This window comes from Neofelis nebulosa, chromosome 3 (genome assembly GCF_028018385.1).
Source record: "Neofelis nebulosa isolate mNeoNeb1 chromosome 3, mNeoNeb1.pri, whole genome shotgun sequence".
In the NCBI taxonomy this organism is placed as follows: domain Eukaryota; kingdom Metazoa; phylum Chordata; class Mammalia; order Carnivora; family Felidae; genus Neofelis; species Neofelis nebulosa.
The window spans coordinates 17,732,709-17,875,813 of NC_080784.1; the positions used below are offsets into that span (position 1 = coordinate 17,732,709).

Consider the following 143,105-nt stretch of genomic DNA (forward strand, 5'->3'; position numbering starts at 1 on the left):
TTTCCTGTTTGCTGTCTGCGGGTAAAGGTGTTCATCCACTGGAGGGAAGCCCCGAAGCAGCCTCCTGCTTATTTTATCACAGTCTGATCTTTGCTCGGTTGTCACATCTGCTGTGAACCCTCCCTGATCCCTCTAAGGCAGTGGTTCTTTCCGCTCTGTATTCTGACCCTGCGTGTGTCTCTTCCGACCATGTACCCCTATCTGGCATTCATACAGAAAATGGAAAGGGATTGCGAAGGGGAGGTGATCGGTTGGAGGCCAGGCTCTAGGGTCATTTTCTCTTCTTTCCTTTTTTATTTCTTTTTTCTTTTTTTTTTTTTTTGAGAGACCGTGGGGGGCGGGGGGGTGAAAGTGAATGAAGGGCAGAGAGAGAGAGAGAGAGAGAGAGAGAGAGAGAGAGAAAACCATGAGGGGCAGAGAGAGATGGAGGGAGGAGGAGAGAAGCGGGGCTTAATTGAAGCGGGGCGTGTGTTTTCTTTTGTTTTTTTGTTTTTGTTTTTTTTGTTTTTAACCAAAGTGGGGCTCGTGTTCACCCAAAGCAGGGCTGGAGCTCACCGGAAGCAAGGCTTCTGTTTTATCCAAATTGGGCCTCAAGCTCATGAACCACGAGATCATATCCTGAAATGAAGTCAGATGCTTAACCGACTGAACCACCCAGGTGCCCCTAGGGTCATTTTCGTTTGCCTCCCACCTGCCCCATGGTTTTCCTTTATAGTGACTTATGTTCTTAGGTGTTTCTATTCTCAGATCTCAAATCACCAAAATTTCTTTTTTTTTTTTCCCGATCAGATGCTTACAGTGTATCAATTTATTTTTTATTAATCTACGGTGACACTTGTTCTATTATTTAAATGCATAATAAATTATTTTCAGACATATTTCTGGTTGTAAGAAGAGAGGATCTTTGCCTTCTTAGAGATGTCTGGAAATTAAAAAGTGTGTTGAGACGGGAACTAGTGTTGCCCTTGATCACAGAGGACAGAACAAAAATGGTGCTGGAGGCTTGCCTCTTTTTTGTTTCTCCCTTACATTTCTCCTGACTTATTTTTCACAGTTATGCAACCTGTTATGGAGTAGGTGGCTGGCCCCGGCTCCGTAAGTCTAGATTTTTAATGCTTAGTTACCCACACAAAGCAGACCGAAGCATTTAGAAATGTTTCAAAACTCTCCCTCAACATTAGCCATAGGCACTTAAAATACCAGTCTTGATTTAGCCACTCTCAAATGTGAGGGATTCCTGGACACGGGAGCAGCCTGGAGTCCCTGTTCCCAAGGGCCTCTAGCCCTGGTGCCCTCTGGTCCCTAATTCCTGCTAACGGTGGGTTTTCTATCCACCTTGCTCTTTCAGAATGGCGCAAGCTAATTCATGTCAATTTCCAGGACCCATTCAACTCCTTCCCAGTCAGCACAGACCTCTTAGAAGTCTGTGCATATCAGAATGCATATCAGAAGAAAATGACTGATATGCATTCTAAACTAACATTAAGGAAGAGTATCCAAGAGAAATTATTTTCTCATGGAGAACCACTGAATAGATTTTATGGTAGCTTTACTTTCTGTGGCTTCAAAGGTTTCTAAATGAAAATCTATTATTTGTATATTTATTGATAAAACCGCTTTAAAAAACAGAACCAAGTGCAGTAATCATTTTCAACTGGAGCATACAGTACAATTTTATTTTTATTTCTTTTTTAATTTTTTTGACAAAATTACTATTTTGAGAGAGCCTGTGAATGAGCATGAGCGGGGGAGGGGCAGAGAGAAAGAGGAAGAGACAGAATCCCAAGCAGGCTCCGTGCTGTCAGCATCGAACCTGGCATCCTGCTGGATCCCACAACCCTGAGATCACGACCTGAGCCAAAATTAAGAGTCAGAAGCTTAACCAACTGAGCCACCCAGGTGCCCTGAAAAAGTACAGTTTTAGAGAGAACAGAGGCATGGCTTTGCCACTGACTTTAATAAGACCTGCTTAGAGCATGTATTTTTATACCTGTACACTTCATTTATAGGTTAAATGAGATTTAGAGGTTAGCAAATGATGCTTACATCAAGGATAGTGCTTTTTGAAGTGATCAGGGAAGAACTGGGGCCGTGTTTTCATAATACTCTACCTTGATACGTAAGTCTTAGAATTTCTTTGTTAAAAATTGAAAAAGGCAAATTGAATTACTCCTGAGGTCAATTTTTAAATGAAGGTTAATGACTGTGTTAATTGAAATGTCTGTTAATTCATCCAAAACCAAGGAAGGAATGAAGGAATTTTAAAATAATATAAAAACATGTAAAATACCATAGAAAACTGCTAGATAAACAGTATACATATTCAATGCAATCCCTATCAAAATAACACCAGCATTCTTCACAGACCTAGAACAAACAATCCTAAATTTGTATGGAACCAGAAAAGACCCCAAATAGCCAAAGCAATCTTGAAAAAGAAAATCAAAACTGGGGGCATCACCGCTCCGGGCTTCGAGATGCATTACAAAGCTGTAATCATCAAGACAATATGGTAAGGGCACAAGAACAGACACTCAGACCAATGCAACAGACCAGAGAACCCAGAAATGGACCCACAAGCATATGGCCAACTAATCTTTGACAAAGCAGGAAAGAATATCCAATGAAATGAAGACAGTCGCTTCAGCAAATGGTGCTGGGAAAACTGGACAGCGACATGCAGAAAAATGAACCTGGACCACTTTCTTACACCAGACACAAAGATAAACTCAAAGTGGATGAAAGACCTAAACGTAAGACAGGAAGCCATCAAAATCCTAGAAGAGAAAGCAGGCAAAAAACCTCTTTGACTTTGGCCACAGCAACTTTTTACTCAACATGTCTCTGGAGGCAAGGGAAACAAATGCAAAAATCAACTATTGGGACCTTATCAAAATAAAAACCTTCTGCACAGCGAAGGAAACAATCAGCAAAACTAAAAGGCAACTGACAGAATGGGAGAAGATATTTGCATACCAGATAAAGGGTTACTATCCTAAAGCTATAAGAAAGTTATCAAACTCAACAACCAAAAAACAAATGATCCAGTGAAGAAATGGGCAAAAGACATGAACAGACATTTCTCCAAAGAAGACTTCCAGATGGCTAATGGACACATGAAAAAATGCTCAACATCACTCATCATCAAGGAAATACAAATTAAAACCACAATGAGATACCACCTCACACCTGTCAGAATGGCTAACATGAACAACTCGGGCAACAACAGGTGTTGGTGAGGATGCAGAGAAAGAGGATCTGTTTTGGGTAGCTGGTGGGAATGCAAACTAGTTCAGCCACTCTGGAAAACAGTATGGAGGTTCCTCAAAAATTTAAAAATAGAACTACCCTACGACCCAGCAATTGCACTATTAGGTATTTATCCAAGGGATACGGGACTGTTTCGAAGGGACACACGCACCTCCCATGTTTATAGCAGCACTATCAACAATAGCCAAGGTATGGAAAGAGCCCAAATATCCATTGATGGATGAATGGATAAAGAAGATGTGGTATATATATACAATGGAGTATTACTTGGCAATCAAAAAGAATGAAATCTTGCCATTTGCAACTACGTGGATGGAACTGGAGGGTATTATGCTAAGTGAAATTAGAGAAAGATAAATATCACATGACTTCACTCATGAGGAATTTAAGATACAAACAGATGAACATAGGGAAGGGAAGCAAAAATAATATAAAAACAGGGAGGAGGACAAAACATAGGAAACTCTCAAATATAGAAAGCAGAGGGTAGCTGGAGAGGTTGTGAGACGGGGGATGGGCTAAGTGGGTAACAGGCACTAAGGAATCTACTCCTGAAATCATTGTTGCACTATATGCTAACTAACTTGGATGTAAATTTAAAAAATGAATTAAAAAATAAATGTTAAAAATTTTAAAAATAATATGAAAGGAAGTGTCCATGCTGATGTTATTCTGAACTAGAATGGAATTTCTATGCCAATTAAGAGGTACATCTTTCTTATTCAGGATTTTTATCTCTATAATTTTTTTTAATTTATTTTTTAAGTTCAAGTTAGTTTACATACAGTGTAGTATTGGTTTCAGGGTAGAATGCAGTGATTCATATATGCAGTGATACATATAACACCCTGTGCTCATCCCAATAAGTGCCTTCCTCCATGCCCATCACCCATTTAACACATCCCCCCACCCACCCCTCCCTCCAGCAACCCTCAGTCTGTTCTCTAAGAATTTCTTATGGTTTGCCTCCCTCTCTGTTTTTATTTTATTTTTCCTTCCCTTCCCCTATGTTCATCTGTTGTGCTTCTTAAATTCCACATGAGAGAAATCATATATGTCTTTAACGGACTTATTTCACTTAGTGTAATACATTCTAGCTCCATCCACGTTGTTGCAAATGGCAAGTTTTCATTCTTTTTCATCTCACCTCTATAACTTTTAATAAAAGTATTGAAAGAGTTCAAAAATTCATTATACTCCTAAAGCTTCTTTCAATTCCCAATTTGTATATAATTTGCGTACCTGCCCACAGTTTCTAATACACAGGTTATTCATTCCTTTATTTTTTACTGCATAAGCAGACTTGGACCAGTGGATTAAAAATGCATAACCACATTGTTTGTGACAGGTTTATCTCATTTATGAATTCCCAATTAACCTTTGTTTCTCCACAGAAGATGACATTCCTGTGTGATAATCATGGATTTATTATTTCATCAAATACCCATCAAGCACCTTCTTTATGTAAGGTTGTGTCCTAAGCAAGTTCAGGTAGCAATAGCTGGGCAAGGTAACAGTGGAAAGAGCTGTAGCTTCGAATCAAATAGGAAAGGCTTTATTGCAGAGGTTATATTTGAGCAAAGACTTGAAGATGGGGAAAGAGACATGTATCTATGGTGAAAAAAAATTCTAGACAGAGGGCCAAACACACAGACCTAGAACAGGAGCATCCCTGGAGGTTTGAGGAACAACAGAGACCAGTGGGACATGACATGGAATTAGCCAGGGGGTGAATAATGGGAGATGAGATCAGCGAAGTAGTAGGAGCTGAGGGGTTAAGAGCCTTTCTGGCCTTGGAAATCGTAAATTATCTGAAATAGGAAGCCACTGGAGAGTGTTGAGCACAGAGTGGCGTCATCTGACCCCAGAGGATGCTGGGATCAGATGGTCGTGGTGCAGATGCTGAAGAGTCAAGGGACTGGATGTTTTGAAATTTGAGCCAATAGGATTTGCGGTTGCATTTGATGTGTGGTGTGAGGCAAAGGAATCAAGACTGACTCCTAGGCTTGGGCTTAACTCTAGGGAGCATGTCGGGACACGTCACGTTTGAGATGTCTTTGAGATGCTTCAGTGAGGACGTTGAGGCATTTGGAGAGCTGCACTTGGGGTTTAGAGAAGAAATACAGACAGGAGGGATACATTTGGCAACGGTCAACAGACAGATGGTATTTAAGTGCTGGAACGGATGAGATAACCAAGAGACCGAGTGTAGACATGCAGGGAAAACAAAAGTTCTGGGCCGTGGGCACCCTAACATCTAGAGGAACGGGATGTGAAGAGAAATTAGCAAAGCCCACCGAAAGGAATGATTGGTGAGGGAGAACAAAAATCAAAGAATGGGGAATGCTCCAAGTCAAGTAGGGGAAAAAAGTTTTCCAAGGAGGTGACAAGGACTCAAACATGTTGAATGCTGTTGATAGGTCAATTTAGATAAGAGCCAAGAAAGGACTTAAAGATTTAGCCACAGGGAGGGTATTGGGGACATCGGGGACATCGACAAGATCTATGTTAGTGGAATAGACAAGGCAGAAGCCTGACTGCAGAGAGTTCAGGAGAGAATATGAGGAGAGAAATTCAAGCCCAAAGGCATAGCCAGTCTTTTGAAGGATTTTTCTGTAAAGGGGAGCCAAGGAATGGATCCAGAGGGAGATGTGGACTCAATCCTTTAGAGAGAAAGAAAATAAAAATCATGAGATATATTTAATGATATTAAAGATACTAGATAAATACATTTTCTTAAAGTCTTAACGTGATTGAACAATAGGGAAGTGAATAAAATACCAAGACTATGCTCTCCAATCTCACTCCATAGAACTGATGAGTAGTTTTCTTTCCAGAAGTTAGTCTTGCTGGAGAGAAACTTCTTCTCCCAAAGATCCCATGACATGACTTAATGTTCTACAACTTGTTTTATTGTTAGTGTTTTAATATTTCATGAACCTCTTTCCATGTTGGTACTTACAGATGGCTTGAACAAAAATCAGTTGGAGAAAGGAGCCCTAGGCAATGTTTTTCTCTATTTCAGACAGACCTGTAAATGGCTTAGTGAAGCCTATAGATAGCTGCAGACAAAACTAATGTAATTAAGCAAAGTAGGAATCGGGGCATTTCTCAACGCATCAACTTCCCTGCCACTTTTGCTATAGCTTGGGGACCTGCCACCGGGAGAGGGGCACTCGAGCCTAGGCCCTTTGTAAGTTAATAAAAGGAAACCTCCAGGACACCTGGGTGACTCAATGGGTTAAGCATCATCCCGCTCTTGATTTTGGCCCCGCCTTGGACTCTGCCCTGGGCATGGAACCTGCTTAGGAATCTCTCTCTCCGTCTCTCTCTCCCTCTCTAAAATTAAACGAATGAATGAATGAATGAATGAATGAATGAATGGAAACCTCCTGTGAAATGAAGGAGGAGGCCAGACGGGAGAGCTCACACACCCTACCACTCCCTCAATTGCAGACCCAACACAAAGGTACTTGCAGGTGGTGACTTTACTAACCCTTAGGGTGTGGGGCTGGGGGGGGGGGAGGGGAGGGAGAAAGGTTTTTCTCTCCCCTAGCAACAGCCCAGCCAATGAGAGACTGTCACAGCTCAGCCAATGAGAAGCCACTACGCTTTAAACTCCCAGTTTAGACAAAGGAGTTTTAGTTTCTAGCTGCCACTCCCAATCCCCTCTCTCCTGTATAAAACAACGTTCTGGGGATCCCTGGGTGTCTCAGGCCACAGTCTCAAGGTTTGTGAGTTGGAGCCCCACAGCGGGCTCCCTTCTGTCCGCGCAGAACCCACTTCGGATCCTCTGCCCTGTCCTCTCTCTCTGCCCCTGCAGCACTCACACTCTCTCAAAAATAAATAAACTTTTTTTTTTAAGTGTTTTTTCTTCTTTGTTCTCCACACCTGTCTACGGTTTTGCTGTCTGCTGTGTCTCAAAATTGCAACTCTCTGCTGTTTCCAAATATACCCATTTTGCTGCTAAGCTAAGTGGGTTTTATTTTTAAGGTTAAGGCAGGACCGAGGCTGCCTGAGGAAAAGAGGGGAACTGGTAGTTAGGGAGCTTAGTCCTTGGGCAGAAATCCAGCCTCCCAGTCACTTTGCTTTTCCTTCTGCAGGCTCAGTGCTTTGCCTTCATTCCCTCTTGAAGAGCTCACTACAACTACCATCCCCTTACAACCGCCCCCACTCCCCCCTACCTTTCCCAGCTTCTCTTACTCCGCGTCTTTCCAAGGCCTTGACCTTCCCCTCTCACTTGTTCTTCTGGCTGCTGACTTTTCAGGGTCCCGAGGATATTGTGGAAAATATTTGCATCACAGCGACCTTACTCAGCTTTCCCTCGTCTCAGTGGGCCACCGGATGCAAACCGGAAACCGCTGCTCCCAAGGATGTTGCCCCTAAAGCTGCCCCAAGATCAAAGCGGAAGGCCGCTCTGCGTGATGGAGAAGCCGGGGTGCAGCCCCGCAGGCAGGCAGGCAGGCAGCCAGGCCCCAAAGGGTAGAACCCTGCCCGTTGCGCGAGGAAGCATGAGGTCAGGGACCCAGCCAGGAAAAAAATAAGCCCCAAAGGCTGAGTTTCAAACCAAATGCCTCTTTATTTCAATGTTCAAATAGCCGGTTCTCTGTAGCTGCGGTTCTCCCGTGCGTGACCAGCAGCGGGGACCTAAAGCCCAAAGCCCTGCCCCGCCCTGGCCACACGCAGCTGCCTCAAATTCCACCCCCATTCTTCTCCTCCCCACTCCAGTGCCTTCACTTACATTCAGCAACACCCCATAGAAGCCAGGAGCTGTGTTTCCCGCCTGTCAGTTTCCGCTGGACCAAACACAGGCCCGAGTGCATGGCTGTAGGTTTGGGCCCAGCGCAGTAACAACCCGGCTGCTGCTGTTTGGGGAGCCTGGGAGGCTCCAGCCTGGTCCCGAGGCCCAGGGCGGCCGCCGCAGGGAGAAGCCCCGGTCTCCGGGTCCCCGCCGTAGGGAGGCCGGGCCTGTCTCCTGCCGGAGGAGGAAGAAGCGAGCGGCCCGGGCGCCACCTCTTTCCTCTTGGGGGAGGGCGCTGGCATCCTCGCGGCCGCGGCTCGGAGGCTCCCGGAGTCCCGGAACTCCTCCCAGGACCGGCGCACTTGAACTCCGGGAGTTGGCCCAGCACCTCGCCCTGCCGTCCTGCCAGGCTCCGTCCCAGTGCGGAGCGGCCCGCCGGCGCGATGCTGGCGCTGTGGCTGGTGGGCCTGGGGCAGAAGCTGCTGATCTGGGGCGCGCTGGGCGCCGTCTCCGTGGCGGGAGCCACTCTTCTCCTGAGCCTCCTGCAGATGGTGGCGAGGTGCGCGCGGCAATGGCAGCAGTTGAGGGGCCTCCCCACGTTGCCCGGCTGCTACCCCTTGGTGGGACACGCGCTGATGATGAAGCCAGAAGGGAAAGGTAAGAGACGCGGGGGCCGGTGGGCTTCCTAGCCTGCGCGGACCCGCCAGCAGGAAGGCCCAGGGTGCAGGAGCTTCCCCCCCCTCCCCCCCTCCCCCCTACCCGCCCCGGGCTCAGCCGGGTCCGCACCTGCTCCCCGCCAGCCCCCCTTCTCATCAGCCTAGAGCACCACGACTTGAGGGCCGCTTTGGAGAAACAAGAATCTGTCCCCTGCTGGAGAGTGGGTTCCCAGTTCTATCCGGTTTGCCCTTACGACCCCTGATAAAATTGCTCCTGCCTCTGTTTCACATCAATTTTTTCTCTGTGCATCGGCTGGAACGCAGTATGTATAAGCTGTCCTTCTTCCTCTTCTCTTCTTTTCCCACTTGGTAGCTGTTCCTATCTCTAAACACCGCCTGTGTTCTCTCTTGGCTGTTAAAGCCTAACAGCAGAAACTTCCCTGGAGCAGGGAATGCACCTGAAAACAGTCCCATCATCCTCCACCCACCCACTGCCCTCCGAAAATCAGGGACTAGAGATTTCATCTGAGGCTTCCCTCCCTCCCCGCATCACAAGATTTGACCACAACTTTCTATCCTTCTTGACCTTCTTATTTTAGTTCTTTTAAGGAGGTTAGGTAGTAACAGTAAACTACGATACGAGGGCAAGGCCATCTGGCAAACTTAACACACCAGGTTTTAAAAGCCTTATTTATGAAACAGTGCATTGTTTTTGTTTTTTGTTTTTGTTTCTTGTTTTTGTTAGGTTTCATGGATGAGGGGAAAAAATCACCGTGAGTGAGAAAGTTCTCAGAAGCACCTGGTTTTACAGTCGCCCATCAGAGACAGTGAATTCGATCTTAGCACTCCGTTTTCATGGGTGTGCAAATGGGGATACCCAGGGTTCAAAAGATTTGCCCCAAATGACAGGTTCTAAAATGAGCCGAGGACCACAATCCAGTTTCGCCTCAGATTAATTTGTAAATAGCAGTTTTACAAGTTGAACATTAACTCCAAAACTTGAAGTATTATTTCTTTTCTAGCTCTCCCCTCCCCCCACCCCTGACCCTCATGCTGTCATTGCATCCCCACAGAAATAGATAAGGCCTCATGGGGCGGGAGTGACCTGGGGGGTGTTTATCAAAATATCGAAAATGTTCCCTGGCAGAAGAAATCCAAGTTAACCTTTCACCAATTAAACATCAGTGTGACTAATGGTACAAGTTATCCAATACCGCATCTAGAGGTCTGAGAACCGTGTTTGTAGAACTCATCTAGGTTGATACTAAAAGCAGAGCTAACCTCTCCTTCTACCCTGAGACTTTATAGCATTACAGAGTAACTGTGGCGATATATAGGGCTCCCATTTCCCCGCAAGAAATAATATGCTTGAGAAATCTCATCGGATTCTTTTGGGAATTTATTCCGAAAATTGAAATCTCTAGTGAATGAGACCTGTTTCAAAATAAACTTGTGAGTTGATTGGAATAGTTAAAGCAATTCTCCCTGGAGTTACTTTCTAAGTGAAAAGGGTGACAATATCCTGGCTTCGACGAAGGGACTTTTTAATCCATCCACAAGTAACTGGATTTTGGCATCAGGCAAAGCTTTGCTCCGTGTCCGGCTTTGCGACCAAGTTGTTTTCATTTGAGGAGTCGTTTAAAACTCTCTAAAGGGAAAAGAGCAGGAGGAGAACTACAGCAACAGCCAGAAGACACTGAACAAAATGGCAGTATTGATAATTTCTTGAAATGTAAATAGACTGCATCCTCCAATAAGAACACACAGTGTGGCTGCATGGATAGGAAAACAAGACCCATTTTTATGCTGCTTACAAGAGACTCGCTTCAGACATAAGGACACACACAGACTGAAAGCGAAGGGATGGAAAACGATGTTTCATGCAAATGGAAACCGAAAGAAAACTGGGAAGCTACCCTTACACCAGACAAAATAGAGTTTAAAACGATGACTGAAATAAAAGACCAACAGGGTATTCATGATAATAGAGGGGTCAATCCAATAAGAAGATACGGCATTTATAAATGTAAATGTACCCAACACAGAAGTACCAAGATGTGTAAAGCCAATATTAAAATTTTCTAAGTTAGAGTTTTTACCCTTAACTTGTAAGTTAATTGTATGACAGTTATTTTAAGGATTAAAGACCAGGTGACACTTGAAGGCAATATGGCGTAATGGTCAAGATGGAGCACTGTAGTGTCTTACCGCCTTAAGTACAAAGCCAGGTTCCATCATTTACTCCCTGTGATAGTGGGCAAGTTTCGTCAATTGTGACCGTAATCGTGCCTTTCATTTAACGATGGTGAGGCGTAAAAGGCAGTGCATCAAAAACGCTAACTCTAGCTCAGACATAGAATAACTTGCTGCTGTAAATGAATAGGACATAATGGATGTTAGCTCTTTTAGGATAATTATTACTAGGTTTCGATGTGCTGAAACCTGCAAACACTTAAAAAAGTCATTACTATGTATTTAGTATTACATGGAGTGGACATCCGTGAGCTCCTGTCCTACTGCACTGTGCACAACCTGACCTGGGATTGGGTGAAGCTTAATGATGGATGAAGAGCAGGGATGGGCCAAGCCTGCGCACGTTATTGACATTAAAACAGTGCTGAAAAGTTGAATAGTTTGTTTTTTATGCCATATCAATTTGTCCCTGGTGCCCAAATTCCCATGTCGAAACAACTCTGTCAAAGTACCTTAAGTACCATATTAGTAGCCTCACAGTGAGGTTGAAATTAGCCTTGCTGTTGTCAATCAGGCATTCCCTCTGCCCAGGAGAAGCCCTGCATCCACATCTGCCTACCCGCTAGCCCGCCTCTCCTCACCCCTCCCTAGCTGGATTTTCCCAGCAGTGGAAGGAGGCTTCTGGTCCATTTCCTAACATGTAATCACTTGGCCAGCTGGGACTCAAATCCTCCCTTAACCTCATCTTGTTTGACTTGTGTTCTGAAAACATGCCTCACCTTTGCCAGGTTTTTCTCTGAGGCCTGGACCCTGTGTCTCAATTCTTCGGTCACTGGCTGCTATCGTTTGTTTCTACCCAGATGGCACTCATCGACACGGCATTTCTTCACTGAGAATTTTGTAATGGCTTGATCTCTCCTGAGGCCATGCTGCATTCCCCAGACAGGGGCTTCGTGGATTTCAACACGGAAAGTGTTGACTCCCGAGTTTTCCACACTACTTTGATGCTGGAGTTGGGATTGATGGTCACCATTTCCCCAAACCTGATGCAAACGCCAGCCAGAAAGCGCAGCCAATGCCCCTAACCCTGGCTGCATTGAACTCCAGCCTTTTCCCCACCCCCAGCGGCTTCCTGTGGCCCCAGTATACCCAGGTGATTCACAGATCTCACACACACTGGTGTTACTGTCCTAAAATACGATTCCAGTCTTGCCAATCCTCATCAGAAACCGCCAATGAGTGTGTAAAAGCAAATCAAACCCTCCAGTGCTCCAATCTCCCCTCCCAATGATATCACCCCATCTAATGTTGTGGCTGCACCTACAGGGAATTTTCAGAGTTTCATGCTTCTGCTCTGCTGTTTCTGCTGCTTGGTTTACATTCTGTCTCGACTCCTACTTCCCCTTTTCTGCCTATAAAAATACAACTCATGTTTTAATGCTCGAATACCGTCTCCTTGATGAATTTTTTTTTCAGTCCTGTCCATGAGGACCAGTAACTCCTCAGACCTAAACTTCTATCTTAGCAACCATTTTGTTTTGTCTGGTATTACAGAAGTGACCATCTCCCATAGTTAGCAGCTCCCTGAGAGTAGGGATTGGGTCCTTTGGAGGTACACGTTTCTTGTACATTATCTTACTCATAATTAAATTACCCTCACAATTCAGTCATTATAGCCTTTAACAGGAACAGTGTGGTGGACCTCGAAGATGTGAGAGACTTGGCAAATATTAAATGACTTGCCCAAAGTAAACAACCCAAAAGGCACAATAAGAAACTCACTTAAAATTAAATCTCTCCTCCCAGAATTTTTTCAGCAGCTAATTTGTTACACAGAAGAATATCGGCATTTTCCACTGCTGAAACTCTGGCTTGGACCAGTACCACTCTTGGCCATTTATAATGCAGAAAACGTGGAGGTGAGTGTGTGGGAAATAGGATCACTTTTCCACTGTATATTTGATGGTGTGAGAGTCTCATCCAAATAAAGATAGCAAAAATGTTATTACATTAAAAAAACTTTTTTTGAACATTTATTTATTTTTGAGAGACAGAGCACAAGTGGGGGAGGAGCAGAGAAAGAAGGAGACACAGAATCCGAAGCAGGCTCCAGGCTCTGAGCCATCAGCACAGAGCCCGACGCGGGGCTTGAACTCACGAACCATGTGCTCATGACCTGAACCGAAGTCGGATGCTCAGCCTACTGAGCGCAACCTACTGAGTGAGCTCAACCTACTGAGCCACTGAATTTAGTATACTGAGCATTTCACTAAATATTTTTGGCTATGTGGGTGCCATTTAATGCTTTCCAGATATAGTGTAAATATGGGGGGTGGGCAGTAGCCTCTAGATGTCTGTGCCCATCTGATATCAGGTCTAACACATTCTCCTTTTTTGAAAAGTCTACACAAGGATACAGTTTTATAGAGCCACAAATAGGTTATTCCACAAGGTGAGCACATGTTACCTGCCAGACATTGTTTTCTCAGTCTAAAAATATAAGACTAATAAAGTATGAGTGTTTCTCTCAAGATGCTCTGAGTCTCCTATCCATTACAAATGTATTACTCCAAGTTAATTTTCTTAAAAAAGAATGCTCATCTGATATTGATAGGGCAGATATCATTAATCCATGCTATTGAAATTGGGAGTGTACTCCCAAAGAATACGTTTTACTTATCATTATGACTCTGGGGAGACTATCTTGTGGTTTGATGAGCAAAGGATTTGGGTCAGGGAGTAAAAATGGGGTAAGCAGGGTTTCTTTGCATGGAACAAAATTAAAAACAGAATTTCCTAGGCGATGGCGCTGGGATATGTCTTTCTTAGATATTGCCGTGAAAATGTGTGCTTCCTCTTGTACCGCACTGTAGCAGCCTGGTTCCGAGTAGATAATGAGGAGACAGGCATAGGATTTCAGCCATGGCTGACTTGGTGTGAGCAGGCTTGGTATGTGTGGGTGGAGATCTATCCAGAATGCAGGACTGGAACAAGGAGCCCGGGCAGCACTTTGTGCTCAGACCTAAATGCTCATCCTTTCTACCTCACTTGGATTCCGGGGGGTCTAATCATACTCAAGGCCATCAGTGTTGCCTACATGCTGGGGACACTCAAATATGCACTTCTAGTTCAAGTCCTATCCTGAGCATCTCACCTACCTGCTTTCAGACCATAGCGACTTGAATGTCTCCAAGTCAACATGCCCACAAATGAACTTGTGACTTTTATCTTCCTAGACATGGTCGTCCTTGGATTCACCTAGCTCCTCTCCCCCGTCCCCCTACCCACAGTCAATGACTCCTCTTGGTTCCTAGTTCATGGTAGGAGCCAGGGTATCCTCTTGGACATTTTCCTTTCTCTCAACTCCATTTGGTCCCCAAGACCGAATGACACTTGTATGTTCAACACTCTATTTGACTTTTTTAGAGGCACAGGAATAAAAATGAATCGCAGAGAAATAGTTACGAGACGTTACTTTAAAAAGTAGTGTTCTGGGCACCTGGATGGCTCGGTGAAGCATTTGGCTTTGGCTCGGTTCATGATCTCATGCTTCATGAGTTCGAGTCCCGAATCAGGCTCTCTGCTGTCAGCACAGAGCCCACTTCAGATCCTCTGTCTCCCTCTCTTTCTGCCTCTCCCCTGCTTTTCTGTGTGTGTGTGTGTGTATGTGTGTGTATGTGTGTGTGTGTGTGTGTGTATGCACGCTTTCTCTCTCTCAAAAATAAATACACATCAAGAAAAAAAAAGATAAGATGCTAAATTTTTTTAAAAGGTGGTCCTGTACTCTTATAATTGAAATTATTTTGATATCTATATATCTCTCAATTTTTTTTCCCCTCTTTCCAAGGTAATTTTAAGTAGTTCGAGTCAAATTGACAAATCCTGTGTGTACAAGTTCCTAGAACCATGGCTTGGCCTGGGACTCCTTACCAGGTATGTCGTTGTCGCTTTGTAAAGCCGTCTCGTAGAATCAGTTCCTTCTATTGGTAACTTGTGATGTCGGGAATTGGCACAAAGTAATCTTCCCATCCCGAGACTGTGCTACCAGGAAGCTGGGGAGAAGCCGGAAGGAAAGGACTGGAGAACACTGGGCTCTGACGGACAGGAGTCCAGCGTGTATGGTAACCTGTAGCCATGGTACTCAGCAATGGTGATGACCAGTGTCCCGAGAAGAATCAGGTCCTGGTGTGTGAATGGAGTAAAGGAAAGGAGCGTTTGGAACAGGCAAATCTTGAAAATCCAGTGAAAAGGGCAGTCAACCCCAGCCAAGTATAGGGAGCACAAAAACCTCAGTCCTGGAGCTGGTGTCCAAAAATAGGACTCCATCCTCTGGGAGAGGACCCACCAAGAGAGAGGCGGGACCCTTGTGGGTCTGTGAAGAATCTGAAGAGAATAGAGATCAAAGGAGAATCACAGATCATCAGGATCATCTGAGGACTAAGGTAGTAATCGAAGGGAGACAAAATATTCTAACTTGGAAACTCAGAAATTGAGACAAATTCTTCCATTTGTCAAGTTTTATGAGGGCTCCTTTAAATACGACCCAATTTAGAAAAAGATCTAAAATGCCCACATTCTGTGACTATATATGAGTCTTTGTCATTCTGACCAAAGCACGCGAGAACCTATAGATTAAGCTGTTTTGGGAGAATTTTGTTGAACTGGCTAAATTTACACTCTGTTTCTCTTTTATTTGTAACCATGTATTGTTATTTCTAGTACTGGAAACAAGTGGCGATCTAGGAGAAAATTGTTAACACCCACTTTCCATTTTACAATTCTGGAAGATTTCTTAGATGTCATGAATGAACAAGCAAATGTATTGGTTAATAAGCTTGAAAAACATGTTAACCAAGAAGCCTTTAACTGCTTTTTTTACATCACTCTTTGTGCCTTAGATATAATTTGTGGTAAGTCTCAGTGATTTGTTTCTAAAGGTACGGTGTAGTGTAGACTGGCCCACACAGAAACTAATATTCCATTGGGAAGGCCAAGGAGGGGATTGGAAAGGCTCCTGGATTGTTCAGGATGGTCCCGTTGCTCAGCCGCCTGAGAAGCAGCAGCCCCTGCTAAGGCTTTGGGCAGGATTGTCACAAAGCCAACATGCCAGGAAGGTCAGAGGGAAGGAAGCAGCAGCAGCAGGAACAGGGAATAGAAGGTACAAGAGAAAAGGGGGAGAGAACAATTTCAAAACCTATAAGAACTGAGCAGGACCTACGTCTTCTTTTTAAGGGGTGGCCCCTGGAAAATGAACGCAGGATAGGTGATGGAATTGAATGGTTGCTTCGTGCCTCTATTTTACAGAAACAGCCATGGGGAAGAACGTTGGAGCTCAAAGTAATGATGATTCCGAGTACGTCCGTGCAATTTATAGGTAAATGAAGTCCTTTGGATTGTCTTTAAAATGGTTCTTGATTAGGGCTTTGAAAAGGATTGCTGATAATTTGTGAGTGTCTTTTTCATTGTTTCAAAATGAAACTTTATACTGAAATTAACCCAGTCGTTAAAGCATGTATTTGAGCAGTAGAGGAACGGTTTTGTAAATGATAACACACCCAGATGATGCCATAAGTTAAAACGATTATTTTATAATATGTTGAGGGATTACATTATGACACTAAGTGATATAGGTAAAACCAGATTTTTGGTATGATAACCACCAGGTATAAAGAATTATTTATAGGGGCGCCTGGGTGGCTTGGTCGGTTAAGCGTCCGACTTCGGCTCAGGTCATGATCTCGCGGTCCGTGAGTTCGAGCCCCGCTTCGGGCTCTGTGCTGACAGCTCGGAGCCTGGAGCCTGCTTCCGATTCTGTGTCTCCGTCTCTCTCTGACCCTCCCCCATTCATGCTCTGTCTCTCTCTGTCTCAAAAATAAATAAACGTTAAAAAAAAAAAATTAAAAAAAAAAAAGAATTATTTATAGAAGGAGGGGCACCTGGGTGGCTCAGTCAGTTAAGCGTCTGACTCTTGATTTCCGCTCAGGTCATGATCTCACGGTTTGTGAGTTCGAGCCCTGCATCAGCCTCTGCACTGACAGAGCAGAGCCTGCTCGGGATTCTCTCTCTCTCTCCCTCTCTCTCTGCTCCTCCCCCATTTGCTCTCTCCCTCTCTCAAAATAAATGAGTAAACATTTGAAAAACATGATTTATAGGAAGAAAACACTGGAAGGCACTATACCAAAATATCAGTTACGGTTATTACTGTTGGCGTGCGTGCGTCTCTTTTTCTGACTGTGTTCTGTTTTTGTGGCTGTTCATTCTCCTTTCCCGTGTTTTCTGCTGAGTGTGTATTATTTTTTCATGGAAATCATCAAGTTTTACCTTGAAACTGGCTGGCAGTTATTCAGCTATTAAGAGTCAGGGCCAGGATTTGATCTGACACATCCTATCTTGAAGTTCACTGCTCATTTCACCTTATTTTCATGAATGCGTACTGAGCGTCTATAACCTGCCATCCACTGCACTAGTCCTGACTAGTTGTATCGCCTCACACAAATAGGAAGAAAGCAGGGACACACACAGTGAAACAGATGAATGTAAACATAAACTCTAACAATTGCTTAGAAAGAAACGATCAAGTTGACATTAGAGAGGGAAAGAGGGCTACGTCCTATGGGTGAGTGGTCGGCAAAGCCTCTCTAAAGAATCGGTGTCTAAGCCCGTCTCGAAGGAGGAGATCACGCAGAGGTCTGGCTGCTATCTTGCTGGACATGACAAGGGAGGCACTCGGGACAGCTGTGTGACACATGGGTATTCGGCGAGCACTTCTCTGCAGAAGGGGACGACCAGTTGCCTTTCTGTCACTCCGGAGGCGTGCTTAAGCGAATGAGTGCATATTAAAAACTGGCAGATTTCATCCCAGTGGGTGATCCCAGAGCCACAGCAGCCTTGGGAGGTCAGGAACTCTTTCTGGAGAAGGAGAAGCAGGCCTCAGGTGCCCATCTCTTCCGGATGTGTTATAACAAATTCTCCCTTCTGCTAATGAAACCATTAAAATGTTAAGCTTCACTGGACGTGTAAAAGCCCGTGCATTCATTGTTGAGCATGAAGCACAGGGCTCTTAGTAGCCTTTCGGATAAGTCCTCCTCATTCCCGTTTATTTCCCTCGTTAAGAGCAGGCATTGAATAGGTGCCGAGGAAAGAGACATTTCCGGTGTATCGGCTACCGTATTTTTATCCCATTTACAGGATGAGTGATTTGATATCTCGAAGAATGAGGATGCCGTGGCTCTGGCTTGACTTTTTGTTTCTTATGTATAAAGAAGGATGGGAACACAAAAGGAACCTGAAGATCCTACATGATTTTACCAATAAGGTAAGTCCTCAATTCATTTTTTTTTAGTGTGATATAATATAACAATTCGCCCTTATAGCCGTTTTCAGCGTCCAATTTGGGGGGCTTTAAGTACATTCAAATTGCTATGCAACCATTGCTACCATCCATTTCTAGGACTTAAAAAAATTTTGTTTTAATGTTTATTTAGTTTTGAGAGAGATACAAACAGAGCACGAGAGGGGGAGGGGCAGAGAAAGAGGGAGTCACAGAATCCGAAGCAGGCTCCAGGCTCTGAGCACTCAGCACAGAGCCTGATGCGGGGCTCGAACCCATGAGCCGTGAGACCATGACCGGAGGCGAAGTCAGATCCTTAACCGAATGAGCCACCCAGGCGCCCCATAGGACTTTTTTAAGTCCAAGATTTTTGTGCTTTTGTTAATATCCTCAGTGTAGGACCATGAAGCCTGAGTCTCATAAAATTTGAATTGAATAATGGAAAAAAGCAGGCAACCTGATTACATTTCAATGTATTTAGTAATTTTTTTAATGTTTTTATTTATTTTTGAGACAGAGAGAGACAGAACATGAACAGGGGAGGGGCAGAGAGAGAGAGGGAGACACAGAATCCGAAGCCGGCTCCAGGTTCCGAGCTGTCAGCACAGAGCCCGACGCGGGGCTCGAACTCACAGAGTGTGAGATCGTGACCTGAGCTGAAGTCGGATGCTTAACTGACTGAGCTACCCAGGCGCGCTTTAGTAAATATTGATTAAGCAGTTGCTAAGTGCTAAAACTTTGCCAAGTGTTAGAGATATAATAATAAGACACGTATGTTCCCTACTCTAAAGTAGGTTAGTTTAGTAAGGGAGTTTATTAAAATGGCAAAATGAGGTATGAGCTATGAATATTTATTAACAAACAAGGTGCTATGTTAAAAGAACATAGAGACAAGTATTATGAGGGTCTTCTGGAAGATGTTCGTATTAGACAGTAGTTTTCAAAGGCAAAGGGCCTTTCTAGTATCATTTTAACTTAGAAAAGATTAAAATTAACTGGCTGTTCCTATTTCCAATTCAAAAATCACAAAGCGATCATGATGTTGTTTTGGATATAGGTTGCCAGTCTGTGTTAACGATGCATATAGGGCAATCAACCAGGCTGTAGGAGAACTCTAGGGTACCATCTAGTAGACCGTTACACCCCACTGGAAAGTCTGTAAAAACGGCACTTGAAAATTCTGAAGCTGTCCGACAATGAAATTCATGTTTACAAGTCTTATCAAAGAATGCCATAAAATGTTAACAGGCAGCTTGACTATATTTTTACAAAAGCCTAAGTGGTGATTGAGGATAGGAAAGGTTTAGAAAAAATAAGTTAAAGAAGCTGGGATATTTGCACAGGAGAGTGTATTGTTAGATTATAACAAATTCCAGATCAAAGCATATGATGATTTAAATCACAGGTCATCTCTGAACGGGCCAAGGAACTGAAGAGAGACGAAGAACACAGAAGTGGTGACAAGGACTCTTCCCCCTCCAAGAATAAACGCAGGGCTTTTCTTGACTTGCTTTTAAATGTGACTGATGATGAAGGGAACAAGCTAAGTCACGAAGAGGTTCGAGAAGAAGTGGACACTTTCATGTTTGAGGTATTGTATATCATCATGTTATTTTCAGGTATCATTAAATAAATTCCAGCTATTTTTTTAGAATCTACAACATTATTTTTTTAAAGTGTAGTGCAATTTTTAAATAGCTTCATAGAGCTAAGGAAGGGTCATCAGATTAGCATTAAAATTTACACAATTTAAGAACCTGATTAAGTATCAGGTCAACTTCCGTGTTCAGAAAAATCTTGGAGTCATGGTGGGTACGGCATAGACACATTTTTTTTTTCCCCTCAAGAAAATCTAAGGTCTGTCAGACTTTTCCAAGAAGAAGAGCGGCCAGCAATTGCTGTGTTCTTTTTAGTCTGTGAAACCCACTGGTCTGTTTCTTCACTACTTCCTTTGAAAGAAGCCCGTTTGCTTCCTGCCTTTACCAATGAGTCCTTAGCTACTGCCCTGAGCTGCCCTACCTTAGAAAGAGAACAAGAGCCGCCCCATGGACAATTTAACCAGTTTGAGATTCTAAAAAAAAAAAAAAGATCTCCGGTCTTCCAGTAATAATAGTAATAATAAAAGATGCAGTTTTTGACAAAGAGAATTCTAACTGTATTAAATATCACAAGGGGTGAGTCTCTCAATATATGTGGATTGCCAGATAGAGATAAAGAAATGTTTTTTTAAGCACCGCTTGGTAATATGTTGGAAGCGGAGGTGAGCAAAAGGCATCCACCATTTCCGATGGCTCAGCACATGCTCACGGGTGTGTTAGCTGCACCCCCCGGGCCCGTCTAGATGTAATGCTAGAGCACATCCGTCCTTTCGTCCCGAGGGAGGTCGGTCTGTGTCCTGTAGCTGAAAGCGGGTCGCGTTAAGCGTCTGTAGGCTTGAGCTCTCCTCCCGGCTCTGAGCTCACTGGCCCTGTGAGATGCTTCCAATCTTCCCCGATCTCTGTCATCGCTTTCCTATGTGTACGACAGAGAGATGGGCTAGGGCAGTGACTTTTAAACTTCTTTTTTTAAGCAGAGCGCTTTACCGGAAAGAAATTTTATGTGGAAAATGGACACCCACGGAGCTAAAAAGTGGAGAGGTGTTAAGCACGTAGGTTCTGGGGCCAGATCCCCCGCCATAAGCTGTCCTAGAGGTGTAACCTTGGGCACCTCATCGAGCCTTTCTGGGCCTCGGTGTCCTCATTGTTCGAGCACGGGCCTCACGGATTAGATGAATGATGTTTTCAAGCGTACCAACAATTGTGCCCAGGAAGCATACCGTAGATCTTGGCTATTATTATTTGATGTTGAGGTGGAGAGACCTTCTCACATCTCCACCCTGTATGCACACACGTGCGCACACACACGTACATGCATACAAGTGCACACACATGCATACAAGTGCACACACATGCATTGTCATGCATGCACCTACACGTACACATACATACGTGTGTAGGGCATGCAAACATCCCTCTCACCTTCGTGAAGACAACCAGCCTGATGATCTCTTTCTTCCAGTTTTAACAGTCTGAAATTCTACATTTTTTTTTCTCCTTTGCATCAAATAGGCATGCCACAAACTATCACGTCGTGACCTAACGTGACATCCTCCATAACATGGATGCAGGCTCTTGGGGCCGTGCCTTTAACTGCCTGGGAGCCAGTCATTACATATGAAGGTTTTTACCCCTACCCTCTCCCAGCAGCACGCTCCTGTGAATTCCATGCTTAGTTTCGCTCTGGGTAGCAGATAAAACAAAATGGGAAGCTCTGTCTCGGTATTTGATCTCTAAAATGTGAATTATAGTACCAAGTATTTCATGAAGCTCTGGGAAAGAACAATCATGTTAGTTTCTGCACCTAGTTAGTGCTTAGTGTTTTGCCTAGAACTTGGCAAAATTAAATGAAGCTGTTAATCAACTTCTTGCTCTGGAGAATTACTCAGAACTGCATATGTACTCCCTGGGTACATACCCATACTCAATGGGTAAAGCCTACCTTGCAAATAGGGGAAGTGGAGAAGTACAGTTCTGGCAAGTTGGCTCAGAAAAGCCAGACTTCCTCCCCCCGCCCCCCACTTCAAAACTGTCTGGCCTACCCCGTTCCTTGGAACGCCCGCCCCCTTATCAGCACAGCTGAGCCACTTCTTACCAAGTAGACAGCTCCATGTCATGGTCAAGTGTCCGTCTACGCAGGAAGGGATTGTTTTATATGTTTGTTTGTCACCAAGGTGAGATGCTGTATGGGATTAATTTGTTATGTTCTGGAGTCAGATTGCAACTGTCAGATCCAATTCAAAATGGAGTCATCCTGTCCAATCTTCTCGATATAGCTCTGCTCTTTAAGCCATTGTTTCTTCTCACCTTTGTAGGGCCATGACACGACTGCAGCAGCAATAAACTGGTCCTTATATCTATTGGGTTCTTACCCAGAAGTCCAGAAACACGTGGACAGTGAACTGGAGGAAGTGTTTGGTATGTTTGGCCCCAACATCAGCTGCTCTGTGGGTCCCACGTCCGCCGAAACAGAAGCCATTCATGCTCATTCAGGATGTGCTGTAGGACCTGTTGTAAAGACAGTGTAATAAGCAGGAAGCCTCCCTTATGGGATTCCCTTCCAGTACTGTCTCCTTTGCAAGGCTTCCCCTGTTCACTTACAGGCATTGGCCAACCACCTGGCGTGTGACTGCCCTAGGCTAGACACCGGAGGTGCATAGATAAATGCTACTGTCCCCAAGGACCTCACTGCTTACTAGATGAACCAGCTATTGTCCATAAAGTATGGAGTCCTGGCTGTGCACTTGAGTGATAAGAAGAAGGTGATATTTGGGAGCAGTGGGGAGCAGGTGATGTTAGTGAGAGGGAATCCAGGAGAGCTGTTTCCCATAGGATTGCGTCTGGCCACAAATGAGAGGGAAGTTGGGTGAAGCGGAGAGGCCATCCTTTCTTTTTTTTTTTTTTTTAATTTATTATTATTTTATTTTTATTTTTATTTTTTTTAATTTTTTTTTCCAACGTTTTTTATTTATTTTTGGGACAGAGAGAGACAGAGCATGAACGGGGGAGGGGCAGAGAGAGAGGGAGACACAGAATCGGAAACAGGCTCCAGGCTCCGAGCCATCGGCCCAGAGCCCGACGCGGGGCTCGAACTCACGGACCGCGAGATCGTGACCTGGCTGAAGTCGGACGCTTAACCGACTGCGCCACCCAGGCGCCCCTATTTTTTATTTTTTTAAATATGAAATTTATTGTCAAATTGGTTTCCATACAACACCCAGTGCTCGTCCCAAAAGGAGCCCTCCTCAATACCCATCCCCCCCCACCATCAACCCTCAGTTTGTTCTCAGTTTATAAGAGTCTCTTATGCTTTGCTCCCTCCCTCTCTAACCTTTTTTTTTTTCTTCCCCTCCCCCATGGACTTCTGTTAAGTTTCTCAGGATCCACATAAGAGTGAAAACATATGGTATCTGTCTTTCTCTGTAGGACTTATTTCACTTAGCATCACACTCTCCAGTTCCGAGGCCATTATTTCTATTACACAACCAGCAATCAACAGGTGAGGAGTCCTAGGCTGAGGTCAATAGGGATGTCACAGAGTCTCAGTCTTGCTCTTTTTTTCTCTCTATTCTTCACCATCTTGGCTTTTGTGCCCTTGATTGTTGTTCGAGGTCTCGTGTGTATCTTCAAGATGAAGAGGAAGGGGAGGAGGGGATGAAGGATGTATTAGTTTCCTGTGCCTTCTGTAATACACTCTACAAGCTGGGTGGCTTAAAACAACAGAAATTTATTTTTTTCACAGTTCTGAACACCAGAAATCCAAGATCAGTACTGCTGAGCCGAAGTCAATGTGTCGGTGGGGTTGTACTCCTCCTAGAAGCTCTAGGAGAGAATCTGTTCCTTCCCACTTCTGGTGGCCACCAGCCTATCCCTTGGTTTATGGCCACATCACTCAAATCTCAGCTTCTATTTTCACACCCCCTTCTCTTCACTCTGTGTGTGTGTGTGTGTGTGTGTGTGTGTGTGTGTGTCTGTGTAATCTCTCTCATCCTCTCCTATAAAGACATTTGTGATGGCATTCGGAGCCCAGATGAATAATCCAGAATAATCTCCCCGTTTTTATATCATTAACTGAATCAAATCTGTAAAGGTACCTTTTCCCCAAATAAGGTAATATTTACAGGTTCCAGGGATTAGCACCTGACATATATAGGAGCCATTACCAGCCGACCACACAGAGGCTATGCATTGTGCCATCAACTTTATCCTTTGTTGAATCACACATCACGTGGCTCCCATAGCTGGAAGGAGAAAATGAAAGATTGGGTCAACCGGCCAACAAAATGGTGTCTCTTCATAGAGAAGAGAAGTGGGGAAGGAAAAAGCAGGAGTGGGAAGACATTCTAGAAAGAGGAGAACCAGATGGACAATGGCACAGAAATGGAAAAGTTTGGAGGACAGTAGTGAATCGTGAGGGGCAGCTAGAATTTAACACATGTGGTACAATGTATTGAGAGATGAGGTTGGACAAGTAGTTTTGAGTTCGGATTGTGTGAGGCCTAGACATCTCAAGAAGGAAGACTTTATTTTGTAGAATGGAGGCAATCTTAACTTTTTGGCTCTGTTTCTATCGTCATTTTATTTATTTTTTTCTGGATTGATTTCGATTCTCCCATATTGCCTGTGGTGAGTAAACTTGGTCTTTCAGAAGCTCACAAGTGTTTTTAGAACATGGTCACATTTCGTAACCTGTACGATATCCAGCTCGTTGCTGTTGTACTTTTTGCTGTTGATCTCATGTGATTAAAGCATCATTATTAGTAGATGCCTTATTTTGCTGCTTCTCATGTTTTCTACTGATTGTCCCTCACTTTTTCTTCTATCCCCAGTATTAGTTCTAAAATTTCATGAGCAACTCATCTTTGGGTATTGAGTTGCAGGTATAAATTCCTCTTGTTACACATAAAATTAACCATTTATCTGTGTGTATTTAGTTTTATTGTAACAAAGCCACTTGTGCCCTGTTCATGTTTAAAGCCAAGCATCATCTTTTCGCTCCAGTGAAACAAAAAGAAAATTTAAAAATAAACAGGAACAAAAATTACAGTAGAGAATGTCAATCCCAAATACGGTCTTACAGGCTCGCCGAGTCTCCCATGGAGTGGTAGGCATCAAGGCACTAGGAGAGAATTTTATTTCTAAAGTGTCATGTTAAACTATAAGGATGTCCATTAAACATCACAATTAAACATGCTGAAGTTCTCGAGAAGCCATATTGTCAAGATGCCCACTTCACCGACCCAAACACCTGAAACCCACCCTTCCCTGATCTAGAAATGCATTTTTAAAAAAATTAAAACCAAGAGAAAGTAACCAGATACATTTTGGTAAATGCTAACTGTGTCCATAATCACGTAGAGACACAAAGTAATCTCTGAGCCCAGTACTGAGGAAAAGGAGGAAAAGAGCTAGAATTCTAGGCACTCCCACGTGGGGACCGGGCACCCACCAGCTTCCAGCAGAGCTAAGATAGCTGAAGTTTTTTCTTTTTTCCCCATGTGTTGTTTATATGAAGTTTTGGTTGAGACAGAAAAAGATAAGAATGAATTAAGAACAGAAAATGGTAGAGTTTCTCTTCCTACTGTATTATGCTCAAGGTATTGCCCCCCGCCCCCCATCCCAATAAGTTGAGAATCATTGTGTAAAGGAGGAGAAAGAGACTTCAAGAACAGCCTGGCTGAGGACAAGGGGGCTGGAGAAAATTAAGACAGGAGATTGAAATCCATCATTCTCATTCAATTCTTCCTTAGTGTGTTCTCCTCGTCCTCCACCCCCACCCCCACCCCCACCCCCTTCTCCATCATCCGTGGCAGGAACCAAGTAGTATCGTGATGGGTTTTACCAAACATCATCTTAGATGTCCCTTCCTAACTCATCTGTACCTCCATCGACATGGCCAGTAAGCCAGAGAAAGAAGCTCCCTGGTTCCTCATGCTCCCTCTTCCTATGGCTTTATTTTGCATTTGACTTGAATGCTTTATCAAATCCTTTCCGATTCCCATTTGATTTCAGTAGATTTTGAAGATGGATCACGCTCTCATCTAGATGAAATTCTTTGGAGAGAACTTTGTTTTTGAAGGAAGGGTTTTTATCAAAGTGAACATCTGTTCCATCACCTGATTTAATATCTTCCAAATCTGTCACTTCAACTCTGGTCAGATAATGCAATGCCTCTTTGTCTTCCTCTCCAAGGAATACAGATCTGTGGATGGCTGTTACCCCAAACTGTTGTTACCCCAGAATTTGGGATCTTGGCGATCATTTCCAGCTTGCTTTGAAAACATGCTCAGTGGCGTTTGTTATATTTCTGTTCTACTTTCAAAATCTCTCCACTGGCTTGTTCCTTAAGTCCATCTGTACTGATTTCATTACAGCTGCTCCTTGCTATTCTCATTCTTCCTTTGGTAAGTCCAGGGAGGTTGATGTCTCTTCTGGCCGGAAGGCAAGACCATCTTAGTTTCTTTGTTTGACACAGGAACAAAAGGTGATTAGGGGCCATGTTGTGGGGAAAGTCCAAGAATCTGGCTCAAGAGAAGATGCACATCTGGAAGCTCTGAGAACTCAAAATTAACCATTTTATTTTAAAGTATATGAGTTCGTACGTTCACAGTGTTGCACCACTTTTACTCTAATTCCAAAGCATGTTCAGCACCCCAAAAGGAAACCCTGTACCATTAATCAGCCACATCCCATTCCCTCTTCCTCCAGCCCCTGTCTCTGTCAGCCTCTCTGTCTCTGTGGATATACCTGTTCTGAGCCCTTCCTATAAATTCAATCATTCGGTACGTGGCCTTTTGTGTCTTGTTTCTTTCACTTAACACATTGTCTAATTTTATTTTGATTATGTATAATATTAGAAATCCTACTTTGGCTGTAGGTATTTAACATCCGGTGCTTGGATTAATTCCTTGTTGATGTCCCGTTCCCCAAGCCCATATGGTTCTTTCATGGTCATCTCGTGTATTTACTTTGATCAGGAAAGTCTGATCGTCCTGCTACCGTAGAAGACCTGAAGAAACTTAGATACCTGGAATGTGTCATTAAGGAGAGCCTCCGCCTTTTTCCTTCTGTCCCCTTATTTGCCCGCAATCTTACTGAAGATTGTGAAGTTGGTAAGAACTCTATGATTAGAATAATAGGGAAGATGGATTTTTTTTTAACATCTGTCTTGCTCCATTCTTATGGCATATTGCCTACTTCTTGACAGCGGGTTACAAAATTGTGAAAGGCGCTCAAGCAATCATCGTTCCCTATGCACTGCATAGAGATCCAAGATACTTCCCAAATCCTGAGGAATTCCAGCCGGAACGGTTCTTTCCTGAGAATTTGCAAGGACGCCACCCATTCGCATATGTGCCTTTCTCTGCTGGACCCAGAAACTGTATAGGTTTGTATCCATCAGAATTGGTTTGATCTTTCCAGCCCACGTGGTAGTGGGTTTCTCACAATACTTTCTTTTTCTTTTTTAAAATTTTTAACGTTTATTTATTTTTGAGAGAGAGAACACACACGCAAGTGGGGGAGGGGCAGAGAGGGAGACCCAGAACCCGAAGCAGGCTCCAGGCTCTGAGGTGTCAGCACAGAGTCCAACATGGGGCTCGAACCCACAAACGGCGAGATCGTGACCCGAGCTGAAGTCGGACGCTCAACCGACTGAGCCACCCAGGCGCCCCCTCACAATAATTTCTTTGAGATGTCATGTCTCCTAGGCTACGGTCTCTTAACAATTGGTTTCTTTTTTCTTCCACTTCACTCTACATTGTTGTCTCGAAAAAGATTGTCGTAAAGTAGAGTAGTTTGCTAGGGCCACCATAACAAAGTACTCCCAACTGGGTGGCTTCAACAACAGATACTCATTTTCTCATATTCTGGAGGCTGCAAGTCTGAAATTGAGATATCAACAAGGTTGGTTTCTTCAGAGATCATTCTAAACCTTGGCTTATAGATAGTCGTCTTCTCCCGTATCTTCCTGTATCTTCCCGGTCTTTCCTGTGTGTGTTGTATCCTGATCTCTTCTTTGTATGAAAACAGTCAGATTGGAGTAGGGTCCATCCATATGACCTCATTTTAAGTTAATTAGGCTCTGTAAATACTCTATCTGCAAACACAGTCAAGTTCTGAGGTACAGGGTGGGGTAGGGCTTCAACATATAAATTTACCGGGACAGAATTCAGTTCATAACATACAGCACAGTCAGTTTCATGGTAGTTTTAAATACTGTAGTTTTTTTTTTTTTTTTTAATTTTTTTTTTTTCCAACATTTTTTATTTATTTTTGGGACAGAGAGAGACAGAGCATGAACGGGGGAGGGGCAGAGAGAGAGGGAGACACAGAATCGGAAACAGGCTCCAGGCTCCGAGCCATCGGCCCAGAGCCTGACGCGGGGCTCGAACTCACGGACCGCGAGATCGTGACCTGGCTGAAGTCGGACGCTTAACCGACTGCGCCACCCAGGCACCCCTAAATACTGTAGTTTTAAAGTACTGTAGATTTGGGGTCCATGTTGAATGTATTTTATATGGTAGAAAATGTATCTGTAGCAGTTTTATTTAACCTAATATCTATGTTTGTTGCTTTTAAGAATCGCATTTGGCAAAACAGAAGCAAAGAATGTTTACCATATGGCCAGCTGAAGTACTTAAACAGGATGGATGCACATCACCATGCATCATACACACTTTGGCTTTAGGATCTCTAGCATTTTATGAGGATGTAAATGCAGGTGTTAGTAAAATGAGGTCAGATTTAAATGGATGAATGTGAAGCCTATTTGGTGACTCTGTAGTAAATTAAATTAAAGGCCCAATAAGCCATCTACAGTAGTGGTTCTCATGCTTCAGTGACCCTAGAATTCATCTGGGATTGCTGCTAAAATACAGATACCTGCCCCACCCCAGCTATTGGGCTACACTGGGTAGGGGCGGGGAAGGGGGCTTAAGAATCTTCATTTTTAACCAACACCTCAAGTAACTCTGCTTCTCCTTATTGTGAAAATATAAAATTGCTTGCTTCCTCTAATAGGACCGGTGATTTCTCACCTTTGAGATCTATGCATATTTAAAGTAATGCCATTTTCATTAACTTGAAGGTCAAAAATTTGCCACAATGGAAGAAAAGGTCGTTCTCTCCTGCATCCTGAGACACTTTTGGGTAGAATCCAACCAGAAAAGAGAAGAACTTGGTCTGGCGGGAGAGCTGATCCTTCGTCCAACGAGTGGCATCTGGATCAAGCTGACGAGGAGAAACGGAGATGCGTCCTAACCACAGTCCTGGGCTGTGCCCTTGTCACGTGAACGGTCTTTCTTGAAAGGAACTGGATTTACGATTTCTAGATCTGGGTTCAATACTCTGAGTCCCCAGACCTATTTTTTTTTTCTTGTCCCCACTTCTGTTGGGATCAAGCTCCCCAAAGAGTTTTTATATTTGCATCACGACCATAGGTCTTAGCCCTGGTCTCGATCCCCAAAGTAGAGTTAACCAGTGACGACACCCAAGTAAACATATGATAGGTTTCTCAGCAGAGGGATCCACAGGCCAATTCAATTCAATTGGCACACCGAAAGAATATAATTTAATTGAGATTCCAGAAGTTTTTAAAGGTAGTCTTACTGACTGGGGAACACGTATATGCATGTACACATATGTATTTAATTCGAAAAGCGTGGGTAATTAAGTACTTAGACCCAAGAAGCTCAAGTTTTAAAATTATATGAGTGACATCAAATATGAGAAGAAGAATTATTATGGCACTTTTCAGATATATTGCCTGGACTTGATAATTTTTTAAGTTGACTCATAAGTTCTGTTCCTGTTTCCCTTTTGACCAGGTGCCGATAGCCGTGACTTCATTATCCATAGCATCACAACTAGCCTTATATATCATACACAGTTGGGGAAGATGCCTCTCGGTAATTTCCAATCCCCCACAGTGCCTCAGAGGTTTGAGTAATGGCTTTTGGGGCTGGGAGGACCTTAGAACTTAACTAGTTTTATACTCCCTTTTATTTGAAGCGTCTGAAATCAATGAGAAGGTAAGTTTCTGCCCAGAGTCACGCCGCTGGTGGGTGACAGGGCTGGAAATGGAGGTCTGTGCATCTCTCCATTCCCACCGTGATAGACTGCGCTGTGTTATGCCCTTGTTTGATGGAGCTCAGGTCTGTCGCTAGATGTGTCCCTAGAACACAGCTTTTTCTGCCTCCGATTTTGGCATATTTCTTCTAGAGCTCTTCCATCATTAAAGGAAAAGAGAAGCCACCCATCTGTATTTAGTAACTCAGGAATACCTCACTTAGTTTAGGGTTAGACTTCCAGTAAATTCAGTCCTCCGGAACATACCTACCAAGCTGATAACTGACATTCTCTGAGTTCTAATTCCGTAGGCAATACCTGTATCCCCTCAGTCAGTGCCTTTACGAAGTGACTTTTAATGAACATAGTATCATTGTTGCTTCAGTTTTCCCAAGGCAATAGCAGATAGAAGCAACAGAGTAAGAGGATGGAATTTCTCTTCTTCGATGGCTGTCCCAGGGAGAGATTACAAACCAAAGCCATTTGCAAGCGCTTCAGGCTGAGTCATTTAGGCCAGGGTCACCAGCTCTACCCACTTTACTATCCCAGGGCACCCCAGTGCGGACAACCCAGTGGCTTAGTTGATGAGAAAAAGTCAAGGAAGTATATGATACAGTTGAAAAAGGTTCATAGCATATGCTTAACTTTGTTAGCTAGAAAGTGGATATATGTAGAAAATCTTATTTCCAGATGACTATGGATAATCAAAGTTTTATTCATGGAAATTAGTATTATTTCTCAATTTTATGCATTTAGATTGAAAACTTGCTTCTTTCTCTTTTTCTCTTCCTTTCCTTACTCTTCTCTTCTCTTCTCTTCTCTCTCTCTCTCTCTCTCTCTCTCTCTCTCTTTCAGTGGCCCTGCCCTGGATGTGAAATTAAAGTAAAACATTGCTTAATGTTACCTTTTGGCCTGAGATCTTCATGTAGCTCCAGAATAATTTGTTATTTGTGTTTTAGTTGGAAACTCTCGTAACCGTGTTAGAGGGAGAATGGTCTATGGTATCAAAATGCAGATGCTGATTTTTTTTTTTAATAAGAGAATAATCAAGTATCTATGACCCTATTACTCGTCTAACTGCTGCTTGAAAGAGGTATCTCAAGAAAAATAAATTACATTTTAATCATGGGTGCTATATTTTATTCTGAGAATTGATGTCATCTTGGAATATAGATAGCTTTAAAGGACACATTAGCGGGTGACTGATTCGTAATGAGTAATAAAGGAAATAGCACTTTTGAACTGGTGTCATCACTGCTACGCAGACGTTCCAACAAAATGTTCCTTGTGCCCCGTCAGAGACTGATGCTGAGTCTTCCTGAGTCTGAAGAATTAACTGGACACGAAGTAGAGATCCCAGCACAGTTTGCTCGGCTGATAGCAGCAAGTGAAATCTCCTAGAGGGGCCTGGGAATCAGCAAAACCACAAGCATCATTGGAACCCAGCATTGCAGGCTGGAAACCTCTCCAGGTGACGGGCTAGTGAACTGACTGATGCTGTGTTCATTGTCACAGACAACAAAAGAATGTCAGTTTCTGGACCAAACGACCTGTCTTACAACGAAAGAGGTGCTGCCTGTGCGGCACGCGCACGCGCACGCACACACGCGCACACACCCACACACACACACACACACACACACACACTGTATCTAGAAGATCAAAACATTTTGCTTTCCAGCATCTAAAGAGGTGCTGGTAGGAACATGACAAATTTTTGAGTCTGCCTAGAAACCTCCCTCCTTTTTTTAGGAACAGTACCTCCTTTATCTTTGAAACTGTCCCATGATCAATACCTCCCCCAATTTTCTTCTGTTTCTCGCCTTTTTGCTTCCCCAACATATATACACGCTGTAAATATACAGTTCTCGTTGATGACGCCATGTTCTCAGGCAATCTCACCGTCTTAAGTGGACTGACCCAAGCAGGGTCCGCTCAGATTCTCCCCTTGGGAATCGATGGAGGTTTCAGGTTGTGAGACTGGGGATCAGTTGGCAGTTGAAGCTCTGGGAAGAAGGTGCAGGGGAGAGAAGATGCACAGAAAAGAAACGGAGAGAATCCTGGAGGCTCTGAGTCCTACATTCCCGGGGATGGGCAAGTTCAGCTACACGCCCGCCCTGTGCACTGTTCAATTGTTCACCTGCACGCTGGAGCCCAGGCGCCAGGGTATTGCCATTTTGTTTAGGTTGATCGTCTTTCATTTCTAACCCAAAGCCAGTTAGTGTTTGTGAGCTCAGCTGCAGGAAGGAGAAAGGTGCTCTATTCTTCGGACGTGGTCTTCTGTCCTCATCCTCTTTCCTTTGTGCTGTTCACTACTTCTCCTCCAGGCTGGATAACCTCAGCCGATAACATATGTCTGCTAGTCATTGAAATGTGATAGGATTTTTAAAAATTAAGATTTAATTGACATTATATTAGTTGCAGGTGCATAACAGTGATTTGATATTTGTATGTGTACGAAGTGAAAAATGCAATAGCGTTTGAGGAAATGCAGAGTTCCCATCGTTTCTAGATGGTAGGAAAATTAAAAGGCCCCTGCTTTATCTTAGAACAAATTGGGATTAGCCTAACACAAGGGTCTAGTTTCTTAGCCCCATCCTGATGTATTGCCCAGGCTAATTTGTCTTTTTTTTTCTTGCTTTCATTAAACGAGATTCACCCCCATTTTCCTTCTGGCTAGCTGTATTCCAAATTCCAGGGATAAATCTCTCACCCGTGATTACTACAAAAGGACTGTGTATTCTCTCCTGTGCTTCTTGTCCAGAAATTCGCCAAATGGGTTATTTCTCTGGCCCTTTTGCACTGAATTCAGTCTCTAAACTAACTCCCAGCCTGTAGCTGTCCCTACTCCTGCTCTCGTGCTCCTAGGAGATAACTCCCTGGCACTTTCTTTTTCCTTCCCGTCACTTACTGTCTCCTCTTACCCAGCATTTTCTTGTTGTTGTAGTGGACAGTGGACGTGAACTCCTTCCTATCTTTCCTGGTATTAGTCAATGTAGGTCTCTTGGAAATCGAGGAGATGCTCAAACTCCTATACAAAAAACATAGGACAGCCTTTTCCTCAAAAGAAAAATCATTACTGTATTTAGACATTATTTATCTTGTTTCTAGAATGTTTTATTTTTAAATACTGTATATCATTTAAATCTCTATGTTTGAGTTGAATAGTAAAGGGTGTGCTGGCACAGGAATCTTCTCCCAGGAGGCAGGCCTAACTCCTTGACCCTATTGTTTTACTCTCGGTCTCTTTTTTTGCTCAGGTCTGAAGTTTTATTCTTATGGACATAGAGTGAATTAAAACTTTTCGGGGCGCCTGGGTGGCTCAGTCGGTTGGGCGTCCGACTTCGGCTCAGGTCATGATCTCGCAGCTCGTGAGTTCAAGCCCCGTGTCGGGCTCTGTGCTGACAGCTCGGAGTCTGGAGCCCACTCAGATTCTGTGTCTCGCTCTCTCTCTCTCTATCCTCCTCCGCTCATGCTCTGTCTCTCTCTGTCTCAAAACTAAATAAACATAAAAAAAATTAAAACTTTGAATCCGCTCAGGCACAACTAATTGTTTTCATGTGGCCACAGCTCCGCAAGCCTGTGACCGTGCTTCTGGGTTCACGGCCTCCTGTGCCTTCATAATTAATTGTTACTCCGTTGGTGACGCTCGACGTTGTATCTACTGTTGATCCGTTACCACCAGAAACAAAGTTGTTGATGAAAGCCGAGGGTGGCAGTGTCTCCTCCTGAACAATTGGATGGAGCCTCAAGAGGACACCTGGTCCCCACAGGGGACGTTCACAGAGTTAGAGCCAGTCTGCCTCTTAGTCCAATAATTGTCAGTGTTATCAGTGACCAGCAGCTCAACTTTGCTTACAAGAGTGACAGTGACTCTCGTACGTGACTTAGATGGTCCACAACTGTGGGTAAAAGGACCACCCTGTTCTCAACTGTTTTTTTCTTTCTCTCTTTTCTTTTCTTTCTTTTTTCTTTCCTTCTCTTCCCTTCCTGCCCCCTCTCTTTCTTTTCCCTCCTTCCTTCCTCTCTCTCTTTCTCTTTCTCCCTTCCTCCCTTCCTTCCTCCCTCCCCTCCCCTCCCGTCACCTTCCCCTCCCCACCTTTCACCTCCTCTCCCCTTCCTTACCCTTCCTCCCTCCCCGCTTCTTTCCCTCCCTTCTTTCCTCTCTCTCCCACCTTCCTTCCCTCCCTCCCTTCCTTCTTTCCTTCCTTCTTTTATTTTTTTTTTTCAACGTTTTTTTATTTATTTTTGGGACAGAGAGAGACAGAGCTGAACGGGGGAGGGGCAGAGAGAGAGGGAGACACAGAATCGGAAACAGGCTCCAGGCTCCGAGCCATCAGCCCAGAGCCTGACGCGGGGCTCGAACTCACGGAGCGCGAGATCGTGACCTGGCTGAAGTCGGACGCTTAACCGACTGCGCCACCCAGGCGCCCCCTTCCTTCTTTTAAAAACATTTAATTTCTTATGTATTCACCACTTCACTCTCTCCTTCAATAATTGTCTGCCAAGAACTCCTCAGGGCTCCGGAGCTAGAGACCCAAGCCTAACAGCAAGGTGGGGGCTGGTGTGCCGCAGGAACACAACATAAAAATGAGCAAATGGGTAGCACGATGTCAGCTAGTGGTAGGTGCTATGGAGAAAAAGAAGCATAGTAAAGACCCAGGACGGGTAGAAGATCTCTTTTGAAATGAGATGCTGAAGGATGGCCTCTCCTGTTTGCTACTGCCCCCTTTCCTCTTCCAGATCCCTTACAAAGAGCGGATTACTCTCCCCTTCCAGCGGAAGCCTCGCCACAAGGGCAGTCACGGCAGTTCTGTTAAATTATTTCTTTTGTAATTTATTCTGTGCCTATATCTTTTAATTACGTATGTGTTTATAATAATGGTATTACATATGTAAAACATTATCTCACTGGAGTGCACCGGGAAGGACAGAGCCTAAAGTCAGGCCCTTCTCAGGGACACTTAATGCCACAGCGATGCGGACCGCAGAAATCTCTCAGGCGTCCAAGGTGCACCTCCCAAGACCTTTCTCAGCTCTCAGTGAACTGAGATTCTTACTGAGCTGCACAATGTAGCTTTTGTTCATCTGCCTCTTTCCTGGTCGGCCCTTCTCCTGGCCCCACAACAGCTTCATGAGAAATTCAAGGCTTTTCTCTAAAAAAAAAAAAAAAAAAAAAAGTGTGGAGTGGGGGACTTCTGGGTGGCTCAGTTAAGCATCTGACTTTGGCTGGGTTTATTATCTCGGGTTCCGCGAATTCCAGCCCTGCGTCGGGGCTCTGTGCTGACAGCTCAGAGCCTGGAGCCTGCTTCAGATTCTGTCTCTGTCTCTCTCGCTCTCCGCCTGCTTGTCCTCTGTCTCTCTCTCTCTCTCTCTTAAAAATAAACAAACACTAAAAAAAATTAAAAAAGCAAAACAAAACCCAGGTTCTCTGAAAGCTCCCAGGGCAGATCACCACCCTGTCTCCAGCGCAGCCTCCCATCCAGCACCCTGTGCTCCACTAGGGACTCTCCTCCATTCCCCTCTCCCCAAAGTGTCCCGCTGCAAACCCCCCTCTCTCCAAGCCACTTTCACTTCAGATAAATAGACCTATATTAGTGTCCTTTTGCCATGTGACAAATGACTGCGATCTTAGCAGTTTAAAACAACCCTAATTTATCCTTCTGTGTTCTGTGGGTCAGTAGGTGGGCTTAGCTGGGTTCCCTTTTTCGTGTCTCACAAGCCCCAAACCAAGGTGTGGGTGTTGTGGGAAGAATCCTCCATCAAGGTCATTACACATCTGTTGGAAGTAGTAGAGGCCACTCTGGGGTCCTTGCCGCAGGCCCCATCGGTGTCAAAGCCAACGAAGTCCCTCTCGCCCTTGGTGTCTGCCTTCTCCTTAGGCTAACCACAGAAGCAAGCTCTGCTTTTAAAGAGCCTACGTGATGGGATTAGGCCCCCGCATCATCTCCGTTTTGATTAGCCCCAAATCAACTTTTTAGCGATCCTAATTACACCTGCAAAATCGTTTCTGTCACGTAAGGCAACGTCATCGGGGACAGACAGGGCGTCTTCTCCTACATTCAGTCCCCGGGATTAGACTGGGAAATCTTGGGGGACATTTTAGAATTCGGCCTACCCCTACCCCTCTTCGAATTATTTCTCATTTGGTTCTTCCAAGAAGAAATTTTTGAGTTTTATTGCCTTGCTAGAGCATGACTTGCGTTTTGCTGTAAGAGATATTAAAATGGAACACTGAAGTCGACGCGAGTAGGTTAAAACCTATAATCGCACCTTTTAGGGAGACAACCTCTGAGGGTTTCTGCTGTGCTTTGGAGGCAAAGGTGGATGTGTTCCACTCGTCGTTTTTCTGCTGAGGCTGGTAACAGGTGAGATCCCCTATTTAAATTCTTTTATACTGCACGGGGTAGAACATTCCTTTCTGTCGACGGCTGGTGTGCTAGTTAATGCCCCGAATCTACAAGGCAGCACAGCATGCATATTTGAAATATGCCACTTCGTTACAGCCAGAAAATATTTTACCGGCAACATTATGCTACATTTTTAATAAACACGGCTCTGCACTGCAGTAATATGCATAAAATATTTACATAAGGCTCAACTCCCTAAAAATCTAATTCACTAGCCAGAATGATGTACTGTAACTTGGAGGGTTAGAAGACAAAGGAGATTTAGTGGGCAAGTGATTATGGTCTTTAGGCAGTTTAAAAAGCACACAAAAAAGAATAAATTATTTTATGTAGATCGAGTAGGTAAATCTAGGACTGAAGGATAGAGGTTGCAAAGAAGGTATATCTCCGTATACAAGGAGAATTTTTATTAAATATAAGAATAAAATAGAACTCCCTGAGCAGGAGCAGACGTCTGGGAAAAGCAGTATGGTTTTTTTTATTTATTTTTTTCCCAGATGAGGCATCCTGACAGGGAAGTCTAAACTCTGCCACGAGTGCTTTATAGCAGGTTTCAGATTACTTTATCTGAAAAGGACCAGATAGTAAATCTTTTTCTGCCTGCAGACCGTGCTGTTTAACTCTGTAGTTGTAGGGTAAAAGCAAGCATAGACAATACATGAATGAATGGGTGTGGCTGTGTTCCAATAAAGCTTTATTTATAAAAACAGGCACTGGGGGGCGCCTGGGGGACGCCTGGAGGGCTCAGTCAGTTAAACGTCCGTCTCATGATTCGTGAGTTCGAGCCCCACGTGGGGCTCTGTGCTGACAGCTCAGAGCCTGGAGCCTGCTTGGGATTCTGTGTCTTCCTCTCCTTCTGCCCCTCCCCCGCTCACGCTCTGTCTCTCTCTCGAAAATAAATAAACATTAAAAAAAACACACAAAAAGCAAAACACAGGCACTGGGCCACATTTGGTCTGTGAACTGTGGTTTGTCAGCTCCCGCTATATCTCGTTTCCTGAATCGGGTAGGAGAAGGACCTGATCATCTACCAATTCCCTTCCATACTCAAAACTTCCGTGTTACTACTTTGCACGCTTCTTTGACTAGAGTTTGGAAAAGCATAGATAGCATTGGTCAAAAGATCCTTCCAGAAGGAGCTATGCATCCCTTAGTCAGCTGTCATCCGGGTAACTGTGATGGAAAAAGTTCAGTTAGATGAGATTTAGGCTGCATGACTCCATATACCTGGGGTTGGTATGAACATTTCTGAAAATGGAAATCTGTGCGTGCATAGGGTGGCCCTAACATGAAATAGTTAACATAGTAGATAGCTGAACACAGGAAATGGACGTTCATAGAATATGTTGACAGGACAAAAAGTTGGAACTGTTGGCCAAAAACCAAAGTCAATATTGGAGCCAAGCAAATACTGCCTGCAGTGCTCCGCTAGGAGGCCTTGAACCATCCATTTTTAAGTGGCGAGAGACATCCTCACCTCCAGAACCACGGAAGCAATTTCGCTTTCAGGTAGAGAATTTCTATTATTCTGATTGCTTCCCAATAATTTGTGTGTGTGTGTGTGTGTGTGTGTGTGTGTGTGTATTTTTTTAATTAAGCGTATAAGCATATTTCTTCTTTGAGAAGAAGCTCTCAGTATACGTTGTAATTTCCAGCCTATTTCGTGAGTGTAGAAGAAACTCGATGTTCTTATACATGAAACCTTTTAGTCTCAGGACATTTTAAAAGCAAAGAGAATATTGACAGCTTTAAAATTTAAATGAGTTTGATCATGTTGAGTGCTTTTCTTTACGTAGGGACTCTGGGCCGACATTATTGCCATTATTTACAATAATTCTCCTCTTGCTCCAATCAAGAGGTTTCCGTCTACCAACTCCCTTTCGGTAATTATCAGCCACATAGGTGGCAAGTGAGGGACAAACACAGCGGTAGTCTAGAGGTCTCAGTGGGAATCTTGTGCGAAGTCCCCGGCATTAAATATACAGAAAGCTCCTGTTCCCTGTACTGGTCATTATGTGCTTAGATTTGCAAGGCAGACATTGATAAGAAAATCTCTATCACCGTAAATTAGGCTTCATGTCAACTATGATCTGTAACCAGCAGGATTATGCCTGTGTTGCTTTCTTTTTTAGGATGATTTCATTCAGGCAAGCTGCTTACTTCACTTGCTTGTTTGCTACAGTTTCCTGTGGTGAGTGGATTATCTCTAAGACCTAAGGTTGTGTGTGGGAAAGGAGTAGTTAACAAGAATGCCAGCCCCAGAGAAAGCCACTGAACATACAGCTTCGGGAAGGAGGCAGACCCCAAAAGTCAGGACACAAATCCTTTTAATATTCAGAGGCAACTGCTACTTTTCAGATGCAATGCCTTAGACACATGGGCGCTGGGGAGCCCCGAAGTGAGAATGTCTTTGGGCCTGTGTTAACAGAAACTTCTATTTGTAAATGGCTCTCTACAAAGCAGGTCTTAAACACTCAGCCCTCAATTTTTATTATTACCATATTCTACAAATCAGCTTTATCTAAATATTCAGGGTAGGCATTTTGTAGGGTCTGGGTCCGACCCAAGTCGTGTCATAAGTACCCGGTGAATATTTGTACTCTCAGGCCACTGGGGAACTACTTCAGAAATGAAAGTATTTGGTTTAAATTTAAATTAGTAAATCATCCATTTGAGTAGTTCTGGTTTCAGTATCGGGTTTTGAACTTATTTCCCTTTCTATCCATTCCATTAAATGTTCAGGGAATACAGATGATTCTGGACACTGTTTATCATTCATGGTTATAGAATGTCGTTTTCTCTGAGCCACCATTATGGGTAGATTTTGAGTCTATGTTCACTTAAAAAGACCACACCTCACTGATTATTTACTTACCCCCCCAGATGTATGGCTAAGATGTAAATACCTCTTGGGTAAGGGTTACATTTGTAAAGGAATATAATTTCTTCAGGAAGAAGCTGATCCCCTCTTCTAAATGGAAATCTGCCTCCATGTCTAATTGCTTTTACCATGATCATTACCATATACAAATCCACTGAATACTGAGGAGTAAGAAGCCAGAGATGCTATGGACTGTGGCCACTTCAATTTTATCTTTTTGGCAAAAAAATTATTCTAGTAAAATTAGAGGTGCAGGTAAGCAGCAAACGAGAAAGTGCACATTGTCTGAAGTCCTACATTACAGAAATGGCCACTGTTAAAAATCTTTTTTAGTCCTTGGGATATTTTTCTACACACGTCTATTTATACCTTTAACGAAGATGTTATTAATTATAGATACTTTTTTATAGCTCACCTTTCCATTTATAGCTATTTTTTTATATACATGACAATTTTGCAGCCTAGTAATCTTCCTTACTCATGGTATTTTTGTATGCACATGCTTATACACATTTAGTTATTTCTGTAGAATAACATTTTGGAAACAAGCAATGTTAGGTACGAGGGTGTGTGAATATTTTAGAAGGTTTTGTGATATACGTAATGGAATTATCTTTCACAAGGGTGACTCTCCAGTTAGCCGTCTCCACCAGCAGATAAGAGTAATCACATACCCCAATTAGGTCAACTCCAGTAGCGAACCATTGTATTGTGACTGGACATATAGTCACCTTTCTGGAAACAGTATCCTAATTTGTTTCTGGGAAACTTCTGCCTCCAAGTTTGGGTCTATGAACTTGTGACCCAGGCAGGCCTGGACCAGTAAGTAGGTCTACACATCCTGCTAGCTACAGTGACCTGACGAGAGCCAAAGCCTTAGAGCAAGACCTTTGCTTACACTTCTAGAAATAAGAGTTTTCTTCTTACCATTATTTCCAATTGGACTTGAACCACTGGGGAATACAAAGGCCTGGGATTCTGGCACCACCTTGTCACTATGTGGAGCTTGAGAGCGACAGCAAAGCCATGGAACAGAGCACATGTATGAAGGGGAATTGTACCTTGATGGGATCAGCCAAGTACGCTGTTCGGTTACTCCGGAAGCCAAATCCACCATGGACTCGGCTTCTGAACCCATACATTTAATTTATACTGAGTCCCATTGAACTAGGTTTCCCATCATTTGGAGCCAAAATCAGCACATCAACACTGGGAACTTAGACAATTAAATTTTTTTGCTAAGCTGGTGAGTAAAATGGCATCTGTTGTTTTAACTTGCCTAATCTTTATGATCCTTACCATTTTTCATATGCTATTTATGTTTCTTTTGTAAATTACCTTCTCATTTCCTTTGCCCAATTTTTTAAAAATAGGGTATTTTTCTTCTCATTGATGATGCGTTTTTTTTTTTTGTTTTTTTTTGTTTTTTTTTTTTAATTTTTTTTTCAACATTTTTAATTTATTTTTGGGACAGAGAGAGACAGAGCATGAACGGGGGAGGGTCAGAGAGAGAGGGAGACACAGAATCGGAAACAGGCTCCAGGCTCCGAGCCATCGGCCCAGAGCCTGACGCGGGGCTCGAACTCACGGACCGCGAGATCGTGACCTGGCTGAAGTCGGACGCTTAACCGACTGCGCCACCCAGGCGCCCCATTTTTTTTTTTTTTTTTTTTTTAACAAGACCAAATAACCCGCCGGAAATCCACGGACACAGAGGACAGCGTGACATAGTTTATGTTACGGGATAACTTGCGTAACTTCTTTAAAACTCTAAAACACGATACAAACAAGCCTATCACCGTTATCATCATCATCATTACCAATTTTTGAGGATAAGCAAGAACACCTATTAGAACTTTCCTCCCAGTCTGCTCCAATGTTGGTCTGTTTCCAGTCGCACCTTCCCATCAGCCGAGTCACGTGGCCGAATGGGAACTCCCAGGCTGGCACAGGCCGTTGTTCGCATGCACGTTTGTGCGCTGCGAAGGGGGAGGATGGCTGCTTGATAACCGTGCATCAGCCACATGCACCAGTTGTCTGAAACACAGGTCACTTTGCAGGTAACACTGTCACCGGACTGGCCGCTCAGTGTTTTGGGTGTCTCTGAAATCTGGGCCTGTACACTTGGCAACTTGCATTCCCATAAGCTTCCACCTGAAGAGATGTCTGCTTTTTCTAAATATAAAACTTGCCCAAGGGATAGTCATCTTAGCCACACCACCGAGAGGAAGAGAAGCGAGACGCGATCTTGCCGGGTTAGGTTATCGTAATAGAGCTCAGGGCCACAATCCCCAGAGGGGTGGGATAGTGTAAGAGGGCATTTTAATCTTCAGTGCGTAATGAAACACATGTGTCTAAGCTGCCCATTCCCTGGAGGGCAGTACGAAAATAGATGTCCTGGAGGATGAACAAAGTTATCATTGGCATATCTTGTGGTTAACGGACGATTGACTGGCAAGCAAGTGTGCTATCTAGCTGGAAAAGTTTATTAAGCTGACTTTAAAGTGAGCCTTTCATCAAAAATAAATAAACATTAAAAAAAGGCGGGGGGGGGGGCGGGTGCGCCTGGGTGGCTCAGTCAGTTAAGCTTCCAACTTCAGCTCAGGTCACGGTCTCCCCGTCCATGGGTTCGGGCCCCGCGTCGGGCTCTGTGTGGCAGCTCAGAGCCTGGAGCCTGCTTCGGATTCTGTGTCTCCCTCTCTCTCTCTACCCCTCCCCCCACTCTTGCTCTGCCTCTGTTCTCTCTCTCTTTCTCAAAAATAAACATTAAAAAAAAGAAAGTGGGTCTTTCAAGGTAAACCCAGATTCATGCATTAAAGGTTTACTTTTAATATATGAAACAGTAGAGCAGTAAAGGTATCCCTTGATATTCTCATAACACGTGAGATGCGGGGTCCTTTAGAACGGCGACCAATTGCAGACAGCAAATAGTTCAGAATGGATTTTCAGGGTAGCATAGGCCTGCCTTTGCATTTGCTCATAGAAACCAAGCGAATAAGTGTCTCCTCTGTACGAGCCGACTAAATACCCAATAACTCATAGTTTGCTAACATTAAACTGAGATGGGGAACAACACTGAACATTGCAAGCTGGGAAAAGGAACAGGGCTCGTGGTGAGAAGAATTCGGTTTCTCTTCCTGGACGTTCGTTAGCTACGTGGATCTTGGGCAAATGTGTACTGCTCTGAGACTCAGTTAAAGTCAGAGGCATATAATGAGATCTGTCCCTAACTTCCCTTACAGAGCTGTTGTGAGAATCTAGCAGGAACGGTTGTTATGAAAGGGTTTTGAAAAAGAGATCATACGTTGATGTGGGGTTTTTTTTCCCCTTAAGTTTCATATTTGACTGTAGTTGACACATAATGTTACCTTAGTTTCAGGCGTCCCACATAGTGCTTCAGCCTCTCTCTAGTTAGGCTGGGCTCAACCACAAGTCTACCTACCGTCTGTCACCATATGTACAACACTATTACAATACCATTGACTGTATTAACTATGCTGTGTCTTTTACGCCCGTGAATTATTCATTCCGTAACTGGAAGCCTGTCATTTTCAAGGCATGGTATTTCCATGCATGTTAGGCAACAGGGAGAAACCAAGCTAGAATTGTATTTTCTTGGGAGCAATTTATGGGAAAATTATTGTTTGATTTGATAAAAATCAACCAAGCTTTTTTATATGGAAGTACCCATCGAGTGACTCTTCAATAACACGACACCTTGTTCAAACAGTCACCTCAATATGTGTGATTCCACCTCTCTAATGAAAGTCCTGTTGTGAAGCTCTTTGGATAGTTAGTGGAGGAAGTAAGAAGTTCACAGCACAGATGTATTTCTATCAAGATAGTTATTTGCATTCCTTCCAAGTTAATGTCTCTTTTTGATGATTATACCACAGGCTGTCTGACTCAACTATATAAAAATACCTTCTTCAAAGGTGGGGACCTAACTGCCATGTATACCCCGAATGCCGAGCACTGTCAGATGATGTGCACATTTCATCCGAGGTGCTTGCTCTTCAGCTTTCTTCCCGAAAGTTCCACTAATGACACAGACAAAAGGTAAAAGCTGATATTTCATTATTGGAGAAGCCATCCATTTTTCAAACTAGAGCCAGTGACATGCAAAAAAGGTGTAGCTATGTCAGGGTTATGTTTCCCAAATGGGGTCCGAGGGCCAGCTTCATTGGAGTCACCTGGAGCGGTTGGTTCTTATATTAGCAGAGTCTTAGGCCACAGCCTTAGACCCCAAACCGTCTGGCCTACGGAACCAGAGTGGCATGGGCCTGGAAATACACAAGCTAGAACAACTGCTGCCTTCGCCTAAAGTAGTAGAAATGAGGCATTGCCTACCCAAGGCCTTGAGGAAAATGCTTGAAAACCATTGGGTTAAGCGATTGTCTCAAGGAAGGGTCTAAAAACAGGTGAATATTTCACCTGAACAAGGAAACATACTTATGGCCTGACTCGTGATCGTGTTGGTGGAAAACACGGTCTTAAGAAAATATAACAGAAGGCAAACATATTGTTGACAATAAAGTTGAGGCAGTTCCAGAGCTTGTGACCTCAGGAAAGTTCTGGACTGAAGGGGCCTGTAGTGAATGACTTTGGGCACCTGTGGTACATACATTATGTGTGTGTGGAGGGGGGCATGCACATACATGAAAATACATATTACTGGCATTTTGGAAAAGTAAGAGCACTGGAAAAAATAGTCACTAAAAATCTTCTTAGGTCATGCAGCCATGGTTTCATAATCATTTGCTTTCATTTTGTTCAAAATACAGAATGAACATTTCTGTGTTGTTCCATTTCCATAAGCCTTTTATCTTAACACCATTTGAATTTAGAAACTAGAAACTAGATAAACATCCCCTGATTCAACATGTTAAGCGTGTACAGAAAACCCAGACTGTATGTGACAGGCATCAACTTGTCAAATAAAAAGTTGAGTTAGGTTCTAGAATCCTTGTGAAAGATTACCAAGAAGATTGACATCAAAGACAGAAGTGTTCCATTACTGTGAACTAGAAGGAGTTAATGAGCAGGATGAACACCTTATAGAGATCCAACTCTCATGACCGATTTAATTTCTTACATGAAAACAGTCACCAGGTGAGACCATAATCCTCCAAAAGTTTAGAAACATGGGAAAAAAATCATTACCTCTTTAATATGATTGACTTTCCGTTCTTAAAAATGTTTTTTTTATTTTAAAGAGAAATAATGCTGAGGTTAGGTATTACAAAGCCTGTTAGATTTTATGCAATTGCCTCTAAGAATGTTCTTTCTAGCAAGCGTCGGGGAAGCTCTATTATTTTCCTTATTCCTGGCCCCATTTATTAGTGTATAGAAAATGTTAGACATCTCACCAGTGTGTGTTTATTATTCTACTCTCTAACTGACAGTACTTTTAAAAACAGATTTGGTTGCTTCTTGAAAGACAGTGTTACGGGAACCCTGCCAAAAATGTCATGGGCAAGTACGATTTCTGGACATTCCTTAAAGCAATGCGGCCATCAAATAAGTGGTAAGCTGTTGATTTCTTGATTTCTTATTTGAATGAGTAAGGGGTTCACCTTAAAATAGCTTCTGTTCAATCTCTGTACTGCCTTGGACTTTTGGAAGGGAGTACTCAGAAGGATAACAGAGATGGGGCACTGTTCTGGATGTGTCCTCCCTCTTGCCTTTACCAGTTATGTGCTTAAGGAGCCTCTATTCTTTATGAGGTTAGCCCTACAGTATAAGATTTGCAGAAAGTGAACCACATTCAAATAATTGCCTCCTTTCCCCCACCTCCAATTGCAGATAAGGCTCTTTAAGAGAACACGGAGAGTGTCTCTATTCCCGTTTTACTTGAGATAATTTGTGCCCCAGTAGTTCTCAATAGTTCTCAACCAGGGGTGACTTTGTCCTTCCTCCAAGGGACGTTTGTCACAACGTGGGGGGATGCTACTGGCATCTAGTGGATGGAGGTCAGAGATGCTGCTAAAGATTCCACATAGGGAAACCCCCATGACAAAGATTTTCTGGTCCCAAACGTCAATAATGCAGAGGTTGCAAAACCCCATTACGCCCCCAACCTGAAGGCCTGGGCTCTGTAAACCTTGCTAATAAGAATAATACCTCCAGGGTACCTGGGTGGCTCAGTCGGTTAAGCGTCCGATTCTTGATTTCTGCTCAGGTCACGATTTCTGCTCAGGTCATGATCTTGTGGTTTGTGGGTTCAAGCCCCACATCAGGCTCTATACTGATGGTGTGGAGCCTGCTTGGGATTCTCTCTCTCTCTCTCTCTCTCTCTCTCTCCCTCCCTCCCTCTCTACCTCTCTCTCTCCTCCTCCCACTTGCTCATGTATGTGTGCTCTCTCTCTCTTTCTCAAAATAAATAAAGAAACTTAAAAAAAAAAAGAATAAGACTTCTTAAAAAAAAATGTGAGGACTAAGAGGCCAGGAAATTTAAATTCTAACACTTATTGCTACTAATGTCTTGTGAAACATTTCCAACCCTATCCTAATTTAAGGCACATGAACCATTTGCCTGACATCGCTGATCTGAAAGTGAAAGGTACAGAAAAGAATCTCTCAATTGATGGGCAGGCAGAACCTTCAGATAACCATGTTGTGACTATGTATCACTGCTGTTTTGCCTTTACTGCTTACAGTTAATTTTGTACTTTCATATTTCAGGTGTTTTAAAGTTTTAAAAATTTTTTTTAAATGTAGGGGCGCCTGGGTGGCTCAGTCAGTTAAGCGTCCGACTTCAGCTCAGGTCACGATTTCACGTTCCATGAGTTCGAGCCCCGCCTTGGGCTCTGGGCCGATGGCTCAGAGCCTGGAGCCTGCTTCCGATTCTGTGTCTCCCTTGCTCTCTGCCCTTCCCCCGTTCATGCTCTGTCTCTCTCTGTCTCAAAAATAAACGTTAAAAAAAAAAAAAAATTAAAAAAAAAATTTTTTTTTTTAAATGTTTATTTCCTTTTGAGAGAGACAGAGAGACAGAGCATGAGCAGGGGAGGGGCAGAGAGAGAGGGAGACACAGACTCCCAAGCAGGCTCCAGGGTCTGAGCTATTAGTACAGAGCCCGAGGCGGGGCTGGAACGCATGAACGGTGAGATCATGACCTGAGCCGAAGTCGGAGGCTTAACTGACTGAGCCACCCAGGGGCCCCTAAAGTTTTGGGGTTTTTTTTATCCTTCCTTCCCCAGTTATCACCAACCACTCCCTCAATACTCATGCATATTCATCTGCAGTTTGTATAGTATCCAGTCCTTCGTTATAAACATGGGGATCTGACTTAGCCAATGTGTGGCTTACCTGAGGATGAGTACATGTCCCATTTTATAAGATCAAATTTATGTCCTCCTACAACTTAATGTAAACTGTTCAATTAAGCATTATCTTTCATTATGTTCTAATAAAATTTAAAGAACAATATTTTGCTTTTCTCAATAACTAGTAGTCATTGTTAATTTTTTCCCAAACTTAGTCTTATAGAACTTGATTTAATGTTCCCTTCTAACTCTCCCCGAGTATCTCAAATTAAAGTGAATAATTGCTCCCAAGGACATAAAGTCCCTAAGCTCAGGACAATTTTCATGTAAAACAGTTATTGGTAGATTTATAGCTTTCAGTTGATCATAAAGAAAAGTTTTAGTTTGCAATTATCCCATTCCAACTCAGTGAGTTTCTTTTCTCATGCGCACCAGAACTGGAAAGAGACTTCATTTCTAGAATCTACAGACTCTTGTGTGCGTGAATCACTGTGAATTATCCACTGCTCCACCCACCTCAATATATTGTTTTCCTACTAGTTTGTACATTTTCTGTCTTTCCCACCATTAAATGTAGTTTTATGCCTTTTTTAACCATACCCCTGAGGAGTGGAACATTACATCCAATACATTATGGTTTATACTGCTGGTTTCTTTATCCAAGGTTCTAACTAATGTATTTGAGCGCTTTAAAAAAAAAAAGGCCTAGGGGCGCCTGGGTGGCTCAGTCAATTGAGTGGCCGACTTCGGCTCGGGTCATGATCTCACAGGTTCGTGGGTTTGAGCCCTGTGTCGGGCTCTGTGCTGACAGCTCAGAGCCTAGGGCCTGCTTCGGATTGTGTATCTCACTCCCTCTCTGCCCCTCTCCTGCTTGCACTCTGTCTCTCTCTCTCTCTCTCTCTCTCTCTCTCTCAAAAATAAGTAATCATTAAAAAAAGTTTTATAAAAAAATAAATTTAAAAAAGCCTAAATCATAAATTCGGTTCACTGTCTGTTAAAACAATTATCTATATTTTTTGTATATAAGATACATTCCAACTGAAAGGATGCTTAAGTGGAATTTAACAAAATTTTAAAACAAGAATAAAATTGGATTCCTCATGAATATACAAGAACTGTTCACCTTTTATGATAACGATTTGACACATGGATGTCAGTGGCAGGGCTTATGGGTGAAATTCGCCATCAGGCAGGAGTGGTTGAAAGCCAAGAAGTAAGCAAAGTGAGAAGCTTCTTCATTCAGTGCAGGAAGTCAAAGGCACATCAGTTAGTATAACAATGCAAATTCCTAGAACAATCACCAGGGCCCCCATTATTTGCCTCGTTTGTCTTCCTCTGCTTATTGTTAATTTCAGGGTGGACTATTACCCGTATTGTCTTGCACGTACTTTACAATTTGGGAAGCAAAGTTACCCCTTCTCCATGGTAGTGCTCTAAAACATATTGGAATGTGTTTATTTCAAGCAGAGTTTGATCTTCTAGTGATGTAACAAAAACTCCAAATCCCCTAACGAATGGGGCAGTTGTGAAAAACAGAGTATCATCCTTCAAAACTACCCTAACTGATGATCTACTTCTAGAAGGAAACGGACTGAATTTGCTCTGTGCATCTTGTGTGTACAGCTTGCCATCGAGACATTCATAAAGGAATTGATATGAGAGGAGTCAATTTTAACGTCTCTAAGGTTGAAAGTGTTGAAGAATGCCAAAAAAAGTGCACCAACAGCATTCACTGCCAATTTTTCACATACGCCACTCACACGTTTTACAATGCAGAGTACCGGTGAGTAAAATTCATAGCATCTGTCCTTTCCGATGGTGCTTTGGAGATTTAATTGTACGCTTCATAACTTTTTTTCCGCCCAGTGGAAAACCAAACAGGGCTTTTAGACCTAACCACTCCACTTATTTATTTGCTCAGTTTTGTTGCCAGTTTTTCTAAGGAGAATAACTTCCATCTCTTGGGGAATGAGGGTTGGTTGAATAATGTCTCCCACCCCATTCTCACCCGAAGCTTCCTTGGGTAGAGCGGAAAGATGTCTCTCTGATTAGTAATACAAACCCCGAACCCACTCATTTTCAAAGTCATTGTTCTGATTGCTTCATTTCCCACTGACCATAGATCCTTTCAACGCAAAATGGGCTTCTGCGTGCATCTTGCAGTTTGGGGAGAGAAGTAACCTCTTTTCTTCACATTCAGGAACACCTGCCTTTTAAAGCACAGTGCAGGAGGAACACCCACCAGTATAAAGCTCCTGGCTAATGTGGCATCTGGATTCTCCCTGAAGCCCTGTGCAGTCTCAGAAATTGGTAATTGTATGCCTACTATTTCTTTTTCTTTTCTAAAAAATTTTTTAACGTTTATTTATTTTTAAGAGACAGAGAGACAGAGTGTGAGTGGAAGAGGGGCAGAGAGAGAGGGAGACACAGAATCCGAAGCAGGTTCCAGGCTCTGAGCCATCAGCACAGAGCCCGATGCGGGGCTCGAACTCACGAGTGTGTGGCTACTAGTTCACTGTGTGATTGTAGTAGGCAGACTTAGAGTCTCCCAAAGATGTCCACACTTATTTCCTGCAACACGTGAATATGTCACCTTACGTGTCAAAAGAGGTTTGTAGATGTGATTTTGAGATGGGAGATTGTTCTACATTATGTGCGTGGGCTCAATGTAGTCACAGGAGTCCCTATAAGAGAAAAGGGAAGACAGAAGCATCGGAGAGAGGGAGGGAGATTTGAAGATGTTGTACCACTGGCTTTCAAGATAGAGAAAGGATCCACAAGCCAAGGAATGATGGTAACCTTTAGAAGCTGGAAAAGGCAAGGAAACAAGTCCTCCTGTAGAGCTTCCCGAAAGAACAAAATCCTGCTGACATCTTGATTTTATCCCAGTGAGACCCATTTTGGCCTTCTGATTTCCAGAACTGTGAGCTAATATATTTGGGTTGTTTGAAGCCACTGGGCTTGTGATAAGTGGTCACAGCAGCAATAGAAAACTAGTACAGTTACATTGCGGGGAAAACAAGAAGGTCATTTCCGGGCAGTGTCCACTGTCTAGTGAACCCACTCTACCATAATGAATCAGCAAAGTGCTATAGTTTCAGACATTCAGGTAATTTCGGTGGAATTATCCAGAAAATCGTCATGACCTTCCACCAGATTTAGCGTATCAGAGTGTTAACGATAAGATGTTGCGGAAACCAAATCACCAATGGCCAATGCCACACGGCATCCAGTGCCAACTCTGTGACAGGATCGGCGTCAGGTGCTGGGCTAGGTCCCCTCTGCAGGAGGTTAAGAACTTGTCAACAGCGCATCTCTTTTCCTGTTTCCTTTTCCTGTTTCCCCTTTTCCTGTTTCCTTCTCTGTTTCCTTTTCCCTCGAGCACACCCCCCTCCATGGTGTGTACCAGATTTCCAGTTCAAATTTACTGAATATTTCATTTTTAACATTCATATTCGGTCCTTTTTTAAAAAAAAAGTATAATTTCTATCTCTTTATTGATATCCTTTCTTTGGCAAGACAATGTTTTCATACTTTCTTCAGTTTTTTAAACACGGCTTCCTTTAGTTTTTCGAACATATTTAAAATAGCTGGCTTGAAGTCTTTGTACAGTACAAGAGGAAGTTTGTACTTCCTCAGCAAGGGTTTATATTAACTGCCTTTTTTTTTTTTTCTGCATATGGGCCATTCTTTCTTGTTTCTTTGCATGGCTTGTAATTTTTTGAAAAAAATTGAGACTTTTTTTTACAACTTTTTTTAAATGTTTATTTATTTTTAAGAGCGAGAGACCCAGAGTGCAAGTGGAGAAGGGGAGAGAGAGAGAGGGAGACACAGAATCCGAAGCAGGCTCCAGGCCCTGAGTTGTCAGCGCAGAGCCCGACCTGGGGCTCGAGATCATGACCTGAGCTGAAGTCGGAAGCTTGACCGACCGAGCCACCCAGGTGCCCCGAGACCTTTTAAATAATAGCATATGGTCACCCTGGAAATCAGGTTCCCTCCTTCCCCAGAGTCTGCTGTTGTTACTGCTTTTTGTTGTTACTATTTGTTTGGTGACTTTTCTGAACTAACTCTGTAAAGTATTTATTCTTTGGAGTCTATGACCACTGACTGATGTTTCCACTTAGTTTTCTTAATAGTTATCTAATGATTGGACGAAGATTTCCTTAGATGCCTGCAATCAATAAGTTTCTCAGTCTTTGAGGAGGGGCTTTTTGCGAATTTTGGAGCATGCTTTCAACGTTCAGATAGGCGTTTCACAACTTTACCAGGGCCTTTTCTTTCTGCTGACGCAGGCTGAAACATCAGCCAGCCTGAGAGCCTAGGACTTTCTCAAATCTTTGGGGGGCACAAGCACAGCCCTGGTTATGCCACACAGCCCTGTACTTGCACATGGCCTTCCAGATTCCCGGGAATATGTCCAAGATTTTCACCACCACCTTCTTTCCCCTGGTTTCCCTTTTAAAATCTTTTATGAGCCTGTTGTTTGTTCCAGCTGTGATTGCTGCCCTAGGAAGCTGCAATGTTACATAATCGCCCCTGTTTGTTTGTTCTAGACAAACAGTTGCAAGGAAAAGGCTGTTAGTTAACACTGAAGAAGCTCTGAGCCATGGAAAATAAACTCAGTCCTTGCGAGTGGGATTTTCCCAAGAATTTCCAGACAAGTCAAATAATGGCATTTGGGGATGCAGATGGGACATTGGAGCAGCCCCAGCCCCATTCTGCCCGCTCCAGGGCTGCGGGACTGCTGGTCTCTTTTCCGCATGATTGTGAGGCTGTTTTCAAGGCTTTCATGGAGCTGGGGAGGGGAGAACTGGAACAGGGCAAACTAAAACCCCACAAAGCTCATCCTTCTTTCTTTAAAATTCTTTTTAACCTTCATTTATTTTTGAGAGAGCGAGAGGAAGAGGAACCAAGAGAGAGGGAAACACAGAATCTGAAGCAGGCTCCAAGCTCTGAGCTGTCAGCATAAGACCCCCACTGCGGGTCTTGAACTCATGAACTGCAAGATCAAGACCTGAGCCGAAGCTGGACGCTTCACTGACTTGAGCCACCCAGGCGTCCCATTTAAAAATTTATTTTTTATTTTTTATTTATTTTTGAGAGGGAGAGAGACAGAATGCTAGCGGGGGAGGGGAGGAACACAGAGAGAGGGAGACACAGAATCCGAAGCAGGCTCCAGGCTCTGAGCTGTCAGCCCAAAGCCTTATGCAACTATTCTTTTTTCTTAATGTTTATTTAATTTATTTTAGGGGAGGGGCAGAGAGAGAGAGAGGGAAAGAGAATCCCAAGCAGTCTCTGGACTGTCAGCACAGAGCCTGACTTGAGGCTCGATCTCTCGGAACTGTGAGATCGTGACGTGAGCCGAAATCAAGGGTCAGATGCTGAACCGACTGAGCCCCGCCCCGGGGGCCCCCAAACTTACTGTTCTTATAGAGAGTCAGCTGTTCTTCTTGAACAAACGCTCCCTGGACGGTTATAATTTGATCAATTTCTAGAGTTCTGAAAACACTGATTTTGACAAATAGGCGGGTGCGCCCATCACTTTTATGGAAGAGAGGATCTTCAGAGGCCCTTCGTCTGCCATTTCCACTACCATCCTGTAGGGCTTTTGATAAAACAAATGAAACACACAGGAAAAGTAGCTCTGAAAAAGAAAACGGTCTTTCAAACAAGATAGCCCCTGGCTTGTTATCATCTGGATGGGTCAGATAGGGACTGAAATTGTATTCAGTTCTGTGTTGCCTACGCAGCGACGGATGCCCGGGGCACTTCAAAAGGGGGTACCAGGACCATAAGAAATCTAGAAGCAATGGAAAACAAAAAGTGGCTAAAGGGACAGGTTAAAGGTATTTAACCTGAAAAAGCGTCAGGATGACTATCTGAATTCTTTGTTTATAAAGGGCTGTCTTTGGAGAAAGGATTAGACTAATGTGTGTGGCTCCATTAGGCAGATGTAGGTAGATGCTACCACGAAGGAAATAAGGAAAGAAAAAACAATCCTAACACCTAGAACGGTCCAGAAAAGAATTAGGCCTTGTCAGGGGTGCCTGGGTGGCTCAGTCAGTTAAGCGCCCCAGCTTCGACTCAGGTCATGATCTCACGGTTCATGAATTCGAGCCCTTTGTCGGGTTCTGTGCCGACAGCTCAGAGCCTGGAACCTGATTTCAATTCTGTCTCTCTCTCTCTCTCTCTCTGCCTATCCCCCACTCACGCTCTGTCTCTCTCTCTCTCTCTCTCTCTCTCTCTCTCAAAAATAAATAAATATTTAAAAAATTTTTAAAGAAAAAGAATTGGACCTTGTCATGAGGAAGTGAGCTCTTATCACTATAAATATCTAAGAAAAGTTGAACAACTTGTCACGTACATCCTTCAGGGGATATACTTGTAGGTTGGCACAAGTTTTCTTTCAGCTTCCAGAATCTGTGTTTTGGGTTTTTTTGTTTTTGTTTTTTTAAAGATTTAATTAGTTGAAGCCTCATTTCCTAGACTGCTCACATGTAGGTATTATGTCACGGGAGTTACTTTCTCTTAATACAACTATGTTCATTTAAATTGGGACTCCTTTTGTCCTTCCTGCAAATGCTATATTCTTCAGGCTCCCATCATTTTAATAAAATTTATGTTATCAAATGGAGTAAACTTAGTAAATAATATGAACACAAATAAAAAACGTAATTTAGAATTAAGATTATATTGGGGCACCTGGGTGGCTCAGTCGGTTAATCGCCGGACTTCAGCTCAGGTCATGATCTCGCAGCTTGTGGGTTCAAGCCCCACATCGGGCTCTGTGCTGACAGTTCAGAGCCGGGAGCCTGCTTCAGATTCTGCGTCTCCCTCTCTCTCTGCCCTCCCCTGCTTGCGCTCTGTCTCTCTCTCAAAAATAAATAAACATTAAAAAAAAAAAAAAAAGAAGGGGGCGCCTGGGTGGCGCAGTCGGTTAAGCTTCCGACTTCAGCCAGGTCACGATCTCGCGGTCCGTGAGTTCGAGCCCCGCGTCAGGCTCTGGGCTGACGGCTCGGAGCCTGGAGCCTGTTTCCGATTCTGTGTCTCCCTCTCTCTCTGCCCCTCCCCCGTTCATGCTCTGTCTCTCTCTGTCCCAAAAATAAATAAAAAACGTTGAAAAAAAAATTAAAAAAAAAAAAAAAAGATTACATAAGGATAATGGAGGCGGGTTTTCTCCTATTTTTATTTTTTTGGTCACCTGATATTTTTGTTAAACGCTTTTTATTAAGCTCTTTTTCATAATATTCGGGAAAATACCACACAAAACCTGCTGCTCCTAAGGGCTGGAATTCAGGGTCGAGGTACCACAAAGAGTCATCATGTCCTTTCGTTACGATGACAACGTACAGTCACCTGAGTATCGTGCGGTTTGAGGACTGTCTTCCCTCTGTGCGTTCCCAGGTTGCCACAGGAACCTTTTCCAGCATCTCGCGTTCTCGGATGTGGACGTTGCCCGAGTCGTTACCCCGGATGCTTTTGTATGCCAAACCATTTGCACCTACCATTCTAACTGCCTCTTCTTTACGTTCCACACAAAGGCATGGCATCTGGAACCGCAAAGGTAAGAATGTGCGACGTTTGCTACCGTCCGGTCATCGCCATCGTCATTTTCTAGTTTGAGTGTTTGAAAGCTTCTGGGAATTTCGCGCAGAGCGCTCGAAGCCGCAGCAAGCCCTTTTCCGCCAGGTGCAGGTTAGTTAGGAACTTCATTGACTTTTCCACCTATGTTCTTTTCTTTCTTTTTCTTTCTTTTTTTTTTTTTAATGTTTGTTTATTTTTGAGAGAGACGGAGAGAGAGAGCGTGTGCAAGTGGGGGAGGGGCAGAGAGGAGATTGGGACATAGAGAATCCCAAGCAGGCTCCCCAGAGCCCGATGTGGGGCTCAAATTCACGAACAATAGAGCATGACGTGAGCCGAAACCAACTCAAAACCAAAAGTCAGACACTTGGGGGCGCCTGGGTCACTCAGTTGGTTAAGTGTCCAGCTTCGGCTCAGGTTATGATCTCGCGGTTCAGGGGTTCGAGTCCCATGTCGGGCTGTTGACAATTAAGGCCTTTGTGTTCCCTCATTTTAAAAATCATAGAAAAAGGGCACCTGGGTGGCTCAGTCGGTTAAGCATCCGACTTCAGCTCAGGTCATGATCTCATGCTCCGTGAGTTCCAGCCCCGCGTCGGGCTCCGGGCTGATGGCTCAGAGCCTGGAGCTTGCTTTGAGTTCTGTGTCTCCCTCTCTCTCTGTCCCTCCCCCGTTCATGCTCTGTCTCTCTCTGTCTCAAAAATAAATAAAAACATTAAAAAATTACTAAATACATTGAAATATAATCATGTTGCCTACTTTTTTCCATTATTCAATTCAAATTTTATGAGACTCAGGCTTCATGGTTCTACACTGAGGATATTAACAAAAGCACAAAAATCTTGGACTTAAAAAAGTCCTATGGGGCGCCTGGGTGGCTCATTCGGTTAAGCATCTGACTTCGCCTCAGATCATGGTCTCACGGCTCATGGGTTCGAGCCCTGAGTCCGGCTCTGTGCTGACAGCTCAGAACCTGGACCCCGCCTTGGATTCTGTGTCTCCCTCTCTCTCTGTCCCTCCCCCACTTGATCTCGCTCTCTCCCTCACTCTCTCTCTCAAAAATAAATAAAACATAAAGTTGTTGTTTTGTTTTTTTTTTTAAACAGAAGAGTTTCTCAGAAGAATAAATTTTGCAGAGGTGCTTTTCAAAACGCAAAGTGCTTTGTTTGGTGTTTGCCTCTGACGCAATTTTGTTTCTCTGTCTTTTGCTTTTTGTTTTTGTTAATAGAAATGTTTGCTTTCTTAAGACTTCCAAAAGCGGGACACCAAGTTCCCCTACTCCTCAGGAAAACACCATATCTGGATACAGCCTGTTAACCTGCAAGCAAACTTTGCCTGGTAATGTGATTCAATAATGATAGTGATCTTTTAACAAGTAATAGCAACGAAACAATCCTCAGTGTACCAACGACTTGTGTAAATGTGGCTTAACTGCTGCTTTCATTTAATGTCTTTTTATGTCTCTAATTCACACAGAGCCCTGTCATTCCAAAATTTACTCAGGAGTTGCTTTTGAAGGGGAAGAGTTGAATGTCACCTTTGTTGAAGGAGTGAATGTTTGCCAAGAGACTTGTACTAAGACGATCCGCTGTCAGTTTTTTACTTATTCTTTACTCCCAGAAGACTGTAGAAGAAAGAAGTTAGTGAACATTCATTTTTCACAGACAGTCGGCAAGCCAGTTTCATGAATGATCCTCCTCTGTGAAGGTTTAATCTTTATACCGATCCTTTTATCTAGGTGTAAGTGTTCCTTACGATTATCTTTGGATGGGTCCCCAACTAGGATTACGTACGGGACACGAGCGAGCTCTGGTTATTCTTTGAGGCTGTGTAAAAGTGGGGACGGTTCTGGTGAGTAAGCCTCACTTTTTCATGGAACTGTAAAGGCTTGTCTGTGTTATTTTGATAGCTTGCGTAGTCTTAAGCAATAGAACTGTGTACTTTGTTTCCCTTGGCTCAGAGAACTCTGATTCACCTCTAATTCCAACCATTAACTTTAACACTCTCTTTTCAGCCTGCTCAACAAAAACAGACACACGCATTGTTGGAGGAACCAACTCTTCCTGGGGAGAGTGGCCTTGGCAAGTTAGCCTGCAAGTGAAGCTGACAGCCCGGAGCCACCTGTGTGGAGGGTCAATCATTGGACACCAGTGGGTCCTAACGGCCGCCCATTGCTTTGATGGGTAAGTTTTGGGTGCGTCCTATCCAGGGTCTTATCTTGCCTTTCTGTTTCGAAAACTCTAAGTTCAGGGTCTAGATCATCATGTCCGTTTATTGATCGAAGTTTATTCTTCTTGAATAAAAGACATTTTCAGCGAGGGCTTGTATTCAAAATGGTGAACAACGAGGTAGGGCCTGAGCACTGAAAGATCTGAGCCATCGGCACGCAGCGTGGCCTCTTTGCAGGAATGCCTGACATTCCTGGGGGGTGTCACTCCTGCTTTAAAACAAAACGAAAAATGCCCTGTCTGCTGCTACCTCCATCTACCACTCCCTAAATGTATTCTTCAAAGACTTTGTTTTCAGGCCTGTCGAGAGTTTACTTTCGGCTCTCTGATTCACAAATACACTAAATAACATTAATAGTGAAAACAAAAATGCGATAGTTTGTAACCTCCCTATTTCAGAGAATAAAACCTGATGCAACATTTCTACTTTATTGGGCAAATTGTACATGTGGCAGGGTTTTAAAGTTTTAAAACACTTAGACTTTGCAGTTAGAACAGGGCAGCTCTCACAATTACCAAAAGTACGAATGACCCTGGGCGATTTGTAAATCTCTCTTAGCTTTATTTTCCTATCTGTGAAATATGAATAATGATAGTATCTAATTCACAAGGTTGTTAGATGAAGTGACATACTTAAAATGCTAAGTACTATACTTGGAACATAAACATTTTTTTAAAAATAAGCTATAATTAAATAAGAAATGTAAAAATGGACAAAGCATACGAATAAGCAAGAAATGCTAACAGCTCTAAAATAAAAGATAGTTGATCTCTCTCAAAAAGTGTTTTGTTTTCGTAAAATTCTCCCTCTTCCCCTGTCTAAAGGGTGGGGCTCGGGTTGCATGTATCAGGATTGAGGATACAGTTGCTGAAAGAAGGGTCAGTGGCAGGGATGGGCAGAGCAAGGCTCCTTCATGGTTGCCAATTAGCAGCATGGGCCCCCAGTTAGCGGAGGATGGGCGTTGCTAAGGGGAAAGCTACTGACCTGAAAGGAAAGACCCTGAGAAGGGAAATGGTAGGTCCCCTTTTTACTAAATGCATGCAGTTGGGGGTCAGGAATTTTCGTCTTTTTTTTTTTTTCCAGCTTTGCTGAGATATAATTGATACATAACCTTGTATAAATGTAGGGTGTGCAATGTAATGATTTCACATATGCGTGTATTGCAAAACGATTAGCATATTAAGGTTAGGTAACACATCCATCCATCCGTCACCACGCAGAAATACTTGTGTGTGTGTGTGTGTGTGGTGAGAACTTTTACGATTCACACTCTCAGCAGGTTTCAAATATTTCAAGTATTGTTAACTCTAGTCACCATGCTGTACATTAGGTCCCTAGACTTCATTCGTGTTATAACTGGAAGATTGCACCCTTTGGCCACTTTCACTCATTCCTGCCATGACACTGTCCTGAAAACCACCAATCTGTTCTCTGCATCTATGAGTTCAGCTTTTTAGGTTCCACATACAAGTGAAAACATGTAACATTTGTCTTTCTCGGACTTATTTCATTTAACATAATACCCTCAAGTCTCATCCATGTTGTTACAAATTGCAGGATTTCCTTCTTTTTATGGCTGAATAATATTCCATCATATATCTATATATAAGTATATGTATACATACAGACACAAACACATGCCTAAATATGTATATGCACTTATATGCATATGTATAATACATTTATGTATATGTATGTGTATACGGAGACATAATACATATATTATGCCACATTTTCTTTATGCATTCACCCATTGAGGGACACTTAGGTTGTTTCCATGTTTTGGCTACTGTAAATAATGCTGTTATGAAGGGAGTGCAGATATCTCTCAAAGTACTATTTTCATTTTCTTTGAATATATAACCAGAAGCAGAATTGTTGGATCTTAAGGTAGTTCTATTTTTTCATTTTTGAGGAACCCCCATACTGTCTTCCACAGTGACTGTAGCACTTTACATTAAGAAAGAGGGAAAGAGAGAGGGCACAAGCAGGGGAGGGGCAGAGAGAGGGAGACACAGAATCCGAAACAGGCTCCAGGCTCTGAGCAGTCAGCACAGAGACCAACGCGGGGCTTGAACTCACGAGCCGTGAGATCATGACCTGAGCCGAAGTCAGACACTTAACCGACTGAGCCACCCAGGTGCCCCTAGATAGATACATTTTTTTTTTCAACATTTTTAATTTATTTTTGGGACAGAGAGAGACAGAGCATGAACGGGGGGGGGGGGGGGCAGAGAGAGAGGGAGACACAGAATCGGAAACAGGCTCCAGGCTCCGAGCCATCAGCCCAGAGCCTGACGCGGGGCTCGAACTCACGGAGCGCGAGATCGTGACCTGGCTGAAGTCGGACGCTTAACCGACTGCGCCACCCAGGCGCCCTTAGATAGATACATTTTAAATAACACTGAAGCCTCCCTAATTTGCCCAACGGCGGGGACGGCCGGGGTAGGGGGGCTTGTGTAACACGGGTCCGACCTCTTGAGGATTCTGGATTTCATGGAAGCAACTGCTTTCAGGTTTGGTGAACTGAGCAGGATTTTCCCACAATCACCTGTGAGTCTCTCCCAACCAGTTTCTCTCAGAACTGGGACAGCAACATTCTTCTATCTTGACTTACAGTAAGCATGGAATAACTACAGAAATGTCCATTCTCAGTGTTTTTAACTAAAATCTTCAGAGTTTCCGTACCGCTGCTGGTGGGGATGACAAATTGCCGGGAAGCGAAATTAGGTGAGTAAAGATAACCCGTAGGTAGTATTTTCTTCCCAGTTTTTGTTTTTTTTGTTTTTTTTTTTGAAAGGTGAAGCGACAGGGAAAAGGACCAGTATCAAAGGCCAGTCTTTCTGGGGTCAAATAGGTATTTCCTTTTTTCTCCCAGGCTTCCCCTGCAGGACGTTTGGCGTGTTTATAGTGGCATTTTTAATCTGTCCGAGATAACAACAGAAACACCTTTCTCACGAATAAAGGAGATGATTATTCACCCAAATTACAAAATGTCAGACAGTGGTGATGATCTTGCCTTGATAAGACTTGAGCCTCCTTTGAATTACACAGGTACGCAGCATATTGGATTGAGGAGAAGCTAGACATCTGAGTTCAGCGGTTTCAATTTTCACACCCGTTTGAATGAGAGGGCAGAATGTGGACAGATTGTCTTTATTTCCTGGTGGGTGGGGCTGGAGGAAAGGTGAGAATTGCCAAGGAAGGGAACATCTGTGATCTGGATAAATAGCTTCTACTTAAGGGTCAAGAAATATCAATTGGCTTCTTCAGGGAGGAATACAACCACTGATCCGTTATTGAAATAATGCAACATCGGAAATGGCCATTTGGGAAGCCTGGCTCGCTTTGACAAAAGTAGCGGGATTACCACTGCCTGGGGCATATTAGGAATACAGGAAGGCAGACGGGGCCAGATCCTAATTCCCAGGTTGAATGTGCACAAAAGGAGGTTCTGGGAAGCCGGTAGTGTGACGATTGGAGGTGTGGCCTTTGGAGGAATAGTGTCCACGGTTGGTGAATGCCCACTGCGCCCAGTAACGATCCCGTGACCTCGGGCAAGTTGCTCTCACCTCTTTGCACCTCAAATCTCCTCATCTGTAAAATGAGCGTGATAATGACCCATTGGTTTGTCATAAAAATTGTCAGTTAATACCTTAAGGCGCTTAAAATCGTGCCTGGAGATTCTCCATTATCACTCTGCAAAGTATCACACACAGGATAAAACGTGAGAACTTCTAATGCTTCTGGCAGAAACTTGTGTTCTGAGGTTTAGGATTGAATCCAGAAGATGTGATACCAAACACGTCATGGGAAAATGACTCGGGAGATGAGAAAGTTTCTTGAATCGCTGCCCTTAGCAACTGAGCAGAAAGCAAAAGGGTCATTTTCCTTGGTGCTGCCCTACAGAAAGAGCATCCAGGAAAAGGAAGGTGTGTATTTTTAAAGTCAATATCCATACCTTTATTTAACCAGACTCTAATTTAAAAATTACCTTTCAGAATTCCAAAAACCAATATGCCTGCCTTCCAAAGATGATACAGACACAATGTATACTAATTGTTGGGTAACTGGATGGGGCTTCACAAAAGAAAAAGGTACGGCAAGACATTTTAAATGTTGTTCTTACGAGAAGTCTTCTCTCGCCTCAAATATTTACTCAGTGATTTTTTAAAAATTTTGTTTAATGTTTTTATTTATTTTTGAAGGAGAGAGAGAGAGACAGAGCATGAGCAGGGGAGGGGCAGAGAGAGAGGGAGACACAGAATCCAAAGCAGGCTCCAGGCTCCGAGCTGTTAGCAGAGAGCCCTGTGTGGGGCTCGAATCCATGAACCATTAGTTCATGACCTGAGCCGAAGTCGGATGCTTAACCGACTGAGCCACCCAGGCGCCCCACTCGGTGATTTTTGAGCTGTATTTTTGTTTGGGTCTGGGGAAATGTATCAGGCAACCTTTTAAGCATCTTACTTTATAATAAAGATCACTTGTGGGACTTCATAAAAGGACTGGTCCCATACAGGGCTAACAAGACCGCTCAAGCCCATCCTGTCCTCAGTATTAATAGTGTTCCCATCTCTCTGTGCCTTGATGTTAAGGACCTGGAGCACAGGCAGGCAAACCATCTCTCTTTCTGACAGGCTGTCAGTCTTGTTGGTTTTTGTTGTTGTTGTTGTTGTTGTTTTTTAAATACATCCTTCTTGCAATCTGATGTAGCCCATGAACCACTTTTAAATACTTAAAACACACAGAAACACGAAGGACAGCAGTGAAATTGCAAATGAGCTCTCAAAATACTTCTCAAAAGATGTGCTATAGTAATGCATGAGTTTCTTTGTTAATATATGAAATAGCAAGTTGTTCAGGTAACTGCCGTAATTTAGAAATTGTAATGAGCACAAGTGATATTTACCGTTATCTGCCACAACTGTAATGTGCAAACATCGCGACCGTGACATGCAAATATCTGGGCTCTCTATTGATGGCAAGGTCGTAGATTCTGCTAACACTCCCTTGCTTGGGGCTTGCCTTCATAATTGAAAGGAGTTAGACTGCAGTTGGATATCGGTGAAAGTAAAGATGTATTTTCCAATGCAAGTTAATAGAACAAGTGACTTCTTTCGGAGCAGCCCCGTTTAAGAGCCCCTGTTCATGGGTTGTTGGTGTATTTCAACTGGCCTTGAATTTTCCAGGAAACAGACTATTCTCCCTTTCCAAAACTATGTTCCTGATAGACACTATAGGGAGTAATATTTGCAGCATTCTTTACCTATTTAAGCTTGTCATGCTCTTTCCTTCTTTCCTGACTTACTCCTTTACTCGATGAATTCAAATTTTTCCAATTTTTGACAAGTGCCTTAAGACAGGAAGAAATTGTAAAAGTAACCTTAACTAAACAAGGAAGGCTCCCACTGTACGCTCAAGGGGAACCTGGAGAGTGGTGGAAATTTAATTATTTTCCAATAAATTGTTCTTCGTGGAAAATACTTGGACTACTCAAAGAGCAAAATACTCCTCTGCTGTCAGAGGTCTGGTGGTCCCCTCCCCCCGAAACGATATATTTTAGAATGATCATGTTGAATATATAAAACAAAAGCCGAGAGGTAAGAACTTCCAGCTTTTGGGTTGGAGGAGATAAGAGGGAATTTCTGAGAGACATCGACTGAGATGAGATGACAGAGGATACGGAAGGGTTGTCCTAATATTGCATGTCAGAGGCCAAAACATGGCGTGCGCTCGCTCGCTCTCTCTCTCTGTTTCTCAATTTTCCTTCTCTGTTACTCGCTGTTTGTGTGATTAAAGCTACTTTCTCACCCTACTGTTTTTAATCTAAAGAAATGACCTGAACGAAAAGCTCATTATTCTGATCTGCTTTAAGACGTTAGTATGTTTCCTATTTATCTTATTTCTTCCTTTTGAAGTTACATATTGGTGACTTTCTAGGGAAAATCCAAAATACCCTACAAAAGGCAAATATTCCTTTGGTATCAAGTGAAGAATGCCAGAAAAAATACAGAGATTATGAAGTAACCAAACAGATGATCTGTGCTGGCTATAAAGAAGGAGGCAAAGATGCCTGTAAGGTAATACATTTGATTGTGCAAAGAACACACAGTAACCTGCTTGAGAAAATTAGCTCCAAAATACATTTCTCATAGTATGTTTCATTATATTTTTCTTAAAAAATTCTGAGCCACATAATCTGGCAATTTCATAAATAACCTTTAATGAACGCATATCATTTTTATTATATTTATTTATATTTATATTTATTTATATATATATTTATATTTTTTATTTATATATTTTATCATATAAATATATAATATATATAATAATATATAATATATATAATATAAATATAATATAGTGTGTATATATATATATACACACTATGTTTAAGGAGCACAATTGTACATATAACAACTGTACTAACGTATAGAGCATTAGATGTATTTGACATTAAGATTATGATGTCAACATTTCCTTGTTGGAGAAAAACAGAAAATGCACCCATACGCTACTGAATTAAATCATTTTCATCCCATCAGCAGCCAATGAGGAACATACGACAAAAGTATAAGAAACCGTATGTGTGGGGTGCGCGCAGTGTGACTAGAGAATTTTAAAGGCACGTCTGTCATACTTTTCTGTGATTTTATTTTTCCACCCGCTGTGCCACAGGGCGATTCAGGCGGTCCCTTAGTTTGTAAACACAATGGAATATGGCATTTGGTCGGTATCACCAGTTGGGGTGAAGGCTGTGGCCGCAGAGAACAACCGGGTGTCTACACCAAAGTCGCCGAGTATGTGGACTGGATTTTAGAGAAAACACAGGTCGGTGATGGGCTCACCAGTCTCTGATGAAGTCACCGGTGTGACGAAGCTTTCTGGAGGTGGGAGAGAGCCCAGTTTGTAGCCTACGCTTTTACATCCTAGGTTCACTTCAAGTCCTGAGCCGTGGGGTCCTCATGTGCAAAATCATGGAGACTGGTATCTACCTCGTGTCCTTGTCCTGAGGGTAAAAAGGGACAATGTATACGCAGCTGCTGAGGACAAGGTCTTGCACCAGTAGGCGTTCGGCATTCAGTCATAATGCGAGTACCAGGAGATAACAAATGAACATTTCTGTGATTATTTGTTGTGCCATAAAATGACAAAAGAATGTGATTTTCAAGTGCTTTCTTCTGGGGCGCCTGGGTGGCTCAGTCGGTTGAGCGTCCGACTTCGGCTCAGGTCATGATCTCACAGCTCGTGGGTTCGAGCCCCGCGTCGGGTTCTGTGCTGACGGCTCAGAGCCTGGAGCCCGCTTCGGATTCTGGGTCTCCCTCTCTCTCCGCCCCTAACCCACTCGCATTCTGTCTCTGTCTCTCTCAAAAATAAATAAACGTTAAAATAAATAAATAAATGCAGTGTTTTCTTCTGACTGTGAAACAGAAGGGAAGGGACTCCAGATTCTAGCACAGTGCTTATGCTGGCATCACTCTTGTCTTACTGCCTCCTCTGGATCACAGTATATCTTAGAGACAGAAATTTCTACTCTCTTCCCCATCTGCATGGTCATTGAAACCTACCACTGGTCGCCTCGCTTGGGGCGAAGTTCCAGCAAGCTTGCATTTTGTTCTGCCAAGTGGAAGGGAAGGAACCTGTATAAGACTCACTTTTCTAAGAAAGAGTTTTCTGAACCTGGGAGAATAACAGTGCGTCTCTTCTTTTTCTTTTTCTTTTTTTTAATGTTTATTTACTTATTTTGAGAGAGACCTGGAGAGAGTGAGCAGGGGAGGGGCAGAGAGCGAGAGAATCGCAAGCAGACTCGGCACATCAGCATGGAGCCTGACGCGGGGCTCGGACTCGCGAACCATGAGATCACGAATAGTGCACCTTTTCATCTGGGCCTCCTACCTTGTTACCTGGCACTGGCACACGGCCCCGGGCTGGGTGTGCAGGAGAGGCTCGCAGGCCTGCAGCTCCTATAACAAGCGTATCACACAGCCTTCCAGCAGGGCAAGGAATCTGCTGTTCGGGGCTGGGGTGGGGGTGGGGGTGTCCGTGGCTATGGGGCTCTGCGGTGGTAATTCAAGACGCATTAGGTATGCAGCGTTTCATAAATCCAGTCTCGTAAATTCACGGTAGTAGGGAGTCACCCTGGGAAAAATGTGACCTAAGTCCGTATGAGACCCAAATTCCAGCCGTGCCGGCGATGACCACGGCCGGCACCAGGTAGCTGGGATCCAAGTCAGTCACACTGACTTCACACTTACAGAGAGCTGCCCATTTATAAACTATTGTGCAAAACAAGTAGAAAGACGGAAAAGTGAAGTTTCTAAAAATATTTTTTCCCTCCACACCGAAAGACACATTAAGTAGTAGAAAGGGCTAAAGGCAAAGGGCTGGAGGAAAACCATGAGGTGCGCCTTCCTCACAACCGCCTCCCATAGGGAAGTGTTTACTCCGGAAGTAAATGTTCTAGATGTTGTCAAGGCTGGCTGGGTTCCACGAAACAATTAAAAATAAAGACAGCTTCAACGTTTACTTTGGCGTGCAATAAACACAGTGGTCCTCGCTCTGTGTGGGTGTCATTTTATTTTTTTTTTATTTTTATTTAAAAAAATTTTTTTTTTTTAACGTTTATTTATTTTTGAGACAGAGAGAGACAGAGCATGAACGGGGGAGGGTCAGAGAGAGAGGGAGACACAGAATCTGAAACAGGCTCCAGGCTCTGAGCAGTCAGCACAGAGCCTGACATGGGGCTCGAACTCACAGACAGTGAGATCGTGACCTGAGCCGAAGTCAGATGCTTAACCGACTGAGGCACCCAGGTGCCCCGTCATTTTATTTTAAAAGGAAAAATAAGTGGCTTGCTACCAGAATCTTTCATCTCTGGCTTTTAGGATTAATTCTAACGGGTGTTTGAATAGGACTTTGGAATGCTTGCTGGGCAACCGCTGGTCAGGGAATGACCTCATTTCGGCAAAACCGGGAAGAGGGTTTTGAAATGTGGACTTCCCCTGGGGTGTGATGATTGTGTTAAAAGTTGCTGATCGGAGCCAGAGGTACTGGAATGGTCCCTGTTACTCCAGCATTTGCACACGTGGAACACACAGCACAGGCACACGCCTCATCCGAGGTCAGCCCACGCCTCCGGCATCTGTCTCGTTCTCCCCAAGGTGTGCAAAACCTCTAACATAAGTTTGCAACTTTTAGTTATTGTTGACTACTATTTCCTCACCAAATTATGAACGAATTTAAAGGAGGCTGTCTTTCATTCATATAGCATATAAATGGGCTTTCAGTAAATGTCTAATGAATATATGCATCTTTATTCTAAAGAGGAGGCAGCGGAGGCTTGAGGAGGTGAACAGATGAACTCAAGGCCACTGGCGAGGACAGGGCCAGACTGCACGTGGCATTCATAGATCCCAGATTGGGTCTCCAGCCCCTATCAGGATGCCTCATAAAGGGTCACGGGAGCAATTATAACCACCATTCATTATTTTCATTATCCTCTAAAGCAGTGTCTCACCTGGAGACAACCCCCACTCAGGGGACATGTGGCAACATTTAGAGACATTTTTGGTTGTCACACCTGGGCAAGGGGGTGCTACAGACATCCAGTGGATGGAAGCCAGGGCACAGGACAGCCCCTCGGGACAAAGAATTATCTGGTCCAGATATCGATAATGGCAGGGTCGAGAAACTCCCATCGAAGGTCAGCATTGATATGTTATAATGAAAAGGGGATATTTCAGGGACAGCAAGAATGGGGCTGTTGGATGTGGGAAGCTATGCCCTCTTTCAAAGCAAATCTTGATGAGAGAGAGAGGAGCTCTGAGAGAAAGCTGACTGTGGCCGTGACTGAGAAGAGGGGTCTCCACTGCAGTGCGTATGTGTGGTTTTCTTTGTCCCAGACAGGGGATTGTAGGTCATCAATGCTGCTAAGTTGTGACTTGCACTTGGGTCTCTGCAGACTAAGTTCTGGATTCTTCCTAAGATTTTGTCTAGTAATTCCCCATTTCCATTAGCCTTCAAAAGCATTTTATTTGACTGGGTTATGGGGGGGGGGGAACCTTTGCCTTTAAGACAAAAGTAGTTGACATTAAAATTCTAGACTGCAACGGCATTAGTTGAAAGAAGTCTTTAGAATACTTCCTGTTAGTTTGAAAGGAAGGTCTATTTAATCTCAAAGAATTTCTATGCAAGTAAGACCCTTATTCCACTTTTACCTGGATGGACAAAGATAGTTTGGAATTTTTATATCATTTCAAAAGCTTTAGAGATTTCACTAACTAGCTAAACCCAACTTGGGATGCTGTTATTTGGTTTCCCAATGAAGTATTGCTCTCATTAGAGTCTTTCTGTTTCTCTGAATAGGGTTGGAAGGTTATCATTATGGTCTTTTCATTGAAGCTTTAGGATAGAGATGGGGTTTCATGGAGTAAACAATACAGGGATGTAAGGACCTTATATAACTCCACATATCGGTTTTCCATGAAAACCTGCCTTGGCATAAAATTTCCCTTCTGTGTTGGAGCTTCCTAGAAAGCAGTGTGTCATAAATATGCACTTTTTGTGTAACTGGAATGTAATTCATTTTAAGTGGGAAACTCAAGAAAGCAGCTAAGGACTCGTTCTGCCAAGACAGGTCACCCAATCTTGGCAACAGATGAAATAAAAATGGCTGAAGAACCACCTTCCTGATAGAATGCCACAGTAGTCCTTAGCACTCTGCGTAAACACCTCTTCTGAGTCCAGATCCCCCTTAATTTTCTGCCCCATGGGACACAACGCTGTCTTCTCTCTTCTTTTCAAAAAGTGTCCAATTAGTTTATACGGAGCTAAACTTCAAAGCTACATTACTTCACTAATTATTCTCTCACTGTCTCCTTCAGTAAGTTCTCTTTTTCCATAGTTCCATTTCCGTAAGAATTTGGAAAACGGTGTCCAGCGTTCCTAATCCTGGGTCACCTCTCCTCACAGGCACTTGGCCACTGGGGATTAGGTCTTCCACACTTTCAGAAACGGCTCAGATAATGGCAACCTACGTGTAACAGACATGAAATGAGAGGGTCTCTGTCTCCAAATATTAAAAGGCTCAAAGGAAGCTGGTGGCGTTTTCTAAGCTCAGAAGGTCCCACTCCTATCACCGCATTGTCACTGAACGAAGTCTAGTATCCCCTCTGATACCAATAACTTCAGAAGGATCTCGAATGGAGGCAAACCTGTCTCCAGGTTTATTTCTCCTTTCATCTTCACAATGTTCCTTTTTCATTTCTTGTTAATGTTTATTTAGTTTTGAAGGAGAAAGAGAGCACAAGGGATGGAGAGGCAGAGAGAGGGAGACACAGAATCCAAAGCAGGCTCAGGCTCTGAGCTGTCAGCACAGAGACTGACATGGGGCTCACACTCACTAGCTGTGAAATCACGACCTGAGGGGCGCCTGGGTGGCTCAGTCGGTTGAGCGTCCGACTTCGGCTCAGGTCATGATCTCGCGGTCCGTGAGTTCGAGCCCCGCGTCGGGCTCTGTGCTGACAGCTCAGAGCCTGGAGCCTGTTTCGGATTCTGTGTCTCCCTCTCTCTCTGACCCTCCCCCCGTTCATGCTGTCTCTCCCTGTCTCAAAAATAAATAAACGTTAAAAAAAAAAAAATTAAAAAAAAAAATCACGACCTGAGCCAAAGTTGGACACCCAACCGACTGAGCCACCCAGGTACCCCAAGAATGTTTTTTTTTAAATTTATGACTGCATTTGTAAACCTAAAATCGTACTTTGCTTTCCTATGAAGAATTAGAAGTCTTCTCTGAACCATAAAATTATCTCTCTAAAATTGATGTACTTTTTTTGGTTTTAGTTTTGCAAGGGAACTAAAATTTATGTAAATCGGACTTTTAAAACAGATGATTTGGGGGGGGGGGTGGGCTGGGTGGCTCGGTAGCTTAAGCATCCCCCTTCACCTCAGGTCATGAGCTCACGGATTGTGAGTTCGAGCCCCGCGTCAGGCTCTGGGCTGACAGCTCAGAGCCTGGAGCCTGCGTCAGATTCCGTGTCTCCCTCTCTCTCTCTGTTCCTCCACTGCTCATGCTCTGTCTCTCTCTCTCTCTCTCTCTCTCAAAAATAAATAAAGATTAAGACATTAAAAAAAAAAAGGCAAAGAGAATTGACGGGTTAATTTTTGATTGCTTGCAAAAGCTAGACACGTGACTTCCTAGCTCCCCTTTTGTCTCCGATTGCGGACTCTAAGGAAAGACAGGAAAGCCCCATGTTTCTCCGTTTTTTTAAAAAAAAATTAAGTTAGAATTTCAGTGTTTGCAAGATGAATAAAAAAGGGGTTGGCGTCTTGGAACTGACCATATCAACATAACCCCGGAGGAGGCGACTTGATACAAAGGGAAACTGAGTCTAGGAGCGCTGGGCACCTACAGTCCGCGCCTTCCTTTGTCCCCACCCCCAACAGGTGACGTTCCCCGGGGCCACAGCGCGCATCAAGAAGCCACCAGACCTTCCCCGTTTTCTTTGTAGACTGTGAGCCTCGAGTTAGGTGAAAATTAATGATTAACAGCCGATGTTTGTCAGTGTGGTTAAGAGCCGCTGTGGCTACCAGGCATCCCAGTGTGAGGGGCCAGTTGCTAAGCCACACAAATTCACGTTCTCTCTTAGTCTCTCTGGGGGGAAGTTTTGAAAAATACACGGTGAAATAAGACAAAAAGATGCATTGTCTTGAAAGAGCAAGCAACTGGACCACTTTAGATACACCGAGCTTTTGAGAGCTCTCGCAGACACTGCTGTAAGAAAAGACACCGTTACACAACATGGGGAATCGGGAAAAGTAAACATTAAAGTTGAGTGAACGTGTCCTGCCCAAGCTCATTTAGAGGAGGATGAAGACCATTTTGGAAGAAGAGAAACCGTCTTGTTGAGAAGGTGGCAAACAGGCCAACAAAATATTTTCAGGTACGATTTCAAAAATTCTTTGATTTCTCTCCAGCAAATTTTCCTTGAAGTGCCTTTCCCTACTATGGGGGGGGGGGGTCTTACAAATTTTTTTACAACAGAGAATGATTGATTTATTACAATTCATCTGACTCGACATTTTAGAAGCTTTTATCCCCAACCAATTTGAGAGGAGATACAGAATGAAAGAATAATTTGTCATCACTAACAAGTATTTTACAAATTAGAAAGATTTTCAAGATCGAGGTTAAAACAATAGCAAGTCTTGATGTGTCTCACTGATAGTGAGTTTTTCACAGAGCAGTTAGTTCGATGCTTTGTGAGGATAAGTACATTTATAGGTAATGAAGACGGTCTATGAATATACTTGCAGCAGACTTTTCTAAATGGTAACGTCGTAAGTAGAAAGTCATTTAGAGCTTTCAAGAGGTACACAGAGAGACTTCAAAGATGGAAGGAAAGGAAACAAATTGGAAAAGAACACAAAAATGGAAAAACGAGTTGGGGAGGGCTCGGATGACAGCAATGAAAAATATCTGGTTAACGGTGAGCTGGAGGCACTGGGGAAGCAGAGATGGGGGGACTCCCCCCGTCCGCTCTGGGTTCTTCAGAACTAGGAAAGTCTTGAACTCTACGTGCTATCATCCTGGGGAGTGTCCTAGGATTTGGGGAAGGTAAAATTCAGCATTAACGTAACAACCTGCAAATACCGTAGAATTCACCACTCCTCTCCCTCCCTGTTTCTTGTGAACCCTGATGTCAGTGAACTGCTTATAAATTCACTTTGCATGCTCTAAATACATACACATTTTTCTTTTCGTAGGATGATTTTATTATATCGAGTGGTACATTTCATTTTATTTGCCTCAGTTTCCAGTGGTAAGTAGAGCTTAAGCTCAGATAAGAATTGGAAACAGCTTAATTTCCTGCTTTGAAGACTGGAAAACAGAAGGGCTTATCTACAGGCCCACACCATCTACTCCACGGAAGGACATTAAATCATTTTATTTTTCACTTAAGGGCTCCAGGGGTTTTCAAAACAGGGAGGGCAATTAAAGAACAGGAATTGGTCATAATAGTAGTAATCTGGGTCCATATGTATAAGTCATATTCAAATCTGTACCTCTGTTTATATCCAAATCTGCATCAGTCATGACAAGTTTGGTGGTAATTATTACTTTCTTTGCATCGCATGGTGGGATTTCCGTGGACCATGAGAACACTTCTGGGTGCAAACAGACTCTTAACTAATGAGGGGCCGCCTTGCAACTCCAAGGAAGCCGCCCGGAGCTTGGGGAGAGGGGGCAGGTTTCTGTTCACCTCCGGGTCACTCTTGGGTGGCTGCAAATCTTGGAGAAAATTATCCTACATGCAGAGGTTATAGTTGGGTAAGTTAGAAGGCGTATGTGGTGGGTTTTGAGCACAGGCTGTGGCAGGGATCCTTGACTCTCTTTTTCCCCAGAGATCTCTTTGGACTGCGTTCTCAGAGTCATGTTTTCGAAGGCGTAAAGTAAAGATACAAAGGATTGCCGAGAAAATCAATTGTATTGCAATATCGTTAGTGAAAATGTGAAAACAAAACGAAACAAAACAAAACCTGATACAAAAATAGATGTGCTTCTTATTGACACATGATGTAACAAGATTTAGCGGTGGGTCTAAAACTGCAAAGTAATTATCACCACCGAGCTGGTGATATTATTTGAGGATATAGGCAGCTGTCATGTTTTCTTTTTAAATCTGTAACCTTAGTATGACAAAGCAGATACTGTGAACATTGTGGTTTGTTGCATTAATGATGGAAGGCTGTATCACGTTTTGGGTAGAGGTTAGTGAAAATAAAGTTGGAATTTTCCCCATCCAAGACCCTGGCTAAATCTAGTGATAGTTTTAGTGATAGTTTTCACTGCTCTGTACCTACGTACTTTCCCACATACTCATTGGTATGTTTGTTACTACGATAAATATTTGAGTTCTATTTTATCCTTCCCAAAGTATTTCATTTTTACTATAAGTGTATGTATACATTTATATATATATAGCATGCATATGCTACGTATATGAAAGATATTAAGAAGCCTTCTTAATGGCAGTGTACTAAGATTAAAAACTACAACCTTTTATTCAGTGACTGAGTAATAATGACCCAAAGAGCCATAAGCTGGAATATTAAATATCTCTTTCTAGAAACGGAAAAAAAAATCGTTTCTTGGCCTTTTGGCTAAGATCAAGTGTAGAAACAGAAAAATAAAAAAGGGTTTTATCCAACTTAGCTTTCAAAAAAATACCTGTGTGTGGTTTCAGCTGGAATGGGAATTCAGATATTTTTCTGAGAATCTACAGTTCCTGTTCCTAAACTGGCCCATTTTAAATAGTGAGGTGATACAGTGTATCACAGCCAGGGCCATCAAACACTATTGAAAAACCATCACTCTGGATCTTTTGTTTCATATAAACAAGGAGTTTTGACAAACAAGCAACAGGGAAAGGGAAAAGCAGGCGGCCCCTTCCAGACTTGGATGTGACCCTAAGGAACATCTTTGGCCAGGAAAGCGCTGAGAAACTATTCAGTTACCCGCAAAGCACCCTCATCTCCAAGATAATCCCTCAGAAGCACAGTTCCATCGAGGCAAATGTGCCATTTTGCGATTTCTTTTTCTGTCTGAGGCTGCTCATCCAATCAACCAACATCAAAGTGTTGATTGCTCTGATTTCCAAGTTCAGGCGCATTTCCTGGGAAGTAGACCTACTTCGCTTGCCTTTGTGAGATTATTATCTAATTCGATACGTGCAACTAAAGCCCCCAATAATTCATGCCACGTATTACATCACAGAATGTGTGACTAAGCTGTTCACAGATACCGGCTTTCAAGGAGGAGACATGACTACCATTTTCACACCAAGCGCCAAGCACTGTCAGCTTATTTGCACCCACCATCCGAGATGTCTGCTTTTCACCTTCATGGCTGAATCGTCGTCGGAAGATCCTACCAAATGGTAAATGTTTGCGTTTCTGCACAGAGGAAGTAGCTTTCCGGGATGATTACTTACCAATAAGTATTCATCTACCATTTTAGAAAATGGAAGGTTAATGATGGGAAAACACGTGGTCCTTCAATTGAAATATTAAGTATTGCAGGAAAAAAAAATCGTGCCCAGGCAGATCAGGGAGGAGCAGACATGCCTCTCAGTGTGGACTTTCTAGCTCCTCTGTGGTCTAGATTTTAGCGGTACTCTTATTTCTCTCCGCTGTTATTACGCCTCTTAATCGTTTTGTTCCTTGCTTTTTGATTCATTATTGATATTTGATATTATTCAAACCGGTGCTTTTCCTTCAATTATTTTATTAGGAAATAAATATTTATGGGGCGCCTGGGTGGCTCAGTCGGTTAAGCGGCCGACTTCGGCTCAGGTCAGGATCTCGCGGTGCGTGAGTTCGAGCCCCGCGTCGGGCTCTGTGCCGACAGCTCAGAGCCTGGAGCCTGTTTCGGATTCTGTGTCTCCCTCTCTCTGACCCTCCCCTGTTCATGCTCTGTCTCTCTCTGTCTCAAAAATAAATAAATGTTAAAAAAAACCTTTTTTAAAAAATATTTATAAATGTAGTTTGAAAGAACAGCACAGTGATCCCCTGTCACCACCAAGTTTTTTGTTCGCCATTTGTGCCTTATCTATATCTATCTATCATCTGTCTGTCTTTCTATTTAACCATTTGAAATAATTTGAAAACATTATAACATTTCACTCCTAAATCTTTCAACATACCTTTTCCTACATAAAGGAAACGATTGTAACAAGAACCCCTTTATAACATCTCAGGTGTCCCCCAAATATAATTTATAGCTATTAATCAGTGTCTGCTCCAGATTCACAACTGCACTTAGTGGTTTTGTGTCTATAGTCATATTTATAAAAATTTTAGGACACTTGGGGACACCTGGCTGGCTCGTCCGGTTAAGCGTCCGACTCTTGATTTTGGCTCACGTCATGATCTCATGCTTTCATGAGACTGAGCCCCACATTGAGCTCTATGCTGACAGTATGGAGCCTGCTTGGGTTTCTCTCCCTCTCCCTCTCCCTCTCTCTCTCTCTCTCTCTCTCTGTCCCTCCTCTGCTGCTGCTTTCTCTCTCTGTCTCTCAAAACAAATAGATAAAAACATTAAAAAAACTTTTAGGACATTCCATCCACCACTTTTGTTTCCATGTTGAACTTGAACATTCAATGATGAAGCTTTACTACAGAGGTAAGTAATCGACATGTTTGTGTATTATTGCCGCATTCATAGATATTTACATAGTATCCTGAACTTAAAAAATTACTACCCTGGAGTCTACAACAAGGGTTGGCAAACTTTTTCTTGACAAAGCCGGGGTTGAATATTTTAGCAATGATGGATCCAGAAAGTCAAAGATATTATAGAAGTGCTTCTATAACTATTTAAAATGTAACCATTTGGCAATAAGACTCCATTCTCAGCTGATGGGCTGCAAAAAACAGGCAGAGGGCTGCTTGACCAACGGGCCATAGTTCACTCCTGTTTCCAGTTAGTAGGGAAAACTGTAGGTGAGCTCTTAAGTGAAGGGATGTTAGAATGGAAAAAAACAAACAAACAGCTTTGCTAGGAAAATATTTGTTTTGGCATCAGATAGAGCAGTTTGTTTCTTTGTCTCTGATTTTCTGTGTGCTGACTTTTAAGATCCACTATTTTAAAACGTAAGTTCTCACGCAGGTTTACTTGTATCCTGAAAGACAGTGTAACAGAAACACTGCCAAGGGTGAATATGACAGGAGCAATTTCTGGATATTCTTTCAAGCAATGCCCACATCAAATAAGTGGTAAGATGTCCTATCAGAATTCATAAACACTTAGTTATTATGATATATATATATAGTTATATCACATATGCTTTTATGGCTATAAAACAAAACCCTGCGGTGTGGACTTAGAGTCTCCTAATGAAGTTCTTTCAGGGAAGAGTCAAAACTAGCACGCGCACTCTGTCCCCCCTTCATTAAAATTTACCCAACTAGAAGGACACGTCTTACTGTATCAGTTCTCATCATTCATCTTTCTCTTCCCAGCTTAAAGTTTTATATAGAAGTCCATATTCTTGTAATGTTTATTTATTTGTGAGACAGAGAGAGAGACAGAGCCTGGAGCCTGAGCAGGGGAAGGGCAGGGAGAGAGGGAGACACAGACTCCGAAGCTGGCTGCAGGCTCCGAGCCGTCAGCACAGAGCCCGACGCGGGGCTCGAACTCACGTGCTGTGAGATCATGACCTGAGCCAAAGTCAGACGCTTAACCAGCTGGGCCACCCAGGCGCCCCTGTAAGTCCATACTAAACGTATTACTTCGAATCAAAGGAGCAACTAGGAAGGTTGAGACGACACTTAACCGTCAAAAGATCCTCCAATAGGTTAGCGGACCAGTCAGTGGAGTTAAGGAGACAAGGGAGGCCAGGGCAGAAAGTTAACACAGCAATTTACAAGTCTAATACTATTGTGCCATAAGAAGGGCATTTTCATTCTTTTTCTGCTTCCATGTGAGCGTAGAAGTTAAGCAGATGAAGATGAAAACAAAGGACTTCTGAGAAAGAGTGACTGGAAGAGTTGAAAGAGTAAGTCAGGAAGGGCAGTTGCTAACGTAGCACCGTTCAGGTTAGCTCTGGAGTCTGGAAGACCGCCACGATGTCTGCTTTTGTCTCCAGCTTGCCACAGGAATTTGTACGTGGACCTGGACATGAAGGGCATGAACTATAATAGCTTGATGACCAGGGATGCCCAGGAATGCCAAGAGAGATGCACGAATGATGTGCACTGTCACTTTTTCACATATGCGACGAGGCAGTTTCCAAGCACGGAGCATCGGTGAGTGAGCCCCGTAGGCTGAGCCCGCGGACAGTGAGTAGATCGTCGCATTGTCTGATGGAAAACAAAATTTCTCCTCGACTTGATGCCAGAATTTTTGTTTTCAGCCCCCAAACGACATTTCTAGAACAAGTACACTGCTAATAGTTTTCTTCACAGAAAGTAGCAGAAATGCATTTCCTTTATGTTAAGGACTCTGTCTTTTTACTGACATTGTTGTATCTGATTCACTCATCGCCTGGCTAATTTAAAAAGTGGTACGTTTCTTAACTGGAAGTTTTGAGACAGTTACAGTTGATCTGACTGCGTCATTCCCAGCCTAAGGATTATAGAACCGAAGGGAAAACCTACTCAGACCTCTCTAAGTAAGAGTTCCTTATCTAAGACAGAATAACTGAAGCCCATGTGAAGTGTTTTAAAATCCACCCCAAACTGGATTTTGAAATATGCTGGAGATAAATGTGTGAGAAGGTAGAAATGACCTGATCTCTAATGATGAATCGGTGTTCTCGTTAAAAAAAAAATTTTTTTAGGGAAAAAAAATATCACTAACTTTTATATTTAGAAATTTCTGAGATGTTCTAGGGTTGTATAGGAAACCACACTGATCTAGAACCCAACAAAAAAAGGAGAACTAAGTTTAAATGACCATTATTTGGATTCCCTTTTGGGTTTTTCCATTCCACTCTCCACATTCACAAGGAGGTGAATAATATAAATAATAATAAAGCATCCGTCACTCCTTCCAAAAACGACGACGATAAAACCGAATGCTCAGATTTAGAAGTAAGTTTTCACGTTTTGTGTTTGGCTCAGCTCAAGCTACATCTTCTTAACATATTTCATGTCTGAGACTTGACACGACAGGGACAGCAAGCCAGGAAATGGGGAGTAGAGAAGGGCTTGAGAATTCATTACTTCCTACCTCCGATTCTTCAGGCCGTCGTCTCTCCAAAGCTGTCATTTAAGTGATGAAAACTAGAATTGACAAAATTCAGGGGCCCTCCAGGTCCTGGCAGAGGAAGGACTCAAGTCCTGCTGTCCAGCATCAGCTTGATGCTTTTCAGAGCAGATCCTCAGCTGTCAGCCCAGGAACTCTCTAGACTGGAATTTCGTATCGTCTCATGTTGTTTCCTACATGTATTTCGACGAGTAAAACATTTTCCCATTTTTGTTTTCATTCAGAAACATTTGTCTGCTGAAGTACACCCACATGGGGACACCAACCAGAATAATGAAGCTCACTAAAGTGGTGTCTGGATTTTCACTAAAATCCTGTGCGCTTTCTAAGCTGGGTAACTGTTACTTTCTCGGCGAGGTGGTTTAACCATTAAATAGTGGTGCAGGTGGTAGGAATGAGGGGCCTGACTTAGGACACCCATGTGCGCTCCCTGGTGAAATGGACCAAATGATCTTTTACCTTCTTCGTGTGAAAAATGTCATTATGTCCCATGTAATTAGAGCGATATTTGAATTTAAAGTTTAAACTAATCACTCCAGTTTTCCGAATGAAAAAAATTTAAAGAGCTTGGGATAAACAAACTGTGAAAAGAATTGTTGTTAAGATTTTAGGTTCAACTTTAGGTTCCCTGCAAAATGGAGGGGAAAGTATGGGTGTCCCATAGACCCCTGCCCCGGGGCACATGCACAGGTTCCCTTATTATCAACACGCCCCGCCCCCACCAGAGTGGTACATTTGTTACAATCGATTAACATACATTGACACATCATAATCGCCCCAGAGCCTGCAGCTTACATTCCAGTTCATTCTTGGTGTTGTATATTCCATGGGTTTGGATAAGTGTATAATGATATCTATCTATCATCACGGTATCGTACAGAGAATTTCTACTGCCCTAAAAACCTCCTCCGTGCTTGGCCTACTCATCCCTCTTCACCCCGCAACAAACTTTTTATATGGAATTTACAAATACTCTAGCTGGGATTTTACTGATTGTATTGGGGAGTTGATTTCTTAAACATGGTTTCTTCTGTCGTACAGCTTGTATCAGGGACATTTTCCCTAGTACGGCATTTGCAGACAGTAACATCGACAGTGTCATGGCTCCGGATGTCTTTGTCTGTCGCCGCATTTGTACTCACCACCCCAGTTGTTTGTTTTTTACCTTCCTTTCTCAAGAATGGCCAAAAGAATCTGAAAGGTAAGGAATTAAGATGAAGATTCATGCCTTAAGATGGCCGATTAAGGTCCATCCTTTAAAAACTTCTGAGCAGCTACACATTTAATCTAAATGTCTGCAGAGGACAGGCCAAAGTTGCCGCGAAGAATGCCTAGCCCCTCTCTCTTTGCATTCGCCACCTGATGACCGCAAACCTGAGGTTACCGAGGACTCTTGTTTTCTTGAGCTGAGGGAGGTCTCTGCCTGCAGCAAAGGGAGGGTTGCCTCGTTCTGAGCGGAGTAAAGAACATAAGGATGACCCTCAAGGGGCAACTTAGTCCAGTGCCCACTTGGAGATCAGTGAACCTAGAGTAGAAAGGGCTGGGAGTATCAGGGAAATGTCAAATCCGAAGTGAAGAGAGGTGGAAAGGAAGGCCTATATTAATGGAATTGGGGGTAATTGTGGAGGGGTACTTGAGAATTGAGATGCCCTTTTCCTACCGATGGGTATCAATCCAGGAAACCATGCTGAAACGTGGGAAAGGTCTTTGATCATTAAAGGGATATCTGCTGGGGTTGTTGTTCCTCATTAATAAGATTCACTAAAACAAACAAACAAACAAAAACAAGAAACCAAAAACCCCACTTAAGAGTGCTTCAGAATCTCGATACTCTATATTATCTGAATGGGAATTCTCAGAGACCCCGGTATTTGCCTGACTTGGCTGTTTGCGTGAGGAATGGGTCCCCCAGAATCCAGCTGGGTTAGGCCCTTGAGGTCCTTGTCCGTCAAGCAAGCCTGGTTTTCCATTGAGTGACTTTTGGAAGCACTAGTTTGGCCCCATGGAAATATATCTGTTACTTTCATTTACTCAACGATATAATTTATTTGGTGCCTACTGCATACGAGCCACTGTTCTAAACACCAGGGATACCACTAGTGAACGAAAGAGACGAAAACCCTGCCCTACTTGGACAAGAGTGGAAGTGATAGAGAAGTCATCAGGTTGGGATATATTGTCCAATGGGGAGGCAATAAAATCTGTTGACTGGTTGTCTGCTCTGAAGGAAAGAGTCAGTGAGAGCTCCTAGACTTTTGGCCCAAGGAATCGAAAGGATAAAAATACCCATGACTGGGATGCAGATTTCATGAGGCGCAGATTTCAAGAGGGAAGAGATGCCCAGTGGACATCCAGAGAGAAATGTTGATCTGGAAGTTGGAAAGGGAAATCTTGAACTAAGAGGAGAGGTTTGTGTTCTGGATCTGTGTCTGCGTGTCACTAGCATACCGCTGGTAATTGAAGGGACTGAATGCAGTCAGAGAAGAAAGGAGGTTCAAAGACTGCATTATAAATGGCACAAATTAGAGAGATGCCTAATCACTGCTCATTTTCTTTTTTTACTCCTTTTATAACATTCCCGGTCAATACCTGTAAGAGGGGTAAAACACTGGATCCTCAATACAGGGTGAGAGAGGAACATGAGTGCTAGAAGCCAAGACTTGGCTTTTTAAATTGAAATTAATTAAAATTAAATAGAACTAAATGTTCATCTCCTCAGCTGTATCAGCCACATTTCAAGTGCTCAGTAGCCACATGTGATTAGGGGCTATTGAATTGGGTGGCACGGGCATGGACCGTGTCCATCATTGCAGAAAACTCTATTGGACAGCACTGCTCTAGACTGTGATTTGGGGCTAATCAGGAAAAGTTGTTTTGTTCCAAGAAGAGGCTGCTTGTATGGAGCCTGTGATGAGTGTCATTTATCCGTGTCTGAGCCTGAAGCAACTCTGGATAGCAGATTTCTCCAGAGCATGAAAGTTACGGAATCTTTGAAATGGGCGAGGAGTGTTGAAAGAAAGGAGAGAAAGAAGGAAAATGGTAGGAACACTGGCGATAGAAACAGCTCAGAAAACTTTTGTGGAGGCAAGTGGTATCCTGTTGAAGACCTGTCTACAACCTATGGATCATGGGGTCTGACTCAGTGATGTATGAAGAGTACTTACAAAATGAGAAATTGTTCACTCTTAAACACACCAACATGAGTTGACTTTTGTACGTGTTATAAAAATGGTTCTTTTCTTTGATATGTGTTACATGATCCATTTACATTCCCTCCTCCCCCCCCTCCCTTTTTTTCTGTTAGAAATCTTTGTCTCCTAAAAACATCTGAAAGTGGATTGCCAAGTACACGCATTAAGAAGGACAAAGCTCTTTCTGGTTTCAGTCTGCAAACCTGCAGGCACAGTGTCCCAGGTAAACAATGGAGCCACTCTCTCCTGATCAAGACCAACAAAACCTAGGTCGACTCGTGGTAAGTTTGGTGTCTTGTACCTGATGTGTGATTTCCTGCCTAGTGTTCTGTCATTCCTCATTTTACCACGACACTGATTTCTTGGGAGAAGAACTGGACATTGTTGACGTGAAAGGGCACGAAGCCTGCCAGAAAATGTGTACCGACTCCATCCGCTGCCAGTTTTTTACCTATTCGCCATCTCCAGAATCTTGCAACGGAGGGAAGTAAGACGTACAAAGAATTGCACAGATACTCCCGTCCCATCTCCTCGAGGGGGGTGTTATGTTTATACTCTTCTGTTTCCCACCTGCAGGGGTAAATGTTACTTAAAACTCTCTTCAAATGGATCTCCAACAAAAATACTTCATGGGAGAGGAGGCATCTCTGGATATACGTTAAGGTTATGTAAAATGGATAATGGTGAGTTTAATGGCACGCGAGAAAATACATCTGAAGAAGTTATTTTATAACAAATGTATCATGACTGTCAGCGTCAATAGTAACCGCAAAGGGGAGAAAATTAGTACAGTAACCAACTTAGATACAATTTTCTGTTAGTTTTACTCCTGTCATCCAGGCTGACCATGTTTTAGTGGTAAATATTGGGCCTCAACTAAACTCTGCATTACCTAATATTAAGTGAGTATGGGTTTTAATTGGACACATGTATACAGTTTATGGTGAGACTCAGGCTCAGTCAACACTTTTATGTTCAATTCCTACTATGAAGGCTAACTATCTTTCTTATTATCCTTGAAGATTGAGTATCAGTCAGGAATTTGGTTAATCAGATTATTTATTTTCTGTCCATTGGCCATTACTTGGTATTTAGTTGAAACATAAATAACTACCATATGTTTGAAAAAATTTGTATGTATTCTAGAAATAAAGTAGCTCCCCTTCAGGGGTCTTCATTGTTTCAGATCCCCTGCAAGTATTCTGCATACTTATGAATATTGGCAAAAATTTACAGTAAAACTCTATTTATTTAGAACAATGAGTGTCACAGGGTGGAAAGAAAATAAAAAGATTCTCTAGATTAAACAAGACCTACAATATGTGTAAAATGTGATACAAATTACACTGAAAATAAGATCAGCTGTGGCCAATTCTAGGGGCTAATTTCTGAGCATAGTACTGAGGGATGGTTTGTGGGCAAACAGAATGATCTCCAGACAGAATCTCCAACAGGAAACAACATTATCGCACTTTTCTCTAAATTACCATAATAACCTATGATGGCTTTAGTGCTTACTAATTCACATAAAACTACATATTTTAGGGGCGCCTGGGTGGCGCAGTCGGTTAAGCGTCCGACTTCAGCCAGGTCACGATCTCGCGGTCCGTGAGTTCGAGCCCCGCGTCAGGCTCTGGGCTGATGGCTCGGAGCCTGGAGCCTGTTTCCGATTCTGTGTCTCCCTCTCTCTCTGCCCCTCCCCCGTTCATGCTCTGTCTCTCTCTGTCCCAAAAATAAAAATTAAAAAAAAAAAAAAAAAAAAAAAAACGTTGAGAAAAAAAAAAAAAATTAAAAAAAAAAAACTACATATTTTAGACTTTTTTCTTGCTTAATGTCCGATATTATAATGTACTATCAATTTAAGATTCAACTGAGATTTAATGAGTAAAATAGAAGTGATGATTATAATTTGTAACAGTTTTCAGAGTATAAAAATCTTCTCTGTCAGAATTATTTCTCTACTGAGAGGAGAGTAAATCCTTAACTTCTGAGAACTTGTTTTGTAACATGTACAATATTGTGTTCAATCTAACATCCTAACAAGGAAACCATGCCTTCCTGGAGTACAGAGGGATCTGATGGCCCAAACTCCTTTAAAATGCCAGAATTATTTCTCTACTGAGAGGAGAGTAAATCCTTAACTTCTGAGAACTTGTTTTGTAACATGTACAATATTGTGTCCAATCTAACGTCCTAACGAGGAAACCATGCCTTCCTGGAGTACAGAGGTATCTGATGGCCCAAACTCCTTTAAAATGCCAGAATTATTTCTCTACTGAGAGGAGAGTAAATCCTTAACTTCTGAGAACTTGTTTTGTAACATGTACAATATTGTGTCCAATCTAACGTCCTAACGAGGAAACCATGCCTTCCTGGAGTACAGAGGGATCTGATGGCCCAAACTCCTTTAAAAAGCCAGCCAATTAAGGTGTATCTCCTATATTCTGTTTTCCTTACAATATATTTATCTAAGAAGGTGCATTTATGATAATTCTGTTGTCTTCGTTCTCCTAAGCACGAGAAGGGACGCTTGGCAGATGTTGTTGTCAGTGATGTTGACGTAGTTTCTAAAATGGGAACCAACACTCAACACTTGAACCCATCCCCCACTTTCCTTTCATTATGTTCTTCTTTGATGAATGTATGGATTCTGGCGTATGAAGGCTACAGAATCTATCAGGTGGAGCTTGATAGCTGAGGCAGAGAATACAAGATAAAGGAAAAGAAAATCTTAAGACTTTTTAATGCACCTTCTGAAACTAGATAATTAGGTTTTCCTGCACTACATCCGATGAAATAATACCCTAATGGGAGGGGATATATAACTGAGGTGACTCTCATATCTTACACCATCAATGGTCTTCAACATAACTTTCTGAAGATACAGAGGAATTGCTATCAAAAGAAATGTTTCCTAACACAAAATCTAATGCTAAACACAGATATTTGCAGCATTTTGTTTGAACTGAGAGACAAAATAGAATGAACATCAAGACCTATCATTTGTCCCTAAGAAAGGCACTATTGAATTGTTTATAACATATTTTAGTTACTGTATACCCATTCATTTTCCTAAACTTTGCCTTTCCTCGTAAATCACAAGGGCTTCCCTGTAATTCCAGAATCTAGTCAAAATCTTCAAAATGTTTCTCTGAAACGAATCTCACCCTATCCACCCTCAGGTGAGAACACTTTTCTCAGTGTGCCAGCCTGTTTAAGCTTTCACAAACACACCCAGCTTGTTTCTGCCTCTGCTTGCTACCAACTAGAGTTTTCTTCAAGACTCCTCTCTTCCTATCTGAAGTTTGCCCCAGGATTATATGTCTATTTTCCTGTTCAGAAAAGAAAGTCCTAAAGAGATTGTTCTATACCCACACAAAACCAGGGAACAGACCATCAAGGACTTGGCTTTTTTTTTTTAATTTTTTTTTAAGTTTATTTATTTTTGAGACAGAGAGAGACAGAGCATGAGCAGGGGAGAGGCAGAGAGAGAGGGAGGCACAGAAGCTGAAGCAGGCTCCAGGCTCTGAGCTGTCAGCACAGAGCCCGACACGGGGCTCAAACTCACGAACTGTGAGATCATGACCTGAGCCGAAGTCGGACGCTTAACCGACTGAGCCACCCAGGCGCCCCAAAGACTTGGCTTTTGACTGCTGACCCTTTTGCTAACTTCACACTCCTCCTCCTCTAGCTAAGGACATGAAGCCTCCCTGGTCCTCTGAGCCATGCTAGTCTAAGTGTGGTCTGGGTGTAGCATGTTGACATCAGCAGTGAGCCTGCTAGAAAGAATTTCAGCAACCTCCTACCCCCACACTGGATCAGAATCAGCATTTTAAAAGATAACCAGGTGATCCATATGCACATTAAAGTATGAGAAGCATTGCTCTAGAATACTATTGTCCCGGAACACCTCATTCCAATTCCATCTAGGTTACTGGGGCAGATCTGGCCAGGGCTCCCATTGGAAGGGTGGGTTCTCATTTGGCGTGCCAGGAAGTAGGAGCAAAAAGGACCATCCTGCCCAGGGCAGCTAAGACAGGAGGAAACAGAGGGGGTAAATGTGAATCAAAGTGCTTGGAAAGTATCAAGGGTTGAACCGGGAGAACCCCAAACTGTCAACAAAGCCAAAAGGAGAAGCAGTTCACAGACAGAAGAGCAGCCCATGCTTGGATGGTGCCCAGCTGGAGCAGGAGACTCTGGGACCAAAGGTCAGCCTGAGCAGAAGAAGATAAGAATTGGACAAAAGCTGTAAACTGAGAGGAGGGTGCTCACTTTTCTTTATGACAGTATTTCTCCAACTTCAGCAAGGCGGGTTGACGTTCAGATTTCTAGGCTCCATTGTCCAAGTTTCTGATCTACTGGGTCTGAGGGGAGCTCAAGAAGTTGCATTTCTAAGAAATTCCCGAGTGATGCGATGGGTCCAAGGGCCACACTTGACAACTGCTTTAAGAGAACCATCAGGGTTAGCAGATGAGGGAGGAGAAGACTGCCACGCAGGACCGGATGAGACATTCTTTGGGAGCATGTAATTAGAAGGTGACTTAGTCATGCAATTTTCCTGTGCAAGCTTTGCTTGCTGAGTTGATTATAAAATTTCTTCAAGTCAAGGTCGTGATAAGATACTGAATCGAGGGCAGGTTTTCTTCTCTTTCTGCCTGAAGGGACATAACTGCTGATGGAAAAGGAAGACTTAGGAAGCCACTCATTGCAACCCTTCTGTTGTAGTGTGTACGACCAAAATCAAGCCCAGAATTGTTGGAGGAGAGGCATCTGTTCATGGTGAGTGGCCATGGCAGATAACTCTGCATATCACATCACCTGCCCAGAGACACCTGTGTGGAGGCTCCATCATTGGAAACCAGTGGATACTAACAGCTGCCCACTGTTTGATTGGGTCAGTACCATTACCGATTTTGTTAGTTCCCCGGGGGTCGCCCGTATACTGAATCTGTCATTAGCATTTTAGTAAATATTTTAAAAATGTAAATTACCCTATTTGCTACATTAAATCTCTGTAGTTAAAAAAAAAAGGCAAAAAGAAAGAACAGTTATGGTCTACCAGCATCAGATTAGGTGTAGGAATATGATGGCATATTATTCTGCTTTCCCATTTAAATGCATCCACATGCCCAGGGGTGTTCTTATTTCCCATCAGAACATATCATCTGTGCTTGTCTTGGCATCAGGTCCAGAGCCAAACACAAGGAAAATTTCCCCTTCTCTAAATTTGTCGTTCGCTCTCTCCTTCATCTTTCCACTCCTCTCCTCTCCCCTCTCCCTCTGCTCCCTTCCCCTCCCCTCCTTCTCCTTCTTGCCCTCCCCCTCCTCCTCTCTCCTCTCTCCTCTCTCCTCTCTCCTCTCTCTCTCTCCACCCCCCAACCCCACTGCCACGTTTCCAAATACAGAAGGAAGAGTTCATTACGTATCCTCAGATTGGATTCCCTACTTAGGTCAATTTTAATATTGGCCAAACCTAAAAGCTCCATCAGGAGAGTATATGTATTCCAGGGAATCTTAGTTGGCCAAACTTCCTCTTTGCACTTTGGTATTCTCTGAGTTTCCAGACATGGTTTTGTGTGTTTGTTTTTGTTTATACTTATGTTATAACTCAAAGATATGTTTGAAGTCAATAGCCTCCTTTACCTTTTACCTTTTCCATGTGGGAAAATGGAGTACAATAAAATCCAAGTGAATTTCTCAGGTTGATAGGTAATCAATGGTAGGGTTGAAACTAACACCCGGAACTCTTCATGGTGGGGGGCGGGGAAAGTCAGGGGACGGAAGGGAGGAGGAGAGAGAAAGAGAGCGTGAGTGTGTGTGTGTGTGTGTGTGTGTGTGTTGGAGGGTGAAAAGAGCATTCATTCATTTTTATGTGTTTAATATAGTAAATGCTCACCCAGGACCTTCTACAGGAGGAATATGTGAGTGAAAAATTTTAGCATGAAATCACTTCTTTCCGACAAAAAGTCTGCCGCCGGCAGAAAATCTTAGTAATAGCTAAGTAAATAACAGTATAGCTCAAATGTTTGGGAATCATTTGGTAATGAAAATTTCTTTTCCTCTATTGTTTATTCCTTAGGTTAGAGTCACCTAAAATCTTGCGTGTCTATAGTGGCATTTTAAATCAATCAGAAGTTAAAAAGGACACAGCTTTCTTTGGGGTTCAAGAAATAATAATTCATGATCAATATGAAATGGCAGAAAGTGGGTATGACATTGCCTTGTTGAAACTGGAAACGGCAATGAATTACACAGGTGTGTCGAATTTTAAATGGAAAGTTCTCTACAATGATGGCCTAGATGTATAGTTTAACACTGCCAGGTTCATGGCTGGAGCCCCACAATCTCCAGGTGGTATGATCATGAGAGAGGGGCTACTAAGCTACTCTTTTAGTCTGCTAAGACCGGTGCTGTTCCCCGATCGTTAAATCTTACTATGGGGTGTGGGTGAAGCGCTGAGTTTTCTCCAGGTTTCTTCAGGTTCACAGAATGACCCAACTCTATAATATATTGGAATATTAAAATGACCTATATCTCCCTTTTAGGGGCAAGGGTCAGAATGAGTAGGCAATTTCTACAGGGTCAACAGACCTGGTTAAAGAGACGAAGTTAGGAGGGAGGGCTGTGCCTTTTCTCTTCCTTGTTCCCTCCTCCCAGGATACGTGATGTAGAACGCTGAACACAAGGAGAGAAAGTGAATGACAATGAGGCACAGCCCGAATATAATAGAGAACACACTGAATAGTAGAAAGTGAAAGAAGGGAGTCTCTCCTGGGAGAGAAGATGTATTTTGTTTCTGATGACTAAACTATGACTTTTAAAATTTAGATGCTCAGAGACCCATATGTCTACCTTCCAAAGGAGATCGAAGTATAATATACGCTGAGTGCTGGGTGACTGGATGGGGGTACAGAAAATTAGGAGGTAAGAAACCATGTTTCTGTGTGTGTTCCACCCTAAAGATAAAGAACATGGTCTCGTCTTAACCTTTTCTGCTCTGTCAAGTCCCACAGCTAAAATGTGAGTAAAATAATCACATTCTTCAGCTACAGAAAGCATGCTAATGAAGAATGAAGAGACAAAATTACCCAAGTGAGGAGGATCCCCTGTCTGTTTGATTGGAAATTTTAAATATGACAATCTCTTTAATGACTAATTTTTTTGGTAATGAAGTTTAGTGTGAAACCTAGCACTTTTTATTAAATGTCATAGCCTGTTATCCAATTATTTTCTCTGGGAGGTAATTCCAGTCACAGCCATGCTTAGTTTTAAACTGAATGTTAAGAAACAATATATTCTCTATAACTCTGTAGTTATAAAAGGTCTAGGAGGTAAACCTAGTATTTTTTTTTCTTTCTAGATTTTTGTATTGGTACGCTTTTGATTTTAAACATACGTGTTTATATTATATATGTGATTATTCCAGTCACAAACCAAAAATTTTTTTCAGACAAAATACAAAATACTCTCCAGAAAGCTAACGTACCCTTGGTGACAACCGAAGAGTGCCAGACAAGATACAGAGGGCACAAAATAACCAATAAGATGCTCTGTGCAGGCTACCGAGAAGGAGGGAAGGATGCTTGTAAGGTAAGAGTGTTTTCGGCCATTGAATATATTCACATGAGAATGTTTAATGCATTTAAGAAGGAGTCTTCTGCCCCGGAGCAGGGAACCACGGTCAATTTGTTTTGCTTACAGTGAAGTTTATCAAAGGGCCAAGAACAGAATTTTAAATGAAATCACTCTGAGACCCATGCATTTAAGACAAGAAGCATCTGAACCGATCCGTGCACCTTTTTTTTCTGCCCCCCCATCACAGGGAGACTCGGGGGGCCCCCTGTCCTGTAAACACAACGACGTCTGGCACTTGGTGGGCATCACCAGCTGGGGAGAAGGCTGCGGTCAGAGGGAACGGCCCGGGGTTTACACCAATGTGGTTGAGTACGTGGACTGGATTTTGGAGAAAACTCAAGCGGTGTGAAAGAGTCCCCAGATGTCATTTGACCCCTGAAAGGCAAACCAGAGTATTCCCGGGAGGAGGGTTTTGATTTGACTGAAGAAGACAGACACCGAGCCTCCATGTTCCTCCGCGGGATCCAGGGTCAAGACAGTAAGGCGTTGAGGGGCCTTGGTATTTGTGAGCCACTCGTCAAAAGACACAAGCTGTCATTTCCACAATTCCCATTGTATGCTAATCATAGTTTGTTTTCAGCATCCAGTCTCTTGCCTTTTGATCACACTTTACTGAGCCAAAGAAATCCGAGACAGTGGTATTTTTTAAGATTAAAGGATTGCCAGATATACCAGGAAAGAAGCGAGTTGTGTCACCGGAGGCTCGGGTAGAATGGCCAAAGCAACCACCATAAAGAGATTTGTTAGGTGAGAAATGGGGGCTGGAGAAAATGGGGACAAGGACCGTCACCATCAACTTGCAAGAATCCGTACTCTGCCTACGTGAGTATCCTCCTTCTGTAAAGGAGGAACTTGATGAGATTCAATGGCATGTTTTCAGAATGATCAGGAATCTTTGTCATTTCAACTTTTAATATGTTTCTGAATTAGTTTGGGTAGATATAAGCCATCAGCGAGCATGAATGTGGACTCCAGAATTTCTGTATGGGAAAGGATTAAGGGTAGCAGTTTACCTGGAAGTGGTAGCTTAGGGGAAGGATCTTTTTTTTTAATTTTTTAAAACATTTATTCATTTTCGAGAGACAGAGCATGAGTGGGGGAGGGGCAGAGAGAGAGGGAGACACAGAATCCGAAGCAGGCTCCAGGGTCTGAGCTGTCAGCACAGAGCCCGACGAGGGGCTCAGACTCACGAACCGTGAGGTCATGACCTGAGCCGAAGTTGGTCATTCAACCAACTGAGTAACCCAGCCACCCGTCTTAGGGGACGGATCTTAAAAGTTGTACTTGCCTAGAAAATTATAGGTGTGTAGATTGTATACTTAGTGTGATTCTGGGTCAGGGAGGCTGATAGAGATGAAGGGAGTAAGCTAGAACCTTCCTAAGAGAAGCTGCCACTGTGGGTGTAAGTTTACAAATTGACCTTTACAGATAACAAAGGGATTGGACAGAATTCAATACAAAATACATCCATACTACAGGGAAAAACCACTTTGGGAACAAGTGGATGGTTATCACGGAGCCCTCATTACCTTCAAAACAGCTCCCTGTATACTAAGTACTGGGGTTTTCCCTTTAGTGTGAGTATTTGCCCGGTTATGGTTTCTGATGAGGTGCATTGACTAGAATCTGCACTGTCTCCACTGCAATTTTCACCCTGTGTCAACAACTATACGTCTCGTCCAAGATGAAAAATATCTAGTGAGCACACTGAACGATGAGGACACCGTGGTTAGCATATGTAACTATGTCCCTACTTTCACGGAGCCCCAGGCTAGTTAGCATGAACAATGCGAATAAGCGAATTACACAAGTATAAAATGATTTTACACTTGAATGAGAGGGATGCACAGGGCTCTATGACGAGAGAGAAAGAGCATTTGGGGGCAGGTTCAAAGATTGGGACAAGAAGGAGTTTGTGCTGAGGAAGACAAAACACAACCAAGGGCAAACAAAACCCCACATCAAAAAGGCTGGGGTGCTATAAGGGGGCCAGATCTGAAACACTTGCAGATTCAAACAGGACTGGAACGGAAACTTGAATGCCATTGAGATTACCAAACAGTACTAATAATCGTCTCATTATCTGTTTATTTACCTTAGTAGTCTTGATGTAACACTTCACAGTAAAGAAAAAAAAAAAGTTAGGATATAATTCCTCGGAAGAAGACATCTTTCCTTTATATTCCCCATTTGTGTCTTTTTGTTGTTCCAAAGGAGAGGAAGAAGCCTTCAAGTTGGAGGGGAACACGTGTCACTGATCCATTTCTGAATAAACGTTTGGTGTTCTTTAAAAGAGAGACAGAGAGGAAAGAGCTTTCTGCAAAGTCTTTCCTGAAAAGTATTTGAGAAAAGCACACACGTTAGTTTTGTCAGACTTAACGTTGCAAAAGACCTCAGTTTTTGAACAGTGAGTATATGCCCACGGTTCACAAATGAAATCATGGAAAGAAGGTATAAAAAATACAGTGAGAAGGTCCCCTGGTCCGCACCAAAAGATGACACGCTCTGTATGCTGTTCAGCACTGCTCTCTTTTCCATGTAATGTTTTGCCTTGGAATAGTTCTGATCGGGATGGACAGGGCTTCCTCAGTCTGTGATTTTACAAAAATATGGTATCCCAGGGCGGGGATTCCACACACCAGCCCCTCCAGATGGATACTTGGGTGGTTTCCAGTTTTTTTTTCACTCATCCACATGCATGCAGGTAAATTTACAGCATGTATCCCAGAAGTAGAATTTCTGAAAACAAAACAAAAACCATGACTGCATTTGTAATTTTGATACCTATTATCCAATTTTTCTCCAAAAACTTGCGGCAATTGTCTCCGCCATTAGCAATGTAAGAGAGGGTCACGCTTTGGCTAACATTATGACATTACACTTGGGAATTTGCTTTTTAATTTTTTGATTTGTTATTCTTGAGAGAGAGAGAGAGAGAGAGAGAGAGAATTCCACAAGGAGCAGAGAAAGAGGGAGAGAGAGAAAATCCCGAGTGGGGCTTGAGCTCACCCAATGTGGGGCTCAAACTCACGAACTGTGAGGCCATTACCTGACTCAAAGTTGGATGCTCAAACTTGGGAGCCCAACAGGTGGAAAAAGATGTCTCATTGTAGTTTTATTTTTGCAATTTTCTTGATATGAAAGTCACTAAACATCACATGTATAAGGCTGTCAACTTACTAACAGCTTAATTTCTTATTTAACTGTTAAAATTAGTTGTTACCATGTTGACAAAAATAGAGCATGATCCTTGCGGTTTTATAAACATGTTAAGAATTCTTGCAAGAAAATAAAAGTTCCAGAGCTTCTCTGGTTCAAACCGGACAGTGACTTCGTGCTGTGAAAACATTGGTTGCCTATCCTCCCTGCATGTTACAGACATTAATTTGGGGGTAGAATTAACTCAGTTCCAGGTATGGATCCTGATTTGGGTGCCTCTGGTGAGGTATCCTTGCCTTGGGAATTAGTCTACTAGTGAGCAGGTTCCAGACAGCTGGCACGTGACGTCCCCCCCGCTACTGTGATTGGCTCAGAGATGTCACTCTGAGCAACATTTAAGACTTTGACTGTCCAGGGGCACCTGGGAGGCTCAGTTGGTGAAGCGTCCGACTCTTGATTTCGGCTTAGGTCACGATCTCGTGGTTTCGTGGGTTCGAGCCCCACGTCGGGCTCCGAGCTGACTCTGCAGAGCCTGCCTGAGATTCTCTCTTTCTCTCTGCCTCTCACCAGCTCACACTCTTTCTCTCTCAAAGTAAATAAATAAACTTAAAAAAATTAAAAAAAAAAAAAAAAAAAAGACTTTGTCCAGAGGATGCCTTTCTCCTCCCCCTCCACGTGAGTGAGGAGGCACTGATCTCGGTTGTGGTCAAGCACTCTTGAAAAGCCAGCCTGGGGCCCACGGAGACGTGGAGAAAGAAGGCCTGAGGTCTGACCGAGCTCTGGGCTTTCCTGTTTTATAGCAATAAATCCCCTTGCATGTTTAAGCCGGTTCAAATTGGGTTTTCTATTACTTGCAATGGAAACGCTGGAATGCACTGGCCCTTAATGACCTAAAGTAGCAGTGTTACCCTGACTCAGTTCGGTTTAGCCCACAGATATTAGGCATGTGGAGCTGTACTCTTCTGTGGAAAACAGTTCGGTGTATTCCTTCTAATTTTAAAAGTTCTGTTTTCTTGAATAATTTTGATTCTCAACATTCAAAGAAAGGTTGGTTGTGACTCTTGTTAGAGCTGTCTGGCTTTCTCAGATGAGTGGCTCTCCTGCACAGCCAATAATGAGGCCACACCCGGCCAGGCCTACTGTGGCTCTCACAGGCGGCCATAGGCTGCCATTATCACAGACTCTGGGACGTGAACCCCTACTTTGGAATGAGGATCATGGATAATATTAAGGTCTTGATTTACGAAAGATTTTACAAAAAATACATTATTATATATGACCCACTTATGGCCTATACCTGCTGTTCAGCCGCATTAAAGCATCGGGGAAATTGATCCATTTTGATAAGGAGGCATTTTTCCCTCTGGTCCTGTTCAGTCCCTTTTCTCTGTTCATTCTCTGGGCTCTCTGTTGTGCTGACATCCCTTGTCTGTGTGCTTTTCCACACCCTCTACCAGCCTGGGTTAGAACGGGCCTTCCGCTTTCCTTCTGTGAGAGGATTTTCCACAATTTTTTAAACATTTAATAAATTAATTTATATTTGCAAGTTTATTCACTTATTTTGAGAGAGAGACAGCGTGAGTGAGGGAGGGGCTGAGAGGGAGGGAGAGAGAGAATCCCAGGCAGGCTCCCCACCGGCGGCACCGAGCCTGATGCAGGGCTTGACCCCACGAACCATGAGATCGTGACCTGAGCCGAAACCAAGAGTCGGACCCCTGATGGATGGAGCCACCCAGCCGCCCCGAGGATTTTCCACATCCTGGTTAACAGTGACTCGAAGGTCACCTTCAGAGAGTTCACCAGCCACACTGACGTTCCAGCCGCACTTAATGGTGACCGTGTGTCATCACAGTAGGTTCCTCTGTCAGTGGGCCTTCCTACGTGACGTCTGTGGGCCTGCCTGTTGCCCTCGGGAGGGCTTCTCTCTGTGTCAGGAACAGGTGGTCCGCGGGCTCTTCCCAACTCTGACTCGGGTGTGCGTGCAATGCCCGTTAACCAGAGCAGTCCCAGCTTCTTTCTCTTCCCTCCTGGGAGAACATTTCTGCCATTTCCAAAGCCATCCCATAGGGATGCACCTCTGTGTGTGTGTGCGCGCGCGTGTGTGTGTGTGTGTGTGTGTGTGTGAGAGAGAGAGAGAGAGAGAGAGAGAGAGAGTAATGAATATTTAACATTCCCTTCAGCTTCACTGCCTCTCTGCGTCTCCAAGCTTCCCCTTCTTCACAAGTGGCTTTTGTTTCCCAGGGCTTCTGTAACGAATTGCCACAAACTGTTGTAAAACAGCAGAAATGTCTTCCCTCATGGTTCTGAAGACTGGAAGCCTACAATGAAGGTGTCGGCAGGGCCTCACTCCCTCTGAGGCCATCAGGGGCGGCTCCTTCCTTGCCTCTTCCAGCCGCTGGTGGCCCCAGGTGGCCCCCGGCCTCTGGCTGCACCCCTCCAATCTCTGCCTCCATCCTCACGTGGCCTCCTCCCCTGTGTCTCTTCCCCTCTTCTCATAAGTACACCAGTCCTGTCGCATTAAGAGCCCGCCTCCCGGGTTGAGTATATACCTCGAATAGTGTATAGTTTACTGTCAGTATCCATTTCATCCAAATGATAGAAAGAGGAGGTAGATAGAAAGAGGAATACAGAGGAGAAACTGTATTCAAATGAGTCCTACAGTAACTGGCACCAAACAGATACTCAGTGAACAGATACTCACCCCAATCATTACTCAGTAGTTCCCTCCCCTTTTCCCTTGTACCGGGCAATTTTGTCACGAATGTATTACTATATGGTGGGCTTTCCAGATGGAGATGATAATCGTCCAAGTGTGTGTGTGTGTTTTACCTAACACGGTGTTGTCTTTTATTCCCCGAGGCCGATTTCCCACCTCTCCCGACACGCCCTTCCCCAGCGACCGTGCACACGCTTTGTAGCCACACTGAAACTCTCAAAGCACGCTGTGCTCTGCCCAGGCAGGAATTTGTAACGTTTGTGAGGATTTGTAGGTAAGGTCAATGCTTGGAGGTTGTCCGAACAGCCAGGGTGGCGCTCACGATCACGATCTTGCTTGGCAAGATACCTTAACAAAGTATACAAAATACGAAACCTTCGTCATTACGTGGAAAACAGCATCAACCACCATGTAGGAGGGGTTTCCTGACAGGTCTCTGCTGCCACTACTTAAAATAATTTTCCCCATGATAAGAATGGTCAGTGAAGGGAAATCAAGACAAAGAATTCCTTCCTCAGTAATATCTGTATGACCAAACTATTGATTTGCACTTGGCTTAGTGGACTTGGATGTATTTTTCAAGTCATTACTTCACTTAGTTGAAGGAAGGATTAATGAAGCTATTTTATTTTATTTTATTTTATTTAATGTTTATTTATTTTTGTGAGAGAGAAAGAGAGACAGCATGAGTGGGGAAGGGGCAGAAAGAGAGAGGGAGACACAGAATCCGAAGCAGGCTCCAGGCTCCGACCGGTCAGCACAGAGTCCGACGCGGGGCTCGAACTCACAAACTGTGAGATCATGACCCGAGCCGAAGTCAGACGCTTAACCGACTGAGCCACCCAGGCGCCCCTAATGAAGCTATTTTAAAATGATATTTCTGGGGGCGCCTGAGTGGTTCAGTCGGTTAAGCGTCCTCCTGTCACCAGCACGTGAGTTGAGCAGCATATTGACGGCCGTGCTGGAGGTTATAAAAACGGTGTCCAGCTCCATTCCAGGCTCAGGCGCTCAGTTTGCTCATTCTTCCAATTTATCTGAATTCTGAGCATTTTTACATTGATATCTATGTTTCCAGTCCCGCCTCACCCCCTCCCCAAGCTGCTCAGCCTACTAAACCTCACGTGAAGAGCACGATCTCTGCTGCCTTTCGGGATCAGAAGATCAAGTTCAAAGTTGCTCTAGGGTCTGTATGCTTGAGCCCAGTGGAAGGTCACATCTGGCACACGAACTCTTGGGGACCCACAATAGTGAGGGCGGAGGGCTAGTGATCATATGCGCAGAAGTGAAGCCCAGAGTGTGAAGAGATCTCCCTTGGCTGACATCGCGAGTTACAGCAAGAGCAGAGCCTGGAAAACCCAGATCTTCTAACTTCAAGGCCTGGTTCTCCCGGTGCCATTTCAGACGCGAAAGGAAGTCAGATAACAGATGGGAAGGCAGTCCCTTGGTCACAGCATGTCCTTCTGCTGCTACATACATATTAGAAACACTTCTGAGGTGTTACACGTTACCCACAGGCATTTTACACCCAGGCACTAATGAGCCTGTACCCACACCATCGGCCTCGAGGGTAGGCTGCCTTTCTCAGGAGGTGTATGTTCTTCTCCCTCTTTCCTCCAAAGTCCACCTCCTAGTTCAGTGTTGGGGAAAAGTGTGTGTTGAAATAAATTAGGCGCTTCTTGAGCAGACTTTTAAACAATCCCATGGAAGGCTATCACATCATTATCATTTCATCCTATCCCCAGAGTAAAAACTGACGTTCTAGAGTTAAGCGAACGGCTTATTGTCAATGGATATCATGAACACGAAATTCAGTAGGCCAACATTCAGTGATCTGTCATATTAGTCATAGTAATATCATTTTGATCAACAAAAACAAGAATACAAATAAGAAATTACAAGATCTACCTGTTGTAGAGGGTCCTGTCTGCTCTACCGCTGGTATCACCTCATTGGCCTTATCACCACCATGTATGATAAGGTATTATTATCTCCGTTACAACAGAATATCGTGTTATTTGTGTATTCACGCGGGGGGCGGGGGGAGAGAAACATCAACTTGTAAATATTTTCAAGTTAATTCTCCATTGCCCCACTAGATGGCCCTTTTTACCTCTTTTTGTTCACATTTTAAACCATAGCATCCAGACCGAATGCACTTAATTTATCTAAACAAATTCTATGTATATACAATATCTGGAAACATTAGATCACTTCAACTGCTTCCGTTCAAATATGCTTGTGTTTTCCAGTAGAACTGTTATAAATCGCTTGTCTATAGACAGTAGTTGTCCCTAAAGCAATATGTCCCAGGCTCCTCAGCTTTGGGGACCTCGCTTCCTTTTAGTGGCTATTGTGAGTCCCCAACAGTGGGGTCCAAGCGTACCAGGTGTCCTCCTCGGGCACCTCTACGACTGCAGGGTGGGGTCCTCTCTGGGTCCCACCAACCCATCCCTGCTGTCGTTTAGCAGGGTCACTCCCTGCTGAGTCACATGGCTCAGCACCGCTTGTTGCCATTTCTTTGTGGATTCCTCCAAGCCCCTCCTGCCTCCCCACCTTTCCACCACTCACCAACCCTCCGGTCACCCCCTGCCTCTCCCTCACCCCTGCGCTGCCGAACACCTGAACGGAATCTCCTCCCTTGATTGCTCGGGCTGTTACCATCAAGTGGCAATATTTAAAACAAAGTCTTTGAATACTAGAGGCTTGATGATAACAGGAGAAAACAGAATGCCACTTCCACAAACACACACAAGCACACATACAGGCACCCTCCCCCCCCCCCCCCCCCCCATTCCCAAGTAGACAAGGACACTATCATTTTCTCCACTGGTCAAGTTCCTTCATGGAGGCTTCCCTACTGGCTGTGTGTTGCAAGGCCCGGCTTAAGGACACCCCAACCACAGAGCCCCCGGGATCAGAACCAGCTTTTGTGGGGCAGAAGCGTATACTGCTCCGGGACCGCAGTAGTCCCATTACCCGCCGTTACCCTTGGCCTGGAAGCAGGTGCCCCTCGTTTGACTCTGCGTCACGACGCTGCGTTCGGTCAGGAAGCCTCAGGTATTTATTCACCTCACGTCCTCCGCTCTGGTCTGCATTTTATCCTCTCGCAGCATCCCAGGCAGAAGGGTGAGTACCCGCGGGCGATATGTCTAGAGAGAGGGAGGCCACGGTCACGTAACGTTTATTTCAGTATGTTGTTGTCGTCGTCGTAGCTTATTGGTTACTGTTGGTCTCTTCCTGTGCCTCGTCTGTAAAGCAAACTTGATCGCAGGTAGGCACGTACAGGAAAAAACATAGTATACAGAGGGTTTGGTACCAGCTGCGGTTTCAGGCGTCCCCTGGAGGTGTGGCAATGACCCCCGCGGTTGGGGATACGACTGTGTGCCCCAGAAAGCCTCTTGGGGCCAGAACGTTCATCTGTATTGGGTTGGTCCCCTTTGTGGGAAGGGAGCAAAGGCCCGAGGTGTGGCTCTTCCCTGCCTCGGGCACAATGTCTAAGGTACTGGCTAGCCGGCTTGGGAGCTTGAAAAAAATAAAAGTAAAAAAGAAAAAATGAAAAACCAGTGGAAAGAGTGCGGGCAAGGGGGATTAAGGATGCAGCTCTTGAGGGGCGCCTGGGGGGTTCGGTTGGTTGGGGCACAGTCTCTGGATACCTGTTCGGGTCGTGTCCCACCTTGGAGCCCGCTTGGGAGTCTCCCTCTCTCTTTGTCCCCTCCCCACCCCAACTCGTGCATGCAAACTCGCAGAATAAACAAAAACCGCAAAAAAGGATGCAGTTCTTGAAGGGGCTCGGTGTGAAATCTTCATAGCTTCCAAAGGGGCCCAGCAGAGGGTGCCGTTACCCCGTGAACTGCAGACCAACGCCGGGCTCTAGAGCTTCCAGAGCGTGAGAAATTGCTGGTAGCCTCAAAATCACATCCCCCCTCAGTCCCACCTGACCAGGTCTTCAGTCTGTGGCCCTCATGCTTTCACCAAAAGGGCTCGCCTTGGACTCCCAACAACAAGATGATAATTCAGCGCTACCCCCGGAGATATCTAGGTGTTGCGGGAGGTCACGTGCAGAGCCCCTGAAAATTTGCAGATCCCATGCGTTTTCATCTGGCCCCCGTGAAGCCTGGTGAGAGAATCCTGCCACGCCTGGCCATTGCTGGAATGTGCTTGAAACGCCTCCCCAGTTCAACCATTAAGCCATTAAGTTAAAATCACCTGTGGAATTTTTATTTTTTTTTTTTAAGGCCCCTTCGGAAAGTGAGTTCAGGTGATGCCCCTCTGGTAAAAGGTGCCTGATGGGCAGAGAGTTGTTGGAGAGCCACATAATTTGTGTGTGGGGTTGGGGGGGGGGGGGGGCGGGGGGAAAGGGACGGGAAATAAAGCTTTAGAAGTCCTACTTTAGGGGCGCCTGGGTGGCTCAGTCGGTTGGGCGGCCGACTTCGGCTCAGGTCATGATCTCACGGTCCGTGGGTTCGAGCCCCGCGTCGGGCTCTGTGCTGACAGCTCAGAGCCTGGAGCCTGTTTCAGATTCTGTGTCTCCCTCTCTCTGACCCTCCCCCCTTCATGCTCTGTCTCAAAAATAAATAAGTGTTAAAAAAAAAAAAAAAAAAAAGTGCTACTTTATTCAAACGTAACCTTGAAATTGTGTACCTAAAGAAGAGATCATAGTCTCTATCAGCATAAAGAGCCCACTTCTACACATAAGTTTTATCTTGGAGTAAATTTCATCTCAACCATTTCTTTCTAAACTTAAGGGATGAGGACTCAAAGATGCAAACATCAAAAGTATTCAAATTCTCAGAGAAAAACTAACAAAACTGTCTCACCCATTATCCAATTCCTCCAACAAGAGTCACTAAAATTGATTTAAATGGTTATTAAAATTAAAAATTTTAATTAAAAATTAAAAATGATTTAATAGGAAGTGACCTATTATGGAGGGTGGGAGGTGGGAAAGAAACTTGTAAGACACAATTGGTAATTTTATGAGGAATGTTAAATGGTGTTTTATCAGGAGAACTAATTGAAAATGCTTTCATATATTTATATTTTTTCTCAAAAAATCAATGGATGGATTTAAAATGTAACTAATATTAAAATATCATAATTCTTTAAAGATGTTTTGTTGATGTTCTATATCTAAAAAAGTAGTGAAGTGAAATCATCTAAACTTTCTGTTAAATACTATGTTATCTGAAAAGTTCTGTCATCTTCTAATGGAAGCTTTTGGCCTAAGTTGACTTTCAAGTGACCAAAAATGAATTGTTTTTTATTTTTAAAAAATACTCATTTTTGAGAGAGAAAGAAAGTGTGAGCGGGGGAGGGGCACAGAGAGGTGGGGGAACAGAGGATCCCAAGCAGGCTCTGGGCGGACAGCAGCAGGCTGCTGTGGGGCTCGAACTCATGAACCACATGATCATGACCTGAGCTGAAGTGTGATGCTGAACCGACTGAGCTACCCAGACACCTCCACAAACAATGACTTACTGCTCTAAAATGTTTAAGAATTGGCAGTGGTATTTTATGACCATAAACTTAAGATCTGTTTATTGAAGGAAATTTGTAAAATCAAAATACAGAGATACGAATAAAACTCACCCATCATCCCAATGCACTGTTCACACTCGGACTGAACTCTATCAGTCATTTTTATATTTCTAGAACCTAGTAAAGATGGCTTGAAAGGGAAACTTCAGAGCATTGTTGTATTTGAATATAGACAGAAATTTCCAATGTGGAACACAAGCCCTCAGAATCCAGATTTGGCTTTAAAAAAAAAACAAGGTGAATCATTTTATTAGATGGAAATGGATCTAAACTGACTTGACTGCTCCAAAAATGCCACGTGCTTTTAGTAAATAGTTTCTCCTTGCTTAGTGGAAGGTTGGCTGTGTTACATTCTCTTCTCTGAATAACTGCCCATTAAGATGGTCTGTTAGAAAGCAAGTCTTAGACCAAATTCTACCAAACATATGAATGTTTATTAGCAAACAGGAACAAAAAGTTACACAACCTATCCTTGTAGTCTTGGGGTGTCTTTAGGTTTACTGCAAGGGGAACATAGAATTCTGGTAGAAGGACTAGTCAACCTTGAATTGGGGTTCAGTGGGGCTCCAACTCTGGACCTTGAAGGCAACACAAGACACAGGTGTGGGACCTGCAGCCTTCTGCTCTACGAGGGTAAGGGGGCCTGTGCAGATGTTTCTAACTAGCCTTCCCTCATCCTAAACAAACACAATCCTGCTTCTTTGTTAATTTTGCTAAGGAACCAAACGCTCTGGTATAGATTCTGATGGCATCCTTTGAAATGCTATTTAACTACCTCTGGGTTACTGATTTTTAAGTTTTTACATATTTTGAGAAAGAGAAAATGGGGAGCAGGCAGGAGAGAATCCCAAGCAGGCTCTGTGCTGTCAACCGGGAGCCCGAGGTGGGACTTGACCTCACAAACCATGAGATCATGTGGGTCACTGATTTCTGATGAGAGTACATCATAAGCTAAGTAAGCACTCCTGTTATTGTTGAGGGTAACCTGTCACATATCACACCATTGACACGAGTGTCTTCCATTTAATCTTTCCCGCCCTTTATCCGGTTTCAACCCAAGAGGCAAAGTGACCCCATTAACACCTACATCTAATCATGTTACTTTTTTGCTCCAAAGCCTCCAGTGGCTCTCCCCATCAAACTCCGAGCACAGGGCCCCATCGTGTAATGGCCTATCGGACCCTAAACATCACACACCCGGCATACACGGGGGAACGACTCAAATATTTTTGTATGAATAACCGAACAAAAGAGCCGATGGATATGGAAAGATTTTTAATATAAACTACCATCTAGGCAACATAGTAGAGTTTTTGTTACATTTCCCGATGAGTTTGTTTTTTAACCCCTTTCTCTAATACTCTTAATTCCCTAGCTTTGATAAATTGGCAGAAGAAAAAACTTCTCGACTGCCCTAAAGCGGCTCCTGAATTAATCTGGAGATAATTTAAACACAGGAGGAGCACATTTTAAAATTTCTTGTCTGTTGACTTAGTTTTACTTCTGATAAGTTGGGGTTTTTTTAAGTTGGAAACTTCCAGTTGTATTTGCCTGACCTCTCGGAGTTCTGGGACATTGCAGAGACCAGGATGTGAAATTTGACTGTAGGGGGTATGGAGGGCTGGGTAATGTCTCCCCCTCCTAAAGATGTCAGAACGTGTTACTGTGTTAACTTAGATAGCAAAGGGATGTCGCTGAGGTGGTTAAGCATCTTGTGATGTGGAGGTTGTCCTGTATTATCCCCGTGGGCCCAATGCAATCACGAGGTCCTCATAAGAACGACCACAGGAGGACCAGAGCCTGTAATAGATGTGACCTTGGAAGCAACAGGTTGGAGAGATTGAAGAAGGGCCACCAGCCAAGAAGTGCAGGTGCCTCTAGAAGCTGGAAAAGGCAGGGAAAAGGGATATTCCCCTCGGAGCCTCCAGAAACACTGCAGCCTTCCTGATGCCTTGACTTTAATCCGGTGAGACTGAATGGAGTCTTCTGACCTCGAGAAAAGTTAGATGATAAATTCGTGTTGTCTTAAGCTACTAAATTTGCGGTAATTTGTTAGAGCAGCAATAGGAAATTAATGCAAATGGTTTGAAGAACCTCCCTGTAGGTGGAGATGGCTGCTTTATTGTAGAAGATAATTAAAAGTGCAAATGCATATATTAAAAAATTTGCTTAATGGGGGCAAATTTCTATTGCTGCTAAGAGTCTGCCCTGAATCCAAACCCCTATTATGCAAGGACACCCTCTGTATTGGCAAATCTTTCTTCAGTGTCCCAAGAATAATGATGTTGTCAAAGTTGTGTGAGGCTCCCCTGGGTGCAGGGTAAGCAAAGGGAGGCAGTGGAGAGGGCTCAGCCTCCACTCTGAACTATCCTGTGGGCAGCTGATGGAGCGAAGGTCAGCCATGTTGTTGCTTCATTGCTTTTGTCCCCCAAGCACTTGTTAGCATTATTTATGCACCCGGGTGAGTGCACGGCTGATTTTGCTCAACTGTGGGAAGACAATGCTGGCCCGGACAGATTTGGCTTTGCCCTCTCTCAGTTTCCCACATTCATGAATGTACAGCTTCTGAGGAAAAATAACTTCTTTCAAATAGAGCCTCTTCGCTTCCTGCAAGAAAAATATGGTGGACATTTAGTAAAACTGTAAATTTCTCTGTTAGGGAGTGAGGAAATCTGGGCAAAGTGGTCCTACCTCGCCTGCAGTCCGTGTGGCCACCCACTTCTGATATTTTCTGTACTCTGGGTTGAAAATATGGTAATCTTACAAGGTGCAAGTCCATTCCCCGGAATCAGGAGCTCTGAGCTTCTTTTCACATCTGATTGATCAGCAAGGTCTTTGCTTTCAATTTCAGTACATCTTTTCTGTCAGACAACACCGAGTCGCAATCACCTCTTTCCTGCCTGAACGAATGCAAGTCTGTGAAGGGGTGTCCTTGCCATCTCTTCTTGATTTCCTACAGTTTGTTCTCTGCAAGTAAGCAGAGCTTTTCAATATAGAAAGCAGATTATTGGACTTCTAGATCAAATCCCTCTAGGTCTTTGATTTTTACCTAAATCCTGACTCATTACCTGAGACTTCTAAAGCCTGATGTGTCGGGCTCTTCCCTCTCGAACATTACCTATCACTCCCCATCCTGGTCACCGCTCCGCACCAGTGCACTTTGCTTAGGCCTTGGGTACTGGCTTCTCTTTCTGGAAGGTACCATTCTCAGTTTTCACTTGAGTGGATCTTAAGATTTTAAGTCTCTGCTCCAAACCCACGGCTATAGAGAAGTCTTGCTCATCCACACAAACTGAACCATGACAGGAATCCTCAGTGATACATGACCTTATCACGGTAAAATATATCTTCTGTTGGGGTACCTGGGTGGCTCAGTCAGTTAAGCATCTGACTCTTGATTTTGGCTCAGGTAATGACCTCATGACTCATGAGTCTGAACCTCGCATCAGGCCCTGGGCTGACAGGGCAGAGCCTGCTTGGGATTGTCTCCTTCTCCCTCTGTCCCTCCCCTCCCTTTCTCTTGCTCTCTAAATAAACCTAAAAATATATATTTTACATGGGTTTATTTTCTATCATAGACTAGAATTCCTACTTGCATCTAAAATATAGTTCATTTTCAATAACTGCTGAATCCATGAAGGAGTTAACATGCAGAAAGCCAATTGCTTCTTGCTGGTTTATCATAAACATACATTTATAAAACCAGAGAAACATAACATTTTAATTCACAATGCTCTTCTGTTTTCCCATGCTGGGTACCAGAAATTCAAGTTTCTGTGTAATTTTCCCTAATAGAACATAATCGCCCTGAAAGATCTGTCCCCTGGAACAGGCATCTGTCGAAAATGAAAGCATTACTGTTAACGTGGTAAACAAACAACTGAATAGGTTCTTCTGTTCTCCAAGAGGGACTTTATCAAAGGTCAACCAGATGTTGAGATTTACTTAGATTCTTTAATAAATTGCTGTTTAAAGCTTGGGGCAGGTCTGAAATGTGCTTAGAAACAAAGCAGAGTAGAATAATAACTCTCTCCGGAGCCCAGGCTGTGCTCTTCACCCAAGATAATATCTGTAGTTCTAGAAAGAGGTTGCGTTAATGCAAAAGTCTCGTTAGTTTGTCTGGATTGTTGAAGATCTGAGTCCTTTGCTGTCCAGTAGAGGGGAGAAAAGGAGGTGTGGTGTGAAAGCCTAGGATACTTTGCCTGGGTAGTAACCAATCATGTCAGGGGAGAATTGGACAATTGCATTTGGGGGCATTAGTACTTTTTCTCTGCATGGTAGACCTTGTTTTATGAGTAACATTTGAGGGGAAGCTCTTTTTTAAAAATTATTTTTTAATTTACATCCAAGTTACTTAGCCTGTAGTGCAATAGTGATTTCAGGAGTAGAATCCAGTGATTCATCCCCTATTTCTAACACCCCGTGCTCATCCCAACAAGTGTATTCCTACATGCCCCTTGTCCTTTTAACCCATCCCCACCACAACCCCTCCAGCAGCCCTCAGTTCTATATATTTAAGAATTTGTTTTGTCCCCGCCCCCCGTTTTTAGATTATTTTGCTTCCCTTCCCTTAGGTTCATCTGTTTTGTACCTTAAATTCCACATGCGAGTGAAGTCATGGGACATTTGTCTTTGTCTGATTAATTTAGCTTCGCATAATACAGTCTGGTTTATCCACAGTGTCGCAAATGGCAAGATTTCATTCTTTTTGATCACTGAATAATACTCCATTGTAAATATACACCACGTCTTCTTTATCCATTCATCTGTCAGTGGACACTTGGGCTCTTTACATACTTTGGCTATTGTCAATAGTGCTGCTATAAACATTGGGGTGCATGGGTCCCTTCGAAACAGTATCCCATGGATAAATGCCTAGTAATGCAATTGTTGGATCGTAGGGTAGTTCTATTTTTAATTTTTTGAGGAACCTCCATACTGTTTTCCAGAGTGGCTGCACTAGATGGCATTCCCATCGGCGGAGCAAAAGTGTTCCTCTCTCTGCACATGCTCACCAACATCTGTTGTTGCCTGAGTTGTTAATGTGAGCCATTCTGACAGGTGTGAGGTGGTATCTCGTTGTGGTTTTGATCTGTATTTCCCTGATGATGAGTGATGTGACCGTCTTTTCATGTGTCTATTGGAAAAGTGTCTATTCGTGTCTTTTGCCCATTTCTTCACTGCATTATTTGTTTTTTGGGTGTTGAGTTTGATACGTTTTTTATAGATTTGGGGTATTAACCCTTTATCTGATATGTCGTTTGCAAATATCTTCTCCCATTGCGTCGGTTGCCTTTTAGTTTTGCTGATTGTTTCCTTCACTGTGCAGAAGCTCTTTATTTTGATGAAGTCCCAATAGTTTGTTTTTGCTTTGTTTCCCTTGCCTCCAGAGATGAGTTGAGTAAGAAGTTGGTGCGGCCAAGATTAAAGAGGTTTTTGCCTGCTTTCTCCTCGAGGATTTTGATGGTTTCCTGTCTTACATTTAGATCTTTCATCCGTTTTGAGTTTATTTTGTGTACGGTGTAAGAAAGTGGTCCAGGTTCATTCTTCTGCATGTTCTCTAGTTTTCCCAGCACCACTTGCTGAAGAGACCGTCTTTATTCCATTGGATATTCTTTCCTGCTTGGTCAAAGATGAGTTGGCCGTATGTTTGTGGGTCCATTTCTGGGTTCTCGACTCTGTTCCATTGATCTAAGTGTCTGTTTTTGTGCCAGTACCATATACTGTCTTGATGATTACAGCTTTGTAATACAGCTTGAGTCTGGAATTGGGATGCCTGCAGCTTTGGTTTTCTGTTTTCGGGATTGCTTTGGCTATTTGGGGTCTTTTGTGGTTCCATACAAATTTTAGGATGGTTGGTTCCAGTGGGGTGAAGAATGATGGTGGCATTTTGATAGGGATTGTGTTGAATATGTAGATTGCTTTGGATAGTACAGATATTTTAACAATATTTGTTCTTCCTATCAGGAGCATGGAATGCTTTTCCATTTTTTTGTGTCTCCAATTTCTTTCATGAGCTTTCTATGGTCTTTAACATACAGGTTTTTTACTTCTTTGGTTAGGTTTATTCCTAGGTATTTTATGGTTTTTGGTGCAACTATAAATGGGACCGATTCCTTGATTTCTGCTGCTTCATTATTGGTATATTGGAATACAACCAATTTCTGTCCATTAATTTTATATCCTGCTCTTTTACTGAATTCATGGATTGGTTCTAACAGTTTTCATGTGGAATCTTTTGGGTTTTCCATGTAGAGTATCATGTCATCTGTGAAGAGAAAAAGTTTGACCTCCTCCTGGCTGATTTGGATGCCTTTTATTTCTTTGTGTTGTCTGGTTGCTGAGGCTAGGACTTCCAATACTATGTTGAATAACAGTGGTGAGAGTGGACATCCCTGTCCTCTTCCTGACCTTAGGGGGAAAGGTCTGTTTTTCCCCATTGAGGATGATATTAGTGGTGGATCTTTTGTATATGGCTTTTATGATCTTGAGGTATGATACTTCTATCCCTACTTTCTTGAGGGTATTTATCAAGAAAGGATGCTGTATTTTGTCTAAAGCTTTTTCTGCCTCTGTTGAGAGGATCATGTGGTTCTTATCTGTTCTTCTCTTAATGTAATGTACCCCATCGATTGATTTGTGGATATTGAACCAGCCCTGCATCCCAGGTATAAATCCCACTTGATTGTGGGGAATAATTCGTTTAATGTATTGTTGGATCTGGTTGGTTAGTATTTTGTTGAGAATTTTTGCATCCATGTTCATCAGGGAAATTGGTCCATAGTTCTCTTTTTTAGTGGGGTCTTGGTCTGGTTTTGGAATCAAGGTAATGCTGGTTTCATAGAATGAGTTTGGCTTTCCTTCCATTTCTATTTTTTTGGAACAGCTTCAAAAGAAGAGGAGTTAACTCATGTTGAAGTGTCTGGTAGAATTCCCCTGGAAAACCATCCAGCCCTGGACTCTTGTTTTTGGGGAGGTTTTTGATTACTAATTGAATTTCTTCACTGGTTATGGGTCTGTTCAAATTTTCTATTTCTCCCTGTTTTAGTTTTGGTAGTTAATCCCTCTCTTTGAGATTTCCCAATTTATTGGCATATAATTGCTCATAATATCCTCTTAATATTGTTTGTATTTCTCCTCTTTCATTCTTGATTTTATTTATTTGGGTCCTTTCCTTTTTCTTTTTGATCAAACTGACTAGGGGTTTATCAGTTTTGTTAATTCTGTCTAAGAACCAGCTCCTGGTTTCATTGATCTCTTCTGTTTTTGTTTTGCTTTGTTAGCATTGATATCTGCTGTAATCTTACTCTTTCCTGTCTTCTGCTGGTTTTGAGTTTTATTTGCCTTTTTTTTTTCCTGGTCTTTAAAGTATAAGGTTACTTTGTGTATGTGAGATCTTTCTTCCTTCTTTAGGAAGGCCTGGATTGCTATATACTTTCCTCTTATGACCACCTTTGCTGCATCCCTGAGGTTTTGGGCTGTGGTGTTATCATTTTTGTTGGCTTCCATGTACTTTTTAATCTCCTCTTTAACTTCTTGGTTAACCTATTCATTCTTTAGTAGGATGTTATTCAATCTCCAAGTATTTGTTGTCTTTCTAAATTTTTTCTTGTGGTTGATTTCAAGTTTCATAGCATTGTGGTCTGAAAATATGCATGGTATAATCTCGATCTAACTGTACTTGTTGAGGGCTGATTTATGTCCCAATATGTGATCCGATCTGGAGAATGTTCCATGTGGACTCGAGAAGACTGTGTGTTCTTCTTTAGGATGAAATGTTCTGAATATATGTTAAGTCCATCCAGTCCAGTGTCATTCAAAGCCATTGTTTCCTTGTTGATTTTCTGTTAGATGATCTTTCCACTGTTGTAAGTGGGGTGTTGAAGTCCTTTACTACTATGGTATTGTTGAGTTTCTGTATGTTTTTGATTAATCAATTTATATATTCGGGTTCTTTCACGTTGGGGGCATAAATGTTTATAATTGTTAGGTACTCTTGGTGGATAGACCCCTTAATTATGATATAATGCCCTTCTTCATTTCTTGTTACAGTCTTTAAAGTCTAGATTGTCCAATATAAGTATGGCTACTCCGGCTTTCTTTCGTTGACCATTAGCATCATAGATGGTTCTCCATCCCCTTACTTGCAATCTGAAGGTGTCTTTAGGTCTAAAGTGGGTCTCTTGTAGACAGCATATAGATGGATCTTATTTTCTTATCCATTCTGATACCTTATGCCTTCTGATTGGGGAATTTAGTCCATTGATGTTTAGAATAAGTACTGAAAGATAGAGTTTATTGCCATTATGTTGCTTGTAGAATTGGAGTTTCTGGTGGTGTTCTCTGGTCTTTTTTTTCCCCCTTTTTCCCTGTCCTTTCTCCCCTCAGAGAGTCCCCCTTAAAATTTCTTGCAGCACTGGTTTAGTGGTCTGAACTCCTTTACTTTCTGTTTGTCTAGGAAACTTGTAATCTCTCCTTTTATTTTGATTGACAGCTTTGCTGGATAAAGAATTCTTGACGGCATAATTTTCTGATGCAGCATGTTGAATATATTCTGCCAAGTTTCTGTGGATAGGTCTGCTATGAACCTGCTCTGTCTTCCCTTATAGGTTAAGGACATTTTTCCCTTGCTGCTTTCATAATTCTTTCTTGTCTATTTTGTGAATTTGATGAAGATATGCCTTGTTGATGGTTGGTTTTTGTTGAATTTAACAGGAGTTTTCTGTGCTTCTTGGATTTTGATATATATGTCTTTTCACAGGTTAGGGAAGTTTTCCCTGCTATGATTTACTCACATAAACCTTCTACCCCTTTTTATTCCTCTTCATCTTCTGGGACTCCTATGATTCAGATGTTATTCCTTTTTTAATGAATCACTGAGTTCTCTAATTCTTATATTGTGCTCTTTTGCCTTAGTTTCCCTCTCTTTTTCCTGCTTTATTATTCTCCCTGATTTTGTCTTCTATACCGCTGATTGACTGCTTCATCCATCCTTGCTGCTGTGGCATCCTTTCGAGATTGTATCTCAGTTATAGCATTTTTAATTTTGTCCTGACTAGGTTTTACTTCTTTTATCGCTGTAGAAAGGGATTGTATGCTTCTTTCAATCCCAGCTAGTATTCTCATTGTGATTCTAAATTCTACTTCAGACATCTTGCTAATATCTGTGCTGATTAAGTCCCTGGTTGTCATTTCTTCTTGTTTTTGCTTTTGGGGTGAATTCCTGCATTTCCTCATTTTGGAGGAAAACAAATTAATAAAATAAAAAATTAAAAACAACACACGCAAGATAAAATAAAGGAAGCTAGATCCTAGATGAGTTTTGGTCTGGTTGTTGAAAGAAGGTTGATAGAATAGAGAAGAAAGGGAAAGAAAGGAAAAAAGTAAGAAAACATGTAAAAATTAAAAAGTATACAATAAAATAGAATAAAATGCAAAGAAGAAAGTAAAATAGAATAAAAAATGTACAGAAAAGAGAAAGAATAAAATATAGTAAAAATTAAAAACATTTTTATAAAAAATGGAAAATAAAAATAATTTTTTCTTTTCCTGTATCTAAGAATAAGAAAAAAAGAACTAGTAGATGGACAAGTGAACAGAATGAAGTCTGAATGAAGTTTGACGTCTAGAGGAAGCTGAATATAACTATGAAGCACTTTATAGTCTGTATACTTTGCAGATGGAGACACTTGTGGTCCTCTAGGACTTGGTTGGTGCAGTTGGACATGGCTTGGTGTAAGGGCTTCATTCTCCACCAGGTTAATGCTTAGGTACTGCTTAGGTTACTAGGGTGGACCATTGCGATGTGCATTCATACGTATGTGCATGTTTGGGAAAGGTCCAAATGGCATCAGCCAGCTTCCCAGTCTCTGGTGCCAGAACCCTGTGCTCTCACCAACCAGCAGTCAAGCACCTCTCCTTTGTCTCAGGTTTCTGTCCACCTCCTGCTTCTACACTGTCCGTGTCCAAGCCATCAGCCTGCCAGGCGGTACCTCCCTCCCAAATTTTATCTCAGATGGGGCTGTGTTTCCAGATCTCTCACTTCTGAGGGCCCTGTGGCTTGGACCCACTCTGACCCTCTGGGGGAGGGTCTTCCCAAGCATTGGCCAGGTGCCAGCTTGCCCCCGGGAATATTCTTGCAATCGTACTGCCACAGAGGCTCAGAGATTGTGGTTGGGGGCCAGTTTGCCCCAGAAAAAGTTCATGAGACTGCATAGCAGCAGCAGTTCTGGGATTAAGGTGAATCACAACACAGAGCTGGTGCCGGGTTTCACTGCACCCTGGTGTCTTTGTTCCAATACCAGAAAACATGGCTGTTATCTAGGGTGTGCTGGGAATTTTGTGTGTAGGGAGGCCATAGGTCCTCTACAAAATGCCCTCCTAACAGGGACACTGCTTCTCCCTGTATGGCTTGCAGACCCCTCAGACCTTGCTGCCTTCTCCTGGGAATTCACCCTTCCCACCAGAACGCTGCCAGGTATTGGGCTGTGGAATTTCCAATGCTTCTCTGCCCTGTTTATAGAATCCTAGTGGTATTAAAACCCTCTCCTTTGTCCTTCTCCTCTTTCTTGTTCAGTCACTTGTGGGTGTTTCCACTCTTTCTCTCCAGCGACTTTTGGGAGGAGCGCTTTTCCTGCACTCTGCCCCCTTTCTTGTCCTCTTTGCCCAAAAACAGTGCCCCGCCCTCCACGACTTCCCTCTCCTCCAGTTCCCTTCTCCACGCCCATACCTGCCGAGTTCTGTGGGTCAAGTTATGCAGATGGTTGTGTTAATCCTCAGATCCATATTCTAGGTGTGCAGAATGGTTTGGTGTTGATCTAGCTGCATTTCAGGGATGAGAGAGGCAGAAAACCTCCATGTTGCTCTGCCATGTTGGCCCCTCCCTGAGTTGAAGTTCTTAAATGACTTTCAGACTCACATCAAGCACTCCCCACACCTACTGTAAAACATCCCTCACTGATTCCGCCACGCATGAAATGCTCATGGCTTCCAGGCTACTTTCTAGTGCACACATGAGATTCTATTCCGTTCAGTTGAATGGCAGCTTCTGAATCGGCTGTTTGTTTTCATGTCCAGATCATTTTAACTAGTTATCGTAAAGAAGTCATCTACTTACAATTCCATACGCCCCAACCAAAAGAGTTCCCATGACCGAAGCTGGAACAATTTGAGTGATGAAATGAATCATATAGTATTGGATTATATCCCAAAGCAAAAAAAACATTCATGAGTTCAGAATGATTAAAAAAATTGTTGAATAAATATAAAAATGAGAAGAGGCAAATCTCCTACACAAAAGAATTCCAGATAACTTATGGAGCTACTCCTCCTGTCATGGAAATTGCTTCTGGTGGGTAGAGTATGGAGAGGAATGAGAAGGTAGTTTCACAGTTCAAAACCAGCCAGGTGAATGAGTTTATCATCGTCGGTGATGGGTCCTCTTGATAAGTCATCAGTGACAGTATGGATTCTTTAAGAAAAAAAATTTGAGAGATAATTCACAGAATACACCCATTTAAAGTGTACATTTCAGTGATGATTAGTATATCCACAGGGTAGTCCAGCCATCAATATAATTTCTGAACGTTTTCATCACTCTAAAAAAGAAACCTCATACCTATTAGCAGCCATTTACCATCCCACCTCTGGTCTCCCCATCTACCCTAGCCCGAGGCAACCACTAATGTACTTTCAATCCCTATATGTTTGCCTGTTCTGAGCATTTCACATAAATGGAATCCTACAATATGTAAATTTTTTGTGCCTGGCTTCATTCACTTGCCACAGTGTTTTCAAGTTTCATCCATGTTGCAGCATGTATCAGTACTTGGTTACTTTTTATGACTGAATAATATTCCACTGTATAGATGTGCATTTTGTTTATACATCAGTGGATGAAATTTGGATTGCTTCCACATTTTAGCTACCATGAATAATGCTGCTATTATTTGTGTAGAAGATTTTGTGCTGACGTACGTTTCTCTTTCTCTTAGATGTATACCTAGAAGTGGAATAGCTGGGTTATACAGTAAAAGTATGTTGAATGTTTTGAAGAACTGACAAATTTTTTAAATTTAAATATAATTGACCTATAACATTGTGTTATTTTCAAGTGTACAGTGTAGCAATTTAAAATTTATATATATTGTGAAATGATCACCACGATAGATCTAGTTCACATCCATCACCACACATTGCACAATTGTGTGTGTGTGTGTGTGTGTGTGTGTTAAGAACTTTTAAGATCTCCATTAGCAACTTACAAATAAACAATATGGTGTTACTTAGCTATAGTTACCATGCTGTATGTTACATCCCCATGACTTGTTTGTATTGCAGTGGAAAGTTGGTACCTTTTGACCACCTTCCCCCATTTTGCCAACTTCCCACCCCCTAAACCACCATTTTTTTTCTTCTGGCAACCACCAATCTGTTCTCTGAATCCATGAGTTTAGTTTTTTTGTTTTATGGGTTTCTTTTTATTTTAGACTCCATATAGGAATCAGCTCATACAGTATTTGTCTTTATCTGATTTCATTTAGTATAATGACTTCATGATCCACCCATGTTTTAAATGGCAGGAATTCTTCTTTATGGCTGAATAATACTCCACTGTGTATATATACCACACTATTACCCATTCGTCTTTCAATGGACACCTAGGTTGCTTCCATACTTGACTTTCATAAATAATGCAATAAATGTGGGAGTACAGATATCTTCTTGAATTAATCTTTGAATATCCAGAAATGGAATTGCTGGATCATACAGTTTTTCTATTTTTATTTTTTTAGAAACTTCCATTCCATACTGTTTACCACAGTGGCTGCACCAATTTACATTGCTATCAGCATAAAGATTCCCTTATCTCCATATTTCCATCAACACTTGTTATTTCTTGTCTTTCTCATAATATTCTAGTAAGTGTGAGGTGATATCTCATTGTGGTTTTGATTTGCATTTCCCTGATGATTAGTGATATTGAGTATTTCATGTACCTGTTAGCCATCCGTGTGTCTTCTCTAAAAAAAGATCCATTCAGATTATCTGCCCATTCTAAAAATCAGATTTCTCTCTATTCAAATTTAGGAGTTCTTTTTTTTTTTTAATTTCCTAATCTTTTTAATTTATTACATACTGGAGGTATCTAATAAAAAAGTTAAACTAGAAATTATAATCTGCCTCTCTTACCAATATTTATTCAATATATACAAAATAAATTTAAAAATACCGTGAAAGTCAACAATGGGGAAGTCTACTGAATGACTTACAGAATAACACTAAGAAAAAGTTGAGGGATCAAACTAAATAACTGTCATTGGGCATAGAGTTGTTATAATTTGGGGGCAACATAATTATGCATTTTTTATTTTTAATTTTTTTAATTTTTTAATTTTTATTTTTTTCAATATATGAAGTTTTTTGTCAAATTGCTTTCCATAAAACATCCAGTGCTCATCCCAAAAGGTGCCCTCCTCAGTACCCATCACCCACCCTACCCTCCCTCCCACCCCCCATCAACCCTCAGTTTGTTCTCAGTTTTTAACAGTCTCTTATGCTTTGGCTCTCTCCCACTCTAGCCTCTTTTATTTTTTTCCTTCCCCTCCCCCATGGGTTTCTGTTAAGTTTCTCAGGATCCACATAAGAGTGAAAACATATGGTATCTGTCTTTCTCTGTATGGCTTATTTCACTTAGCATCACTCTCTCCAGTTCCATCCACGTTGCTACAAAGGGCCATATTTCATTCTTTCTCATTGCCACGTAGGACTCCATTGTGTATATAAACCACAATTTCTTTATCCATTCATCAGTTGATGGACATTTAGGCTCTTTCCATAATGTGGCTCTTGTTGAGAGTGCTGCTATAAACATTGGGGTACAAGTGCCCCTATGCATCAGTACTCCTGTATCCCTTGGGTAAATTCCTAACAGTGCTATTGCTGGGTCAATAGGGTAGGTCTATTTTTAATTTTTTGAGGAACCTCTGCACTGCTTTCCAGAGCGGCTGCACCAATTTGCATTCCTACCAACAGTGCAGGAGGGTTCCCGTTTCTCCACATCCTCTCCAGCATCTATAGTCTCCTGATTTGTTCATTTTGGCCACTCTGAAGGGTGTGAGGTGGTATCTCAGTGTGGTTTTGATTTGTATTTCCCTGATAAGGAGCGACGTTGAGCATCTTTTCCTGTGCCTGTTGGCCATTCGGATGTCTTCTTTAGATAAGTGTCTATTCATGTTTTCTGCCCATTTCTTCACTGGGTTATTTGTTTTTCGGGTGTGGAGTTTGGTGAGCTCTTTATAGATTTTGGATACTAGCCCTTTGTCCGATAGGTCATTTGCAAATATCTTTTCCCATTCCGTTGTTTGCCTTTAGTTTTGTCGTTTCCTTTGCTGTGCAGAAGCTTTTTATCTTCATAAGGTCCCAGTAATTCATTTTTGCTTTTAATTCCCTTGCCTTTGGGGATGTGTCAAGTAAGAAATTGCTATGGCTGAGGTCAGAGAGGTCTTTTCCTGCTTTCTCCTCTAAGGTTTTGATGGTTTCCTGTCTCACATTCAGATCCTTTATCCATTTTGAGTTTATTCATGTGAATGGTGTGAGAAAGTGGTCTAGTTTCATTCTTCTGCATGTTGCTGTCCAGTTCTCCCAGCACCATTTGTTAAAGAGACTGTCTTTTTTCCATTGGATGTTCTTTCCTGCTTTGTCAAAGTTTAGTTGGCCATAGGTTTGTGGGTCTAGTTCTGGGCTTTCTATTCTATTCCATTGGTCTATGTGTCTGTTTTTATGCCAATACCATGCTGTCTTGATGATGACAGCTTTGTAGTAAAGGCTAAAGTCTGGGATTGTGATGCCTCCTGCTTTGGTCTTCTTCAAAATTACTTTGGCTATTCGGGGCCTTTTGTGGTTCCATATGAATTTTAGGATTGCTTGTTCTAGTTTCAAGAAGAAGGCCGGTACAATTTTGATTGGGATTGCATTGAATGTGTAGATAGCTTTGGGTAGTATTGACATTTTGACAATATTTATTCTTCCAATCCATGAGCAGGGAATGTCTTTCCATTTCTTTATATCTTCTTCAATTACCTGCATAAGCTTTCTATAGTTTTCAGCATACAGATCTTTTACATCTTTGGTTAGATTTATTCCTAGGTATTTTTTGCTTCTTGGTGCCATTGTGAATGGGATAAGTTTCTTTATTTGTCTTTCTGTTGCTTCATTGTTAGTGTATAAGAATGCAACTGATTTCTGTACATTGATTTTTGTATCCTGCAACTTTGCTAAATTCATGTATCAGTTCTAGCAGACGTTTGGTGGAGTCTATCGGATTTTCCATGTATAATATCATGTCATCTGCAAAAAGCGAAAGCTTGACTTCATCTTTGCCAATTTTGATGCCTTTGATTTCCTTTTGTTGTCTGATTGCTGATGCTAGAACTTCCAACACTATGTTAAACAACAGCGGTGAGAGTGGGCATCCTGGTCGTGTTCCTGATCTCAGGGAAAAAGCTCTCAGTTTTTCCCCATTGAGGATGATGTTAGCTGTGGGCTTTTCATAAATGGCTTTTATGATCTTTAAGTATGTTCCTTCTATCCCAACTTTCTCCAGGGTTTTTATTAAGAAACGTTGCTGAATTTTGTCAAAGGCCTTTTCTGCATCGATTGACAGGATCATATGGTTCTTCTCTTTTCTTTTATTAATGTGATGTATCACATTGATTTGCGAATGTTGAACCAGCCCTGCATCCCAGGAATGAATCCCACTTGATCATGGTGAATAATTCTTTTTATATGCCGTCGAATTCGATTTTCTAGTATCTTATTGAGAATTTTTGCGTCCATATTCATCAGGGATATTGGCCTGTAGTTCTCTTTTTTTACTGGGTCTCTGTCTGGCTTAGGAATCAAAGTAATACTGGCTTCATAGAATGAGTCTGGAAGTTTTCCTTCCCTTTCTATTTCTTGGAATAGCTTGAGAAGGATAGGTATTATCTCTGCTTTAAACGTCTGGTAGAACTCTCCTGGGAAGCCATCTGGTCCTGGACTCTTATTTGTTGGGAGATTTTTCATGACTGACTCAATTTCTTCGCTGGTTATGGGTCTGTTCAAGCTTTCTATTTCCTCCTGATTGAGTTTTGGAAGCGTGTGGGTGTTTAGGAATTTGTCCATTTCTTCCAGGTTGTCCAGTTTGTTGGCATATAATTTTTCATAGTATTCCCTGATAATTGCTTGTATCTCTGAGGGACTGGTTGTAATAATTCCATTTTCATTCATGATTTTATCTATTTGGGTCCTCTCCCTTTTCTTTTTGAGAAGCCTGGCTAGAGGTTTATCAATTTTGTTTATTTTTTCAAAAAACCAACTCTTGGTTTCGTTGATCTGCTCTACAGTTTTTTTAGATTCTATATTGTTTATTTCTGCTCTGATCTTTATTACTTCTCTTCTTCTGCTGGGTTTAGGCTGTCTTTGCTGTCCTGCTTCTATTTCCTTTAGGTGTGCTGTTAGATTTTGTATTTGGGATTTTTCTTGTTTCTTGAGATAGGTCTGGATTGCAATGTATTTTCCTCTCAGGACTGCCTTTGCTGCATCCCAAAGCGTTTGGATTGTTGTATTTTAATTTTCATTTGTTTCCATATATTTTTTGATTTCTTCTCTAATTGCCTGGTTGACCCACTCATTCTTTAGTAGGGTGTTCTTTAACCTCCATGCTTTTGGAGGTTTTCCAGACTTTTTCCTGTGGTTGATTTCAAGCTTCATAGCATTGTGGTCTGAAAGTATGCATGGTATGATTTCAATTCTTGTATACTTATGAAGGGCTGTTTTGTGACCCAGTATGTGATCTATCTTGGAGAATGTTCCATGTGCACTCGAGAAGAAAGTATATTCTGTTGCTTTGGGATGCAGACTTCTAAATATATGTCAAGTCCATCTGATCCAATGTATCATTCAGGGCCCTTGTTTCTTTATTGACCATGTGTCTAGATGATCTATCCATTTCTGTAAGTGGAGTGTTAAAGTCCCCTTCAATTACCACATTCTTATCAATAAGGTTGCTTATGTTTGTGAGTAATTGTTTTATATATTTGGGGGCTCCGGTATTCGGCACATAGACATTTATAATTGTTAGCTCTTCCTGATGGATAGACCCTGTAATTATTATATAATGCCCTTCTTCATCTCTTGTTACAGCCTTTAATTTAAAGTCTAGTTTGTCTGATATAAGTATGGCTACTCCAGCTTTCTTTTGACTTCCAGTGGCATGATAAATAGTTCTCCATCCCCTCACTCTCAATCTGAAGGTGTCCTCATGTCTAAAATGAGTCTCTTGTAGACAGCAAATGATGGGTCTTGTTTTTTTTTTTTTTTTATCCATTCTGATACCCTATGTCTTTTGGTTGGAGCATTTAGTCCATTTACATTCAGTGTTATTATAGAAAGATATGGGTTTAGAGTCCTTGTGATGTCCGTAGGTTTCATGCTTGTAGCGATGTCTCTGGTACTTTGTCTCACAGGATCCCCCTTAGGATCTCTTGTAGGGCTGGTTTAGTGGTGACGAATTCCTTCAGTTTTTTTTGGGAAGACCTTTATCTCTCCTTCTATTCTAAATGACAGATTTGCTGGATAAAGGATTCTCGGCTGCATATTTTTTTTCTGTTCAGCACATTGAAGATCTCCTGCCATTCCTTTCTGGCCTGCCAAGTTTCAGTAGAGAGATGGGTCACAAGTCTTAACGGTCTCCCTTTATATGTTAGAGCGTGTTTATCCCTAGCTGCTTTCAGAATTTTCTCTTTATCCTTGTATTTTGCCAGTTTCACTATGATATGTCATGCAGAAGATCAATTCAAGTTACGTCTGAAGGGAGTTCTCTGTTCCTCTTGGATTTCAGTGCCTTTTTCCTTCCCCAGTTTAGGGAAGTTCTCAGCTATTATTTCTTCAAGTACCCCTTCAGCACCTTTCCCTCTCTCTTCCTCCTCTGGAATACCAATTATGTGTATATTATTTCTCTTTAGTGCATCACTTAGTTCTCTAATTTTCCCCTCATACTCCTGGATTTTTTTATCTCTCTTTTTCTCACCTTCTTCTTTTTCCATAATTTTATCTTCTAGTTCACCTCTTCTCTGCCTCTTCAATCCAAGCTGTAGTTGTCTCCATTTTATTTTGCAACTCATTGATAACATTTTTTAGCTCCTCCTGGCTGTTCCTTAGTCCCTTGATCTCTGTAGCAAGAGATTCTCTGCTGTCCTTTATACTGTTTTCAAGCCCAGCAATTAATTTTATGACTATTATTCTAAATTCACTTTCTGTTATATTATTTAAATCATTTTTGATCAGTTCATTAGCTGTTGTTATTTCCTGGATGTTTTTCTGAGGGGAATTCTTCGGTTTCGTCATTTTGGATAGTCCCTGGAGTGGAGCGGGACTGCGGGGCACTTCCCCTGTGCTGTCTTGAATAACTTGCGTTGGTGGGTGGGGCCACAGTCAGACCTGATGTCAGCCCCCAGCCCACCGCTGGGGCCACAGTCAGACTGGTGTGTGCCTTCTCTTCCCCTCTCCTAGGGGCAGGATTCACTGTGGGGTGGCATGGCCATCTGGGCTACTTGCATACTGCCCGGATTGTGGTGCTGGGGATCTGGTGTATTAGCTGGGGTGGATCGGCAAGGTGCACAGGGGTAGGAGGGGCAGGCTCAGCTTGCTATTCCTTCGGAGATCCGCTTCGGGAGGGGCCCTGTGGCACCGGGAGGGAGTCAGACCCGCCGGAGGGATGGATCCGCAGAGGCATAGCGTTGGGTGTTTGCGTAGTGCAGGCAAGTTCCCTGGCAGGAATTGGTTCCCTTTGGGATTTTGGCTGGGGGATGGGCGAGGGAGATGGTGCTTCCTCGCCCCTTTGTTCCCCGCCCAGCTGAGCTCTGTCATTGGGGGCTCAACACCTCTCCCTCCCGTTATCCTCCAGCCCTCCCGTTCTCCGAGCAGAGCTGTTAGCTTATAACCTTCCAGAGGTTAAGTCCCGCTCACTGTCCGAACACACTCCGTCCGGCCCCTCTGCTTTTGCCAGCCAGACTCGGGGGCTCTGCTTGGCCGGCGGGCCGCCCCTCTGCCCCGGCTCCCTCCTGCCAGTCTGTGGCGTGCACACCGCCTTGCTGCCCTTCCTACCCTCTTCCGTGGGCCTCTCATCTGCGCTTGGCTCCGGAGACTCCATTCTGCTAGTCTTCTGGCGGTTTCCTGTGTTATTTAGGCAGGTGTAGGTGGAATCTAAGTGATCAGCAGGACACGCGGTGAGACCAGCGTCCTCCTACGCCTGCCATCTTCTAGGAGTTCTTTATATATTTTGGCTGTTAATGCCCCTGATCAGATATGTGATTTGCAAATATTTTCTCCCACTCTACAGGTTGCCTTTTCACTTTGTTGATGGTTTCTTTTGCTATGGAAACGCTTTAGTTTGATGTAGTCCCATTTACTTATTTTAGCTTTTGTTGCCTTTTCTTTTGGTGTCAAATCCAAAAAAGCATCACCAAGACTGATACCAAGGAGCTTACTGCCTATGTTTTCTAGAAAAAAGTTTTATGGTTTCAGGTCTTATATTTAAGTCTTTATTTTGAGTTAATTTTTGTGTATGGTGTAGGATACAGGTCCAGTTTTATTCTTTTGCATGTGACTGTCCACTTCTCCCAACACCATTTATTTAAGAGGCTATTGTTTCCCCATTGTATGTTCTTGGCTCCTTTGTTATAAATTGACTGTGTATGTGGGTTTCTATTCTGTTCCCTTGATTTGTGTGTCTGTTTTTGTGCCAACATGACACTATTTTGATGACTGTAGGTTTGTACGCCTTTAGCTTTGGCTAAAGATGGCTTTGGCTATTTGGGATCCTCTGTGGTTCCGTACAAAATTTTAGGATTATTCTATTTCTGTGGAAAAAATGCCATTGGAATTTTGATAGAGATTGTATTGAATCTGTAGCTTGCTTTGGGTTTTATCAAAGTTTAAGAATTGCTGATGCCTTGGGGCACCTGGGTGGCCCAATCGGTTGAGCGTCTGACTTTGGCTCAGGTCATGATCTCTTGGTCCATATGTTCAAGCCCCACATCAGGCTCTGTGCTGATGGCTTGGAGCCTGGAACCTGCTTGGGATTCTGTGTCTCCCTCTTTCTGTGCCCTTCCCCCACTCAAGCTCTGTCTCTCTCAAAAATAATAAACATTAAGAACATTAAAAAAATAAAAATAAACTGCTGATGCCTTGATTTAGAGGTCTGTTAAGATTATCCATTTCTTCTTGAGTCAATTTCAGTACTTTATATCTTTCTGGGAATTTGTCCATATCTTCTATTATTTAGTTTGTTGTCTATAGTTCATAGTATTCCATTATAATTTTTTTTTTTTTTTTTTGGTCTGTAAGATTGGTAGTGATGTTTCCTCTCTCAGTCCTGATTTTAGTAACTTGAGTTTTTCACTTTTTTTCTTGTTGCCCTAATGGTTTGTTGGTTTGATTGATATTTTCAAATAAATACTTTTGTTGATTCTTTTATTTTTCTCTTTATTTATTTCTGCTCTAGGTCTGTTCTTTTCCTCCTTGTTGCTTGCTTTTGTTTAGCTTTCTCTCCAACAAATGCAGTAGTCGTGCAAGCAACCTTTTGTTTGGTTTCCCTTTAATAAACTTCTTGACTATCCAACTACCGGTTCTGATGGCCTATGATAGCAGACGCCTGATTCGTCATCTTCTGTGTTAAAAATGGCTTGTTTACTTTTCCTCTGAATATAGTTGAATATATTTCAGGGAGATTTTTGTCTTCAGCGAGAATTACGATGGTGGAGCAACACTTGGAAAGAGATTTCACTAGATCTGTGTTAACGTGTCTGAATCCCAATCCCGTCTCTGTATTCCAATTTTTGGTTGCAAATCAGAATTTACTTGAAAATAGAAAAATTTAGCCTAATTGGGAATCAGGTATCGAATGTTGATGGAGTACCACCAATGTACGAGGCACTTACTGTGCGAGTTAAGTTCTGTTTTTACCGATGAGAAAATGGAGGCAAAGAGAGAGGAAATACTAGAGTTAGTAAGAGGTAGACTAGCAAATCAAATCCATAGTGTCTGGCTCATGGATCTAAGCTTTTCGCTACTACATGAGGGATTCTCAAATGACTGATCTAGGCCAAATCTGGCCCATGTCCTGTTTTTGTAAAGTTGTATCGGAACACAACTGGAACCACTCATCCACGTACCACCTATGTCAATTTCTTGACTGAGAGAGCTTTTGCGCTCTAAGGTCACAGTTGAGTAGCTGCAACAGGGGCCCTGTAGCTCACAAAACCTAAAATACTTCAGTATCCGGCCCTTTCCGCTTTTGCTCACCCCTGCGCTATGCTGTGCTGACCCTGACAACACCTACATTGTGGTTATTATGAAAATTAACGTAAGTGTCCAAAAGTCACCAGAAGAGCATGTAGCATACACACACCCAGTCAGGGGTTCCAATAATTGTCTTGCAGGGTTACGTTGTAAACTAAAAATAAGCTCCTTTTCTCAGCAGCCGGCCTATCGGTAATTAATCGTATCCTAAATTATTTACTTTGATCTTAGAGAACAGGTCATGCCCATTCGTCTGCTTTCCTTTCTCATTCTGGGCCTCACTGAGCCCCGTTCCCCTCTTTGCATGACCCTAACGCACGAGAAAGGTCGGTAGAAGCAGTGGGTGTTGATGGCGGAAAAGAGCCTGTGTGCCTTTGCCTGCAGAGGATGATGTAGTGATCCACACAGAAGAAGAAAGGAGAGGCTGACTTCCAGGGAGCAAGACTCTGGCTTCTGGCGGTGCCAGTGACCTGACGAGACGAGATGACACCATGAATTCCTGTCTCAACGGAAGAGACGGAAAATCCAATTTAAAACCAGCTCTGGCTAGATTTTGCTGCAAAACGGGAGATGATACTGAACGAACTAATTCCAACTTGTGTTCACACCTAGAGAGAATGTGTGGGACATCGACTGTCGGCTGGCGAGAGCCTGATGATAGGATTTCAGGTGCTTTGCTGCCAGCCTCCCACTTGGCTACCCTAGAAAACTGCCCCGAACTGCAGATCCCCTCCACACCTCACCCGCTGGAGCTGACAGGCTGGTTTGCGGAGGCAGAGACCCTCTTCCCACTCCCTCGCTTGGGGTCCATCACAACAGAACATTATGAAGACTGTTTAGGACGGAACAGAACCAGTTTCTCTCCTCTTGGAAAAGAAAAAAAGATTGCCCAACTCCAGTGAGGTGAATCGAGGAGCACAGCACAGGAGGAACTTCCTTTGCAGGGTAATAACTTTTCCATTTGTTTTCCCGCGTGGACGTTTCTCCAGTCTCTCCATGCAGCCCGTCCTGCCCCTGCCCTGCCCTGCCCTGCCCTGTACAAGGTAGCACCTCTCCTCCCAAAGCGTTGCCAGCGGGCTTTGCCCGGGGTGCAGTCACACAGACGTCTTTCCAGCTATGGCCTTGGCCACATCCTGCTCCCAAGAGTTGGTCTAATGCCGAAGTAAAAATGAAGTATCTCCGTATTTATTTCATTACTTTATTAGCCCGCCCTTCCACTTTGCAGTGAATTTTTACTCCCATTTGATACCTGTCACATGCAGGGGACATAGCTAAGTTCCCTTAGCAATAATGGAGGAAAGCATCACTCCCCTTAAGCTATAAGCAATCAAATAATTTCCTTGCCTCGCTTCCGCGTCTCCTCTGTAAAAACCTTTCCCGTGGTTTCTGTTGGTGGAGGGCTCGCAGCCACTCCCAGTGAGGCGCTGCCCAGTTTGAACCCATGGCTGCACAGATAAACTCGTAAATTTTAGTGTGCCTCATTTTCTCTAACAGTCCATTAAAGGTTACTCTTTGTGAGGTTAATTGCTATAGCATTGGACAAACTTAGTGTCACGCATTTGACTTTGCAGGATCATACAGAAGAGTGTTGCTGGCAAAATACCTCTCTGCTTCTCTTGTTGAATACTACCCCCTTCCCTCAAACTTCCCACAACCCCCTGGCAACCACCCATCTGTTGACTGGCTCCACAATTTTGTCTCTTCCAGAAAGACAAATGGTTGGAATCAGGTAGTATGTAGCCTTCACAGACTGAAGTCTTTTGCAATATTTACTTAAGATTTATCTGTCTTGGTGCTCCTTCATGGTTCATTCTTGATTACAGGTTGATATCCCATCATACAGAGGTATCGCAGTTTATTCTATGGAAGGACATTTCTGTTACTTCCAGTTTCTTGGTGATTTCGAGTAAAGCTGCTATGAACGTATTTGCCTGCAGGTTTTTCTAGTAGGCTGTCTTCACATCCATTGGGTAAATACCCAGGAGCAAGATGGCCGGGTCAGACAGTAGGCCTATGTTCTGCTTTGTGAGAAACTGCCAGAGAGTCTTCCTAAGGGGCCATGCCATTTGCTTTCTCATCAGTAATGTCGCTTGACATCCTCACCAGCAATTGCTATTATCAGTTTAATTTTTAGCTATGCTAGTGGTGGTGGAGTTACTTTTTAATCTGTTTCCCTCAAAACTTAGGATATTGGAGATCATTTCATATGCTTATTTGCTGATGGGGTGTCTGTTCAGTGCTTTCCCCTTCATAAAAATCGGGTTGTCTTCTTCCTGTTGAGTTTTGAAAGTTCTTGGTCTATTTGGGATTCAAGTTCTTCATCAGATCTATGCACTGCAGCAAAGATCTTCTCCCCATCTGTGGCTTGTCTCTTCATTCTCGTAACAGTGTCTTTTGCAGAACAGAAGTTTTTACGTTGAATTAAGTCTACTTTATCAATTTGCTGTTTCATGGATTGCGCTTTTGGTGTTTAAAACCTCATCAACACACCCAAACTCCTATAGATCTCTTTTATGTTTTCTTCTGGAAATTGTATTGTTTTGTGATCCGATCTATGACCCACTTTGAGTTAATGTTTGTGAAAGATCTAAGGTCTATGTGTAGGTCCTTTTTTTTTTTTCCTATGAGTGTCCAATTGTTCCAGCCCCATTTGTTGAAAAACCTTCTTTTTCCATCAAATTGTCTTTGTGCCTTTTTCAAAAACTCTGTGGGCTATATCTGTATGGATCTATTTCTGGGCTCTCTATTCTGTTTCCTTGATCTCTGTGTCTGTTCTGTTGCCAGTGTCGCATGCCTTGATGAGTGTATGCTTACTGAAATCAGATAAGGTATCCTCCAACTTTGTTGGTCTTGAGCAGGATTGCGTTGGCAATTATTGTGTGTGACTGTAGCCTTGTGATGAGCCTGCTGCTATATTACAGATCTTTTACTTTTCTGTATAAGGCAAAAGATGAGTTGATAGGTATGAAGTAGCTGGGGGAAGAAATTTTTATGAAGTAATACCTAATGAAAAATTGTAAAGGATATGGAGAAAATAGGAATGAGGATTCTAAGAATCATGGATATTAATAGAAAAGTGAAAGTGTTGACAAATCCTCAAGTCTCTAATTTCCTTGATTCTAAAGGCTTGAAGCACAGCAGTTGTCCTTGACAGTGAGAGCAAAGGGTTCAATCCAAGCTCCTACATAGTTTCTGAAGCCACCACCACCACCATCCCGCCCCTGTGGTCAATACACTTAGCAGGAGAGCTACCCTCTCAAGCAGTTTTTAAGCACACAGCACAGTATTGTTGACTATAGACACGAGGCTGTACAGCAGATCTCTGGAATTTGCTAATCCTTTGTAAAAGAAAACAACTGATACAGGGATGGAAACAGAGGCTTAACCACTACCACATTACTATCCAGAAGAAAAAGAGATTTTGTGTGTCTGGGAGCACAAGACCAGCCATGATGCATGGGCGTATTTGAGGCAGGCCGGCAATGTCCTGTCTCCTAAAATGTTCTTCTCAAAGCTCTTGCCCTTGACTACTTCTCCATTGGGACAAGTTTGGGTGGCGTGGTAGCGTACAACCAGAGGACGCCCTGAGGGCTTGGGTACCTGTGGGAAGAGGTAGGAAGGAAAAGGACACTGAAAAGTGCATTTCAGGGCGACTGGGTGGCTCAGTTGGTTAAGCCTCCAACTCTTGACTTTGGCCCAGGTCATGATCTCCCAGTTCGAAAGATCCAGCCCCACTGTCAGCACGGAGCCTGCTTGGAATTCTCTCTCCCCCCACCCCTCCCCCTGCCCTCTCAAAAGAAAGAAACAAACTAAAAGCGCATTTGAAAAGGAGACCAAAGCAAACAGTAACTCGTCCAGGCTAGTTTTGGAAGAATGGAAGCACAAGCACCCCCATTGTCAATAATCTAAACCTTAAACCATTGATACGTGAGACTAATGGTTTTAGGATGCCCGGGAATGAGGATTCTGACATTTTTGTTAGTAACACGTTATCTTGATTGTTGCATGAAAGCACATAGGTAAAGGGCTGTGACAACTGCAGCTCCCGCTGATGGCAGCCCCCTGGTCACCCAGTCCCTCCCACCCTGTGCCATGATCTGAGAGGTGGCCCCATGCTGCGAAGTGGTCCTATGTGGAGAGCCCAGCACCTTTCTAGGCCTGCCTTTTGTATGCTTGTAACCTCATAAGTGGAAGAATAAAGTAAAACTGGAATCTTCAGACGGCTCAAACAAACAAACAGACCCCGCTTAGGTAATTGGCTTGTGAGAACTCAGTCACTGAAAAGCAGAGCTGGGTAGTAGCCATATTGTCCACTCGGGGGTCATGGTCCCTGCTTCTGCTTCTGCTGCTGGCTTTGGAGGGATCTACAATCCATCTGCTAAATTTTTATTTTCTGCATGAAGAGTCAAGTTTGAAAGTGAGCTAAACTGAATTATTTCACTTAGGTTTGTTACTGTGAGTTGCAAATATAGAGACTGAATTTATAACAGGGGAGGTTCACTTGCAAAAATCAGGAGTGGGAACGTGCGGCCTGTTCTGGGGCTCACCTTATGAGGGGGAAGACTGGCAGTGTTGACCCTGTATCTGCCGCCTCTCCATCGGGGGACCCCCATCCCCCACCCTGTTGCAATGGGGGAACAACGTGTAGCACCAGAAATAATGTGTATCACTTACAGGGAGGAGCATGTACTTGCAGGTATAAAACTGTCTAGAATTTTTGCCTCCTGTCGAGGAATTGTGGAAGCTTGAATTGATAGGGAGGACACGCCCTGGAGATGACCCGGGAGCCAATGGGCTGGAGCGTTGCCCAGACTCACAAGGGATTTCGCCCAAACAGGAAACCAGCTCTTTTGTTTTAAGCCACAGAGATTTAGGGGTTGCTTGTTAATGTGGCATAAGCTAGCCTGGCTAATGGACTCTCATTTCCTTATTATCTTGTTTCAGTGACAAGTCCTACGACTACTACGTGTTCTCTCTTAAAGCCCATGCTGACAACTTAGATTATTTTTTAAATCATTCAGATTTCTTTGAAAAGGCTGTTAGCATTTCTTGCAGCCTAGAAGTTGAAAATTCCCAATAAAAGTAAGCACCAGCCATAATTTTTCATGGGGTTCTTCTTATTTCATTTAATGTGAAGGAGTTAGGTTTTCACACTGTGCCTACTACAGCGAACAGTTTGGAAATGGATTCTGTCACCTCTGGTTATTGAGGACTTGGACGGGAGCTCAAGTGTTTCTGGGCGCTTCGGAGGTAATTCCTACTTACTTTTCTTCAATACCAAAGATGAGAAAGAGGAAAGTGTTACTTGAGCTCATTCACTGTAACAAAATTAGCGAGACTTAGCTTTTCTTCTTCCCTCATTTTCAGGCAGCAGGGATTCATGCCAGCATACCAGTTAGGCCTTCTTAGGGGGTTTATTGGGAGGGATAGAAGTTTAATGCTATTTATTCATTGATTTCCTGTGCTGAGGTTTGGTGGGATGTCGCTCCACAACTGTAATAGTGACAAGGGTCAAATTTTAGGAAGTCCTAAATATTCTGGTAAAATAAATGCATATATACATAGATACCTTGGCCATTTTAATGAAATGACATTGTAGCTTGACTCTTAATGAAATTCACATTATTAAATACAAAAAAATCTGCTTGATGGATTTTCTGAACAACTTCAGTTTTACATTTACTACTTTTTATTTTTTAACAATTATGTGTTAAAAAAAAAAAACCCTTAACATATTTACATGATTTAAACTTAGATTCCATAAAAGGGACATTCTTTTACACAGATAAATTTGCAAACTATGTGTGATCATAAAGGAGACTATTGGAAAACATTTTTGATGAAATAGAAGAAGAAAATCTCAAAATAATGAAGGCAATAATAGAAAATTTGAAAGGGTTAGTTACTTCTCTGGAGAAAGGACAGTCCACAGGTTCATGCTATTTGAAAGAGTAGCCATTGCACGAATGTGTTAGCTTCTTTTTCTCCCTTTCGGGATTGAAGGGAAGAAAAGCTAGGAGGAGAGACACCAGAGAGAATAATAGGCATGTGATCGTCTCAGAAGAGTGGTCTCTGGCTTAAGTTAAGGTGAATACAGTTTGAACAGTTGGAAACTTCAAAGCAAACTCCCAGGGAAGTGTGGATGCCATCCAATCAGGGATTAAGTTAAAATTACAGATATTGATAAAAATAGAAGGAATTAGGTCCATTTGGTAATGTATATAATTATATATTAAACTTGTTTTTAATCTATATATATATTAGATTAAAATTAAATATATTTTTATGTATACATATTTAAATATACACACATATACACATAGGTATGTGAAACAGTGAGTATTTTAAATGTATAGGGGAGGGAAAGCAGAATGAATCAGGGAGAGAAGGAGGGAGAGAGGAGGGGACGGGGAAGAGAAAGGAGAAAATTAGATATATACTGAAACAAAATGCAATAAAATATTAACAGACTATTGATGGTGAAATTACAGACATAATTTCTTTCAAAAATAAAATGTTTAAAAATTGTTTTGAGAGCGAGAGTATGAGTGAGGGAAAGGGGGAGAGAGAGCCTTAAGCAGGCTCCACACCTGATAAAGGGCTCGTATCCCACAAGCCTGGGATCATGACCTGAGCCAAAATCAAGAGTTGGATGCTCAACTAACTGAGCCACCCAAGTGCCTAAAGAAAATATTCAATGACTATATATTTTGCTTCATTAATAAAAAGAAATAGCAGTGAATACAACTTAAAAGACATAATATGAAAGGTGTACCAAGTTTAGTGAAGCAGACTTTAAAGAAACTTTAATTTAATTTAAAAATATGCCTGTTTGTTTCACTGAGAAATTACTTATATTTTTAAAACTGTACACCAGACTTCTGGCGTCCAATCCAGCATGTAAGAAGATCAAAGTGTTGGGAAAACTAGATAATTCATGAAGAAAAGAAGGAAATCGGGTCCCCATATTACAGCAGTCACAAAAATTAGCTTGAAATGGATTAAAGACTTAAACATAAGACTTTTGAAACGATAAAACTAATAACACCTAGGAAAAAGGCTCTCTGACGTTGGTCTTGAAAATTGTATCTTGGATAAGACCAGAGCCAAAGCAAAAAAAAATAACAAATAGGACCGTATCAAATTGAAATTTTTCTGTGCAGCGAAAGAAACAGTGAACAAAATGAAAATGCCACCTATGGATTAGAGAAAACCTTTTCAAACTATGTATCTGATAAGGGAGTTAATCTTCAAAATATACAAGGAAGTCACACAGCTCAATAGCAAAACCCCAAATAATCCTAGTTAAAAATGGCAAAGGACCTGAACAAATATTTTTTCCAAAGACGAGACCCAAATGGCCAACACACACATGAAAAGGTCCTCAACATCACTTACCAGGGAAATGGAAATCAAAACCACAGTAAGATAGCCCTTCACACCTGTCGGAATGGCTACAGGAAAAAAAAAAAAAAAAAAAAGGTGTGGGTGAGGATGTGGAGAAAAGGGAACCCTTGTTCATTGTTGATGAGAATGTAAATTGGTGCAGCCACTATGGAAAACATTATTGAGCTTCCTCAAAAAGTTAAAAACAGAATTACTCTATGATCCCGCAATCCCACTTCTGGCTGTGTATCTCAAGGAAATGAAATCACTGTCTCGAAGAGATACCTGTATCCCCTTGTGTATGGAAGCATTGTTTACAATACTCAGACATGAAATAACCCATGTCTATCAACAGGTGAATGGAAAAGGAAAACACGTATACAATAGAATATTATTTAGCCATATAAAGAAGGAAATCCTATCATTTGCATCAACACGGATGAAGCTTGAAGGCCTTATGCTAAGTTAAATAAGACCGAGAAAGACAATTGCTGAATTATCTCACTTCTATGTGGAATCTAAAAAAAGCCAAACTGATAGAAACAGAGTAGAATGGTACTTGCTAAGCGGTGGGGGGAAATGAGATGTCGGTCAAAGGGCACAAACTTCCAGTTATAAGACAAACAAGTTCTGGGACCTAACGTTCAGCACGGTGACTGTAGTTAACAATTTTGTATAGTACAAGTGCAAGTTGCTGATGATACATCTTCAATGTTATTACCACAGTCACACCAAAGGTAACTATGTGAAGGTAACGGATGTGTTAACTACTCTTATTGTAATCATTTTGCAACATACGTGTATATGAAATAACCAGGTTGTACACCTTAAACTTACCCAATGTTCTATGTCAAACATATTTCAATAAAGCTGGAAAAAAAAATCTATCAGAAAACCGTATGTCCACACAAAAACCTGTGCATGAAGGTTTATGGAAGCTTTATTCATCACTGCCAAAACTTAGAAGCAACCAAAATGTCCTTCAGTGGGTGAATGGATAAAAACACAAATTGTAGTACATGCGGAAAGTGGAATATTCTGTCAATAAAAGCAAACAAGCTGTCAAGTCATGAAAAGATTGGGAGGAGACTTAAACGTTTATAATTAAGTGAAAAGCCGGTCTGAAAAGGCAACCACGTGACTCTCTACGACGTTCTGGAAAAAGCAAAACTATGGAGACAGGAAAACGATCAGTGATTTCCAAGAGTTCAGGGTGAGGGAGGGAGAGGACAAACGGGGGGAGGACAGGAGATTTGTAGAGCAATGAAGCTATTCTGTAAAGTGCTTCATGGGGGGGGGGGGGCACCTAGCATTATAGCTTTGTCAAAACGCATACAATGTATACCCCCAAGAGTGAGCCCTGATGTAAACTATAAACTGTAGTTAATAATAATGTGTCAATATGGTTCATCAGCTGTAACAAATGTTCTCCACTAATGCAAGATATTAATAGTAGGGGAATCTGTGGAGGGGACAGATGGAGGGCATATGGGAACTCTCTTGTATTCTCTGCTCGGTTTTTCTGTAACCTGATATCTGGTGAACAAAAGAAAGTTTATTTTTTAACATGGTGCCTTGATCACAGGGCTGATTTGAGGATCAGGTGAGATAATCTACAGGGAACATATACATGGCTGAGTGTTAACAGCATTACTAGATACAATTCTTTTGAGGAAATTTCACTAATCAGAAATTCTCAAAATGAGACTGGGCTGTTTTGTGAAATAGTTCCACGTCCCCGGAATATTCAAGTATAGACTGATTGATTGTACATTTAGTATTGATTTTGAAAAGAAACACATCAGTAAAGGGATGATCAGATAGTATGCCATTTAATATCCCTTTCAATATTGAAATTTTCAGGACCTCTGACGGGAGGTGATGTGTGTAAAGCCACTTAGGAAACTATAAAAGCCAAACATTCAAGATACCGTCTGTGGTGTCTCCAGTTTTACTGCATATTTCAGCTTATTGTCAAAGAAATTTCTCCATAACCTTGCAATTAAATAGTCAAAGTTGCAGAAAACATCAGTGTTCTAATTTCAACCACGTTCTACAGGTGCAGAATAGGAGGTGCAAGAGATTAAGTGATTTCCCCACAATCACAAAACTAATTCGTTGATGAAGCTGAGTTTAAACTATGATTCTAACCCTTGGTTCAGGCTTCATTCTTTCATACTTTCTGCCATCCTTCTTTCCAGTTAGAGTAACATTTTCAACATTTTCAACATTCTTCACTTACATGAGAACAAAGAAAACTTTGTTCTTTCTTTTTGAAGTGTCTCCTCAAAGCTCATAATCATCACCTTTTTATGGGAGAGCGTTTCCAGCTGCTGCTCTGTGCAGAAGTTCCTCCCATTGGCTGTTCTTTCTATTTCTACAATACTGAAAATCAGAATTTTAGTATCGCCAACATGTGGGCGATGACCTTTACCTACCTTCACACTGAACAATTTTCAAATCACTATCATATTACCTCTTTTAATAGGCTTGCGAAATTGGCAGGACGGGGTTTTATTTTAATCTTCATTTCCTAGATAGGAAACAGGGACTCAGAGAAATTTCATGACTCACTCGGATTCACAGAGCTGGTTGACTGACGAAGGGGATTTGGACACGTGTCTCATGACCCCTAACCTGGTGGCGGTCTACCTGCTGCTGTTATTGGGAAACAAAGTGGTCTTGTGCAGCACATCTAAGAGAGACCAAGGCTTTGGTTCCGGACCACCACAATAAAGCAAATATTGCAAAAAAAAATTTTTTTTTGGTTTCCCAGTACATATAAAAGTTATATTTACACTGTTCTGTAGTCTATTTAATAGGATATGTCTGAAAACCAATGTATTTACCTTAATTTAAAAATACTTGGTTGCTAAAATATGCTAACCATCATCTGAGCTTTCAGCAATTCATCATCTTTTTGCTGGTGGAGCCTCTTACCTCAATGTTGATGGCTGACTGATCGGGGTGGTGGTTGCTGAAGGCCAGGGCCTGCCACGACCGTTGACTCTTCCTTTTATGAATAATTTCTCTCTAACATGTGATCCTGTTGATAGCATTTTCCCCATAGTAGGAGTCCTTTCAAATTTGGAGTCAATCCTCTCGAACCCTGCCACTGAATTTACATAATAGACAAGTTTGTGTGATACTCTAAATCACTGGTGGTCATCTCGACAATTTTCGCAGGATCAAGAATAGATTTCCATCTCAGGAACCATTTGTTGCTGTCGTCGTCTTTCAGCCTTAAGAAGCAACTCCGCATCCATTAAGGTTTTATTTATCATGAGATTGCGGCAGTTCAAACCCACCTTCAGGCTCCCCTTAAGATTCTAATTCTCTTGCTGTTTCCACCATATCTGCAGTTACTTCTTCCCCTGGAGTCATGAACCCCTCGAAGTCCTCCATGAGGATCGGAACCAACTTCTTCCACACTCCCATTAATGTTGATATTTTGACCTCTTGCCATGAGACCCCAAGTGAACAAATTCTGTTGGGGAAAAAATGGTGCCAGTAGACTTGCTCGATGCAATATGGTCACAATTCTTCACTTTATAAAAAACCTAGTATCTGTAAAGCACTATAAAGCAAAGCACAAATGAAGTATGACTGGAATTACTTAATAAAAACACTGGATTCAAAGTCTTTGCTCAGTTGAACAAGTAAGATCTTAATACTATTGAAATATATTGCGTAGTATTTGATATAGACAAAGGAACATAGATATATTTTACCTCTTACAAAGTACACTAGGAGAAGAAACACCTGTGAATTCTTCCTCCCCAAATACCTTGACTTTACCTGTGCGTTTGCTTCATCTTTGTATTCCCTCTTTGAAAAACTTAAAAAAAAAATGTCACAAAATCTTGGGTACCTCTAATAGTACATTCAGTTTTGTTTGTTCTTAAGTAACATGACTTTTTTTTTTTCTGGGATGTATGCTGTCTACAGAAAATTTCTCTTTTTACCCAATGTTTCCAAAATTCTTGTTTTGTTTCATATACCAGCAGTTAGTTCATTTTCTGTCAAATCATATTCTATGCAAAATCACTCAATATATTTATTACTTTTTCTATCCGTGGACATTCAGTTTGCTGCCAACATTTTTTCTGTTGTGAACAATGATACCATGGTATTTTTATGATTATCTCGTAGGCAAGTATTCAAATTTATGACATACTTCTTGGTTTGAAATTGTTAAAATAATTTGATCAGGTCTTAATCTTTTCCAGGCTAATGTTTATAAAATGGTATTTCATTGCTATCGTCAAGTATAATTCCTGAAAAGCTTATGAGGGTGAATTTTTTGTGCTTATTTGTAATTTGGCTTCATTCTCTTGAAATAACTCTTCATAACTTTTACCCATCATTCTACTTGTTCATTTTTCTTTAGATAGGTAGCAGGTTGGAATACCAGTCTTTTGTCAATTACGTGTATTTTATGTGTCTTCTCCCAGTTGATGGGTTGTCATTTAATGTTCTTTACAAAGTCTTGATGTACTCAAGTAAATATTTTAAGAGAATTATGATGACCAATCTTTTATGATTAGCATTTTTAGGTGCTTTTAAAAGCCCTTCTTGGGGCGCCTGGGTGGCTCAGTCGGTTAAGCATCCGACTTCGGCTCAGGTCATGATCTCGCGGTCCGTGAGTTCGAGCCCCGCGTCGGGCTCTGTGCTGACAGCTCAGAGCCTGGAGCCTGTTTCAGATTCTTGTCTCCCTCTCTCTGACCCTCCCCCGTTCATGCTCTCTCTCTCTCAAAAAAAAATTAACTTAAAAAAAAAAAGCCCTTCTTCACTATGATGTTCCTAAAATGATTTTTCTAATTTTTCTTCTAAAAGATCTGAAGTTTTTGTTTCACATTTAAGTTTTAAATCCATCAGGAATTTTTTGTGGTGTCAGGAATGTAGAAGAGATCCATATCCCTCCACCCCACCCTCTCATGGCTAGCCTATTGTCCCAGTATTATGTTTTGAAAACTTGATCTTTTCCTCAGTTATCTACAATGCCACCACCACATTCCTATTTGAATTTTTCATAGTTGTGTTAGTCTATCTCTTGACTCTTTATTTAGTTCTTTTACCAGTTTAATTTTATTGTCTATACCACACTGTCTTCATTAACTATTGCTTAACGATATGTCGTCATCATTGGTGGGGAGTGATTTCTCAAATTCTCTTCCATCAGCATGTTGCTAATTCTTATGTGTTTGCTATTCCATGTTAATTTTAGAATCCAATTTCTCAAAAAAGGAAGTTTCTCAAAGGGGAAAAAAAAAGAACCTGTGGCACTTAGACTGAAATTGGATTGATTCTAGGTTGATTTGGAGAGGGAATACTGTTGAGTATACTGCTTGGAGCTTTATAACATTGAGATTTCCTATCCATGAACATAGAATATCTTCATTTATTTTTATTGTGTTTTAGGTTTCTCCATACCATTTTAAACATCTCTTGCTGGATTTATTTCTGAGCCTTTCATTTTTGTAGTAGGTTTTACTTGTAAAATTGTCTGATCCTCTTGACTTCTCTGTGCAAAGAATTTTGAATTGTAGAGGCAATCATTTTAATGGAAAAATGTTTTAATTCAATATTCTAAGAGCTTGAGTGATGAAAATATTTTCCTCTAGAGATAAAATAGATGTTCTTCTGTTGGGAGCCAGGGAGCACTTCTGACCTAGAACCACTTCAGCTCCTTTAGGAATGAGTATAATCCTTGAGGGTCACACCCACCTTTCTATAGGTTCTGCTGGCCCTAGATTGCTGTACTGGCATCTGGGCCTCAGAGAAATTTAGCTTTTATGTGAATAATAGTTAGTGCTTATAACTCTGAAAGATGTCTTATGCAGGATGTAGGTGTTTTCTAGTGAAAAAGTCCCTCAATATCTAGTCTGTTGTTCTGCCAAATATCAGTGTCTCAAGGTTGATTCTTGGGAAACTAATTAGCATCATTCATGACTCCCCATTTCTACAAAAATAAAATTAGTAATTTATAGATATTGAAGCTGATGGAAGCTGGCTGAGAAGCATCTTTCTTTGGAGACTATATTTATTTGGATTTGTTTTTAACATTTATTTATTTTTGAGACAGCATGAACGGGGAGGGTCAGAGAAAGAGGGAGACACAGAATCTGAAACAGGCTCCAGGCTCTGAGCTGTCAGCACAGAGCCCGATGCGGGGCTCGAACCCACGGACCACAAGTTCGTGACCTGAGCTGAAGTCGGATGCTTAACCGACTGAGCCACCCAGGCGCCCCAAGACTGTATTTATTTGAAGTGGACAGTAATTAGTCATCCTTTCACACCGCCACTGCCTTCTTTGTTTTTCCCCACATCTACCACTCAGAGAGAGAGTGGCAAAATGAGAATATTTCAGTCAAACAGCAATGTTCTGGGGAATGATGAACACATACGGGTACCAAATAAAGTCATATGACCTATAAATTACCTTATTTGTGTACTTTTGCTAGAAGAATATTCTTGCCAGTGGTTATCAAATTCCAGTGAGGGCTGCACGTGACAGGCATGACCTAGGAATAACCAGCTAAGCAATTAGTTGTGATCGTGTTCCAACCTTGCTATATTGTCTGTTCTCCTTTGTTTGTGGGGACCTAAGTACTTGAGATTGCTCTCTTTCCCCAAGAGTTCCTGTCATCTACCACCTTTGAAATAAGAACTGCCTTATTCATCACTATGTCAACCGCCTAGCCTGGTAAGATTGCCCTCATCATGGGAGGATGGAGTAGAGTATAGCATGTTTCTTTTCTGCTTGATCTTGGATATATATTCTGTTTAAATACAGATATGACACGTCACTACCTAGTAATGTGAACTTGGTGTGTGTGTGTGTGTGTGTGTGTGTGTGTGTGTGTGTGTGTGTGTGAAAGAGAGAGAGAGAGAGAGAGAGAGAGAGAGAGAGAGATGTTTACAAAGCTCTTATGGAATACACCAGATAAGTTGAAGCATCCAACACATATTTTGGAGAGCATCACCTACAGGAATACATAGACAGTAGATGTTTAATTCCATCTCATGGTCAATGCCAGAAACATAGCTGGAAGTTACTCATTAGGCTCATAAAGGAGGTGAGCTCCACTTCAGGCCTAATTAACACCCATGCCTGTGTCCTCCCTGATTGTGTACTTCACATATAGACAGTTTGGATTCTACCCTATTTAATTTGTGACATGTTTTCACCAGTTATTCTGTCAAGTAACAGACATTTATTGTGATTTTACTAAATGTACACTACACTGGATATTAGGAATATAATAAAAGGAAAGAAATCTGGTACCTGCCCTATAGGGTCTCAGAGTCTTCGGGAAAAGACAGTTGTAAGAGTGTGCAAAGTGCTTTGAAAGAGGTATATGCAAGACATTCAGGACAGTAACAGAGTAATGAATTCTGCTTGACAGTCAAGAGACACTCAGCAGAAGAAATTATATTTGGTTCAAAAGGAAACAGAAAAAAAATGTGTAGGAGTTTCCTAGGAGGAACATAACAGGAACATTTCAGGCAGAAGGAACACCATGATAAAGTGGTTATGGGTACAGTATGCTGCAATGAGAAAAAAAAAAAAGCTCACAGTCTGGTTCATCACTTCCTGGGTTTTGTTTGACAAGCATTTTCTTCTGAGGGAATCATTTCTTCTTGGCAAATTAGGCATAATTACCTCAGAGGGTTGTTAGAGGTTTTATTGAGATAAATTAAAAAGTGTTTACTTACCAGAGCAAATTGGCTCATAAAAATAGATCAAAAAGTGGAAGCTCTAACTTGCAAAGGCAAATAAGTCATGATAAATCATGATCAAGACATGAAGAGTAGATCATCAGTGGGTTTTAATAATTTCCAACGAAGTCCAAAATCTTCAGAGACACATCCCTGGTGTATTTAGCATTGATATTTGATGGGTTCTAGAAAGAGCTTCGAATAAATTTAAGAGTTTGAAGGTGAAGAGAAAAAATGTTTAGCCCAAGTGTACTTTTTCTATTTTTTTAATGCAACTTCTTATTTTCAGATAATGGTATATTCTTATGCAGTTGTGTTGTTGTTGCTTTAAAGAGAGAGAGAATGAGAATGAGTTGGGGAGAGAGGCAGAGAAAGAGAGAGAATCTTAAGCAGGCCTCATGCTTTGCACAGAGTCTGATGAAGGGCTCGATCCCATGACCCTGGGATCATGACCTGAGCTGAAATCAAGAGTCTGATGCTCAACTGAGTGAGCTATGCAGGCACCCCATAGTTTTGCAAAATAATACAAGGAGAACAGATGTACTCTTTACCCAGTTTCTTGCAGTGGTAATACCTTGTAAAACTATAGTGCAATATCACAACCAGGATATTGACATTGATACAGTTAAGACACAGAACGTTCCATCAACACGGCGATCCTTCATGTTGCCCTTTTATGGCCCAACCCACCATCCATCTGCCCCCCATCCACTGCTTAACCCCTGCCAACCACTAATCTATTCTCCATTTCCATTTTTTTTTTTTTTTTGTCATTTCAACAATGCTGTTTTAATGGAATCATAAAGTATGTAACCTTTTGGGGTCGACTTTTTTTTCACCCGTCATAATTTTCTAGATATTGATCCGGGTTCTTTCCATGTATCAATAGTTCATCCCTTTTTATTGCTTAGTAGTAGTCTATAATGTGGATGTACCACTGTTTGTTCACTTATTGAGGGATATCTGAGTTGTTTAACGTTTGGGGTATAATGAATAAAGTTTCCGTAAGCATTCATGTACAGGTTGTTGTGTAGACATAAGTCTTCATTTCTCTTGTATAAATACGCAAGGGTATAATTTTTGCGTTGTATGATGTGCTTGTGTGTGTGTGTGTGTGTGTGTGTGTGTATTAAAAAACTCCCAAACGGGTGGTCCAATTTCTTTATAATTTTGCCAGCATTTGGTGTTCTTCAAAGAAAAAATGTCTTCCATTCTAGTATGTGTATAGTGATCTCTCATTGTGATTTTAATTTGCATTTCCCTAAATGTGCTAACTTGTTGAGTATCTTTTCATATGCCCGTCTGCCTTCAGCAAAATGTCTCCTTGTGTCTTTTGTCCATTTTCAGATTGTATTTTTGGATTTTTACTGCTGAGTTTTGAAAGTTCTTGATATATTTTAGATACTATTCCCTTGTTGCGTACGTGGTTTGTAAATATTTTCTCCCACTCTGTAACTAACTTTTTCATCCTGTCAGCGTTTCTGCAAAGCAAAATTACTTAATTTTGATGAAGTCTAATCTATCAATTTTTCCTTTTATGGATTGTGTTTTTGGTACCAAGTCTCATAACTCTTTTGCTTCTGCCTAAATTCTGAAGATTTTCTTATGTTTCTTTTTTCCTTTAAGTTTATAGATTTACATTTTGTATTTAAGTGCATGATCCATTTTGAGGTAGTTTTGCATAAAATTGTGAGATTTAGGTCAAGATTTTCTCTTTGTTTTCCTCTGATGCATGCCCAATTGCCTATCATTTGCTGAAAAGACCATCTTTTATCCAGGCTATTTTTTGCATCTTTGTCAAAAATCAGTTGAGCGTATTTGTATGGATCTCTTTCAAGGTTTGTTACTCCATTCTATCTATCTATGTGTCTGTCTCTTTACCAACACCACATAGTCTTGATTTCTGTAACTACGTCAAGTTTTCAAATTGGGTATATGGATTCCTTCCACTTTTTTTTTTTCCAAAATTGTTTTATTCTTCACTCTTCCATAGAAATTTTAGAATAATTTTGCTTGTGTATACAAAAAGTTGTGCTGGATTTTCTAAAAAAAATATTCATTCATTCATGCATTCATTGAGAGAGAGAGAGAGAGAGAGAGAGAGAGAGAGAGAGAGAAAGTGAGTATGAACAGGGGAAGGGCAGAGAGAGGGAAGAGAAAGATTTCCAAGCAGGCTCCATGCTGTCAGCACAGAGTCCAATGTGAGGCTCGATCTCATGAACTGTGAGACCATGACCTGAGCTGAGATCAAGAGTCTGATGTTTGGGCAACCCGGGTGCTGCTGTGCTGGAGTTTTGATAGGGATCTCAAGTAAACCTTTATATAAATCTAGGAAAAATTAATGTATTCACTATTTTCGATCTTTCTGTCCACGAACATAAATGGTTCTTCTCTTATTTAGATCTTGTCAAATTTCTTTGTCAGCATCCTGTAGTTTTGAGCATACAAGTCTTGGACCTGTTTGGTTAGATTGACACCTAAGTATTTAATCTTTCTGAGTAACTGTAAGCGGTGCTGTGTCTATTGTTAAATTTTTGTTGTCCATGTGTTTGCTGCCAGTATATGGAAATGCGACGGATTTTTTTCTGTGTTTGTCTTGTATCCGATGACCTTACTGAACTCACCTATCCTGGGAATTTTGTTTTTATAGATTGCTTGTGATTTTCTGTACAGAAAATCACGTTCTCTGCAAATAAGAGCAGGTTTATTTCTTTTTTTCCATCTGTTGTGCTGGCTAGAACTTCTAGTACTGTATTGAACACTGGTGAGAGTACGCATTCTTGATTTGTTCCTGATCTCGGGGGAAAGCATTCACTCTTGGAATATTGAACATAATGTTAGATGTATGCGTTTTGTAGACACTCTTGATCAAGTTAAGGAAGTTCTCTTCTATTCATATTTTCTGAGAATTTTTATTCCGAATGGGTGTTGAATATTATCAAAGGCTTTAGTTGAAATGATTTTTGTTCTTTAGCTTGTAATATGGTAGATTATATTCCTAGAATATAAAAAATTATACTGATTAAATTTTGAATATTGAGCCAGCTTTGTATCCCTGGATTAAACCCTCTTTAATGACAGTTTATAGGTCATTTTATGTATTGTTTAATTCTATCTGCTAATACTTTGTCGAGGATTTTTGCTTCTGTATTAATGAGGAATATTTATCTGTAGTTTTGTTTTGGTCTGGTTTTGGTATGAGAGGAATAATAGTTTTATAAAATGAATTAAAAAGTGTTTCCTCTTCTATTTTCTGGAAGACGTTGTTTAGAATTTGTGGAAATTTTTTTTTAATGTTTGATAGAATTCTCTAGTAAAACCATCCGGGTCTAAGAATTTTTGTGTGTGTATGTTCAAAATAAAAATTCACTTTCTTTAATAGGTATAGTGAATTTAAATGATGTTATATTAAGCGTTGGGGTTGTTTGTGTTTCATTCAAGAAATTGGTCCATTTTGTCTACATTTTCATATTTATGTGTATAGGGCAATTTATAATAGTCTCTTTTGGTGTCTAAAGGGTCTGTGCAATATCCCATGTTTCTTTCTTGATTGTAATTTGTCTCCTTTTGTCTTTGCCACTCTTGCTAGAAACATTTCGGTTTAATGATCTTTTTAAAGAAACACCCTTTATTTCATTAATTTTTTCTATTGCTGTTTTCAGTTTAAATTATTTTAGTTCTTTATTTTCTTCAGCTTGCTTTATGTTTATTTTGTTTTACTTTTTCTGGATTCTTCCCTGGGAGTTTAGATTATTAGAGACTTCCTCTTTACTAGCATATGCACTAATGCTAGAAATTTCCTTCTCGGCACTTATTTGGCTGTGTCTCACAAATTTGGGTATGTTGTATTTTCAGTTTCATAAATTTTTTTTTTAATTTTCTCTGAGACTTTTTCACTTGTGGATCATTTAGAAGTGTGTTGTTTAGTTTCCAAAGATTGGAGAGGTCTCTTTCTGTTACTGATTTCTAATTTGATTGCAATGTGGTCAGTCAACACTGTATAATTTAAATGATTTTGAATGTGTTGAAGTTTGTCTCATGGCCAAAGATAGGGTCTATCTTGGTAAATGTTGTGTAGTCACTTAAAAAGAATGTATACCTTGCTGTTGTTGAGAAGAGTGTTCTATGAATATCAATTAGATCCTGTTAATTGATGGTATCATGGAGTTCTTCTCATTTTTTTGCTACTTTTCTGTCTAGTTGTTCTATCAATGGTAAGAGGTGAGTTGAAGTCTCCAACCATAATCATAGATATGTCCTTTCTCCTTTCAGTTGTATCAGTTTTGCATCATGTATTTCCCAGTTAATTTGGTTTGTACACACTTAGTCACGTAGTGTTGCTGAATCTGTTTGCTGGAAGCCATTGTTTATAAGTTACCATTATAATTATAAAATGTCCCTCTCTGTGTCTGAGAAATTTCTTTGCTCTGAGTTCTACTTTATCTGATGATAATCTAGCCAATTCATTTTTTCCTTTAACTCGTGTTCAAATGATCTTTATCCTTTGACTTTAAACCTGCTTACCTTATTATATTTGGAGCGAATATCTTGTCGAAAACAGAGTAGGACTGTTTATTGATCCACTCTGCCAATTTCTTTCAACTGGTGGATTTAGGTCATTTATGATTTAATATTATTATTTTTCCACGTTAGATCTTACATGTTAAGATATGTTGATATGTTATAGTATTTTCTGCTTATCTACCTGTATACTTTCCATGCTGTTATCTTGCTAATACTTAGTTGTTTTGTGATTTTGATTTGATCAGTATTCAGTGTTTACCTAATTACAACTTTGTAACTGGTATTTACATATAAGATAGGGAGTAATTATAATTCTTTTTTGTACAATTTTTTGTTTCCTTGTAATTAATTTTTTTGTTTTCCTTTGGCTTACTTGCTTGCCCTGGTTTACTTCCAAACACTCCACCATTAATTTTAGTCTCCTTCCTTGAAAAACTACTAGTCATATTTTCCACGTCTGAAAATGCCTTTCCCTCTCCCTTCATTCTGTACATACTTGATTGATATTTGACTAAATGTAAAAATGTATATATAACAACATAATTTTCCTTCAGAATTTTTAAGGTATTATTTCATTATATCTTAGCTCAGAGTATTGCAGTTGAGATGCCAGAAGCTATTCCTTTTTTTTTTTTTTTAATGTTTATTTATTTTGAGAGAGAGAGAGCGCGCGTGCACGCGCAGGCACATGAGTAAGTGTGCATGGGGGAGGGACAGACAGAGGGAGGGACAGAATCCCAAGCAGGCTGGGGTGCTGTCAGCCTGATATAGGGCTCAAACTCACTGTGAGATCATGACCTTAGCTGAAATCAAGAGTTAGGTGCTTAACTGACGGAGCCACCCAGGAACTCTGATAGCAGAAGCCATTCTGATTCTTTTTTTTTTTTTTTTTTAATTTAAATCCAAGTTATTTAACATAGAGTGTAATAATGATTTCAAGAATAGAATTTAGTGGTTCGTCACTTACATACAATACCCAGTGCTCATCCCAGGAAGGATTCTCCTTAATGCCCCTTGCCCATTTAGCCCATCCTCCTACCCAACACCCCACCAGCAACCCTCAGTTTGTTCTCTGTATTTAAGAGTCTCTTATGGTTTGTCTCCCTGTTTTCTTTTATTTTTTATTTGTTATTCTTTTTAATGTTTATTTTAGACAGAGACTGACAGAGTGTGAACAGGGGAGGGGCATAGAGAGAGAGGGGGACACAGAATCCAAAGCAGGCTCCGGGCTCTGAGCTGTCAGCACAAGGCCCGACGCAGGGCTTGAATTCATGGACTTCGAGATGGTGACCTGAGCCGACTCGTTTGATATCCTTGGGATAATTCCCCAAAGTAGAGTTACTGGATCATACGGTAATTGAGTTTTGAATTTTTTTGAGGAACTTCCATGCTGTTTTCTACAATGGCTTCCCCAGTTTGCATTCCCACCAACAGTGCTTGAGGGTTCCTTTTATTCCACATCCTTGCCAACACCTGTTGTTTCTAGTGTTTATGATTTTAGCTATTCTGACAGGTCTGAGGTAATAACTCATTATGGTTTTGATTTGTATTTCCCTGACAGTAACATTCAGCATCTTTTCACGTGTCTGTTGGCCATCTGGATGTCTTCTTTGAAAAAACATTCATGACTTTTAATTGGATTATTTGGGGTTTTTTGGTGTTACGTTGTATAAGTTCTTTATATATTTTGGATACTAACCCTTCATTGAATATGTTATTTGCAAATACCTTCTCAGTAGTTTTTTTTTAGTTTGTTGATCATTCCATTTGTTGTTCAGAAGCTTTTTATTTTGATGTAATTCCAATAGTTTTTTTGCTTTTGTTTCCCTTGTCTCAGGAGACATATATAGAAAAATAAGGCTATGACTGATGTGAGGGAAAATACTGCCTGTGCTGTCTTCTAGGATTTACATGTTTCAGGTCTCCCACTTTGAGTTTATTTTTGTGTATGATGTAAGAAAGCGGCCCAACTTCTTTCTTTTGCATGTAGCTGTCCAGTTTTCCCAATACCATTTGTTGAAGACTATCTTTTTCTCCTTGCATATTCTTGCCTCCTTTGCTGAAGATTAATTGACCATACAATCACGGGCTTATTTCTGGATTTTCTATTCTCTTCTCTTGATCTATTTGTCTCTTTTTGTGCCAGTACCGTACTGGTTTGATTACTGCAGCTTTGTAGTATATCTTGAAATGGGAGATTGTGATACCTCCAGTTTTGTTCTTGTTTTTAAAGACTGCTTTGGTTATTCAGAGTTTTCTGTGGTTTCATATAAATTTCAGTAGTCTTCTACTTGTAGGAAGAATGCTGTTGGAGTGTTGATAGGGATTACATTAAATCTGTAATTTCTTTGGGTAACATGGACATTTTAACAATATTCTCCCAATCCATAAGCATGGAATATTGTTGGAGTTTTTGTATTGTCTTCAGTTTGTTTCATCGGTGTTTTACTGTTGTCAGAGTATAGGTCTTTCACCTCCTTGATTAAGTTCCTAGGTATTTTATTCTTTTTGGGTGCAATTGTAAATGGGACTATTTGCTTATTTTCTATTTCTGCTTATTTTCTATTTCTGCTACTTCATTATTGTATAGAAATGCAACAGATTTCTGTATATTGATATTATATCCTGTGACTTTATTGAATTCATTTACCAATTCTAGTAGGTTTTTGGTGGAGCCTTTAGGGTTTTCTATATATAGTATCATGTCATCTTTATTATTTTTAATATTTTTAAACATTTTTTTAATTTTTTTTTTTTATTTTTGAGAGTGTGAGAGCAAGAGAGAATATGAGTGGGGGGGAGGGCAGAGAGAGAGGGAGATACAGAATCCGAAGCAGGCTCCAGGCTCTGAGCTGTCGACAGAGAGCCTGACACAGGGCTGGAACTCATGAACTGTGAGATCATGACCGGAACCAAAGTCAGACGTTGAACCGACTGAGCCACCCAGGGGTCCCTATCATGCCATCTTTAAATAGTGAAAGTTTTGCTCCTTCCTGACCAATTTGGATGCCTTTTATTTCTTTTTGTTTCTGATTGTTGTGGCTAGGACTTCCAGTACTAAGGTGAATAAAAATTGGGAGAGTGGGCATCCTTGTCTTGTTCCTGATCTTTGGGGAGAAAGCTTTCAGTTTTCCACCACTGCGTATGATGTTAGCTGTGGCTGCTCCATTTTGGGCCTTTATTGTGTTGAGATATGTTCCCTCTTACCTTACTGCAATTTTTTAACATGAATGGAAGTTGTATTTTGTCAGTTGCTTTTTCCACACCTGTTGAGATGATCATATGATTTTTATTTTTTTCTCTTGTTAATGTGACGTAACACAGTGATTAATTTATTAATACTGAACCATCCTTGCATCCCTAGAATAAACCCTACTTGGTTGTGTTGAATGATTTTTTAATGTATTGTTGGATTTGGTTTGCTAATATTCTGTTCCTTGTTTTACAGTTGTTTTTGTAGTTCTTTTTTGTTCCTCTTTTTCTTCTCTTTCCCTCTGCTCTTGTGGTATGATGGCTTTCTTTAGTGATATGCTTGGATTTCTTTCTTTTTATTTTTTGTGAATATATGACCAGATTTTATTGTTAGCATTGGACTTATACATAACATCTTATGCATACAGCAGTCTATTTTAAGCTAATGGTCACTTAAGTTTGAACCCATTATAAAAGCACTAAATCTTTTGTTGCCCCCCACCATGTTTTATGTATGATATCACACTTTCCATCCTTTTATTTTGTGAATCTCTTGACTGATTTTTATAGATATAATTGCTTTTGCTGCTTTTGTAAGTAAAATAATCTAATACTTTCATTATGTTTGCATTTACCTGTGAAAATTTTTCCTTTCATAATTTTCTTTTTTTTTTTTTTAATTTTTTTTTCAACGTTTTTTTAATTTATTTTTG

At 42.1% G+C, this 143,105-nt stretch overlaps 3 protein-coding genes, 1 long non-coding RNA gene and 2 pseudogenes across 16 annotated transcripts; 4 read left to right on the forward strand and 2 right to left on the reverse strand.

The window, feature by feature from the left end:
- Positions 1–4,679: 4,679 nt before the first annotated feature.
- LOC131506422 (uncharacterized) lies at positions 4,680–6,730 on the reverse strand. The gene is made up of 2 exons (XR_009258924.1): positions 6,233–6,730; positions 4,680–5,933 (listed from the first exon to the last, which is right to left on the reverse strand). It is a non-coding gene; the product is annotated as an uncharacterized LOC131506422 (long non-coding RNA).
- A 1,715-nt stretch (positions 6,731–8,445) lies between these two features.
- Positions 8,446–32,517, forward strand: LOC131506421 (cytochrome P450 4V2). Of its 3 annotated transcripts, XR_009258923.1 has the most exons (13): positions 8,446–8,668; positions 12,667–12,779; positions 14,708–14,793; positions 15,580–15,770; positions 16,165–16,234; positions 18,049–18,175; positions 19,596–19,781; positions 22,101–22,203; positions 26,763–26,897; positions 26,993–27,172; positions 28,874–29,693; positions 30,709–30,946; positions 31,155–32,517. XR_009258923.1 is itself a non-coding variant. In XM_058720010.1 (11 exons), the coding sequence occupies exons 1-11, from the start codon at positions 8,455–8,457 to the stop codon at positions 29,044–29,046; spliced, it is 1,578 nt and encodes a 525-aa protein (XP_058575993.1). In that variant the 5' UTR covers positions 8,446–8,454; the 3' UTR covers positions 29,047–30,216. The 3 variants fall into 3 exon arrangements, 1 of the variants encoding a protein (XP_058575993.1); XR_009258922.1 differs by lacking the exon at positions 31,155–32,517 and having other exon boundaries at positions 30,709–30,990; XM_058720010.1 differs by lacking the exons at positions 30,709–30,946; positions 31,155–32,517 and having other exon boundaries at positions 28,874–30,216.
- LOC131506252 (protein SET-like) lies at positions 25,420–26,284 on the reverse strand (annotated as a pseudogene).
- KLKB1 (kallikrein B1) lies at positions 31,213–63,621 on the forward strand. 5 transcript variants are annotated; one of them, XM_058720006.1, is made up of 16 exons: positions 37,679–37,772; positions 38,396–38,454; positions 43,041–43,203; positions 44,565–44,671; positions 48,033–48,192; positions 48,610–48,719; positions 53,814–53,973; positions 55,216–55,325; positions 55,464–55,626; positions 55,726–55,838; positions 56,002–56,170; positions 59,095–59,270; positions 60,218–60,313; positions 62,157–62,296; positions 62,898–63,050; positions 63,153–63,621. In XM_058720006.1, exons 2-16 carry the CDS (start codon positions 38,397–38,399, stop codon positions 63,168–63,170), a joined length of 1,896 nt encoding a protein of 631 aa, XP_058575989.1. In that variant the 5' UTR covers positions 37,679–37,772; position 38,396; the 3' UTR covers positions 63,171–63,621. The 5 variants fall into 5 exon arrangements, with proteins under 5 accessions (XP_058575991.1, XP_058575990.1, XP_058575992.1 ...); XM_058720008.1 differs by lacking the exons at positions 37,679–37,772; positions 38,396–38,454 and adding exons at positions 31,213–31,324; positions 36,134–36,221 and having other exon boundaries at positions 62,898–63,621; XM_058720005.1 differs by having other exon boundaries at positions 37,680–37,772; positions 62,898–63,621.
- A 5,137-nt stretch (positions 63,622–68,758) lies between these two features.
- On the forward strand, positions 68,759–90,137 carry F11 (coagulation factor XI). 7 transcript variants are annotated; one of them, XM_058720012.1, is made up of 15 exons: positions 68,759–69,160; positions 69,984–70,039; positions 72,019–72,157; positions 73,888–73,994; positions 74,867–75,026; positions 76,212–76,321; positions 77,029–77,188; positions 79,292–79,401; positions 79,503–79,665; positions 79,755–79,861; positions 83,904–84,072; positions 85,258–85,433; positions 86,007–86,102; positions 86,629–86,768; positions 87,001–90,137. In XM_058720012.1, exons 2-15 carry the CDS (start codon positions 69,985–69,987, stop codon positions 87,160–87,162), a joined length of 1,854 nt encoding a protein of 617 aa, XP_058575995.1. In that variant the 5' UTR covers positions 68,759–69,160; position 69,984; the 3' UTR covers positions 87,163–90,137. The 7 variants fall into 7 exon arrangements, with proteins under 7 accessions (XP_058575995.1, XP_058575994.1, XP_058575996.1 ...); XM_058720011.1 differs by having other exon boundaries at positions 68,760–69,160; positions 71,995–72,157; XM_058720013.1 differs by having other exon boundaries at positions 68,761–69,160; positions 71,465–72,157.
- LOC131508291 (U2 spliceosomal RNA) lies at positions 71,362–71,516 on the forward strand (annotated as a pseudogene).
- Positions 90,138–143,105: the final 52,968 nt, after the last annotated feature.

Coding starts and splice junctions, on each gene's coding strand:
- F11 (XM_058720011.1), top strand. CDS start 69,985: ATGATTTTATTATATCGAGTGGTACATTTCATTTTATTTGCCTCAGTT. Junction 79,862..83,903: donor GTTATGTAAAATGGATAATG/GTGAGTTTAATG, acceptor CTTCTGTTGTAG/TGTGTACGACCAAAATCAAG. Junction 84,073..85,257: donor GCTGCCCACTGTTTGATTGG/GTCAGTACCATT, acceptor TTTATTCCTTAG/GTTAGAGTCACCTAAAATCT.
- KLKB1 (XM_058720005.1), top strand. CDS start 38,397: ATGATTTCATTCAGGCAAGCTGCTTACTTCACTTGCTTGTTTGCTACA. Junction 55,326..55,463: donor CTGCAAGCAAACTTTGCCTG/GTAATGTGATTC, acceptor TAATTCACACAG/AGCCCTGTCATTCCAAAATT. Junction 55,839..56,001: donor TAAAAGTGGGGACGGTTCTG/GTGAGTAAGCCT, acceptor CTCTCTTTTCAG/CCTGCTCAACAAAAACAGAC.
- LOC131506421 (XM_058720010.1), top strand. CDS start 8,455: ATGCTGGCGCTGTGGCTGGTGGGCCTGGGGCAGAAGCTGCTGATCTGG. Junction 19,782..22,100: donor TGGACACTTTCATGTTTGAG/GTATTGTATATC, acceptor TCACCTTTGTAG/GGCCATGACACGACTGCAGC. Junction 27,173..28,873: donor TGGACCCAGAAACTGTATAG/GTTTGTATCCAT, acceptor ATTAACTTGAAG/GTCAAAAATTTGCCACAATG.